This window comes from Apteryx mantelli, chromosome 25, assembly GCF_036417845.1.
Source record: "Apteryx mantelli isolate bAptMan1 chromosome 25, bAptMan1.hap1, whole genome shotgun sequence".
NCBI classification, from domain to species: domain Eukaryota; kingdom Metazoa; phylum Chordata; class Aves; order Apterygiformes; family Apterygidae; genus Apteryx; species Apteryx mantelli.
The window spans coordinates 8,252,110-8,387,437 of NC_090002.1; the positions used below are offsets into that span (position 1 = coordinate 8,252,110).

Here is a 135,328-nt window from a genome sequence, read left to right on the forward strand (position 1 = left end):
TGGGGCCTGTGCAGCGCCTGTTTGGACTTTTTGTTAAAGGTGAAGGTGACTCAAAATACTGGAAGGTGCTTTGAGTAAATATCTGTCCCCTTTGTCTGCCTGTGGCTTTGGGGTTCCAGGAAAAAGACTGCGCTTCAGATTGTCCCTTTCGCATGCCAAAATTGATTGCCCTGCCCCAGCCCAGGCCTTTTGCAGGATGAGGCTCTGCGTCTGTGAAACAGCCCCCTGAGGAGGGAGGCAGAGTGGTCCTGTCTCTCCTGAGGGGAGACTCTCTCTCTGTCCTTCTTTGATAGGATGTTATGGATTTGCACAGTAATTTTATATATGCTTGAAACTAAACCTAGGAGCCAGCCAGCTGGAGACACTGGCAAGTGTTTCTTGGTGCTCTTCTCTGCTGTTGAAAGGTGTTATTGCACTTTTGCTCGCATATCTCAGGTTTTGTGTGTACCCTCTGCTGCGGTGGGATTAGTGCTAGGGCAGGACATGGGCCTACATGGGCACCACACAAGGGAATGGACACCCTGAGTAGCCCGTGGCTACATGCTGAGCTTGGACTAGCTTCAGTATTTGCTGTATTTTCAGATCTGTAACCTTCAAAGTGTCTGTAAAATAAGTAAACGATGAGATGAGATTTGTAGCTGTCTGTGTTGTACAAGGGGAAAATCACCTTTCCCTCCACAGTGCCCTGCCACCACCTCTGATCCCATAGAGCTTCCTTCTCCCCAAACTTCACCACCTCGGGCTTAGTGCATATTATCTGAGAACTTATTTCAAGGACTGGTATGTTTTATGCCTTGTGTGCCTAAAAATAATGGTATCAGAGCAACAACAGTGGAAGGTCAAGGAATCAAATGGCTGAGAAGTTGTCCCCTTAGGGCAGCATCTGAATATGGACAACTTGTGTGGACGATAGAGGCAGGAGCTCACAGAGAGCAGCCTTAAATCAGGGTGTAATGGTGCTTCCTAAGTTCCCTGTTTGTCGTTCCTGTTCCAGTCCGGAGTGGGGATGGAATAGTTCGGGACTGTTTTCCCTCCAAGTTCTCCATTTTTCACTCTGGATAGTAAAACTGGTTTCCTCTTGCCAAAGACTAGGTTGGTGTCCGTCAAAAGCAGGTATGATGCCTGGGGAGAGGAGTTTGCTGGGCAGCCATTTCACCCTTCTTCCCCTGTAGTCCTTGTAGAAGGGCTCTCATCAGACAAAATGCCAAAAACTGGCTTCAGCAGGTTTTGTTAGTGGCAGTACCCTCCGTTGGCAGCCCACACACAAGGTGCCCAGCATGGCTGCCCCCCCATCGCGCGTTTTCACATTCATACCCACCAGGGGCATCATTACTATTGTTTGTAACATCTCTTGGAAAAATGAGTCATGGGCATTTTGCCTGCCCTCAGCAGGGAAACTCTGCCACATTAGCAGCAGCAACGCCCGCCCCCCTGCTCCGCTGCCTCGCATTCCAGCAGGCCCTTTCGTGCAAGGAGCTCGCCTTGCTTCACTGACGTTGCTTGATACTGCTTCTTTTCTTGCCGGTGGTAACCTGGGCCTCAGAGAGGGTGGTGTTCCCTCATTTCACGTGCACAAAAGCTCAGGAAGAGTTCAGCCCAAGGTATTACAGCAAATCTCCCTCACCCGCTAGGAGACCTGGTTCTTGTAGGTTGTCTTCCCTCCTGTACCTGGAGCTAAAATATTTAAGTTTGAGCTTCCTGCGCTTGGCTTTGAAACACGCTCTTTACCTAGCATAGTGTCGCGGTAGATAATGTTACATCCGGGCTCTTCCGGCAATGGTGCCGGTTTGTCTGTAGTAGATGGAGATCTTTATTCACAGTAGCAAACCTTCTGCTCAGTGTGGTAGGCTGTCGTCTACCCGCACAAGTTGGAGTATAGAAATAGTAAGAGAAAGCCAACTGATAGCCTGAGTTTGGGACAGTTTGTTTTACTCACATGCAAGTGTTTATTAGCAACCTTAAGACCCCAGGACATGTGGGTGCTATTCCAGATTTTGCCCAGCTTGCCAGAAAAGTCAAATGAGATCAGATTTTCAGAAGCACTTGCCTTGTTATAAGGGCCAGAGTTTGACTGAGCTTTTCCACATATCTGGCACTGATTCTGGCTGCTGCTTTTTGGAATTTTCCCTTATCTGCTATTCTTCAGAGTCTCTTGTCTGCAAAATAGGAACAATATCTAATAGTCCCCTGGGGGGGTAATAGCTGATGGAGTGGTGTGATGTCCTCAGCTGAGTGGAACAACGCTGAGCACCGACCTGCTGTCTCTCTGGCTCTCCTGCTGCCAGGCAATCTGGTTTGTAAATAAATCTGAGTTTTCCAGGGACGCTTTTCTCCTTCCCTGTGCTCTCTGTTGGACGGGGATACAAATATGATTGCTCACAGCAGAATTATGGTGACCGTTCAGGTGGTCGTATTTTGCCTTGTAACTGAGCCAGGAGTATGCCAGCTCCAGCTGGTGGGGAATCTTGCAGGACTGCCAGACCTCAATTGCATTTTGTAGATTAGGATGTTATAAAATAAAGGGAAAGTTTGACCGGCCACCGTACCCTGGACATGCGCTCTCACCTGAACAGGAGCCGTGCAAGCACACGGGGCTGTACAGAAGTGCCAGAACCCCCTGCGCTCCTTAGGTGTGTCTGTGAACCTGAGTCGGTGGCTTTGAGCCAGATGCCAGGGTCCCTAACGGCACGGGGACGTGTATCTCGCCTGAACGTTATTTCTGACTCAGTGGCATCTGCAGAGCTGCTCCCTGCCGCTCGGGAGCTTGTCTCCCTGCAGAGCATGGGCAGCCCAGAGCTGCTGTCTGGGCCCCCTCCGGCTCGCCACGTGCAGGTGTTGGGGGGACAGCAGGGCAGCACCAGCGGGAACCGTGCTTCGGTGGAGATGGGCTTTCAAGTTAACGCTGTGGCAGGTACCGGCATCCGCTCTTTAAAAGGCTTTGTTCTCCGCTGGGGCGCGGCAGACCATATTGCACCATGCCTCCTCCCCTAAGTACAGTGTTTTGGAGCCCGTCCCTTTATCGTAAATCAACAACGGAGCTAATATTCATATCGAGGAAGTGAGATAATATCAGACCCCAAGGTGGGCTCCGAAATGGGTGCGTGAGATGTGCACGAGTTTGGGGGGTGTGAGAAAGGGGGGCTGCGGTAGGAACTCTTTATCTGAGAGGAAATTGCACTATTCAAGGGGGAGAGAGAGCGTGCGTGTGTGTGTGTGTGTGTGTGTGCATGCGTATTTGTGCAAGCAACATTTGCCAGGAGCACGAAAGAGCTGCTAGTGCAGGACGGACTTGCTAGAGGCTCTAGGCAGCACCTGGGGCCAGGTTAGCGCGTTGCAAACCCCAGCTGATCTTTGTGGCACGTGGGCTGGGGTCGGTCGGGCCGTGGCGCGGAGCCGTCCACTCCCCAGATCCCAGGGGGGCAGATCGAGGGGGCGAGAGCCAGGCCCCGGAGGGCCCCAGGGTTCGGGGCAGAAGCAACCAAACTGAGCGCAGAGTTCCCGAGGGGCCCGGGGGCTGCGGCTCCCGTGGGAATGTTACCCTGGGGACCCAGCAAGCTCGACCTCTGCACGCTGCGTTCACCGAAGGAGGAAGCGTCTCCCTGCCCTGCAGCAGGGAGGCCCGGGGGAGTGGAGGGATTTGCCTAGAGACAGGCAGTGAGTCGGTGCCAAGATCAGACGTCCAGTGTCTTCTATCAGGTCTTACCTGTTTTTCCCAAATCGCTTCTATTGCTCCCCAAACAAATCCCTCAGCGCTTTTTTCTGAAATCAACTTTGGAGGTATTTGAGAGGCCAGTTCCACCCTCATTTTATTAGCCACAGTGGGAATTCCCAGGATTAAAAAATAAACAAACAAAAGTAGGTTGAATTTATACCTTTATTAGCTGTAATTGTTTCCTTTCCGTTATAAAACTTTTTTTTGTGTGTTATTTGTGCTTGTGCAGCACTTGTTCACCAGCGCTTGTTCTGTGGGGGTATTACTGTACTCGAAAGCTCACGGTGATGCACAGCAGTTTGTGGCTGAGCTGTGAAGTGTCACCTGCCTCCCTCTGGCCAGCCGCGCTGATGTGACCGCAGAGGAGCCACGAGGCAGCCGAGGTGCCCGCGAAGGTCTCCCAGCCTTTCCCCTGGCTGCGCGAGCGGGGCGTGCAGCATCGCAGGGAGCGCGAGTTCCCCGGCCGGATTTGCACCCGGACTCTCCCTGGGTGCACGGCGCTGAGCTCTGCAAACGCAGCCCCCGTGCTGGCCTGGGGGGCAACCCCCTCTTTTTAGGATTTGGAGGGTTCACTTACCGCCCCGCAGAGTGCAGAGGCCCACGCCGAGCTGCCAGGTCGTGCTCTTCCCCCTTTGAGGGCGCGATGCCGGCCGGGGCCCCGCAGGCAGTGACAAGGACAGGACAGGTGGGTCAGCTGGCGCCAGCCAGCACCCAGGGTGCATTTGGGTGGTGGGGAAAGATGCTCGGCGGCAGCTGATCCCGACATAGATCTGCCACATCCTTTCAGCCCTGCGGCGCGAGGGCTGCGGGCCAGCGCGCGGGGAGCTGGCGGGGAGGGGGGGGGGGGGCGATGCGCGTTTGGGCCCGGCTGTGCTAGCCGGCTCGGCGGGGCCGTGTCCGGGAGGGCGGTCAGGCCCCCAGGAAAGGGGCTCTGCTGGCTCCGAGCCCGGCTGCGCGGGCGGTGGCGGGGACACGCAGTGCGGAGCGGAGCCGTCCCAGGCTGATTGGGTTTCACCAGGGCGGGCGTCCGCTTCCCCCAGCGGCGCTGGCGTGCGCCTGCTTTGCCCCCTCCCTGCCTGCCCCCCGCGGGGCTCCCTGCCGGGGTTTCTCCCTGGCCAGCCGTTGCGGGCAGCCTCGTGCTGAAGGGGCCTCTGGGGAGAACCTCTCTCCTTCCCGCTCCGTCGATCTCCCAGCCCACCTCCAGCATGCCCTGATGTGCCGGGGCGGAGGCGGGCTCCACGCAGGGATCAGCTGGGGGCCGGAGGCAGAAGATGGCTCCGTGTTCGTTCCCCATCCCCCAACTTTTGCATAGTGCCCAGATTTATTTTTTTTTTTAGTAGGAAAAAAATATGCAAATAGGTCTTGGGCCAGAGGTGCTGCACAAACAGCAAAGAAGGGATCCAGGTTGTGTCTGTCTTTCCCAAGTCCCTGGTACTGATGGACGTCAGGCACTGCCACGTGGAAAATGGCAAATGGCCCTTGCTGCGGATGCTGGAGGATCTTGGTCTGTAGGGGATGCTGGGGTTAGGAGACGGCGAGAACGTAGGGATGTTGCGAGATGGTGCAGCACCTCCGGAGCTGGTGCTGTTTGACGGGAGAGTGAGGCGGATATTCCCAGAGCCACGGGGAAGGATCCTTGGTGCCCCAGCCCCAGCTCCTTGGTGCGTGTGGCTTCTCTGCAGCTCCCGGGGAGAAGGGGGGGGGGGGTTGCTGAGAAGGTGAAGCGCTGCTCCCTGCTTGGCTGGGTGGTCCTGGTGCCTGTGCTGGCCGTGCCCTGGCCTGTGTGGGCACACGCATGCTGCAATTCGTCGTGCCTTTTTAGGAAGGGTGGTGAGGAGGGGTGGGGGAGGAAACATGCCTGCCTCGCTGTTTAGTGTCCCACACACGGAGCCCGCCTGGCCCTCGGGAAACCTCCATCCACGGCGCGGCTGGGATCTGCCGCGAAAGCAAACAATGGGATCCCCAGAGACAACAATGCCCCATTGTCCTTTGAAGCCATAACAATGAAACAATAGACCACAGTCTGCTTCATTTATTCCCAGGCATGCCCCCTGCAGCCTTGTCCCGCATCCCCGATGCTGTCTGGATTCAGGGGCTCACACGGTCCCCAAGGACGTTCTGCTGCTTGCTGCCCCCCTCCATGCAATCCCGCATGCACGGCCCCCGTCCCTCGTTTTTGGGGTAAGTCCCACGCAGCCCTCAGCCTCCCCCGTCCTCGCGGGCTGTGCCGGGAGAAGAAGGAAGTGGCTTGTAGCGGACTTTGATCCGCGGGGTTTCATCAGCATTAGAGATGGAAAAGTCCTATTAGGTCATGCGGTCCGAGCCCCGGAGAACAATGGGGCATTGTTGTCTCTGGGGATGGCCACTCGCTAGCTCTTGCCGTCACTGCAGTCTCTGAAGGTTTCCTGGTACGTCCTCCTCCTCCGGGGCAGAGAAGCGCTCAACCGCAAAGCCTGCACCCACCCCGATCGCCCGAACCCCGCCGCAGACGCCCCAAACGCGCTGGAGGAGGGTGGGCCGGGGAAGGGGGCAGGAGGGGTGGGAGGCAGGAGGAGAGGATGGCGCCTAGGAGACCCCCCCCCCCCGTCCTACAGGAGCCGGGAGCCTCAGGGCCTTTTGAGCTGCCTCCCCGACGCCTCTCCCTCTCTTCCCTCTGCCTTCCCTAGAGGAGCCAGGCCCAAGCCTCAAGCTGCTCTTTGCTTCCCTGTGGTCCCCAACGCCAGAGCTGCCGGGGGCTGTTCTGGAGCGGAGGGGCGAATCCCCTCCCTGCTGGTGCCACGTGGGCTGCAGCCGCCCCGGGCACTCGCAGTTGGCAGCATGGGGGGGCGAGCGCTCGCCCGGCTCCGTCTGCAGCCCGGGAGGGCACCCGGTCAGCGCGCAGCGAGGGGGGACGTGCTGGGGATGATGGGGAACGCGGCTGCAAGGCAGTTGTGGTTGGGCCTTGATGTTTCCTGCCATTGAAACTCTTCTCTTCCCTTTACTGGGTCCCTAAAAGGCAGTGGTGGGAAAGAGCCGCGGCTGATTTTAACCAGCGACTGCAAATGCCAGGTCCAGGGCTGCCTGGCCTCGCTGGGATCCCGCGCAGGAAAAAGCTCAAATGGGAACACAGTGCAGGGCTTGGGACACCGCTTTCCCGAAAGCCGTAGCCAGGCAGCAGCTTCCTCCTGCGCTCCGGCGTGTTCAGACGTGTGGGAGCTCGGTGGAGGCCCCCTCTCTTCCCGGTTACCTATCAGCAGACAAACCCACCTGAATAGGTAATGAATGGAGGAGAGAAAAGAGCCCCGAGTACATTGTGTTTCCAATGGGCCGGGAACAATTGCTAAATACAAATCACACAGAGAAAAGGGAGAGAGAGAGAGACAAAAGAAAGAACCCCAGCACAAAGGAGAGGAATGAAATGGTAAGTAAAGTCAAACAAAAAGGAGCCGGGCTGAGACAAAAGAAGGGAACAATATCCCCGAGGCAATAGGCTCCTGAACAATGGGGACAGTGACAGCGGCACAAAGGCACACTGTTTGCAAGTAGACGTTATCTCACACAGCCACTGGCAGGCCTGGCCGTGGCGCTTCTATTTTCAGGGATGCTTTTGTGCTGCGCTGAACAATATTCCTTGCATGGTTGCAGATAGAGAGATGAGGGGGGTTTGGTTCTTTTTTGCCTTCCTGGTGCCAGCTCTGTAATAAAAACAGGTTCAACCCTTCTGAGAACAGGCCAGAGCGAGGAGGGGGGGAGGCAGACCCGGCTGAGCCTGACCTGCTGCTTCGTCCCCGCTCCCGTGCCGCAAGGGACAGTGCTGCTGGAGGCGGAGGGCTGGAAGAGCATCTGCGGATGCTCCCTCCTGGAAGGGCCAGGCTGGGGCCCGGCTGGGTGACGGCGACCACCCGTTGCACGGCTGTGGCAGGGCCAGCGCCCCTTGTGCCAGCGTCTGCTTCGTGCCGTTGGTCGTGCCTCGCAGAAGGAGCCGGTCGCTCTGGCTTGGATTGCTTTATGACTCACGTCCAGGGCTTATCAGGCCCGAGCTTCACATTCGGCCAACTGCGCTCGTAGGCCTGAAACCAGAACCGGGCAGACCAGAAAGATGGCTTTTCCCCAGGCTGCCTTTGTTTCGAGTGCTTAAGTTTTAACATTTGATGGTTGTTGGCACTGACACAGGTGCCCGCTGAAGTGAGAAGTCTCCCAGGTCCTGGCGGAGCCGCCTTGCTGCTGCCAGCCCCGGCTCCCTGCTGCGCTCCCTCGATGTGTGTCCCCCTGCGTCCTCGGCCGCCACCTCTGCTTGCGCCAGTGAGTGCTGCTGATTTGAGGTGTTCAGGTGAGGCCAGCAGCCCTGGGAAAACCGCAGCCGCTTCCCTGCTGCTGGCGCCTCTCCTTCAGCCCCTCTGGGGCTGTTTCCCTACCCTGCGCTGCTATGGCATTAGAGACCGGGACAGGGATCAAGGCCAGCTCTGCCTCGGAGTCTGGCCATGGCCTTGGCTGAGTCACCCAGTCGCAGTTATAAGATGAGGCGACGGCACTGTTTGGGGGGGTTCACCTGCATGTTACAGCTCTGCAGCTTGGACACTGCAGTCTTGGTGGAGGAAAGTGTCTCCAGGCTGCAAGTGCTTCAGGGCTGAGGCTTTTCTCTTTGGCTGTACAGCTCCTGGCACAGTCCTGGTGTCCCAGTCCCTCTGGATGCTGCCGTGCTCCTTGGAAACACCAGTGCAAAGCAGGGCTCGAATTCTTCCCCCAAAGGGGCTGGGGAGGGCCAGAGCTGAGCGATGGTGGCTCTCAGTGTAGCCTTTCACCCTGTCCTTTTATCTCTAGACCCTGGGTGAGGGTGTCCCGGTTAGATCCAGCCCCCCTGGAGAAGTGTGGAGAAAGGGCTGGAAGCACCTGAGAAAAACCAGGCTGAGGATTTTTGGTAACTTGGAGCCGTGTGAAGGGGTGGGTGAGCGCGCAATGCCCACGCAGACCCCGGCAGGAGGCTTCTAGCTATGCAGGCCCGCTGCTCGCTCTCCCATTTTCTCTCGTAATACTTGGGTTGGCAGGAGGCTAGAGAGGCGCTGCCAAAGCTAACACGGCCCGTCGAGCAACCGCAGCTGGGGCAGGACAGGGCTTTGCACTGGGCCCTCTTTGTGCTGCCTCCTGCTCGTGCATCAAGTTGTCAGAGTCCGTTCCCGTCCTCAGCAGCCCGCTGGTGCACGGCAGCGGCCCGCTGGCCCGGGACTGAGCTCGTGTGCCCTGGGAGCTGCTTCTCGGGGGCTCAAGGTCAGGCAGGTTTTCCCAGCCCTCTCTGGGGAGCTTGCTGTGTGTGTTCTGGTTTTGGGTGTTTCGGTGGAGCTGGTGCAGGGCTTTTTCCAGCTGAGGAGCCATGCTCTTGTCTGGAAAATCCTTCTCTCAGGGCTTTCCGAGGTGGCTCCTAATGTCTGGTCCTGCCCGTGGCCCTGCTGATGCTGCCCACTAATGGCCTGGCTGTGCTGCTCCACCAGGATCGCAATAGTGTGGTTACACTCCAACGCATTTATCAATAGCATTGGGCTGTTACTAGAACTAATCAAACAACGTTATCAAAGCAACCGGCCTGCAGCACCCAGGCACTTTCTGATCCAGCTGGACCCATTCATTTGGGCAAGAAGTAACGCTCCCACAAGCCACCGTTCCCCCTCAGCGAGGTCCCTGCGTGGAGATCTCGACATGCTTGCGTTACTCAGTTCCAGGGGTCCCACACTCGGAAAACCATAACTCCTACGTCTCTTAAAAACGAGCTGCCACAAACTGTGGGGACGTCACCAAGTTACTGTAAGTGACTTGCGAGAGGAGAATTCAGGGTGTTGTGAAGACAGAGTCAAAGAAACCCTGTATCGGAACCGATCTCCTAAAACACCCAGTTTTCGCAGATGGCTTTAGCTCTCACTTGAAAAGCTGCATTTCAGATATTGATCATGTTATCTGAGGGTGCATCCTGTTGCTAAGTTTGGCTGCTGCTTCAGTTTAACAGCTGTTGCTGCAATGAGCTATAGCTGCTTTAAAAGTGTGCGTTGGGGATGGTGTGTGTCGGGGGGGCTGTTGTTTGGCGCTAGTAAAACTGAATCCCTGATTGCATTTGACCGTGGGGAACAGGAGAAATGAGACTTCTCGGCGATGCTGCAGTGAGCGCAGTTGCACCCTGCCATTTCCTGCCCAGCCTGTAAATCACAGCGTGACCAGACTCACTAAGGACATGGTGCTGTCGTCAGGCTGGGGGAAAATATTTGGGGCACTAAATCAAAGCAAAGTGACAGTGTCTTACACTGAAGCTGTTCTCATGCAAACGGTTCCCTAATCCTGACTGCCCCGTATCTGATTTTGCGGTTGTGTTTGTGCACGTGCTTTGAGTTGTGTCTTGTGTCGCTAAGCTTGGTGTAGAGGAACAGTCTTTTTCCAAGAGTTAAAAGCCTGGTACCCCTCTGTGGCTTGCAAGAGACGCAGGGCCGTGGATTGCGTCCTTTCCTGCCAGCGGCTGGAGCTCAGACATGCTGGAGCCCTTTTGCTCAAGCGCGGAGAGAGACCAGACCCTTTCCGAGCCCCGCTTTGCAAAGGGCGCATCAGCCCCGCCGTGCAAAGGGCATCGGCGAAGACCGCCAGCCCCCCGCGCTTCTGCCCACGCGTCCATCCTCGTCGCAGCAGCTCTGCCTTTGCCCTCTCGCCCCTGGCGCTGCCGCTGGGTCGCTGGTTCCCCACGGCGCCTGCCAAAGAGGCAAGTTGTGACTCTGCATTTAAAATCCCTAAAGGCGGGCTGATGCTCTGTGCTCGGCTTTCATCTTCCTGGGCGAGACGGGCTTCGCAGCCCGCTGCTCCGCATGCCGGCAGCCCCGGCCAGCGTCGCCCCAGCCCCGGGGACTGGCCTCGGACTCGGTGCGTTTGCTCAGCCCCTGCTTGCGTGCCTACATTTGCGGTTTCTCTCTTCTCCTAAGCCTGGTGGGGGAAAACAAGTCTGCTCTTTCTGATATAGTTTTACTAAGTTGGAGCTCTCTGCTGCAATTAGCTGGTATTTAAATCCTCCCTAACCCTTAACATCCTAATAACAATAATAATGATTAGTAATAATGCTCCACACGTCCTGCAGTGCCATGCATCTAAAGATTACACTCACTAATTAATTAAGCCCTGATCCCCCCCTACTTTCCTCAGTGAGGAGAAAAAATCGCTAAGAGTCTCTTAAGAAAGGACATAAAGGCAGGGAAATCCAGGCACCAAAACAAGACAAATGGGGATTTAAAGACAATCCGTGCTGGGCCCATGTGACCCGAGGAGTGGACGAGGCAGGAGAAAGGATAAAAATGCCAAGCACAGAGTGGAGAGAGAAAACAACCGCCAGCTTAAAAACCCGGGGAAAGAAAAGCACCAAGATGAAGGGAGTGACAAAGCATCAAAGGGAAGAGAAACCAAAGGCGTTGGAACAAAGGACAAGCCGGAACAAAGGACCAAAGAGAGGAGAACAAAAGCACTAAATAGAAAACAAAGGCAGGGGACAAGAAAAGCCCCTCTGTCAGGGCTGAGCTGGAGGGTCCCCAGGCCCGGTGGGAGGTGGGTGGCACTGGTGGCACTGCGGCTCCCCGGCGGAGCCGCGCTGGCGGAGGGCGCCGGAGCCTGGGAGCCGGCGCCCCGGGAGCCCAGCTTCGCCTTTGAATGCGAGATGATGGGCTCGGCCCCAAGCGCTTGGCTGGCTCGGGTGGTGAGCGGAGGTCTGCAGCGGCCCCAGGCCTCGGCTTCGCCGCCTCGCTGCCCTCCGGACGCCGGGGGGGCGAGCGCTGCGTGCCCTGGCCCCCTCCCTTCCCGCTGTGTGGTCCGGACGCCCCCTCCCTCCCTCCCCTCCCTCCTCGCCTCGCCGCAGCCTGCTCGGCATCACCCCTCTCTGCTCCTCTCTCCCCGGCGCTTCGCAGCCCGCGGGCGCCCCGAGCCCCCGGGCACGGCCCCCTGCCCCGTCTGCCGCCCCCACCCCGGGGCGCCAGGCTGGCCGGCGGCAGGGCCTGGGCCAGCTCCGCGGAGGAGCGGAGGCTGCCGGCATGCCTGCGTGCTCCCCACCCTGCCGCTTTCCCTTTGGAGGGGAGCTCTGGGCCGGCCCGGCCCGCGTGCGCGGCGCGCTTGTGTCCGTGGGGCCGGCCTGCTGGGCTGCGCTCCGGGAGGACAGTTCGCATCTCTTGGATGAAAAACAACAGCGGCATTCAGGTTGGAAATAGAGAGCTGCAGAGCCAGGCTGTCGCTTTGCTTGCTTTCCCATCAAATCCCGATTTGGAGCCGAAACTTCCTGGCAGAGCTGTCATCACTTGTGGGTCAGGGCGTGTTGCATGTGCAGCATCGCGGGGGATGCAATGGTGAGCTCCAGTGTCGGGCAACTGGTGGCCGTCGCCGCGGCCAGATCCGGCGGTGGGGAGGCGCTTGCACAGGCAGGGGATGGTGGCAGGGGGTGGCAGCCCCTCCAGAGCCAGGCGCTCGCAGCCACAGCGGCAGCAGACGCTCGGCTCTGCCTGGGACATCTTGGCTGCGTGTAGCCACAACAGTTTGGAAGCGGCGTGCGATTTCTGTGTCTTTTGGAGGTGCCAAGCTAGAAGGCTTCAAAGCCGCCGGATAACCAGGGAGCAAGAGCCAGGGGCTTTCTGGAAATCGAGTCGTGGACCTGTGTCTCCGACTCCAGACCCCAAAACGGAGTCAGCCCAGCTCCGGCGTCTGCTCTCCAGCAGCTGCCCTGGCTGCACACCTACCCCGTGAGCCGGGGGCGGCTGCTTCTCCTTGTGCGTCCTTGCATGTAACGCGGCCAAATCCATCTTCTCCCAGCAGGAGAGCAGGGAGACTGGCCTCCGTTCCGGCTCTGCTGTGGAGGCTGGCGCCTGGCAGAGGAGGTCGGGGCAGAGTGAGATGCCGGGTTTTAACCAGCAGAGTGAACCATTTGGACACTTGTGGATGCAACACCGTGCGTTGTGCCTGCCAGAAGGGAGCGTTTCAATCGTTTCCAAATGTTCTGCCCAGGTATTTTTGCTCAGATCCACTCTCATGCGCCAGCTGGAGTTCACCTGCGGCTTCAGTCCATCGCCCCCTCCGTTTTCCTGCGGAATCATTATTTGGTTGATTTTACTTTATTTTTCCATTGAACTCTCTCTGAGCTAAAGACTCAGGACTTGGCTGAGGACTGAGCGGCTCCGAGCGCTCTCCCCGTAGAGCAGTCCTGGAGCATCCTGGTTTTATTACGCCCGGATTAGACCCCGTTAGGCTGCGGGCGGACGCGCCGGCCCTGCGCGGGCTCCCTGCAGTAGCGGGGCACTGCCAGCGCCGCGGAGGAAGGCAGCACAGAGCTGCGAGCCGCTGCAAGCGCCTCTGAAGCGGAGAACACAAAATGTGGTGTTTGGGTGGAAATAGCAGGGAGGTTAATTCCCGGAGCTCACCCGCCATCCTGCTAGGAGCCAGCGCCAGGCAGGGAGCGGGGAGAGAGGCTGCCGGCCCTGGTGGGTGTCGGGCTGGTGCCGCTTTCGCAGCAGTCTCCCTCCGGCCCCGGGAAGCGTCTGCTGCTGCCCTGCGGGAGCGCACAGGGGCAGGGGAATCACCCCAGCGCGTGGCCGGGCCACGGGCACAGCTGTGCTCCCGTACTGGGGGGCTCCAGGCAGGGACTGGGGACAAGAGCTGTGCCGGGGAGGCAGATCTGGGGAAAACCAGCACCCGGGTACCCTGGAGGCACAAAGGTGGTGCGAGGCCATCGTGGCAGGCTGCCCGTGGCAGAAGAGGACTTTTCCTTCAAACGGAGAAGCGCCATCATGCCCCAGTACGGGCGTCACTGTCAGCACTGGGAGAAGAGTGGAGAAATCCCTCGGAGGACGGTGCCGGGGGGGGGAGGCCAGCTCTGCCACCGCTCCTCCCCGCTCCGGGTGCAGAGGGCCGGGGCGAGACGCGGCGGTGGGGGAGCCCCGCTGCTCACCCTCGGCTCGCAGCCGGGGCGCGCTCGGCCCCCCTGCCGTGTCCCTCGCACCGCGTGGACCGCAAGACTTGGATACAATGGGGTGAACTGAGGACAGAGCCGCCGCCACCGCCGCACTTCCAGAGAGTCTGTGCTTCTCCGTTAGCACTGTCGTATCAGCTCGGGCTTAATGTGCTGCAGATGTGCATCTGTCCGCAATGCAAGACCACAGCGTGTGTGCGTCCGCATGTGTCTCGGGGAGCCTCTCCTCGCAGTGTGGCTGCCCGGCCGGGGGTGCAGCGCCGGCCTCACGCGGCCCCCCCGCTGCACGCTGCCGTGCTTCCAGCCTTGGAGCCTTTTGGCTGGCCGGCGGGGGTCTGCAAGGGATGTTCCCGGGGCGGTGTCCGTCTGGCTCTGGTCAGACGGCTCGGCTGGCCGGTGGCTGACTCTGCTTGCAGGGGAGCGGCTCCGGGAACTCTGCCCGTCCGGCCCAGCCTCATGGTGCGGCTCCTCCTTTCCGAGAGCAGCGTTTCGCAGGCGTTGGCCGTGCGGCGCGGCCTCGGCGTCGCCTGCCAGCGGGGACGTTGCGGGGGGCCACCCTCCTCCTGCGGGCGCGGGGCATCGCAGGGTGCGCGAGGCAGGTCCAGAGGAGCGAGGTGGGGATGTCTGGGCCCTCGGCTCCCCTGTCTGCAAATAGCCAAGGCGCCCGAGCCGCGCTGGGCTATTGCATTCCCTCCCTGGGCTATTGTGTTCCCTCCCTGCGCTCCAGAGCTCCGGGGTGGCCTTTCCGGGGCGCTGAACACCCCCAGGGCCAATGCAGCCCAGCAGGACCGTGCTAGCCCAGCACCACTGGGAACCAGTGCATTCCCATTTTGCCACACCAGGGCACCCTGCTCCCTAGGGACGCTGCCCCCACGCCAGCCCCAGGCAGCGGAGCCGCTGGCTGGGTTAACAGCCCCGCTGGGTGCCCCGGGGCAACGGCAGCGCTTCCAGCTGCGCCTTTCCAAGACTTTTACAGGAGGAGTGAGGGGTTTGGGAGCCACGAGAGCAATCAGCAACGTCCACGCGGCTTGCTCCTGGTCGGCAGTGGCTCTGCAGCTTTCCCAGGCTGGCGAGGAGCGGAGCACATGCCCGTTTCCAGACAATGGACCCGCTTCCGTGCAGGAAGCGAGGTCGGATTTGTTCTCCCTGCTTTGCCCCCTCCGGCCAGTTATAAAGGGGCCAAGCCATTGTCTGAACCATTTCCATGAGTCAGGCACCGGTATCCTGCGACGCGGAGGCCGGGACACGCAGCCAGCCCGAAGCGGGCGGCGTTACCGCTGCGGCCAGCGAGCCCCCGCAGGCTCCGCACAGGGCGGGGGGCTTGGGAAAAGGAAGGCGAGTGCCGGCTGGGCCTTCCCGCTCCGTGCCCCCCGCTCCGGCGGCGGCGGGATCTTTGCCCCCGCCAGCTTTCCCGGCCCCTCCGCCCATTGTGCCGGCTTCCTCCTGCCGAGGGAAGCAGAAAGCGCCGAGGGCAACGGCGGGGTGTGGGGAGCAGGGGACGGGGCCCCGGCGTGCGGGGCTGGTGGCACCGCGGGTACCACCGGCGTCACCGCCGCCTCCGGCACCCGGCCCGCGCCCGGGCGGCCCCGGCATGGCGGGGGACGATGCCGGCGCAGGGGGCGATGCCGGGCGGGCGGCGGGATGCTGCCGGGCACCGGGTGGCAGGGAAGGCCCCCGCGGCCCCCCGGGAAGGGGGGGGGGGGAGGAAGGAAAGGAAAGGAAAGTGAAAGTGGTGGCCTGGCTGTTGCTATGGCGACCCGAACAAAGCCGCTCGCCTCTTTTTTGGCTCCTGGGTCCTCGGCCCCTTTGTTCACTGTCACCCGTCCGGTTTGGGGGGGACGCGCCTCCCTCCTCCTCATCCTCCTCCTCCCCTTCCTCCTCCCCCGGCCGCTCGAGGGGGCTTGGCGGGGCGGCCGCAGGCTCTGCCCGAGGACGGGGGCACGGGAACGCGTGGCTGCCGGCTCCACCGCCGGAGCCCTTGGGGGCTTCTCCCTTCCCCAGCCGGGCTGGGGCGGCGGGTTCGGGGGGGCCGCGGGGCCGGTTTGCTGCTTGCTGCACGGCCCCGGGAACGCGCTTTCCCCTCCAGGTCTCGGTTTCCCCATCTCTGAAATGGGCATATTCACCACGGGGCTCCTCAGTGCTGGGGGGGGGGGGTCTGCAGGTGCCGACCGCTCGCTGGCTTTTGCCTCCAAATGCTGTCGCGTTTGGTGTTTAACCTTCCGGAGAAGATTCCGGATGGGAAACTCTCCCAGATAGCTTCTGCCTTGCCCATCGCGCTGTGCCTGCCCTCGGTGCTCTCGGCCTGCCCGGGGACTTCACACGACGGCTGCCCTCATTTTTGTGCCATAGTGTCGCTGCCAACGTTTCTCAGGGTGCGGGGATGCTGGCGCTCCTGGTGCCGGGGTGGCTGCGGGATGCTGGCGCCTCCGTGCCTCTGGAAAGCCGGTTTTCCAGGTTAGCACGTGGCCGCTTGGTAGCCAGGGTTGTCCCAGCTGAGTGGAACCACACTGAAGGCCCAAGAGCTCCAACTGTTGTTTTCTAGTCCTGGGACTGGATGCAAACAGTGCTTAAAAAAAAAAAATTCCCATGGAACAACGTGATGGAGTGGAGGGAGGAAACTGCTTCAAGTCGATGGGAATTTTCCCCTTTGGTGAACCGTAAACAGTTCCCCTTCGATGTTGACATAATATTTTAAAGATTTTATAAGAGACGATAAAATGTTTGTCAACACAGTTGTTTTCAAACAACCAACCGGAGCATCGTTTTGCTCCCAGTGAAGCGTGTTTTCCTTCGGGAAGGCTGGTGACCTTTTTTCGTCCGGGACCAGGCTCCCAGGCAGGGTTGTCCGGATGGACACACGGCCCGCGTGTGGGAGCGCTCTGCGCCGGTCTGGAAGGCAGCGCTGGGGCTGCCTGCGCCGGGCTGCGCTCCGTGGGTACGTTGTCTCCCGTGGGGATCCACGGCACTGGGCAGGGGCGAAGGAGCAAAAAGCAGGGGCAGCGGGAGGAGGAGAGGCCGCGAGCTGGGCTTGGGGGTCTGTCGTTGGGCACGGTGCGCCGCGAGGAAGCTCAGCCAGGCTTTGGGGACTCCCCTCCTGCCTTGCGGGCCGTGCACTCCGCGAGCCGGCTCTCTTGCCAGTCCGTCCCTAGGAGGTAAATCCCCAAGATCCCAAAGGACCACTTTGGTGTGACACATGGCAACACGGCGAAACGGGCCCAGGAGAGCATCCTGCTTGGATGCGGCTTGCTGGGAGCCGGTGAGGGCCCCGTCCCGGAGCACTGCCCGCCCCCTCTCTGGACATGCAGGGAAAAGTCAGAGCCTTTGGAGGCAGCGTGGGAGGAGGCCGGAGCCAGAGCCTCCGAAACGCAGCGTGGGGTCCGGGCGCCGCGGAAGGAAGCCCCCAGGGCTGCTGCCCGGCCAGGACTGATGCCGGCGAGGACAGGGAAGCCGGGGGGCTCGTAGCGGGTGTCCCCCAGGGCGGGGGCTCGCTCCGGGCCGTGCCTCTGCCTTCGGGGGGGTCTCGCCCCCCGCCACAGGACAGGCTGGAGCTGCCGGCGGTGTCACGCGTGGGTCGCCCGGCGGGGCAGGGGGTGCGGGAGGGAGGGGACGGAGCGCAGGGGCCGCCCCGGAGCCGGCTGCTGGCTGGCTGGACGGGCGGCCCTCCTCCTCCTCCTCCTCCTCCTCCTCCTTCTCCTCCTCCTCCTCCTCCTCCTCCTCCTCCTCCTTCTCCTCCTCCTCCTCCTCCTCCTCCTCCTCCTTCTCCTCGCTCCCTCTCTCCGCCCGGCGCCGGGGCAGCTCCCAGCGGAGGCGCCGGGGACATGGAGCGGACCTGAGCCGCGCACGGCGGCGGCGAAGCCGGTAGCGGCACCGGCACCGGCACCGGCACCGACAGCAGCAGCGGCAGCGGCAGCGGCAGCAGCGGGGCCCCGGGCGCAGCGCAGCAGCGCGACGGAGCCGTGAGTGCGGCCGGGGACACGGGCACGGCGCCGGGGAGGGGACACGGACACGGCCCCGGGGGGACCCGGCCGCGGAGGGGGAGCATCGTCCCGGGTCGCGGTCCCCGATCGCGGCTGGACTGGGCCGGGGTGGGGGGTACCCGGCAGGGACCCCCCCGTGCCCAAAGCCCCTCTGCTTAGTTAGAAAAAGCCCAAGGGGGTAGAAGAAGCGCAGGGCCCTTCCTCGCACAGCCCCATCCCCGCTGCAAAGTTGAGGGGCTGCAAACTCCTCCGGGAGCCCCCGGCGCCGGCAGCCGAGCTCGGGGCGAGGGAGAGCCGCGGCATGCAAGGGGTTAACCCTGGGCACACACATCCCCCCCCGCGGCCCCGGGCCGGCAGGCAAGGGGTTAACCCTTGGGCCACCCCCGACCCCTGGGCCAGCAGCAAGGGGTTACCCCCTGGGTGTCCCCCGGGACCCCCGGCCACCCCCCCCCCACGGGCAAGGTTTCTCGCCCCTTCCCTCTCCCCCCTGGTTAAGGTGGCTCCTGTCCCCACGTCCCCCCCGGGTTACTTGTGAGCGGGACACTGTCTCGCCGGGCAGCCTGGGACGGGGCTGCAGGGATGCGGGGACAACGGGGTGTAGGCTGGAGGGTCCCCGTCCACCGCGGTGCGCAGACAGACACTGTGCCCGGACGGACGGACAGACACCGCGCGCCGTGCAGGGGCAGGGTGCCCGGCAGCCGCTGCCCGGTCACCCCAGCACACGTTCGTCCCTGCAGGGCTTGCACACGCGTGGGGATTGGGAGCGCTCCGGAGGGGCGCAGGGCCGGGTCCCCAGCCCTCGCTCCCGCCCCTTCGCACGCTGCTCTCGCCGGCGTTTTGGGCAGCGCTCGGAGGGGAGAGGCGATTTCTCCCCCCCCCCCCTCCCCCCCCGGGACAGCATCCCCGCCGTGCTCCCCCGGGAAGCGGCGTTCCCACACTCCCGTAGGGAAAGACGCTGTGGGGTCCGGGCAGGAAAACTTGGCGGCAGCGCTGTGCGCAGACGTCTGTGCGTCTGACAGGGGTTCGGGGTGGCTTTAATAAATCGCGGCAACACCGTCGCGATTCTGCGCTGCCGGCGAGCGACTTCGGTAGCGGAGTCAGCGCTGAGCTATGCCGCTCGCAGGAACTGAATAACGGATGAACCTTGTCACCGAAATTACGCCTCCCTCGGCCGCGGTGGCGGGTCCGACCCGCTCGTCGCAGCAGCGTTTCTGACCCCGCTGCGGTAGCTGGGGGCCAAAGCCGAGCACCCGCCGGGACCTTCGGCAGCCGGGAGCCTTCCCGGCAGTGGGACTTCTCCCGTCGACTTTGGTGGGATGCGGCGGGTCGTCTCGCACCCTGGCGGTGCTGGGGGGGGGGGGGCAGCGATGGGGGGGACCCTGGGGGGGTTTCACCCGCTCCGGCGACCACTGGTGTTCGGGGAGCACCGGAGCCCCCACGGGGACGAGCCGCCGGGGCTGGGGCTGGGGCTGGGGGCTCCTCCGCGGGCACCTCGCGGGATGCTCCGGAGTTAAACTGCGACAGAGTTAAAGGAGCAGCGGTGGCCGAGGGAAACCAAAAGATGTACTGCCGAGGGAGCGGTAAAGGAGAGGTTTTTCAAGTGAATTGTGCAAATAAACAGAAAGCTTGCTTGTTTCCACCTCGGGCTAGCGATTTCCAGGATTTTAGGCAGGGGTTTCTTTGCCAGTGAGGGATGCTACCCAGGAAAAATTGTGGACTGTAGCCACATGTTGTTCAAGTCACAGTTAACATCTTTTGAGGTACCTTCAGTATGGAAAACACTTGACTTCCAAAGCAAATTTGGAGTAATAGATTTTAGGAGTGAAAAAGGACCATTATCCCAGCTAACGTGATTTTCTCCGTAGCACAGACCAGATAATATCACTCGGTTACTCTTCTATTGAGCCAATAACTCGTGTTTGTAATTCATGCAATTTCCTTTTAGTTCAATTTAATTTCATACAGAATCCATTCGGTTGACACTGAGACAGTATTTTTTTGAAAGCTGCTGATTTCAGAGGCTTTGTGTTAAAAATAGCTGGTGTCCTTTGACAAAACGTGGGCAGGCTGAAGACGTTTTTTTCTAAGTCCTTTGCTACCGTCACGTTTTTACCAGCATCTCCCTTTGTGCTGTTTATTTGTTTCACTTTCTCATGAATGGCAAAGCTGCCGCTGGAGCGGCGAGTCGCTGCGGGCGCCGCTCTCTCCTCGCGCCGTGCTTCTCCCTCCCTGGGGATCTGGCTTGGCGTCTTGCACAGGAGGTGAATTCCCTTCCTAGCAGCCTAATAGGTAGGAACAGAGATCACCAACTTTTAAAAATACATTATCATCTCCTGCTAAACTCATTTGCGGAGGAAGGCGCTCCGGGCGATCGCGCTGAATGTGCTGGGCACGCTCTCCCGGGCTCAAGCAGGCACTTAGCGCCGTCTGTTCGGGTTGCCTACGCCGGCATGCCCCTCCTGCTGTTACTTTTTTTACCCTTGCCAAATCTGCGCACCCAAACCACCCCCTCCGGCAAGTCCTCCTGGCAAGCAAACTTTGTTCCAGCCAGCTCAGGGGAGGGCGAGGTGGCCTGGGGTGGAGGGGAGAGTTTGACTTTTTATTCCTCTGCCGAAATGTCCCTTTTAAATGGCTTTGCCGGGAGAGCTGTGCCCTGGCACGGGGGTAAGTAGCAAGGATGGAGCAGGATCGTAAACTCGTTATTTGCTGGAGGGGCTTTGATTTCGTTCGCGGGATGCAGAGGAAGGGTTTTTCTGTCCGTGCAGGGAACGCAGTGGCAGAAGCACAGTAAATCTGGCCTTTCAGTGGGTTTATTTTTACATTGGCCGCTGGCTGATGGGCTCCCGGAGCGCTCGCAGCCCTCGCTGTCTGCAGCCTTCCTGGAGCGGAGACTTGCTGGGGCCGAGCAGCAGGGACTGGTGCTGCAGGAGCTGCGGGGAAGGCGGGCGATGGCTGGCTCGGGGAATCGGTAGCGCGCTGCGGAGCTCGTTTTCCGCTCCCAAGGTGAGTGTCTTGGTCTCGCAGCGGGGAAGCTTAAGACAAAACCGAAGAAACTTTGAAGGATCTTGGTGTGGTTCGAGCGGGTCGGTGTGGCAGGGGGGCTTGCGGCTTTGATGCTCCCAGAGACCCGGCAGACTTGTGCGTTCGGGGCCCTCGGGGCCAGTGGAGCAGCAGGAAAACCGTCCCACGCGAGCCAGTGCCGGGCGCAGCGAGCTCCGCTTGTCTGGCCACCGCGAACCGATGTTCCTGGCTGCTCCAGCTTTATCCCACAGCAAACACTTAGTGTGGTTCCGTGTTCGCCTTGCTTTGTGTGTGCCCGTGTGATTGCAGAAATCAGAAAGCTTTTATTACCTAAGAGACGACCTTTAGCAGGCGTTTGTGACTGATGGTACAGACCCGCTGTCGGTGCATCTCTGCTCTGGCTTTACATCCCGGAAGTTCCCAGCCGTGCTAATAAAATGCACGCTGTTTATTTTCCTAAAAAAATGCGTTTATTGGAAAAAAAAAAAAAAAACACTCGGGCAGGGCAGTTGCTACCTACTGCCGGAGACACTGCTCTGGGAAATGGGGTGGAGAAAGGCTGCTGGACTCTTTTGTTCTCCTTTCGTGTGGCCGTGTTGCTGCACGTAGCATCACTACCAGCCGATGAAAAATTTGTGTTTGCTTTCTTCTCCCTCAGCTAGAAAACCCTGGTTTGTCCGAGCGGCGGCCTTTTGCATGCCTGATCCCAGCGTGGCCTGGCAGAGGGGCTGACGGGCTCAGGAGGGAGAGCCCAGAAACGCTGTGGCCCCGGCTGGGGCATCCCCCCGGCGGGCGCCCGGGCAGCCTAGCAGTGACCCCCGACAAACCGTGCAGGGCTATTCTAGGCTCTGTTTGTTTATTTTTCACAAACTTTGAGAGCTTTTGGTTTCATTATGCTGCAGGGAGGAAGATCTGGGAAGCTCAAAAGTTTTGCACGATGCATCACCAGTTTCCACCCACTTTGAGCCCAGTACAGAACATACAAAAGGGAAATAAATTAGGGCAGCTTATGACAGTTCTGCCAGAAAATACATCGGTGCTTTTTGCCCTGTCCCGCTCCGTTTGGAGAATATCTCCAGGAGTCAAATCTGCTCCTTTTTGTATAGGCTGCCGCTGACTTCAGCGAGGGCCGTGCACCAGTATCTCCATCCAGGCCGTGTCCCACGCTCAGATGAGCTTCTGGTTGCTGGAGCCTGCTTGTGCGTGGCTGAGGAGCGCGTGGGGTTGGAGCCCCGCTGCCGTTTCCAGCGGGGGGGGGGGGGGGGGGAAGCTGGCAGAGTGAAAGGCGTCAACTTTTGGAAAATTTGCTGTTGTTTGGAAGCCCACCCTCCCCCTCCGCTGCGCTGCATCCACCTGCTGCAGGACCATATGTCCGAAGCTGGAGCCGCTCCAGGCACGAACAATGGCCCTTGGTCTGCCCGGGTCCCCCGGCTCGGGAGCAGCGGGCGGCCGAGGGGCCGGGGCTGCCCGCGCCGAGCCCTGCCGCGCGTCGGGAGCGTCCCAGACGTTGGCGTGGGGCACTAAAAAAATGAGCGAGGGACGCGGCGTGAGCCTGCCTTAACGAAGCGTTTATATACGTCTTGCTGATGCAGCGGCTTAAGCGCACATATAAAGCGGAGCGTGACATTAAGGGCGCTACTGAAACAGCCTTGTCCCCTTCTCCTCCGAGCACTGAGACCAACCCCCTGGACCGAGGATGGTTTAGCAGCTGCTCTTAGTTGAAGCGCGTTGTTTTCCAAGGGGAAAGCTGCTTCTGCGAGCACCGCAATAGCGGCAGGCTCCTGCCCCTGCCCGCCTTGTCCCGCTCCGCTCGCAGCCATTTAGCTGAAGAATGCAAATGGGGAGATGGATCTGAAATACTTGAAATTCTGCCTCTCCATAATTTAATGCTCCATTACCGTCCAGGCCTGCTTCAGGCATGTGACCGTTGTTATAAAAGATGCAGTCTAGCGGCTTCGGAGGCCGGGTGCCCTCCCCCATCACGTCCCCCCGGGTGTCTCATCAGGGAGGAACAAGATAATGTGGCTCAGCGTTAAAGCAGCCTGCAGGAGCCCCCTGAGCACTCGCTAGCCCCGGCCAAAATCTGCTGGCCTGGGTCGTTATTTTGTAATTCTGACTGGTGAAGGCAGCTAAGACACTTTGTTGTCTGTTGGGAGGAAAGATGGTAAGATTATAAATTAGATATAGCAAAGAGATGTGGGGTAGCAGTGAGAGCAGCGGGGCTGTTTGTTTGATCCTCCTTGCCATCACAAAATGGGATTATTTTGAGCTGGGCTGAGCCAGAGTCCAGCTTGTGCGAAAGAAGAACGGAAATACAAAAACGGGCTGATGGAGGTGCTTACGGGCACTGCCAGCACCCCGCGGTGGCCTCGGCCGCCTCCGCTGTGCTCGGGCTGCCGCCTTTCCCCGCCGTTTGAGCCCAAGCCGTGCGCCAGCGTGCTGCCGCGCGCGAGCCAGGAGCCAAAACTCTTCGGACATAAAAGTCAGCCTGTTCGATTTAGCAGGGCTGCAGAGCTGCGCGCGGCCGGGCAGCGCGGGAGCCCGGCGCCGGCATCCACCCGTGCAGCGGCGTTTCCTGGCGTTAAGCTCGGCCGAGCCACGGCTGCTCGGCCACCGCGTTCGACAGCCCAGGACTTAGTTTTGTGAGTCGTGGGGACACACGGGTGCCTGAGGCTCGCGCGGCTCGGGCCAAACCCCGCAGGGCAGCGCGAGGGCGGTTGCGGGGATGAGCAGTGCGTGTGCATGTGCGCGCGTGCACGTGCGCTGCACCGGAGGGTGAAACACATCGTGCACCCCTCTACCGCGCCTGCCCGTTTTGGAGAAGGGCAGCCTGCGCGCGGCGCGGAGGGTGTGCGGGTTTATGGCCCGCCGTGCCGTGCCGGGGGAATGCCGCGGCCCTGCTTATCTGTCCCTAGAACAATGGAGGGCTCGGCCCTATTGTTCTGCCTTGCTCCCGGCAGGAAAGGGAGTCCCCTGGGGCAGAGGTCTGCACAGGAGCCCGCGCTGGGGCTCGGCTGCGCAGGAGCGGAGTTGCTGGCGGGATAGACGGACGGACGGACAGGCGGACGTGGATATCCTTGCGGTGTGGGCGCTGCCGTCCCGGACGCGTCTGTCTCGCGGGGGAATTCCCGTGTGGATGAGGCGGCTGGTCTGGAGTCGGCCCTGCTGGTTCCTTGCCGTGATGCAGGCGCCTCCAGGAGCCAAAGGGTTGATCTGAGGGCGCTCCGGAGGATACGGCTATGGAGGATCCATCCATGCCTGTGCTGGCTGCTGCATGCACAGAGGCAATGCAATATTTGCTTTTCTTGGAGGCTCCCAGCCTGTGATTTGGGTGTTTGGGTGCAATATTGGATTTGGGGGATATAATATAATAATTTAATACTGGCCTTTGTGCCCAGACCTTCTTGCTGCCTTGCGTTGCTTTTGTGGGTCTGTTCCGGGAACTGGATTGGGGAATGCCGATGCCGGCAGCGTCCTCATCCAGGCCGGCCTGTGCCTGCAAAGCTCCTGACCGCCTGCACCGCAGCTGCACGGCCCCGCAGCTCCGGCGGCGTTAAAACGCCTTCGGTCGCTCCCATCCTCCCGGCGCTGCCCTCGCCCCCTGCCCGCCCCAACGCGGACACCTGGCGTGCGATGCAGCGGGGCGCGCGGCAACTGCGCCTGCCCCCCGCGCCGCCGAGCCGGCACCGGGCACGTGGACGGAGGAGCTGCCAAGGCCCTTGGGAGCAGGCCGCGGGATAGGAGGGTAAATAAGGATACACGGGGGAGCGGGGCGGAGGGGGCAAGCAGGTGCCGCGGGAGCCGCGCGGGCACAAAGAGCCCCTTGTGCGCCGGCGCCTGCTGCAGGGCACCCGCGGCGCTTCCCGGGCTGGCTGGGGGCCACCGAGTCCCCCCCTGCAAACGGGGGGCACCGTCTGCTTCCTCGCCGGGGCGTCGCTGCCCTCGTCTTTGCCTCGTTAGCGTTGTGCAATGGAAATAATCCAGCCGGGCCGAAAGCTGGTCCCCAAAATCTCCTTGCAGCCCGGGCGTGGAGAGGGCAGCGCCTGCGGGTCTGGCTGACGGTTGGGGAGCAGCAGGGACAGGGCTCAGTGCAGGATCCATCCCGGCCGGCCGTAAGCCAGCCCCTGCAAGACCCGGATTTCCCTGGCCTGTAGCGACGGCAGAGGTGCAGACTCGGCCTCTCCGTCACGCTGCGGGATGGTCGCGGTTTGGGGTCCCCACAGCCTTGGGCCCCGGTGCCCACTGCGTGCCGGTGCCGGCCGCACCCCCCCCCCCCCCCCCCCCCGGCAGCCCCCTCTCTCCTTCTGGTGCTTGCTACGAAGCTCTGCCGAGTCCTGCTGGCTGCCACGCTCACAAGCAATGAGCTGGGCTCAGGCTTTGCCTTTGGCGACGGTAAAACCAATGCAAGGAATGCTTTTAAAAATGCGTCTGGTCCGGGCTGGGGAGGGAGAGCAGGGAGGGGACGGTGGAAGCACGAGGCTGGTACCGGCATCGGCTGGATCCTGGCGCTTCGCAGCGAGGCAGGTTGTATTGCGGTTTAGCAAGCCCGGAGGGACGGTGGCACGGTTTTCCTTCCTGCGAGGTGCTCGGCCTGTGACATCCGCTGCCTGGGGCTGCGGCCATGGAGCTGAGACGCAGCCCCCCCCCCCCCCCCCCCCCCCCCGCCCCCGGGGTGCCCCAGCCCGGCCCGGTCCCACGCAGGGGCTCGCACCGGCCCGGGGAGGGCGCTGATGCCCCGGTGCAGAATTGCTGCGATGGGTCTGTGCCAAGGAAATACCCTTCCTCTCCCCCCTGCTCCTGGTCCGTGCCGCTCACGGGGGGGGGGGGGGGAACCCGCTATCTCGCAGGAGGAACCGATAGGCAGGTCACTTTGGCTCCGCTGAGCCTGCAGCAAGCCCTGTTTGGGGGGGAAAAAACAATGTTTTTCCTTTGAACAAAAGCTGGAAGCTGGATTGGGAGCCGAGCTGAGCGGCTCCCCGAACCGAAGTCACGGTAGCGATAAAAATGGCACGAGCCGGAGCCCCGGCTCCCTGCTGCCGCTGCGCCATCTGCAAACCAGCCCCTCGGCAGGTGGCCGGGGCCGCTCCGGGGGAGCTGCCTTCCCGGAGGAGATGCCGGGCGGAGGAAGCCCCCTTCCGCGGGGACCGCGGCGGCGAGTCCCGGCCCCGGCGCTGGAGGACGCCCTGGCTGGTCCTGCAGCGTGCGGCGCGATGGGCTGGACGGGACCGAGCTGCCCCATGAACGCAAGGGCCCGATTCCACCCCGTAAATCGGGGTAATATGTGACGTGCGCTAGCGAGGGGGCAAAGTCAGGCCAAAAGCGTTTTCCTTGGGGATCCTCATCCATGCTTAGCCAGCCATGACTCTTCTCGGCGCATGAAATACAGCCCGAGTGGAGCTTGGGGTTGCCGTTAGTTAAGGGTATGATGATTTGGGGCAGATGATGGGCTGCTACAGGCGCTTAGCACGGATGCTCGAGGCTTCCTCTTCGTTTGGAGGAAAGTTGACGCTTGCACCACCCAACTGCGGAGCAGCTCCGGTCACGCCAGCGAAAATCTGCCGTGAAAAACGTCAACTGGCCCCAGCAGCTGGGACATGGACTTAAGCCCGGCTCCAAGCCCGGGCAGAGCGAGCCGGCAGCTGGGGAGGGCGAAGCGGCTCCGCACAGCCCCGCTGTCGCCTTTCGCAAGCGAGCGACCGGCGGGGGGGCTCTGCTCGCCTCTGCAGACTTTCTCGCTGCAGCTGAGCAAACGGTGCAAAGGGAACGTTTCTAAAGCTTCCGGGGCTCGCTGCGAGCCTTTGGGGAGAGCGGCGCTGCGGCAAGGCGCCGCCGGCGGAAATGCACAGAGCCGCGCGGCGCTCGGAAGCCGCCCGGGCTTTGGGGGCTGAGGTCGGGTTTGCCGGGGTGCCCGTGTCCCCTTCGGGGCTCACGCGTGCACCCAGCTCCTCCGGAAAAAGAAGAATGGAAAAAAAAAAAAACACAAAAGAGGGTTGGAAAGAGCAAACAGGCCCACGGAGTGGGGAGGTCACCCGAAGCCTGGAGGTGGCTGCTGGAAAAAAAATGGCATTAGGGGGAGGTATAAAATGCTACGAGAAGGTCAATGGCGATGCTGGGGCGGGGGGCTGTGCTGGCGGCGGGCAGCATCTCCGGGGAGGCATTGCGCCCTGCCCGATCCCTGGGATTGGGGCTGCGGAGGCCCAAGCTTGGCTGTGGTCACGGAGGCAAGGGGGGCAGCAGGGACCACCGCGGCTGGGCTGTCGTTCCCTGCGGATGTTCCGAGGAGGCGGGAGCCGCGCCGGGGCGGATGCTCGTGGCGGCAGCGGCAGCAGAGCCAGTGCCGGCGCGGTGGGAACCGCTGGGCTCGCCGCAGGCTCTGCAGCCGGGCTCGGCCACCGGAGCTGCTGGAGCCGCCGCGTTTGTCGGGTGCCTGCCTGCCGCCCGCCTCACCTGCCGCGCTGTCCCACGCATCCGGCGCGCCGCAAACGCGCTCCGAAATCGCCACCCCTCCCTGTACCCTTTAGGCCGAAAGGTGCGCGGGCGCAGATAGCGATCGCATCAGATTAGTCGCACGTCTTTTTTTTTTTTTTTTTTTCTTTTCTAAACACGGAGCAGGAGGAGAGGAAAAGGGTCAAATGTCTTGGTCCCGCCGTCATGCGATAGGAAAGTATTGTTTACGAGCGAGCCGAGTCAAACGTGCCCTCCGTACTGCCTGGAAATGCTGAGTGCGTGAAATCGCACAAAAACTACATTGAGATCAGCCGCCCCGATAAGCCGGAGGGCTGCTTTTGGGTGAGGGGAGGGCAGAAACGGCGAAGGAACGGAGGGAGACGCACGGCGCCGGCCTCTCCGCGCTGGCCCGCGGCGCTGGGTAAGTAAGTCGCCCGCTGCTCCCTCTCGCCCGGCCGCCCTCGCCTCCCTCTGCCGGAGCCAGGTTGGTTTATTTATTTGCTCCGAGGCTTCTTTTATAATTACTTCCCTATAATTGGTCATTCGCTGCAAACCGATGAAATTTGCAGAGCTGGAGAGCGGAGTGGGGCCGAGCCGGCCGATGCCCTTATGGAGAGGGTGGCAGGGAGGAAGGGTGGGACGAGGGGGCTTTGCAAGGCCCCCGGGTGCAGGAGCGGCTCCGAGGACCTCGGCGGCTTCCCAGACACCCGGCATTGCCGGCCGGTGTCGGTGGGGCTGGGGGGGGGGGGCCTGATCCAGCCGGAATCCCCCATGTACCGGGGAGGAGGCTCAGCAGCTGTCGGAGCCGCGCAGGTTTTGCTGCTGTTTCGCCACTGCCAGCAACCAGCCAGGCAAAGTCTTCTGAGAGGGGAGAAATTTATGTGGAACTTGATTAAAAAAAAAAAATTCTGATGCAGAAAAAAAGGGAAGAGGAAATACATATTCTGGAGCGTTCCTCTCGCTTCATTTTTCCCCTACATCTTCCCTTTTAATATGTTTCAACATTTTTATGTTGCGTTGGCTTAGAATAAAGGGGAAGGCAGGGAAGAAGGAGGCGAGGGGACACGTCTGCGCGGGGCAACGCTGGGGTTTGCTCTGCTCGTCTCAGAAGTCGCTGGAGATCTTGCTACGCGCCGGGTTAGAGCGGCTCCCTCCGGGCCGGTGCCGAGCGCACGGACTGGGGCCTTGCTTGTGGTTCGGGAGCTCGTAAAGGCTCTATAAGAAGTCATTAAGCGCGCTGCGGTCGGGTCCCTGCCCTCAGTGCCGTCACCGTCCTCCTCGTGCCCTCCCGGGTGCCTGCCCGGGCACCGGCAGCTCCTTGGAGCCAGGCTGCTCCGGCTGCGCAAGCAGTTTTGGGTTGTTTTTTTTCTTTTTCCTTATTGATACGTCTTGTTGGCCAAAAGAAAAAAAGCCAGACCGCAACGGGGATGACGAGCGCAGTCCCAGGGTCGCGTGGGCTTGTTCCCGCCGCTTTGCTCCTCGGGGCTTTGCATGGTTTTAAATAATTCCAGTGCGGCGGCGCTTCCTCCGCTTCCCCGCTGAGCTCATCCCGAGGCTAATAAATCTCGCCCTCGGGAAGTTCCACCTGATGTTCAGTTTAATTTTTCCCCTACTTAAAACCCTCCTATCACTCATCCCAGTAAAGGAAAAACGTGTTTGGGTCATAGCTGTGAAGCCGGTGGATCTGTGCCAGTTCACGCCCGCAGAAGGATCCAGCCGCCTCTTTGTATTTGATATTTAATTATTTAGACAGTTTTAAAACTACTGGTCGGGCGTGAGACCAGAAGTGGCTCCTTTCGTCGTCCTCCTCCTCCTCCTCCCGGAGGCGCGGGCCTGGGTGGCGGAGGCACGGCCGGGCACCGCGTGGGGGGGCGAGCGGGAGCCAGCGACGCGCCCCCGCTGCGAGCGAGCGGCTGAGTAATCCCTTGCGCCGAGAGCGGAAAGCGTTTCGCACTGATGCATCCCCTGTGCCAGCTCATCAGAAACCGGAGCAAGCTGAAACCTCAGAAACCCCGTGAAACCCGGATTAGCAGTAAATTGGAAATTGTTAGTAAGAGAAGGGGCCGTTGGGAGGCTGGGGAAGTGGCCCAGTTAAACGTGTGCCGAGCGGGATCAAACGGAGACAGTCTACGAGAATATGAGTTTTTTGTCGCTGTGTTTGGCGCGTCTCCGTCTCGCGTCATTCTCGTGGAGACATTTTCGCCATCGCGTTCCCGCCCGGAGCGTCCCGCGTGGCCAGCCCGGTGCCCCCGTTAAGCATCCCAGATCCTTTTCTTCCCCGCTGCCACAGCCTTGGAATTCATTTTTTTCTCCCTGTCTGGCAAGTGTAAATTCTTAAGTGAATTTAGTGATTAACACATCTTTTCCTGCCTCCCCAAGTTTCGAATAGCCGGGCTGACTAGATTTTCCCGTGGACCTCTGAAGGGTTCCTCTGCTGGCATGCATCAGAGAGATGCATTTCATTAGCAACACGAGACACGGCCCAGAGGCCTTTGAAGAAGGCAGGTTGGGTTTTTGGAGAGAATTAGTGAACCCTTTTCGAGCTGGTCGTAATTGCTTTAGGGTTAAATTTTGCTGCTGACCAATCTTCCAAGCACCGCGCAGTAATAGCAACCCTCCAGCTCTAGTGTTCGCCTTAGTAGATGGAGAATTGATGCTATTTTTTCGCCCCCCCCCTTGAAGAGTCATAACGTGGCAATGCTGAAGCTGTGGAAATAACTAGCAACTCCTCCTCCTTGCAAAGAGGCAAAGGGATCCCCAAAATCTGTCCCCCTGCGGGGGCACGGGCACAGTCCTGGGCCGGCCGGAGAGAGGGGACAGAGGGACCGGGCTGGAAGTCGGGGTGCTCGGGGGCGGCACGCAGAGCGGCGCTGAGGGGGGGCCCCCTGCGCCGCCACCCATTCCCGGGAGTTTCCGTGATGCTCATGCTCTCCCGACAGCGTCACTGCCTTGCTCCGACCCCGTGGGACCTTTCCGGAGGTGTGCCCGCCGGCGGGGCCAGTGGCAGTGTTTCAGCCCCAAATCCGTGGGCTCTCCAGAGCCGCAGGGCCAGGTGCTGGCAGGGTGGGCGCTACCTTCAAATTGCATTCCCGGGAACTGATGGCTGGAGGCCAGACAAAGACCAGGCTGTTTTGCTTGGACAGTGGGAAATCATGGCTCTCCCTGAAGCGAGAGCTTTTTGCTGTGATCCCAGGTCTTGTTGGATGCGGAGGGGCAGTCAGGGTCCGGGGATCACTCTGGGGCAGAGCCGCAGCCATCAGCGACGTGCCTGGCAGCTCACTCGGCATTTGGGGCGCCTGACGGATTCCCATTTGCCCTGGGAAAAGCCCAAGGCTCTAACACATGTCGTTCCAAAGAGCTTTCATGAGACTTAATCGTGGCATGACACAAGCATCCTCTAAAGCGCAGAGCCATGCTTACAAATTCCTACGCCTGTAGCAAGAGGCCCTCGGTTCCTATAGCTAGATCTGCAAAGCGGAGCCTGATGGAAAATGCAAATATTCTTCATACAAAGGTGTTAATTTCTCTTTTAATCCCACTGAAAAGGTCTATGTCCTCCCAGGCAGCCATTCCGCCCCGCGGCACTGCACCGCTTGGTCTTTGCCGGTGTCCTCAAAGGTCGCTGCTGCCTCCCGCGGGCGGCAGCGCCGTAGCAGGGTGCGGATGCGCCTCGGGGCAAAGGGCGGACTGAAATCCCAGCTCTGCATGGCGAGCCCGGAGTCCAGAAACCCTGAGCTTTGAGGTCGTCATCTGTTATTTTATGTGCAGCTAAGCTCTATTTCAGGTACGGCACGCAGGCCGCTGGCTCGCAGCGGCTGCTTTCGGCGAGCCGGGCTCGGCGCGTCGCCTTCGGGTGCAAGCGGGGCTGCGCCGCCGCTCGGCAGCCTGAGAAAAACCACCGCCGCCGCCGCGCACCCGCGCCGGGCGGGATGGCAACCTCGTGAACTTCCCCAGCGCCGGGGGCCCTTCAGCACGGCTGTCTCTGGACATCCCTCCGCGGGCACGGAGCGGAGGAAGCCATCTATTCTTTTATGTGCGAAGGCACGCTGGGCGGAAACAGTTGGAAAGAGCCCCGAAAGGACATTCCAAGTCTAGCAGGAAAGCGGCCTGCTCGTCTGGCAGGAGACGGGCTATTGTCTCTCCTGGTGGCCAGCAGGGATTCCTCGGGCCCTTTTTGGAAGAAGAAAACGTGTGTGTGTCTTATTTTTTCCTCCGCCCTCTCTCGAGGGGGTACTGGGGGCCACGAACGCTGCAGCATTGAAGTGCAGCTTGTGCAAATGCAAGGATGCTTAAATGCCGCCCTCTCCGCCTGTCCTGTGGGGCAGGATTAGCACGCTCCAGCACCGGGGAAGGGGTGCATTGCACCCGGACGGTGCAGGAACAAGCCCCCGTACCCGCACTTCTGCCCTTTCTTTCTCTGAGATGACCAAAGCTGGAATTGCTGCTGTAAAACATAGCTGCGACTGCCCTAATTCTTTACAGCTCTTCCTTGCACTCTGGCTGCTCAGGAGAGTTCACATGCCTGCGGCTTTCCGCCCCCCACCTTGCACGCTGTGATATTTTTGCGAGAGCTTGGGTTTCAGGTAACCTCAGCGCGTGCGCTGCATCCCTGCCTCAGCCACGGGCAGAAACTCTGCCACGGCTTTGGGGAATCCAGGCGGCAGCAGCTCACTTGGGGGCTTCCCCTTGAGCTGCCCTGCTAGCAGAAACCTTCTTCCTTACATCCGGGTTTTCCATGAATATATATGGTGTCTGTAAAGGGGAAAGACTGGTCCGGCCTGTGCCACACCTCTGCCGCAGGCTTTTCTTTGCCCTCGCTCCATACTTTGTGCAGGTGGGGTGTTGCCTACAGCGACCTTTTCTGCAAAGCCACGTGCTCGTGCGGAAAGTGAGGTTGTGGCCGGCCTCGTGCTGCTGCGGAAGTGAGCATCCTCCGGCGCCGGGCTCGTGGAGGCCCCGTTCTCCTCTGCGGCTGCAACGACTTGCGGCGCTGGAGCGTGAAACGCCGGTGTCCTCGCAGGGCCGGGGTCTGGGATGAAGGCGTCACACGTTGCTTGACCTCCTCCCCGTGCTGCAGGCTTGTCCCTTCTCCCCGTCCCGCCGAGCCCCGCATGGGGATCACCCAACACCACGCAGCCGCCGCACTCTGGCCCCTTCCCGGTGACCTGCACCGGCGACTGGGAGTAGGAGCCTCTTTGCATCGTCTGGGGAGAGCGTCCCCCCGTCGCCAGGCACGGAGAGGCTCTGGGAGCCCCGGGGGCTTTGGGAGGTCACAGGCATCTCGCTCACGCGGTGCCAGGGTGTGTGTGGGGGGGTGTTAGCGGCTCTGCCCCGGCATTTCGAGCCGCTCTGCTGTGGCACAAACAGGGCAGATAGGATCAGCTGGTAGCCAGGAAGGGTGGCACAGCGCGCGGGGAGAATTGCAGGACGTGCCTTTCGGGGCTGCCAGTTCAGAAAGCAAAGCTGCCCTGCTCCTGGCTGCCGCCACCCCCAAATCTCAGCCCTTGGACTCGCTGGGGCAGCGTCTGAGCCGGCGGAAACGGGCTGGTCCCCGCTGGAAGGGGAGGGCGAGGTGAGCGAGTTGCTGCCCTGCCGAGGGGTCCCCTTCCCCCAGGGCCAGCCCCAGTGTGGGTCAGCTGCTGCCTTGAGCGTGCCGGTGCTTCAGCCCCCGGGGCCGGCTCTTCTCGCCCGCGCGCCATTCGCTCCGTTCCCCTGCATTAAATAGGAAACATTAAAGGCGAAGATCTGTTACATGAAGACGTGTTCGTTGTGCCAAGGCAATTGTTCCCGTCCCCATTGTCTGCTCAACAGAGGAGCCCTTGAGCGAGCGGGTACCTGAGCCGCCGTGCCGGCCTCGCGCCCGCCAGCCCTGTAACAAGATAACTGCGCCGCTTTCTTGTCCCCCTTTTTCTTTTCTCTTTTTTTTTTTTTTTTTGTTCGGCAAACCGTATAATAAACCCACAATGAGGCCCCTTTCAAACAGACCCCTATTAAAGTACCAGCCCCATTTTAAGAGTAAACTTCCAGTGGCACCGGGAGGTTCGGTACAATAGAAACGTGACCCGCCGGAGGAGCGGGACTTTGCTTTCGTGCGCGCGGTGGAGCGCAGGCATGGCGTGCCGCTGCGCCGCGATCGTTCCCGCTTCGCCCACTGTGCAGGCGCCGAGGCAGCCCGCTTCCCGCGGCAGGAGCTGGGGCACGAATGCACCGAGCAGGGGGGGGGTACCAGGGGCACGGCGCCACGATCGCGTTTCGTGCCTCAGTTTCCCCTCCTGGGAAGTGGGCCGGGGGCGGGGGGGGCAGCCTTGCAGGCCGTGCCGGTCCCCGGGGGACGCCGAGCGGGCAGCGCAGGTAGCGAGCCCTCCCGGCTGCGCGAGACGCGGCTTCCCGCTGGCTCCGGGCCACGTCCCTTCTGCTGCCAAACGTGTCCGTTTCCTCCGCGGCCGAGGCGTGCCGAGGGCGCCTGGCGCGTTTTCACGAGCGCGCTGCGGGCCCCGACGCCCTCCCCACCGGGCCCGGCCGCGGCGGCGGCGGCTCCGTGGCGCAGCGGCACCGGCGGGCAGGGGCGCAGCGGCCCGGGGCCGGCAGGTACCGCACGAGCCCGGAGCCGAAAGGAAGCCCCATAGCCTGGAGAGCGCAACAATTTGTTCGGCGAAGGGCAGGGAGCTGAGATTAAAAAAAGCCCCGCTAAGATCAGAAACCCTGGCGCGCACAGTGCCCCATTGTTGAGCTGTCACACTTCCCTTTACTTTATTGCTTTTGTCCAACACCCTATTGTTCCACTTCCTTTTGTCCCCTATTCAGAGCCCTGGCTTTTCATTACCCAGCCGGCCTTGTTGTTTTCGTTTCTTTTGTTTGAAGTTCCTGAGAGGAAGGTTTTATTTTCAGCGGTTTGATTAATTCGCAGCTTGAGCCGGGCTTTGTTTGTTATGTAATTGCTGCCCCGAGCCGGGCAGCCGGGTTCGGCCCCGGCGCTGCTCCCGCCGGCCCGGCCCGGCGCCCGCACCCCTCGCTCCCCTTTCTGGGGGGCCCCTAGGAGCGTGGGGGGGGGGGGTCCGAGGCCCCTCGCGGGAGCGGAGCTGCCTGGCGCGGTGGTCCCCGCCGCCCCTTGCCCGCCTCGGCAGCCCCTGTGGTCCGGCTATTCCCGCAGCCTGGCTCCTGCCTCCTGGCAGCGGCCAGCGTAAATCTGCTCCTTAATGGCCTTTTCTGCCCATTATTCCGCCCTGAAAGGCGAGCGTGGGGACGGCAATGTTTGTTCCCCTCCTTGCTGTGCGGCATGAGGGTTGGTGGCCCGTAGAGGGAAAAATCCCTGCTAGTACAGCTGCAGAGCAGCTCGTCCCCCTCGGACATGCCTAATCCCTTTGGCGTGAACGCACGTTGGCTTATCGCCCCGCTCCCGGGCCAGCGGCGGTGGGGTCCCGGCTTGCTGGGCGGCCACGGGGCAATGCGGCTTCTGCACCTCGGCACCGCAGGAGGCTTTGCAAGGGACGCGGCTGCGCCACGCTGTTTGGGACAGTTCCCCTTGAAAGTGCCCTCGCCGTGCTCGGCTCCCCCTCGGCCCGCTGTGGTTGCCTACAGCTCATCGTCTGCGATAGTTCATGGTTGCTGCCGGGTGCTGCCACCCCCAGCGGAGCACCTGGCTCCTCCGCAGGGCCGGCAGGCTTGGACGGCAGCGGGAATGACCCCGGCCCCAGCCGTTAGGATTCCCCGGTGCCGGCTGTCCCCCCGCCTTGCTCCAGCCCCTCGCTGGCCCTGGCGTGGCTGGTCCCAGCTCCGCGACGCGCCGGGGACTCCCACAGGAGCAATTCTGGTTGAAATCCCAGGCATTGTTTAGCGGGGCCAGGATTTCCATTTCCCTTTGGAACAGGAAACCTGCCTGCCGTCCTGCAGGCTTTCGAGGCACGGTCGGCTCGCGAGCCGAGAGCCGGGGCCGCCCAGGGGCTCAGGCTCAGCACGGGTCTCCGACGCCGTGCGTCAACCATGGCCAAGTCATGGCATGTCTTGGGTTCCTCTCCCGCAGGCTTAGACCAAGTGCAGAGGCACACACTTGCACTGGCCCTAAAGCTCATGCTTTTAGGCGGGTTTACTTTGAGGCTTTGTTTATCACTCCGTTCCCTTGGCAGCCTGGAGAAAGGAGATGTGTTGGGTTGATTTTCCGAGGCCAAGACCTACGAGAAGCCGAGCTCGGGAAGCTGGGAATGATGAGGGCACCGCAGTGAAGGGTGACACCGGTGTCCTGCAAACTGGGGGCAAGGGCTGGGAAAGGGGGTGCTTGTAGCCTGGGGTTGAGCAGGGGCACCCCGTGGCTCTGCTAACGGCCCTGCCGGCCCCGCAGGATGTCCATGAGGAGCCCCGTTTCTCCCCACCTGGACCTCGATGGAGCTGGCAGCATGGTGAACTGCACCATCAAGACGGAGGAGAAGAAGGAGGGCTGCTACGAGTCCCCGCCGGGGGCTGCCCCGAGCGCCGAGCCCCGTGCCAACGACTTGCCGGGGCTGCCGCCGAGAGAGGGCACCGACCCCCAGGCCCTGCCGCAGGTGGGTCCGGGCTCCGCGCGCTCCCTTTCTCACTCCTGGAGAGCCAAGGGGGTCAGGTCTGCCGGAGATGCCCAGTGTGGGGATCGCACCGCTCCGGAAGTGTTCAACTTGCCGCGGCCATCCAGGATGAACTCAAACGCTGTGGCCTTTCTGTATTGCTGCCCTTGATGCCATTTTTGCTTTCGTCCATGGTAGTGTCAGGTCACCGGCTCCCGGTCCTGTATGTCTCGGTGTCGGCGCTGCCAGCGCAGCCGAACCCCGGCGTGTCCCGCTGGGCTGGCAGAGCTCTGCAGCCTGGGACGCGCTGGCCTCCGTCCCCAGGCAGACAGGGGTTGTTTTTCCCCCGAACGCTTATACCTCATCCGGAGGAAATGAAGCTGAAACCTGAGGCTCCCCCAGGCTTTCTGGCCGTCGTCGATGCTCTCGAGTCGGCCCTGGGATTTGAGCGCTCTTGCCTTGCGCCTGGAGCCCTCCGCGGCTGCCTGCAGACATGCTCCGCTGTCCCTTGGCGGAGGCCTGGAGCCACCCTTTCATTTTCCCTTTTTAATTGCTTTTGGGTTTTCTCTCCCCCTGACCAGTAGCCTCAGACCTTCCACTCCCACCCCTGCCCCTAAGGGGAGGCCGGGGGCTCAGAGAAGCAGGGCAGGCTAAATAAATAATAGCAAGCTCCCGCAAACAAGTCTTTGCAGCATGAGAAACAGAGGTGCTGGCAAACTCCCTGGCAGCTCCCCAGCCCAGGACTGGCCAGGGAATGTGCTGTAGGAGAGCGTGGTCCGGCGGTCAGCCAGGCTGGGCCGTCTCGGAGCATCTGAACGGCCGAGTTTCTCCACCTGGAGACCTGTGAATCTCCCCATCCGTGGGGGTCCCCAGTAAGTAGCGCTTTGCGTGTCGCAGGAGTCCTGCTCGCCGGCCAGCGATGCGCAAGAGTCCAGGCGGTCTGCCTTCGAGCCTGCCGTCAGCAGCCAGGAGAAGCTGGACTTCAACAGAAACCTAAAAGAGGGTAAGGAAGGTTTCCGAGTGCCTCTGAGACCGCCGGGACAGACCTCCCCGCTCCCTGGGGCTTGCTTTGGGCCTCGCGGCGTTTTTGCGAAGCTCTGCTCTGCGGGATGGGCACATCCATCCCGCTTCGTGGTGCGGAGCTGCAAGCTGTTCTCACCGAGCTTTCCTCTCCCCCGCTCTGCCGGGCTGCCTCCCGGTGCGTGCCGACGGCAACAGTTATGCCAACCATTGAGAAATTACTGTCCAGTGACTGGAAAGAGCGGCTGCTGGGCCGAAACACCATGGAGTCCAAAGAAGTGAAAGGTGAGCCTCGGCGCTTTGCCGCCCACCTCCACCGTCCTCCCTTTTGCTCTTTGTGCCTGAACACGCTGGGCTGGAAACATCGTGTTTCCTGGGCTAGTAGGAGGGGAAATGCGGCTGTAATTTTGCATATTTAATCAAAATGTGTAGCTTTTTAACAAAACATTCATATAATTTGGGGGGGGGGGCAGGCCATCACTGTTAAAAGTTTGCAAGGACTTGCCTGTGACTGCACAGAGGCAACGCTGAAGCAGGAAGGTTCATCAGCCCTTCCCTGAGCTCGTCAGGGCCTTCACATCCCGCTTTCACGTTAGCGCTCGCTTGGCAATGCATCACCCACAAGCAGCCAACTGCGGTCGGGACGGTGTTCACCCACCCACGAGCCCCTGACCGGTAGCTGCTTGGCTTCTTCCCTGGCCCAGGAACCCAGGAGAGCTTGGTGGAGAAAGAGCTCCAGCTACTCGTTATGATCAACCAGCTGTCCACGCTCCGGGACCAGCTCCTGACGGCCCACTCGGAGCAGAAGAACATGGCAGCGATGCTCTTCGAGAAGCAGCAGCAGCAGATGGAGCTGGCACGGCAGCAGCAAGAGCAGGTGGGTGCCCGCTGCCTTCCCCACCACCGTAATCCGTCCCCGTAGGCATCCGGGGTGAGCAGCCTGTTCGGGGGGAGCTGGTTGTCGGGACCATCCATCCCTTGGTGGGTCCCTTTGGCAGGTGGTGCTGCTGGCTGCTGGTGCAGGACCAGGAGGACGGGGCCCCCTGGAAATGGTGGGAGGGTGGCATCAGGCGCACCCAGACTTCATCATCCACTCCGGAAACCTTTCCCTTTTCTGTGCTCTCCCTTGCCCATCCCAAAGACTTCCCGTTTTGCTCTGTGGTACCAGGAGACTCCAAGTCTTGGCTGTCCAGGCCCTTTCTGCATGTGCAGGTGGATGAGTGTTCAAGGAGATGGGAATTGCTCTCTTTAAAATAATTAAACCACACTGGGTCTTTTCCTGACCCTTCTCTCTCCTTTGCTCTTGAACATCCTTTTCTTTCTCTCCAGCAGCCCCTATGGCACTGTGTGCAAGGATGATGTCCCCAGGCAGGTGTCGGGGTGTGGGGTGAAGCATCATCCCTCCAGCCCTTGTTTATCTCTCCCCCTGCCCCTGGAGGTGGCTCAGACGTGCCCCTGGGGCGCTCGCTGGAGTTGCCAAGCAGAGCTTTGCCCGTAGCCCTTGGGAGTCTCCGCAGAGCGGCTGTCTCTGCTGTGCCAGTGCCAGGCAGTTTGTGCCCCAGCGGGGTCCCTGGGGAGCCACTTGTGAGCCCCCCGGCAGAGCGGGTGCCCCGCTTCGCGGTGCTGTTAATGCTTCTTAGCCCCCTTGTCTCCCCTTCCGCCAGATCGCCAAGCAGCAGCAGCAGCTCATCCAGCAGCAGCACAAAATCAACCTGCTGCAGCAGCAGATCCAGGTACAGGCAGGGGCCACCTCCCTGGGACACCCCCAGCACCGGGCAGCTGCAGCCTGTGTGCCTGGCTCGCGGCCCCTGGCTGGGCCGGGCAAGGGGGCCGCACGCCCTGCCGTGTCCCTCAACGGTTATCCGGTCTCTCTGCTTCTCTCCTGTCTTCCCTCCAGCAGGTCAACATGCCCTATGTTATGATTCCTGCCTTCACCCCCAGCCACCAGCCTCTTCCCGTGACTCCGGACTCCCAGTTAGCTCTGCCCATCCAGCCCATCCCTTGCAAGCCAGGTGAGATGGGTTCCCAGGGCCCGAGGCTGAGGGATGGGACTGCCGGAGCCGTGCGGTGTGGCCGTCGCCCGCAACGCCTCTCCCCTTCTCCTCCCTGCAGTGGATTACCCCGTGCAGCTGCTGCACAGCCCCCCTCCTCCTACGCTGAAGAGGGCCAGCGGCTCAGGCCACCTCCAGATGCAGGTACGGCCCCCAAACTGCCCCCTGCGCCAGAAGCCAGGGTCCTGCGCGCTCGCGCTTCACCCTCCCTTCCCTCCTCTGCAGGAAACCTCGCAGCCGCTGAACCTGACGGCCAAACCCAAAGGCTCCGACCTCCCCAGTGCCTCCAGTTCACCCAGCTTGAAGATGAACAGCTGCCAATCCCTCACTCCTAGTCACGGGGTCGCGAGGGACCTACAGACGAGCCCTTCCAACCTGCCTTTGGGTGAGTACCCAAACACACCTCACTGATGGATGCTCCTCTGGCCCCCAGCTCTGGGGACGGTTCCTCTTCTGGCTGGTTCCACCTCCCTTAGACAGGAGACATCTCTGCTCTCTGGGGTGTTCTTAGTGGACAGAAGCCACCTTGCTGCTCTGTGTCACCCCATAGGGCCAAGCAGCTCCTGTTGCAATTGCTGGGGTGGGACTGGGTGTTGTGGGGGGGGGGGGGGGGTTGGAGGTGCTGGTGCTGACGGATGCACTGTGCTCGTTTGTCACCAGGGTTCCTGGGCGAAGGCGACGCTATCACCAAAGCAATCCAGGATGCACGGCAGCTGCTGCACGGCCACAGCGGGGCCATAGAAGGGTCACTGAGCAACCCCTACCGAAAGGTGAGCAAAACCCACTGTACAGTTGTGATTTATCTCACCTTACCCCACCAATAGTGGCCACGCTCAGGGTCTCCATCCATGGGAAGGTTCCCATCTTAGCATCTGCTCAGGCGCCCCAGCTCTGACCTGCCCCTGGCTGGCAGTAGATGCCCCTCTGCTCTCTTGCAGGACCACATTGGGATCGATTCTTCCCCAGGAAAAGAGCGGATGGAGGAGACCCCTGCCCATAGGCTGGATGAGGCCTTGTTAACCTGTGAGATGGATGGTAAGGACGGCACTGTGCCTGAGCCCAAGAGAAGCTAAGAGCACCACAGTGTAATCCACAACCTGCATTTCCTAATGTCTACTCAAAACTGTCCCTTAGTCTGTGAATATCTAACACAAGGCCACAAAAGCTGTTTTCAGGAGCTGAGACCGCCTGACTCCCTAGCTGAAGCCAGTTTCTTTTCCTAAAGGATCTAAGAACCCAAAACTCATGAAAATCAACAGGTTTTCAGTCCTTCTCATTGCTGGCCCTAAGATAGCCCTTTTGGGATGCTCACATGCATGCTCCCAAAGTTAGCAAACACTTGGGTGTTCCCCTCTGAGCTTTGCCCACGCAGGACTTAAAGGTCTGTGGGAAGAACCTAGCACAGCTGTAGTTTTAAAGTTTTTGCTTCGCGTCACAGGCTGCTGTTTGCTCCTTCCTCTTGGTGTCTGCATTTCGTCCTTGGTCTCAGCCTCTCTCACTCTTCCCTTTGCAGGCTCACGGCACTTCCCCGAGTCCAGAAACAACAACCACATAAAGCGGCCCATGAATGCTTTCATGGTGTGGGCGAAGGACGAGAGGCGGAAGATTTTGCAGGCCTTCCCAGACATGCACAACTCCAGCATCAGCAAGATCTTAGGTAAGTGTTCCCATACCGGTGCATGGTCTACTCCACTCGGCCAGCCCCAGCCTTCCTCACTGCTCCCGTTCTTGTTCGAGATGACCCTGTGCCTCCCAGGCGCGAGGCCAGAGCTCAGTTTGGCTCCCGGCTTGGGTCAGATGGAGGACAGGGAACCAACCAGAAGGTGTCATCTCCAGCCTAAAAAGCGTAAGGCACTGTCCTGCCCTGGGGCATCAGCAGGATCCGGAGCACGTGGCCTCTTGCACAAACAGGGCTTGGGTGACCATCTCCAGCTCACCCAGCAAAGCCTCAGCAGAAGGCCTTTGGAGCAGATTCCTCCTTTGGCCAGTAACCTCCCAGCCAGGGTCCAGAGCCCAGCACTGCTTTAACAGGAGAGCAGACTTTTCCCCTCAGAGACAGGATTTGAACCAGAAGCTGGGCTCACCATCCTCCAAAGCATGCTCTCTCCTACGAGGATGCTCTTTCTTGCTCTCTTGCAAGCTCAGGCCTTGAGTTTTCTTGTCATCATCTCACATAAACCTACCAAAGCCTTGCATCTATAGGACCCCTGCTCTTGCCTGCCCTGAGCCTCACATCCCCTCTGTGCTTGGCTGTTCTCCAGACGCTCTGTGACCCATCGGCCTGGTGTGACCCAAGTTTTCAGCTCTTGCAAGTGTCTGTAACAACACAGGCCCCATCCGGCCGTGTCTTGCACCCTTCTGATGATGGTGGTTCTGCAACGGCTCTGTCACACCAGCCCTTCCCCTTGGCTGTGGTCATGCATAGCGGGGCCGTTTCACCCTGGCCTCGCACAACCCCTCTAGCTATTAAAAGAGAGCAGCGTGGTCTCCAAAAAGCCTGTCCGAAGGGCTGGGAACAAGCGTACAGTGGCGCGACGCACGGGTTTTGTGGGTTACCTTCAGCAGATGCACCTCGCTCGGCCCCGGACTCATTTCAGCAGCTTCGCTATTTAAAGAAGAAACAAAACAAACCCCAGGCTTTTCCCTTTGAATCGTGCTGGCAGGATCTGCGCTGTTTACGTCTTGCAACCGCCAGGGCTGGGGGATTCAGGAGCAGGTGCTCTGTGGTGTGCTGGTTGCTCTCATCGTAGGTGTCCGCAGCTTTAAATAGCTAGCGCAGTTCTTGCCTGGGGAGCCCGAGTTGATCTCTGCTCGAGGAGTGCAAATTTAGCAGGTGAATACCTGTGCACAAGCGGTCCAGAGCCGATACTAGCCCAGGCCGGGGGGTTTCGGTTTCTGCGTGCTCTGCCTGCACAGTTGCTCCCAAAAATCTGGGTCTGAGCCAGCACGAGGGCAAGTGGCCAAGTGCATGGGGGAAGGAGGCAGCCCAGGTGCTGCAGACACCTGGGCACGGCGGGTGACTGTTCACATGCCTCCGTGCCTCAGTTTCCCCGGGATGCCAGGAGCGACGCCTGGCTCGTGGTGCAGGCGTCGGAGACGGAGCTCCCTGGGGGAGCTGGGCCTCGCTCGGAGGATGCAGAGCGCCTGCCGGGCCGGCTGTGAGCCCCGCCGCCGCGGGCTGGCACGCTTTGCGCTGCGCCCTGCGTCGGGTGCTGGCAGGGATGACAATAAAGGTCACTGCCGGGGGAATGCGAGTCACATGGCGGCATGGTCTATTTTAGCTGCAGCACCTGCTCGCCATACCTTGGGGTGGGCAGCGGAGCGACAGTCCTGGCCGGAGAGGTGACCGGGAAGGTCGGGGAGGGACCTGTTCCCGGCCCCGCGGGCGGGTGCTAGCTGCAGTGCGGGGTCCCGCGTGGGCACCCTGTGTCGCTGGGACCGCAGTGCTCAGAGCACCTGTGGGTCGAGGCCGCGGTGCATCCTGGCTGCACGCAAATTCGGGCGCCGTTTGCATAGATACTCGTATGTGCATTAATCCCCCTCTTGCTTTGGATGCTCGTGGCCCGGAGCCAGCGCTGGTCTGCGCACGCTGGTTGCGTTACAGCAGGTGGGGCAGAGGCAAAGCGAGGCCGGCGGTAAGCGTGCCCCGCGGGCGCTCTCTGCGCAGGCTCCCGGTGGAAATCCATGACGAACCAGGAGAAGCAGCCCTACTACGAGGAGCAGGCCCGGCTGAGCCGGCAGCACCTGGAGAAATACCCCGACTATAAGTACAAGCCCCGGCCCAAGCGCACCTGCATCGTGGAGGGGAAGCGGCTCCGCGTGGGCGAGTACAAGGCGCTGATGAGGAACCGGCGGCAGGACGCCAGGCAGGGCTACTTGATAGGGTAACGCGCCCCTTCCTTGGGTCCGCTCCGGCCGGGCGTCCCGGGGGGAGGCGGCCGAGGGACGCGCCGGCCGGTGACTGCGTTCCCCTGTCCCGCAGGCCCCAGGGCGGCCAGCTGCCCGCCGCCGCCTCGGACGTGCTGTACCCGCGGCCGGTGGGCGTGCAGCTCCCGCCGCCCCTCGTGGAGCACTACCTGCCCCGCGCCATGGACCCCAACATGCCCGTCATCGTCAATGCCCGCAGCCTCAAGGAGGGCGACGGCGGCGACGACGGGCACTCGGTGGCGGACGGCGAGGCGTATCGCTACAGCGAGGAGGAGGACTCGGAGGGCGAGGACAAGAGCGACGGCGAGCTGGTGGTGCTGACGGACTGAGGGCGCCGGGGCCAGCCGCCTCCCGGGGCCGCGGCAGGAGGGACGAGCTGGGAGCAGGAGGAGCGTCGCAGCCCCGGCACGGCTCGGCATGGCTCGGCCGGCAGCCCGCGCGCATGTGGGGGCTCCTTGCTCGCTGCCGCAGAGCTCGGTGCAGCCCAGGGCGCCGTGTGGGAGCTGGGCAGAGCCCCTGGCTCGTGCACGTGTTTTGCATCGGGGAGAAGCAAGGAGTGGCGACGTGCGCTGGTGCTGGCATCAGTCCCGTTCCCTGCGGGGAGCCGGCCGCGGCAGGGATGCGCCGAGCCGGCCGTGTCCACTAGCGAAGGCAGGTTGTGCCGCAAGGGCTCAGCCCGGAGAGCCCAGGCGCCCGTGGGTCCTTGCGGAGAGCCGGGGCACGGGATGGGGCACCGGTCCAGCCCCACACCCCACAGCTTTCCCCACTCGTTCTGTAGAGCCTGCCGGTAAATCCCCGTGGAGCCAATTTTAGCTCTCGACTAGCCCGAGCACGAGCCAAGGGCTCCTCGGAGGCCTTTAGGCTTCTGACAGCTCTGGCCCACTTTGTAAATAAAGCGGGTGCCTGGTTCCTAGCTGTGCCGCTCCCCCTGCCCCGTCCCCTGCCCACGCACAAGCCCCCGGTGAGACGGGCGCGCGGCCCCATCCAGCCCCGGGCATCGCTCCCGCTCGCGCCCCGGCTCCACAAGCCGCAGGCTCCACCCGCGACCTGCATTGCAAAAACCACAGAGGAAGAGAGAAATAGCAGCAATTAAAAAAAGAAAAAAGAAAAAAAAAAAAAAAGGAAATTATGAAAAAGCAAACCATACCTTGCTCCCGTCAGAGCCCGGCCCAGCAGGCGCGGGAGCGTGGCGGCGCAGCGGGCGGCCGTGCAGCCGTGCAGCCGGCGGCGCAGCCGTGTCCGGCCGGCGCGGAGCCCGTGCACCGCCTTGTGGCACCGGGCAGAAACAGGCACGGCCGCCCCGCTTCAGCCTCGCTGCAAACAGCGTTTTCGGAGGAATCGAGCCTCGGCGCCGCTGGGTTTTTTGCCGGCGATGTAAAAGGCATTGCAGCAACCCTGCTAGGAGCATGCCGCGGCCAGGCAGGGCTGCATCGAGGAGGCAAGCCTCACGCTTGGGGCATTGCAGCTGACCCGCGCGCTCGGCCGCTGCAAATAGGGGGGGGTAAAAAAAGAGAAAAAAAACATTAGGCCCCAGGTTGGAAGGGAAAAGGACAAATCCAGGCTGTGCCCCGCAGGCCGAGGGAGCGCACTGTCTCCTCGCCCCCCCAGTGAAGGTCTCGTCTCTCTTCCCCTCCTTCCGTGCTTTATTTATTCCCTCTCCCGTGCTGCTCTCGCGGGGCCGGGCCGGCGGCTCCCGGGAGCGGGATGAGCTGTGCTGCTGAGGGGCCGGACTCGGCCGCCCTCCGCCGCCAGCCCCGGCTAACACGCAACTCTTTCTTTCTTTTTCTTTTTTTTTTTTTAAAAAGACTGTAAATATAGATAGAGCTTTATTTTGTTAATAAGACCACGAGTAACTTAACCTGTATATTTCACATACTTGTTTACAATTGTCTCCCCTCCCGCCCCCTTGGCACAATAAAATGACTTTTTGGAGCAGAGACCCGGGCTCGGGCTTTGCCGGCCGCAGGCTCCTTCAGCGGCGGACGCCCGGGCTGGGTGCTGGCAAGGCAGGTGTGCAGGACACGGACAGGGGCTGCTCTTCCCCCTTCCCTGCCCTTCCTCCAGCGCGTCCCCTCCTAAGGGCTCTGCCTCCCTCGGATGTTTTCTCTTGCACTGTTTTTTTAGCTCTTCCTCCTGGGCTGCCCTGCCCCAGCCCATCCGTGGCGTGTCCTAAGTGGTCCCCTCTCCTTTTCCCCTTCTCACCTGTTTTTGTTTTGACGTCTCGTCCCTCCTTCCGCCCCGGCAGCATTTGGGGTGCTCGCCCTGCGCCGTGTCCGGAGAGGCCGGGACGGAGACGTGGGATTGGCCTCTGGCTCTGCAGAGCGTTTGAAAGCAACGGGCAAGGACGGCACAGCAGGAGCTCACAGCAGCAACGCAGGGGGCCGTATCCTGCCGGCTTGGCTAAACTCCCCCTTTTCCAGGCTGGTCCCTGTTGCCTGCTCTGCTGGCAGTGGGGAAGAGGCAGGCGAGCGCTGCATGCAGCCCCCCTCCCACGCTGCAACCGCTCCCCAGGCCCCGCATCGCCTGCGGGGACAGCAAGGGCACGGAGGGATGCGAGGGGACACGGGCAGCCGGCGGTGCAAGGAGCAGGGTCTTGGGGAGATGCATCTGCCAGCCCCTCTGCTCCTGCTCCGGCCTCCCCCAGCAGCCGCTCTAGGCGGGGGAGAGGGGCTGGGTGCCCCCCCCGGCCGTCCCTGCGCCTGCAAACTCCTGCATCGCTCGCCACAGACTCGCCATCCCCTAATTCCCAGCTACCAGCAGCTTTCATTTTGCACCAAAACAAACAGCAGATGCAACAAAAGTCCCGGCTCCTGCTGGGGTAGGTTTGTGCACCCTTGGAGGGGGGCAGCCACCTGCTCCCCAACCCACTTGCCCTGTTTCTACAGGCCGAGCAGCCGGGAGAGGCGGCAGAGCCGGGCTCTGCCCCCCCCAAGCCTTCAGCTGGTCTCACCCACCAACCTGATGTGCAACAGCTGTCATGAGCTGGGCAGTGCTCAGCGGCACCAGGTTCACCCTCACTGAGCCTGTGGGGGGGGGGGGAAGAGCTGCTGCCTGCCAACCAGGGACGAAGCTGTGCCCGTTTCGCAGGGCAGGCTGGCTTCGTCCCGTTTAACCCCCTGCTCCCCCTGCGCCAGACGGTGCGGGATGCTGCAAGCAAAGCCAAGACCGGAGAGAGGGGTAGCGGCAAAAAGAGACTACGGCCTCGGGAAAAAACAGACATCGCCATGGGATGAGTGTATTGCAGCGGGAGCAGGCGCCCAGCACCTGCCAGCAGACCCCGCCGGCCCCGGTCCCCGGACCCCGCGGGCGGCACGGCTATCGCTGCCTCGCAGGGACACAGCCCAGCCATGAGCCGGGCTGCAGCGGCACCAGCCCCGCTTTCGGAAGGGTCCCACGCTCTCCTGGGGCCAGAGAGCGCACGAGGGCCTGAAGCGAGACGGACCCCGGGAAAGTTGGTGTTTTAGGCTGGGAAGGGGTGAGATCCCAGCAGGGGCCCCGGGGCCAAGTGCCACCGAGGGGTGACAGGGGACGGAGGGGGCTGCGAAGGCGAGACGGGCGCAGCGTGTGCGTCAGGCAGCTAAAGCGACCGGGCAGCGCTGGCTGCGGCGGTCGGGGCTGCCGAGCGGCGGGGGGCATCCGCGTCCCCCCCCTCGGGGATGGCATCGAGGGAGCAAAGTGGGTGCCAGGCGAGCAGCGGTAGTGCCAGCGCCGCGTGGACCCGCCAGGCACCCGGGCTCGGCGTTAAGGCGGTGGTAAGGCTTCCTGGCGTAGGCAGGGGCCTCGCTGAGGCCGTGGTCCTCCTTAGCGTCTCATGGTCCAGTCTCAGGTATGTCCAGGGTCTCCTTTAATCGGTGGCTGGGTCAGAGATCCTCTTCCCCCTTCCCACCATCGGGATCTGCCCTCAGCCCCGGCTGGGGCGGGGAAGGGCAAGGGGGAGGCGAGGGCTGTGGACGCAGCAAGGACAAAATAGCTCAGGGTCTCACGGGCCGGAGATGCTATTTGGAAATCTGCAGGGCTGTGACTACCGGCTTCATCTTGAAGTACTGTTTAAATCTTAGCTTTGCATATCTGCCGAGAGAAAGGGACGGACGTGAGACACTTGCTCCTGCCCTGGCCTCTAGTCTCCTGAGCGCAGAGCATCCCTCCAGCAAGGAGGGACCATTGGGATCCATTTGCTCCAGCCATTTCACACTAGACCACGCTGGGAGAAAATGCCATGGGACCCGAGTGGAGCTGGCTGTCACTTTTCCAGGAGCTTCTAGTCAACAGCAACAGGAGATGGCAATGGAGCAATTGCTGCCATTTGCCATTGCCCTGCTGGGTACCATGGTCATGAAAATGCTGCTTCCTCGGGGCAGGACACCCCTGCTTTGGCCAAGGACGGGGCCCAGCCTGCAGCGCTGCCTCTTCCCCTCCAGCCCTGGCTCTCGCAGCACAGAGCTCACTCACCTTAAGAAGTTAAAGTCTATGGTAGAGTATTTGTCCTGGATCAGGCCCCAGCATGCCCAGAGGAAATGGGACGCCTGCAAGAGACAAAATACGGATCAGAAACCGGCATGAGGCGCCCCTGCCCGCGGGAAAGTCACTCGCCTCTCTCCCGGCCGGGTCCCAGACCTCCCGCGGCCGTGCTGAAAGGACACCGAGTCCCAGCCAGCCGGGGGTCCGGCCCGAACATGCATTTTTATACGCTCCAGAGGCTGGTCCCAGCCAGGACGAGGGATCCCAGCAGGTGGGGTGCTGTACAGCGGCACAACGTGCTCGCGGCGCCAGCCCCGGCCTTTGCAGCCGGGCTGGGATGCAGCACTGTCCTGCGCGTCCCTCCTAACCCGCACGCCCTGGCCGGAGGGGATCGAGCGCTGCTGGGACAGATCCCGCCGCAGCTGCATGGAAACCTCAGCAAATAGCTCTTCTGGGAAAGGCGGAGGGCAGAGCACAGGCACCCATTGGCTCCTTCTACCCCTGGCTTTCACCAAAGAGGATTTTCCTCATGTTTGGCTGCACACAGTCTATTTGGTTGTCTGGAAGGGATGCCCAAGGTTACAGCGATCAGGGACACTCTGTCCATTGGCAAACATTGGTGGGATGGCTGGAGGCCAGGGCTATCTTTGACCTTGCCCAGAGGTTCGGCACCCCCGACTTGGAGCAGCCTCCTGCCCTTGTCCCGAAGTGCTCGACCCCCAGTGCCGGTGCCTGTGCCCAGGGCTTCACCATCTCCTCCTCCTCGCCAGCTCAAGTGCAGCAAGGAGCCCCCTGCTCAGCAGAGGAAACCCATCCCGAGGCCAGTTCTTGTTAGAGGCAGCCCAACTCTACGGCCCCACTTCATTGCTGGACACAACCCCTGAGCTGACGCATGTGGTGGAGAATTGCAGCATCTCCAAACCACCAAACAAGCCCTTGCCCCCTCTTCCCTCCAAGGAGGGCCGTCTCCTCCACGCAAGCGTCGCCCTCCAGCTGCCTCCTCCCCACCTCCAGCACTCACTAAAGAAAACTTGTTCACTTGCACGTAGAGAGTCTCCAGCTCCTTCTCGGACACGACTGCTCCTCTGCCTCCTTGGTCCTCCTGGGTCAGCTGCTTGTAGGCCTGCAGGTAGGATCGCAGCCACTGCAGCTGGATCTCTTTGCTGGGGTAGAGGCGGTAGTCCACCTCCTTCACACCTGCGAGGAGAGCCCATCATTAGCAATGGCCAGGAGGAAGAGGAGAAGGGGAAGGGGAGGGTTTCTCCAGGGCAGAGCAACGTGACCAAGGGGCTCTCCCCACGCGTGACTAGTGGAGTGAAATCACTGCAGGTCCAGGCCTGGAAATGCAGAGGATCAACCCTCTGATTTGAGCCAACCCACCCAACCCTTGTATCATGAATAAAGAGAGTTGGCCTCTTCCAGACACCACGTCCTAGCAGCACTCAGGCTGCTCACTGCTGACAACACAGGGCCCAAAGAAAGAAAAGACCATCCCTGGTGCATCGCTCTAACCAAGCGAAGCCCTGGGAGGAGCTGCCTCCGTTTCCTGCGGCAGGATTGAGGATTTAACTGCATCCTCCCTTCCCTGAGGACAGGGAGACCATGGGAGAGCAGTTGCGAGCTGGGGGGTTGCCTTTGGTGCCATGGAGAAGAGCCCAACTCACCTGCAAACTCATTGAAGTGATTCCCGATGTCGAAAGCCTGGTAGTTGTAGCCGGTGTACTCGTAGTCTATGAACCGCACGTGCTCTGCGGGAGCCAAAGCAAGAGCTGTTACAGGAGCTGGGGACCGAGTCTGTGGTCCTCAGCGAGACTGGCGGGTTCATGTGCCAGGACGCTGTTGCGGGGGCAGACCCCTTCCTACGGGGGCACAAAGCCACCACCACCAACCTTCAGTGCTGTTGTAGATGATGTTCTTGCAGAGCAGGTCGTTGTGGCAAAGCACCACGGGGGATCCCAGCTGGGAGAGGGTTTCCTTCATCCAGGCCAGCTCGTGCTCAAGCACTTCCAGGCTGGGCACGTCTGGATGGAGGCTGGGGAAGAAGAAAGGGGGTGGAATCACTGCTGCTTGCAAGAAACCTCTTTTGGGGGCAGAGGGGAAGAGTTCCCCCCTGCTCCCCTCCACGCATTTTATAAATGAATTGACCAGTAACACAAAGCAGCTCCAATGAGGCCATTCAGGGTGGGGAAACCAGGCTCAGCGTGGGGTACCCAGTGCCTCCTTGGATGCGCTGCGCGGCAGCCGGCACGGCGCATCCCCAGCCCTGCCTTTCCGCTCATTTATCCCCACATCCATCCCCCGAGCTTCACCAAATCAGCACGAGGAGCCTCCCAGCGCTCACCAGCGAAGCATCCAAGTGACCCAAGGGCAACGGGAGTTTTTTGGACTCCTCATGGGTACATGTACTCTTAATAACCTCCAAAGTTTCAATTCCAAGAAAAGCACTCGTTAATGATTACCTAATTGTCTGGATGTAAGGGGTAGACTTGGGTAAAGTCTGCCTGCAGTATGGCGAGTACTAAGAAAAGCCCTGGATCCTGCCACAACTGTTCAGGGAAGAGGGTTAATTATTTGCTTGCCCTCAAGTCCATTCACCTCCATCACCTATTGGGGCTGCCCGCATCCTTCCAACATGTCCTGGCTCAGGCCGACACAGTCACTCACCTGATGCGAACCAGAGCTCCCAGCGAGGCCTCAGCCGCCCAAAAAGGGGATGAACTGGCCTGAAAGAGGGACTGCCTGCTCCGATCCATAGCGGATTTCTAGCATCCCCTCCATCGTTAGCTGAACTTTGCTGCTCAAATCCCCACCGTGAGAAGGGCTGAGCTTCACCTTATTCTAGCTATGGCTGAAAATGCAGGTCTCCGTCCCGCGGGCCTCCCCGTGGCCCTCCACCTGAGCCAGGTGATTGCTTGCTGATGGAGCCAGATCCAAAAGCGGCCGTGTGGCTGGTCCCAGCATGGACACCCTCCCAAAATCTCCTGCTAGCAAACCCCAGACTCCAGCAAAGGCTTTACCTGGGAACTGGGACTGTCTCCCCCGAGCCCATATGAGCAAGACTTAGAGATGGGTGGGCAGCGGATGCCCAAGGCAGAGCCTGGCTCTTTGGGATCCCTCTGCCTTTACCTGGGGTTGGATACCTTTGGGCTGAGATCCATTTTCACGAGGGCGAGGTATTTGTGCAGCTTCTGCCAGAGGATGGGCTTGGCGATGCTGCCGTTGGCGTGGATGGCGTGCACCCGGGCCATCTCCTGGGCCACCAGCCTGCAACAAGCCGCAGAAGCGCAGGTAAGAGGTGGCCAGGTGCCAAGACCCCCCAAAGCAGCATCCCTTAAGAACAGGTTTGAGGCATCTCAAAGAGGCTCCCCAAGGGCAGCGTTTAAAAATTCAGGGTCAAGACAGCTAAAACTCCTCTCTGCAGCATTTTTAGCTGCGTGTCTGAAAAATTTCAAGACACTGCCTGGGTCAACAGCAGCATTCACCTTTCCAGGGTAAATTTAGATAAAAGCTGAGATTCTTGTGCAGTCTCTTCATTCACCAAACCACAGCAAAAAACCTGCTGCAGCCTTGGCATCACCAGGGAATTTGGCCTTTTTATCCCTCAGCACCATCCAGATTTGTGTATGCAAACGATACCGGAGAAACCGAGATAAAAGCGCCCGGAAAGTGGTTGGAGCAACCGCAGGGAGGCTGAGAGCTGCCCGGAAACACGGACAAACCCCTCGTCCTGCCGCCGAGACGCGCCGGCTCCCCTCCCGCGTCTCCGACCCGCGGCAACGCTCCCTCCCCGGCCCCCCCACCTGAATATGCAGGGGTCCCGCACGTGGTCCGGTCCCAGGGCGATGCCCGGCACGAACTCGTAGCACAGGCCGTTCTGGAAGGCGCAGTAGAGGTCGGGGGCGCAGCCGTGGGCTTGCAGCACCTGGAAGTTTTTCAGCTCCGTCTCCCGGTCCACAAAAAGCTCCGTCTTCCTGCCGTAGACGCGCACCAGCACCGCGTCCGCCATGTCCTCGTCCGTGTAGCAGGCCACCAGCTTGTTGGTGATGCCATCGGTGAAAAGCTGGAGGGCGAGAGGAGCGCGGGGGGGTTTGGGACGGCAGCGCGCTCCCCAAGGAAAGAAAGGCAGCAGCCGCACGGGGCAAAGGCTGCCCCAAGTCCCCCGCGTTCGGGGACGGGGTTTCCCCGCTTCGTAGCGGTACGAACGGCTGCCCGGGGCGATAACAGGCAGCGGGTGAATAACCCAAACCCCTCAGCCCCGTTTTTTCCCAGGCAGAGCCTCCTGCGGGACAGGCTCGAGGCGCAGCTACGGGAGAGGCTTGAGCGAGCACGAAGCTGCAGCACCCGCAGCAGCTGGGAGAAGGCGCCTGTGGCAGGCGGTATGAGTTTGGGAGGCCTCGAGGTTCACCTGCAAACCTGGGGCTCTGCACCGGGCCACGCGTGTGAAGCCTGAGCTTGGCAAAGCCCGGAGTGGTTTGGGTGGAAATCCACCACTGTTTTCCACCTGGGAGCTCAGGAATAGCTAGAGGTACTGCGTGCACACTTGGCATCCGAGCCGCCCCGGGAATCGGTCCCAAAAAATCAGTGCAAATCACTTGGCGCAAAACAAACCCCAGCAAACAAGGCAGAGCAAACACCACCACCCCATCTCCTCCTCCCGACCCTCCCCGCGGGGCCGGGCCGCGCGGGAGTCACTGATAGGCAGAGACGTCGCTGCTGGGGACGTCTCTTGTCATTGCTCTGATGGCTCCTCACAGATGGAAAGCGAGTTTTGTTCTCGCGCCGCCCTGGCTTGGCCGGCTGCCCGCGCACATGGAGTCCCTGCGGCCGGTGTCGCCTCCCGCGCTGGGGGATCCCGGGCCGCGGTCCTCTCCCTGCCCCACGCACGGCACGGGGCGACTCCGATCGCCTCCAGCGTGTTGCAAGATTTGGGCCCCTGTCACCCAGCCGGGCACACGGGAGCCCCCTGCCCGGCCGCCAGCGGGATGCTCGGCAGCGCTGCGCCCAACGCAGCTCCCGCGTGAGACGGGGCCGGACGAGGGCTGCGGCCGGGCATTACCATTCCCAATGGAGTCCTCTCCGCTCGCGTTATTTCTTTCCCCCCTTTTGGTCCTGCAAGACGGAGCAAACGTGATGCTGGTGGAACGGGAGGGGAGCGCCGGCTCGTGCCGCGGGAGCAGTGGTGCTCGGGGTGGGACGCACGCCGTCTAATTTTAGACAACTCACTCAGCAACTCGCACTCCTATATAGGGTGCCTATATATAGGGCTCCCTATGCAGCCCCCAGAGGGAATCTCAAAGCACTGGAATTAGACACCTAAAGTTAGACGGCACAAATGCCCCTCGTCACACAGCTGCGCGGTGCCGGCTCTCGGGGCGGGCAGCGGCCGGGGCTGCAGCCCAGCCGCGGTCGCTGGCCGAGGCGCCGTCCCCTCGGGCTCGCACGAGGCTGCTGCTGTCTCACCTGGAGCTGGGACAAGCTGAAGCTTTTGAGCACCCCAGTGGCTCTTCCCATGCCGGATAATTCATGTTTCTGCCATGGTGCCATGCTTTGCTCTCTCCTCTCCTTGTCCTCCCAGACCCAAGAGACCAGAAATGCGGCAGGCAAAAGCTGCCACGGCCCATCAGGGCGAAAGCAGCGGCACCCTTGAGTCGACACCCTCTGCAAGCTGCACGCGGCGGCGCACGTCGGCTGCAGGTGAGCGGGGACGGCTCCACACCGAGACGCTCAGCTCTGCCTCGGATGCCGAGTCCTTGCTCTGCTTTGTTTTGCTTTGCTGCTCGACAGCCCAGTGAGCCCTTTCCAGAGGGTTTAATGGGATTACGGAGCCTTATCTCCCCTGAACGCCACATCATTAATTTTGGAGACTCGCGCGTCGTTTGTCAGTGCATGCACGCAGGGGCTCTCTTGGTTTGGAGACAGCACCTCCTCCAGCTCCCAGCAACAAGCGCGGATGCTCAGGAGATGCCCGGAGATGTTTCTTGTGGATCTCATGTGCCAAAGGTGCAGTCAGTGACTGCTGGCCCAGTCCTTCCCCAGCCATCCAAGTCCTCCCCCGGCCATCCGAGTCCTCCCCGGTGTTGTTGCACCACAGCAGCGGGGAGGAAGCAAGTGCAGCTCTGCACAACGCACGAGGAATCAAGGAGCCTTGCAGCAATTAAACGCGAGGCGAGACCCGAGCGCCGTGCAAAGGTGTTGAAGAGAAGCAGCTCTGCCCCGTGGCGCAACACCGCGGCCGGGGGAGCAGGGCCGGGGCGAGCCCCCGCTCGGACCCGCAGCGTCGCAGCTCCCCTCCTCCTCCGGCTCCCGCAGAGCTGTCCCCGGCGCAGCCCCGCGGGCTCCCACGGAGCGCTGCCGCGCTCGCTGCCTCCCCTGCACGCAGACACGCACCCGGCCCATGCAGGCACTCCCACCTCCGCTCCGCAGCGCGGGAGGCTCCGGCACATCTCCCCGGCTGGCAGCCAGGGGACTATCCCCGCAGGGCACCTGGTTGCCAAAGTTGGACTATAAAAGTCCTGGAAGAGGGAGCAGAGCCCTCCGCCACGCTGCAGTCCTCGCAGCGGCTTGGCTCCACATCGCTCCTGCTCTTCTTATCGCAGGATGAGCAACGGAGGAGTGCGCACTTCTCCGATAGCGTGGCTGTCTGACTCACTGGCAAACGCCTGTGCCTATTCCGTGCGGAGATGCTTCTGCCCAGGGACAGAGCCTAAGGGATGAGGAGCCAGAGCCCTGGAAAGGGGCATAACCTGGAGCAAAAACATCTTCTCCCACTGGGGGCTGAACATCACCGTGGCTGGAGGGCAGGCGGGGGGGGAGCACACAGACCCTTTTTCCCCCCATCTTCTGCCCCCTGCCCCAATCCCTGGGAGATTTTTACATGCCACAAGCGCAGCCTGGTACAGTCACACCAAGCAGCTGTGCGCTGACACCATGCAGCTAGGTGGTGTGAACTGGGCGCCGCTCCAGGGAGTGGAGGAAAGCTAACAGGAACGCTAATGGGAACCAGCTGAGAACCAGCGCACAGCTCCAATCCCTTCCTGAGGAGCTCTTGCAATAGCAGTTAAGGGAACTGCAACTGGAGTTTTTTCCCCTAACTCCCAAGTTTTTTTTTTTTTTTTTTTTTTTTAATTAAAAACATACACACACCCACAAGCTGCTGCTGAACACTGACCCCCCTCCAATGCCTGGAGAGAACCTGGATACCAGAAAGCTGGGGTCTTTTATGAATACAAGTCTCTACGCTACCAGCGCAAGCGAGGCATGCCGTGCCCTCTGCTGTGCTAGGTGCTGTACAAACAGGGAGCCCAAGACACTTCCTGCCCTTAAAACTTTGCAGTCTGAGGAACTCTTAACTCTGAGCTTCCTGCCTATTACCGTCTGCCCTTTCATATGTGTTTTCCTGCAGCTTCTTGTATTTAATTACACTTGGCTATTAATACATTTTTAATGATACTCCAGGCACACGGGAAGCATGTGCCTTTAGAGGACACACATACACACACACATGCATTTAAGCGCATCCAGCTCCAGGACTTCCCCACTCCCATGCCCGCTGCCAGGAGTCCACCGACGACGCAGACCCTGCCAGCCTCGCGCTTCCAGCCCAGACATGGTACCCGGGGGCAGAGGCGAGGAGGGCGAAATAGTCAGGACACCAGTGTCACGCACCAGCAAACCCCGTGTGGACCCACTCTCTGTGCCAGCCCGTTTCTCCCAGCTGCTGCAGCAACCCCCTGCCAACTTGTGACAACTGAGCCCTTGCCCTGTTCAGGAGCCCAGCGCTGAATCCCAGCTCCCATCCCAACTCGGACATCCAGGGAACGGTCCCAGCAAAGGTGCGAGCCCATAAGTAACCTCAGCGAGGACCAGATCCAGGGAGCAGTTACTCGCTGCAGCAGCGGGACCCGGCAGCCCCACTGTGCAGCACCAGGCGCAGGGGTGCAGCACCCTCAGGGGCGACTCCGGGGGAGCAGGGTGCACTGGCTGCCACCCCCTTGCCTTTGCTGACCTCGGCAGCCCCGAGGGACCCTGGGGAGATGCTTGCACCCCCAGTCACCATTCAGCAACCCCCCAAGGGGTCCCCAAAGCCTGCTGGGTGCTAGAGACCTTTGCACACCTGATCAGCCCCAGCTATGCTCCCAGAGTGTGTGTGTGGGGGGGATGCTATACCCTCCTTGGCAGGCCCTGTAGCCCCCCTAGGATGGGTCCTATAGCAGCCCTCAGGTGGGCTGTACAGCCTTGCCAGGTGGACTCTATAGCCAGCCCAGGGTGGGCCCTATAGAGCCCCCAGCGTGGACCCTACAGCCACCCCCAAGGATGGACCTGTAGCCCCAAGGGTGGACTCTATAGCCCCCCTCACGTGGGACCTCTAGGACCCCCCCAGGGTGCGCCCTATAGCCCCCCCCCCCCCCAGGCGCCCCACACCCGGCGCGAGGGCTCGCCGGCGGGATGCGGCGGCCGGTGCCCGGGGGCTCCGGGCAGGCTCCCCCCCGCCGCCGCCGCCGCCGCGGGCCGTACCTTGGTCTTCACCCGCGCCGTCTCCCAGGCGGGTCTCAGCTCCCGCATGAGCCGCAGCGCCCCGGGCAGCACGTCGCCCTCGTCCACCGCAATGCCGAGGTGGGGCACGGCGGGGGCCCCCCCACCGCCGCCGCCCCCGCCCCGCGGCGGCCCCGGCGCCGAGCAGTCCGGGCAGCGGCCGGGCGGCACGGCCATGCCCAGCTCGGCGCGCCCCGCGCCGCGGCCCATGTGCCGGGGGCTGCCGCGGGGCCGGCGGGCGCGGGGAGGAGCCGGCCGCCGCTGGGAAGCCATGAGTCACGGGCCCTCCTCCCCGCCGCCCGCCTCCCGCGGCAGCGCGCCCGCCCGCCCGTCCGCCCGCTCGCCCGCATTGTGAGCTCAGCGGGGCCGCGGCCCCCGCGCCGGCCCCCGCCACCGCCACCGCCACCGCACCGGCCCCGGCGCCGCGGGCAACGCGGCGGCGCCCCCCGGCACCGCACCGCACCGCACCGCACCGCGGAGCGCACGGCATCCGCCGTCCATCCTCCCTCCTTCGCTCGCTCCCCGCGCTGGGGCGCAGCGGCTCCTCACCCCCCCACCCTCCACCCCGCGCACCTGCCGCCGGGCCGGGCTGCAGCGGGAGCCCCGCGGCCCTCTCGGCCGGCTCCCCCCCCCCCCCGGGGCTGGGCTGGCGACTGGAAGAGGAGGCCACGAGATGCCTGGGACAACGGGGCAAGGCTGGCGTGGGAGCGGGATGTCGCGCCTGGCAGGAGCCTGGCTCCAGGAGGGACGCGTCCTCCCTGGAGGAGGTGGCCCTGCCCCGAGGCCCAGCACCTTGTCACGCATTAAGCGCTGGCCACCGTATCGAGGAGGGTTTGCAGGCGGGATGGAGAGAGGTTTGATAATTAAAGATAGAGCATTATTGCCCCAGGCCCCCCTGCAGCACGCTGACACCGCTCCCGCCTGGCTTCATTATCAGAGGAAATAACAACTGCACAGGGCTTGGAGCAAAGAATGCCCCCTCCAAAGCTTACAGCTGGCTGCAGCTGAAGCCAGCTAAATGGACCATGGAGACTTGGGGGAAATCGTTTAAGGAAGGGGAAAAAATAAAGCAGTCCGTTCCCTGTGTTTCTATATATAGAACAAGCTCTGTCAGTTTTAGTTTTAATAGGATGGTCATAATTGCTCCGGCCGCTTTGCTGGGCTGAGTGTGGCCTAATTGCTCGGCCATAACAATCAGAAGTGTTAATACAGGGCAGTTGCAGGTTAGCAGTGCCTTGGAGCCAGAACTGCACAGCAGGAAGCGGGAAATTGCCCTGGCAAAGGCTATTAGAGGTGTTAATAGGCTGGCTTAAGGGGCCCAAGGACAGCACCGCAGCAGCCCAGGCATTTTTTGTTCCTGCTGCTCCGAACAACTGTGCTGAATGGGAACAGAACTGGATCCAAGAAACATCCTACTCTGACCGTTTTCCAGCTAAGAGCCATAGGCAGAAGCCATCATGTTTAAGTCACCTGTGTGCTTTTCCAAGCTCAGATCCACTTGTGTCTTCTCCAGACTAGAGCCTTTGCAGTGTGGAATAGGGCAGAGAAGGCCCAGTTATTTTCAGGCAGAGAGTTTCCCTGCTGTAGGAAGGAAACGGAGAAGCTTGCCAGCATCTCTGTGCAGCGAAAAGGTTACGCAGAGGCTGCAGCTCAGAAGATGCCCCGTGCGTGTCCCCCCCTCGCTGGAGCTCCCCCTGCGGCTCTGCCTCCCTCCCGTGCGCTGCCTTCAGGGGCTGACAGTTCCCAGCCCCGGGGATTTCCTGTGCTCGCGAGCAGATGTACGGAGGGTACACAAGCGCGCGCAGGAAGCGCTGGGTGAAAGTGAGAGATGCGCTGACCTCTGGGGCCCCTTCCCTCCACCGCCAGGCCCCAAGCGGTGCTTGCAACAGCATGTGCGTGCCGCTACCTGTTCTCCTTGCTGCTGCCGCGGGAGCAATGGATCAGTGTCTGCAGGCAGTGATTGAAACAACACCATCGGGTGGCTTGAGTTTGCCAGCCCTGGAAGCCTGGGGTTGTGGGTGCTGAAGTTAGGAGGTTTAAATGCTCGAGCTAGGCTGTACAGCCACAGAGGCTGCTACCCTCCCACCGGGGACAAACATCCGCCTGGCCACATCCTCTCCATGCAAGCTGATGTTGCTGCTCTGCATGGCAGGGAAGGGGACGAGGTGCCTCGCGGGGAGGGAGGGCTGGCGAGCGGGCGCCGAGGCCGCTGCCTACCTGGCAGGAAAGGTCACACAGCAGCAGCCATTTCTGTGCTTAAAGGAGCATCACGCTCCCAAAAAAATCATTGCAGCCTGTGCTCCGGGCAGCACTGGGAATTCATCAGCAGTAGTTGCCGGTGGCAGAAATGAGAGCGAGAAGCTTCTGCAAAGCAATTGCACTCAGATGGTGGCTTGCTCCAGGCTCTGCTCCAGAAGCCCAAACGTGCTTTGCTTTGCAGGCACGTTTCCCAGGGCTCTGCTGCGGCTGTGAACCACGGCAGTCGCGCCACACGAGCTGGTCAAACTGGAGGCGAGAGCACGTTGCAAACCACTCGGCATCGTGGAGCTCTGGGATTAGCAGCAGACGCGCTGTAACTCGAGCCACCGCAGCGTTCCCGCATAGCTCGAAACGTCAGCGGCCGGAGCAGAGCGCCAGCCTGCCCCTCCTGCTGGGCCAGCCTGCACGGGCGCTCCCGGCTCCAGCACGCGCCTGCTGCGTATCGCCGCACGCGGCCAGCGCAGAGACAAGCCCCTGGTTGTTAGCTTGAGCCGACAGGGCAAGGAAAACAAATCCAGGCACTGGGGCAGCAAGAGCTGCCTTCGTGGTGGGGCAAAGGCAGCTACCCTTAATCAGACACGCAGGCGCCTTCCCCTCCCCAAAGAGCCGTAAAGCAGATGTACAGCCCCCCAGGCAGGGGTATCCCACGCAGGAACAACTCTCCCGTTTGCCTCCTGGGGGAAAGCAGTTTGAGGCACAGATACTGCTTGCAGCCGTTCACCTCCTGCAAAAAGGCTTGTCTGCTGTTTGGACTGGGGCACGACCTGGGGCACATAGAAGCTCCTCGGTGTTGGTGCTGCCCAGAGCCTCTACCCGAGAGAGCTGAAATGTAGATACCCCCTTTCCCAGGTCCAGGTGGTGCTAGGATCCTGCTTCCAACCAGGGCAAGAGAGAACCTGGGCAAGCAGGCAAAGCCCAGCCTTGCTGCCCTGGCCACCCCTGCACGCTCACCCGGGGTCTGCGCCAGGGCCAGGGCAGCAGGGCTGGCTGCTCCTGGAGCACCCGGCAAGCAGCCGCACTGGGGTTGCACAGCAGCTTCCAGCAAATGCAGGATGTGGATTAACCCAAGGCACCCGGAGCAGCGAGGGAGCATCCTCAGCGGCTTCAGTTTTCTCCTCCTGGCTCGCGCTGCAGGCTCTGGGGCAAGGTGCGAAGCACCAGTGGAGCAGGATGTCTTTTCCTTTACCTTGAGGTGGGCTAGGAGCACGTGTGATGTTACTATGACTCAGCCCTGGGTGGGAGCTTCTCTAGCTTCATTTGCCATCAAGCTGTTAGGGCTGATCACATCTTCTAAAGAGGGCTGCAGCATGGACACACAAGAAAGGAGGTTTATCATATCATCAAAACAACCCCAATTTGCTTACATGTAGATGCACTGGCACTAGCTGGGAGAGTGTCTCACTCTTGTACAGGGAATGATATAAAAGCAGCGTCTGCTACAGTGAATCCCAATAAAGGAACGCTTGTTTCCCAATTCTCTTAAAAGTCTGTCCCATTTCTCTCTCCTCCGCAAGAACAAGCATCAATTCAGCAGCCTGTTACTTTGAGGTTTTGTTTAATGCTAAGTCATGGAGAGGGATAGGGTTAACACCAGCTCAAACTGTCATTAAATACAGCCAGATTATTTTTCTCCCACTCAAAGAGTAACGCGGACTGTGACAAATCGTCACTGCTCAGTACATCTGCAACCTGCAAGCACCGCTGGCTTTGCCGCACACTAGTTGTACTATTGCACATCACCCTGAAATCTCTGGAGCTGCCACTCCAGACACGTGATCCCGCTTTGATCTCCACGCTGAACATGCTTGGTAGAAAAAGCATTTCAGGCTCTGCTCCCCCCAGAAGCAGAGACTCTCGCAAAGCAGAGCGGGGGTTTGGGAGTGGGAGAAGGAGAGGCTTTGCCATTGCTTCAATACAGAGAGGAGGTGGCTGCGTTTTAAGGCAACGCTGTTCTCATTCGCGCTTCAAGACGCTTCTTCTCGGCGGTACGCTTGCCTCCGAGCCGGCTGCCTCCCTCCGCCCCGTCCCCCCTCGCCGTCAGAGGGCCGTGGCAAAGCCGACGCGGTTGTTGCGCCGGTCGAACTTGGTGTAGTAGTGCCCGATGAAGCTGGCTCCCAGGATCCAGAGGGGGCCGGCCGGGGGTGGGATGTCCAGACCCGAGAAAGCCACGACGCAGACGTCCTCCCCGTACTGGGATTGCTGCGAAGAGGAGGAGATCATGCGGTAGGGAGATTCCCGCTCCTGCCGAGCAGCTGATGAAGGGTCACTTGGAGAAACACCTTCTGCTTGACCCCGACCTCCCTCTCTCCGGGAAGCCGGAGCCCTACCTCTCTCAGTGCTTTGCTGCTCATCCCAACCCTCCCTGCAACCACCCGATAAAGCTGGGGCTTATCCGGACACCGCTGCAGAGCGGGAGGGCTTTGGGAAGGAGAAGCACCGTGCTGGGGCACGTTGCAGCCGCGCAGGGAGGTCCGCGGCACGCGGCGGGACGCCTGCTTACCCGGAGGACGTAGGCTGAGCCGCTGAGCCCGTAGGCCTTCCCCCCCAGGTGGAAGGAGATGTTGGGCAGCTGCGGCACTTTGTCACAGTCGACAACGAACTGCGGGAGGAAGGAGACAGAGCTGAACCGCGTCCGCTGGGCGCAGGAGCAGCCGGGGCGAGGGCAGCCGGGAAGGAGGAGTGCAGCAGGGACGCGGGTTTGCTCACCTCTCCCTCGGCCATCTCGGCCGCCCCGATGGCTTTCATCAGCACGGACACGGGGCCAGCCGGGCCGGTGATGTAGGACGCTCCCGTGTCGATAGCCACCGAGCAGCCTTCTTTGCAGAATAAGGTTTCAGCCCCTATGGACACTCTGGAGCGGGAGGGAAGCGGGGTGGCACGGCAGCACGGCAGGGCTCCCGGAGGGCCGGTGCCGTGCCGGGAGCACGCGTGCCCGCCGGCAAGCACGCCGCAGCTTTGGTGGCTCAGCCCGGCCAGCTAGGGGAACGCCGGCCAAGCCGAGCACGTGCCGATCCCGGTGTCTCCGGGGCACCGGGAACGCTCCCTGAAAAGCTTCTCGGATGTGAAAGCTAAGCTTAATCATGTGCCTTAAAAAACACAAAGCAGAGCTGTTTCAGTGCCTCACGCTACTTCTGTGGGACTAAAGGGGGTTAAACTCTTCCCCTGCTGCTTCCCAATGAAATCGGCCCACGGTGCCACCCCCTCCGCGCTCCCCGGCGGGTACCGCGGCTCCTCGGGAGCAGCCACGTGCCATAGGAACCTTCCAAGCGAATGCCAGCCTCCGCAGACCGCGTTGCCCCCCTTCCCGCGCAGCCGGCGGGCTTTTCCCAGCCGGCCCCAGCATGCCCGGGGATGCGGGCAGCGCCGAGCCCGCACGGTGCCCAGGCGGCCGGTTCCCCGTCTCACCCCTTCATGCTGATCTGCCAGTATCCGCTCTTGCTGACGCTCACGTAGTGGAAGTCCCCGGTGTAGTAGGCTGGGTCGCTTCCCCCAAGGATGATTTCCCCGCCAGGTTTCAGAGGGGAGTTCCTGGGAGGCAAAGCACGGCGTGGTTTCCCCCACAGCCCCCATCCGTCCCCGAGCCTTGCTGACCCGGTTAGCGGCGGCAGAGCGCGAGGCGCAGCGGGAGAGACGCGGGGTTAGTGCACGGAGGTGGGAAGGCGCCGGGAGAAAGGGCTGCGCCGCGGTCCCCGAGCCGCTCCGTGCAGGTTCCCCGTGCCCAGGCAGGTGGCGGGCAGAGGGTCCCGGGAGCTCGTAGGAAGCAGCACCCGGCCGGGGCCCGGGCGCGCAGGGGACTGTTAGTGGGGCACCGTCCTGAGAGCACTCGCGCTTTCCATCTTCTTACTTGGAAGCTCTGCAAAGAGAGAGATGCGCCATGAGCCTGTGAGCGGAGGGCGGCTGCGGACCCACGCGGCGCCCGGACAAGGCTGTGGCTTCGTCCCATTGATGATTTTTCATTTATTTACATATTTTGCCCTTAGCTGGAGCACTGAATTCGCTCCCAGCTGCGATGATCCAGCACTGCTAGCAAAGCTAGAGACTTTGCACGATTCGACAGCAACAAACTAGCTGGAAGCAGCCGTTCCCGGTGTTGGGAACTCTGCCGGGAAGCTTCGGGTGAACATCCGCTCTGCTCCATCTCTTGCTCTGCCTTGTGCCACCCCAGCTCCTCCAGGCACCCTCCATGAGTGGTGCCCATGCCCTCACCCACCTCCGCTCCCACTGGCCCCTGCAGCGCCGGCTGAGCTGCAAATTCAGCACCAGTGCTTGCAACACCCACGCCTGGCAGGACAAACACCCTCCCCAGCCCGGGCGCCTGCTCCCCGCGGGACCCACCGGTTGTAGTAGACGGAAAACACATCCTCCTTGAGGATCTGCTGGGAGAGGATCCGGTCGAAGACGGGGGTGATGCCGTCGATGGCCTGGCTGGGGTAGCCCATGCCCAGCACCCCGTCAAACCTGGCGAAGATGAAGGGGAAGGCAGGCAGCGCCGTGGCCTCGGCAAAGACCTGGACGATGGGGATATCTGATACCTGCGGAGGGGAAGAGCATGAGCATCCTCGCAGGGAGCTCGGGGGGCAAATGCCCAGCAGAGCCCCCCGCTCTGGGGTAACTCCTGTGCTTGTAGGTGGGAGCAGAGCCGTGTGCGTGGACGTCTCTCCTTACCTCGGTGGCTCTGGCTCTGCAAGCCGGGGCAGGCACTCACCATGACGATGTCCTGGCTGAGGAAGCCTTTGACGGTCCCCGTCCCATAGCGGATCGCGAACCCCGTGCCATTCGCTATGTACGTGCGCGATTTGGAGGAGTCGTAGCGGCTGTGGGAAACTGGGGAGGGGGGGACGTGCATCAAAGAGGAGGCGAGGAAGGCGGCCGCAGCAGGGCCGGCTGGTGGCCCCTGCTCCCCCAACCCCAACGCCGCGGGACGAGTGTCCCAGCATCAGGGGGCTCCACAGGAGCAGTGGGACACCCAGCTGCGGGAAGCTTAACAGCGTCAGCCCGCTCTGAGCAGCCCTGCGGAGACGAAGGGACCCGCAGGGCTGAGGCTGGACGGCGTTTCTCCCCCCAGGCCCGTTCCCGGGCCCCGAGGGTGCTCACGGCGCAGCCCGGCGCTCACCGCAGGCGCTGTACAGGGGCGAGCACTTGTGGGACGGCACCCACAGGTTGGCCGAGCCCGTGTCGAAGACCACCTTGAAGGTCTGCGCTGGGGTGCCGATGCTGATCTCGCCGAAGTACTGGGTCTGGAGGAGGCACAGCGCGGGGAGCGTCACCGAGGGGCCCAGCTCACGCGGCAGACGGCTCATCTCCCCCCATTGAGGTGGTATTTGGGATTTCGGGGCTGGGGAACGTCCCTCCCTTCCCAGCCACGGCAGCGCTGGAGTCAGCCCGGGCAGGTTGCACAGACCAAGGGGCTGCAGGACGTAAGCGCCGCTCCACTGCCAGGCTCATCCATGGGGACAGGCAGCACTGGGCACTGGAGCATCCCTGCTGCCCAGGGGTCGCTCCTGGGCACGGGGGAGCGAGACACCTAAACCTGCGCCTGCAAGGGGCTGGGGAGGAGGGATGGAGGCCGGCATAGACACATCGCCCTGCCCCGCAGCAGGGTCGCAAGGGGGACCGGGGCCGTGCTGGGGATGAGCCCCGCGCGCGGGAGACACTCACGTCCAGGTAGTTAGTGAGGACGGTGGGAGCTGTCCCATTCCGAGGGCCGGCCGCGCCACGGCGTTTGCTCTGCCTCAGCTCGGGGAAGACGTCCGACACCTTCACGCCCATCTCCTGCAGCGTCTGGCGGATGGAGGGCATCCTCCGCAGCGCGATCCTGCCGGGCGGGCGGAGGAGAGGGCCGTGGGGCCTCCGCGCAGGAGACCCCCCTCGCTCCCCGCGCAGTCCTGCCGCGGGAAATCCAGCCGGGTGGCTCTAGATGGCAGCAGCTCCCCGCCGCAGCCCGCCGGGCACCCGAGCCCCGGGGGCCGCCAAGCCAGGCCCTGCTCCCGCGGCCGTGGCTAGCCCTACGCCTGCCTCGCTAGCCGCACCGGCCTCCGGAGCCGCCATCCTGCTGGGGCCAGGGCTGGTGGCGGTGACCTGGGGACACAGGCTGGGGTAGTGCTGCCCGGTGGGTACCGATAGCACCCGGGTCCAGATGTGGCCGGATGCAGCCTGCAGCAGCTCCGGGCTCAAGGATGGAGAAGACTGTGCCGGCTCCAGGAGCCTGCAGGCAGATGCGGCAGCCTCTTCCCCCGAACACAGCCAGGGAAGGGGCCCCAAGGGAGCAGGGAGAGGTAGCTCCTGCCACAGCAGATACCCCCCGGGGGGTTATTACTGCTCCAGCAGCACAGAGCCACCATAATTGGGTTTAGCTGAGCAGAGCCCAGCCTGGGGCTCAGCTCTTCTGGATTGCAAGGGAAGCGCTTCATCTTGGCCTCGTTGCTTTTTCTTTTTGAAACAGAGATGCTGCTAAGCCATGAGTGCTCAAAGGGAGAGGGGAAGAGGAGCAAGGGAGACCACAGATGCTAGTGAGCAGAAGAAAAGGAAAAGGAAAGGTGTTTTCTAGCTGCTCTGAAGGCAAGCAGCTGCCCCAGGTGCTGCAGGAGGAGAGTCCTCAGTTCTCAGCACCAGCCAAAGCACCAAGAAATGACGGGAGACAGCAAGACCTGGTGCATTGCAGCCCACGAGCAACGTGCACAACTGCTACCTTTGCAGACCCTGGGTTGGCGAGTGGAAGATGCTGGTGCCGCAGGTCACAGCCACGAAGACCAAAAACCGCTGCACCCTGCTGCTTTGTCCTGCCGGCATCGCGAGCTCTCCCCGGGCCACCTCCTCCTTCGACAGCAGATTGCTTCGTGTCTCCAAGGGGAGGGTGCTTTTATAGCCTGAGTTTCTGCATCCGCGTGGGTTTCTCCTCCCCATGGGCTGGGGGAGGGCTGGAGAACGCTGCCCGCTGGCACCCCGTGCCCACAGCCAGGGCGGCCCGGGCCGGCGAGCCCTGTGCAGGACACACGGCCCAGGCCGGCAGGTAGGCACCGCTGAGGATCACGGCTGGCACGGGAAGCCATGAATAGCTCAGAGCCACTAACCCACGCTCTTTGCAATTAATAGCATTTCTGCGTGTCAGCACCAGGCCGTCGTTAACACGGCATGTACAGGGCACAGGCCAAATGCCTGCCGGTGTCAATCAGAAGAGCAGCACTGAAGACAGCGGTGATGGCTCAGGTCTAAGCAGGGCTTGCTCCGTCGGGGACCTGAAGCATGCTCTGGCCCTGAACAGCTTTACTAGCCCCACGCTGCAGTGGGGGAAAGAAGGTGCAGAGGAACCGGTTTTTCCCAAAGACCCCAGAGCCAAGAAAAGCAGGCTCTGGCACTCAGCTGCAGTCCCCTCGGCCTCACAAATATCAACCGCAAAACCACTAGACCACACTGCCCTTTCAGGTGCTGCACAGAGCACACGGCAAGCAGGGAAAGCACCACCCAGCCCAGTTACACCAGCTGGTGAGCGCAGTCTCCTTGAGTGCAGAGTCCAGTTGCAGAGAACAGCGAAACTCATTGCAGTTGTTGCATATGACGTTATATCAAGGTAGAGATGCCCATGGCCTGGCCATTCACGCTGTGGTCAGGAAGAGCAGTCTGCTCTCTGTCCTGTACAAGCAAGGTGCAAAGGTGCCCAGTAGCCCAGCGTGGCTCTCGGTGCCTGACCTGCTGCACCTGGTCCTGCTCTGCATTTTGGAAGGGGAAAGAAAATTCCCCTTTGCCCATGGCACTGCTTCCCAGCTCTGATCCACCAGCCTCCTCCTGGAAAAAAAAGAGCTTCTCCGGAAATGCCTCCAAGAGGGCAGCAGAGGGGGGTGGGCTGCTTCCCTGGGTTTTCCTACGGGATGCCTTGGCCAGGAGCAGGGAGTTCCCCAGCCCAGCAGCCTGAAGGGCCTTCCCCAGGCTGCGGCCAGCCCAGGGGCTCGGGGATCCCACCCAGCACCCTCCACGACTCGAAACACAGGCAAAGGTGGATGGAGCCTGTTAACAAGGCTCAAGTCTGCCTCTTACTTAGCGTAAGACCAGGGCATGCACTGAAGGGAACCTGCAGGCCACACGTTACCGGGAGGGCACCCGATCTGCTTGCAAAATGCCAGCTTGGGCTCCGAGGACTCGTTACTACAGGTGCATTGCTGGTCCCCCCCCCCGGGGGGTTTGGACTGGCCGAGGACCGGCTCTGCTGCTTGGCTCCCACCCTGGTGCACGGAGGGTTCCTGCGCTCACCAGGGCTGCGGGTCCTGGCACAGCACCCGGTCGGTGCTGGATCGGGTCCCGTGGCTCCGAGCCAAACGCTCGATCCCGGGGAACCTCGATGGGAAATTACCGTGATGGCAATAAAAATGTTCTCGGAAGAAGCCAGCTTACATAACAGCCCCTGCCTCGAAACGCCCGGCTACCCGAGCACACTGACGTGCTCCTGTTGCAGACGGCGTTTATTCAGGGCACCGCCGTCACCCTTGTCCAGCAGGTACCGGTGCCAAGGGGCTGCCGGAGGCTGGGGGCTCCCCCGGAGCTAGATGGGTCCCCTCCAACCCAGGGCTCGAGAGCCTTCCTCCCACGCGGGGTTTCTGCAGCGTTTGGAGCTGGGGGGGGGGGGCTGAGCCCAAGCGGGTGCCCGGGGGGCACCGAGGCTCAGCCCTGGTCGGCAGGGCTGCTCCGTGCCAGAGCATCCCGGCCCCCTCCTGCGCCAGCCGGGTCCAGCCCCCGTCCCGCCGGGGTTTGCTCCGCGGGGTCAGGGCCCGGCTCCCCTGACGTCTTTTCCCACGCAGGGTCCCGCTGCCGCCGGCCCCGGACTGCGTCACTCGGGGGAGCCTGGTGCCCCGGGCGCAGGTTGCACCGGGGCGCAGGGGTCAGGAGGCAGGAGCCCGGCCCGGGCCGCGCTTCGGGGCTGCGCCTGGGAGCGGCAGCAACATGAGAAAGCGCCTGGCGAGCGGCCACCAGACATAAATCCCCTCCCAGGGCATCCCGCGGGCTCTGTTTACTTTGCAGAGCCGAGCTTCCTAAAGGAGAGGCCGGGAGCTGCAGCGTGACTTCAGGGAAGAGGGGCCATGTCAGCCGGGGAAGGTGCTCCCGGGCCGCGGGACTGTGGGGCTCCGGCGTTTCCAGCTCCCCTTTAACCTGGGGAAGGGGGAGGCACATCTGTGAGAGCCCAGGGCACGTCCGATGGAAATGGCAGCGCCTGCGGAGCAGCTCCCCCTCGGAGGGGCAGGTGGACAGACACTCATCTGTTGCAGGGCCAGTGGTGGAGCAGGAATCGGCTGGGAAAAACCTCAGGGCTCACAGCCCCCGAGGACAACAGCCCTTCCCTGCAAAGAGACAGCACCGCAGCCCCTTGGATTGAGGTGTAACAGGGAAAAACGACTTACCGGAGCAGTGCGCTCTCTCAGCACCGTCTCCTCTGCCCTCCTCGCCCATTCCTGCAGCTGCAGGAGCAGCTGCTCGAAGGCTTCTCGAGACCCTGCCATGCATTTTTTAATCACCTCCACCAGCAGCAAACAGAGATTAGCAGCTGGTGCATGGGAACAGAATTGAAGAGACCTGACACAGGGCTTTAAATAACTAGCCAAAGGTGCGCTTGTGCCCGGGGTGCGGGAACCGGGGGCACGGAGGAAGGAAAGAGCACGGATGGCACCTCTCTGCAGCGAGCCAGGCTGGGGCTGGTGGGGCAGGAGGCTCGCGAGCACAGCCGAGATACCCCCCGGTCCCAGAGACCCTCAGCAGCTACAAATAAATAACCAGTAGTCCCACAGACCATCTCCGGCATATTTTATCAGCAGGGAGGATGCTTTAATTTGTCCCATCCAGCCTTGAAGCGTCCATGCCTTCTGCTAACAGAAGTGACGCTCGCCCCGAGCACTGGCAGTGAGCTAAGGTACCAGGCCATCAAGCAAGGCTGCAATTTCCCCGGGCTGATTTGTGCGCTGTTGTTGGAAACCTGCTGCGGTTCACTGCGAAGGGCTGGTGTTTCACATGGTTATGTACCTATAAAGATCTCATCTGGAAATAACATGGCAACACGCTCTTAACTTATTTCCTATCGGCTTTCAAGGAATCAAATGATCAGGCTAAGAATGATTTCAAGGAAAAAAAGCACTTTCCAAGGAGAAAAAAGTGCTTTCCTGCAAGATAGGCTTGCTCCTGTAATGCTGGGCTGATCTGAACAAGTGTAACTCTTAAATTTGGAATGCAAAGTACTTGGAACAGTCCCTCCCTAGCAAGGTCATTAGGAAGTTTTACCGAATAGCCTTTTTCCTGAGGGACCTTTGAAAAATGGTACAAAACGTAGATATATTTCAATCTTTCCCACTCAGCAACACACGCACTTCACATACTTTTCTATACTGCAAGTTTGTTGCCGAAAAAAATCACGTGGGGCTGGTGAGGATCCTTGTTCCAAGTGACGGAAAAGCTTGAGCGTAGAAGCAGTTTTTGGGAAGGACTCGCAGGAGAATCTGGATCGCACTGACACCAGGGGGAATTTGACCATTGACGTCAGCAGAGCCAGGGCTTCAACCAAAGTGTTTTCTTAAAACCCAAACTGCTCCAGCAGGGCACATTGAAATAGCAATTTACGGAACCAGAAGGAAAAACCTTCCCCTACAACAAGCTTCAGGAACACGGGCCGGCGCCTGGCCCAGCTCCCTTCTGCCTGCTCCGGCCCAGAGGCAGCCGCAGCAGCTCCCCTGTTTGCTGCTGAGCGGCAGCGATGCTGGGAGCCTCCGCAGAAATAAAGCCCTGCTGCTCCCCAAGCTCGATGCTCCACTTGGACTTGCTTGATGTTTTTTTTCAGCAGGGTGAGGTAACAGTGTCTTAAAGCAGTTGGGGTGCACAACCCCAGCTCACCCACACTAGATGCCACAGAGGGGAGTAGGGGGATCAGGTTATCGTGCATGTGACATCTTTAGGACCATTCCTCTTTCTTTTGGTGGCTGCCTGAAGATGAAGCTTGAAGAAAACCAAGTTTTCAGCTGAGATGAAGCAAAGACAGGGATTCCAGCTAAGCTGTAGGGAGGCCACAGCCCTCACTTACCTGCACAACAAGCCTGCTCTTCCTCACCCATCCTTCCTCTGCAAACAGCTGCCTGGCTCTCCCTCTGCTCTGAGCACCTCTGCTTTACTGCCGAAACCAGCCACGATGCCCATGGGCCTGGACCCACCTCTACCCTCCTCCCACCCCACCAAGCTTGCACCAGAAAATTCCCAGCTGCATTTCCTCTTGAGAGCCTCCTCTGCAACCTGCAGCCCCTTGGAACCAGCCACAAGGGAGCAGCCCTCATTTATGCCTCCTGGAGAGCTCGTTCTGTGAAAGATCTGCTTCCACCTGAAGCAAACTAACAGCAAACCTCAGCGGAGGCACTGGTGCAATGTCTTCCTAGTGCCAACAGGCACAGCAATCAGCTTATTTAGGCTGTGCTTCAATCAGGAGGGAGCAGGTTTAACTCAAACGCAATAATTAATTCTTGCAATTTAAGAAGGGTATCCGCACAGGGACCAACTTTGATGTAACTGCCCTGCTTTAATTAAACTTATGCTTGCACCCAGCTTCCCATGCACGTGTAGAAACCTGGCTCACATCCATTTAGCTTGTGCAAATTTGAACGCGAGTTGATGGGGCTGGCTCCTGCTCTGGGACAGAGCTGCAGCTCTCCGCGGACCTCCCCGGAGCGATGCAGACACGCAGGACCTGAGGAGCTGGAGGTGTTGCTTCACCAGCACGGCCCTGCTGCTCCTTCCCTCCTCGGGCTTTGCCCCAGTGCCACCTACCTTGCAAAGAGCTTCTGGGTCGCAGGCGGGCAGCTGGCCTGGCTCCCCCTGCCCACCTTCGCGGAGGAGTCGGGCTTCAGGAGAGGCAGTGGACGCGCAAGATGCTCCTGCTGGTGGAGCCCCGGGGGAGCTGCCTGGCGCCTACAGCCGGTGTCACTCACCCGAGCTCGGGCACACGTTACCTGCTACGCATCCAGCCTGCAAACCCAAACTCCTCTTCCTCCACCTCCCATCCTTGAGCAGGGAATGGGGCTATAGGAAAAGCAAGTCCTGGCCAATAATGTTCGGAGATAGGGAGCACTGGATCTCTATCTTCGTGTTCTTCTCTCCAAGTATTTTGTCGTCCCCCCCCAGCATCTCTTGATTAATTAATAACCCCAGATGTCATTTGCTTTTTCATGGTCACTGAATCTGAAAAGGGTAATTTACTCTCCTTCGATCAGGTCATGAAATGTTAATGGGCTTTAATGGGTGTTTTCCTAACCTCCCCTGCCCTCTTCCGCTGTTTTATGGGCGGCTCTGCTATCCGCGGCCCGTATCCATGCCGGACTGCTTGGGAACACAGCTCCACGACCCACAGGGCTGCTGGGGCCAGCCAGGCCACCACAGTGAGGGGACACTGGGAACAGCCGCCCTCGTCACAGGCCTCCTCGCCTGTGCGGTACGTGGCGATGCGGGGCTCTCCCAGCACGGCTGCCTCTGCCTCGTGTAAAAGCCCTACGAGGGAGGATTCGCCCTCCCGGGCGCCCTGCCACTCTCCTCGAGCGAGCAAAGTCCCTTCAAAAAGTCAGCACCTGGTGAGCAGGAATGCTGCAGGCACAGGTGGCCACAACCCCCTGCTATGCCACCTCCGGCCATGGCCATAGGATGGTCCCCATGCCACCTCCATCCAAAGCCATGGGAAGGTCCCTGTGCCACCTCCAGCCATGACCATGGTGCCTTTTGGTGGCACTAAGAGGAGCTGGAGCAGGCCCTGACCCACAGGAAGGAAGCATGGCCCAGATTTGGTTTCAGACATGTATTTTAATTAAATCCAACTCTCATTAGGGGAAGACAAAAAAGGAAAACATTACACAGTCCCAGATGGCACAACTTTTGGGCTCGGGAGCCTCGCGCACGACCCGCTCGCTCCTGGCAGGCTGTGGGTCGCCGCTGAGAGCCCAGCGGGGTAGCGAGGCACCGTCCCCAGGGACAGACTGCTCCAACCAGCGCGAGGGGTCCCAGGGTGCAGGTTAGGCAGGTGCAGGAGAGCCGGGCCCAGAGCTCGCTCGCTGTGTCCCACCTCTAGCAGCACGGCTCATCTTCGAGGTCACACCATGGAGCTGGTGTCGCCGAGTTTCTGCAACAGCTGCAAGAGTGACAATTCCTGATTAGCAGTCAAATACTTCGGTGCATCCTCCAGGAGCTGCGGAGAGACCGCGGTGAACTTCCCCTGCACATTCATGACCACGCATGCCTAATTCAGCAGAGATACTGATTTATATCACCCACGGACTGCAAACCACGAGCTTCACATCCATACGTGAAAACCGTGCCCAGCGCCTGCTCACCTTGCTCAGCAGCGGGATGTTTCCCAATGTGCCCAAAAATCCAAAAGCCACTGGGAAAAAACTCCTGCATCAAAACACAAGTCTCTGTTACATCCCGTGCTGGGGCAGCTCGCGCCAGGGAGCAGGGGTCTGCCTGGGGCCGGTGGCAGGAGCCATGGCATGGTCCCTGGCTCCCCACGCTGGTCCAAAACAGGACCTCTCTGGTGGGGTTTTCCAGGTTGGAAACCCCAGCTGCTCATCTGGTTTAATTCGGGAGAAGCTCACAAGGAACAGGCACTCGGTGGAGAACAAACCTGAAGAGGGTGATGAAGCCGTAGGCCTCCAGCAGCATTCCCAGGAGGGGCCACCTCATGAGGACGATGAGGACCCCTCCCAGGAAGAAGCTGGTGCCCTTCAGTTTTGGCCTCTGGAAGAAGAAGGTGAACGTCCTTCTGAAGCCGATGATGAAGACCAGGCCGGAGAGGAAGAGGATCTAGCAGGAGGAATGGGAAAAGCTCTGCTTGGATGGCTTCTTTGCTCCTGCTTTGGCACTAGCATCTGCTCCTCCGTCCAGCCTGGCCAGGAGAGCCCCTCGGTTGCAACCTCCAAGCACCAGCCGCCAGCAGGACCAGGAAGCCCCAGCCCTGTGGTACTCACGTTTCCGAAGGCCAGGAGCACCGAGTCAAAGTACAAGAGCATCCCAAAAAGGATGAAGAAGAGGCCAAAGCCAACCAGTCCCACGCCGATCCCTGTGGAGGATGGGGACCACAATGATGGCTCTGGCATGCGGCACAAGCCCAGGAGCCAGCGGCTCAGTGCCCCGCGTGGGTCTGCTGGTCCTTATCCCGCATCCCGACCGGGCTCCCGCTGCGAGCCCAGGACTGGGGGCCACGACCAGGCTTGCCGTCGTCCCTCTAACCAATCCGATCAACGCAGCCTCTGGCCCCAGCTCCGAGCTATGGAGCATCCCCAGTGCCCACGGGGCCCCGGCATCGCCGCCGGGGCAGTGCCGACCCCGCGCCGCCCACCCCGCTTACGCTGAAAGTCCGTCAGCGACACCATCTTGCCGGTCCCGGGACTGGGGTGAGGCCGGGCGAGGGCGGCCGCGCTTGCACATGCTTCGCCGGCAGTGACCCTTGGAAAGGCCTTTAGTCCCCACGTCATCCTGCAAATCATTAACCCGCCTGCCCGCGCCCGGCACCTCCTGGGGCGAGCCATCGCCCCCAGCGGAGCCGGCAGCACGGCCGCGTCCTGCTGCCGGGTGCTGCCCTCCCTGCTCCATCCTCTGCCTCTTGCTCCCTGGGAAGGACCTGACCGCGCTCGGAGCAATCCCTGAAACCGGGAGAGGCCGGAGGGCTTGGGAGTCCCTGGGGATCTCTCGGTTGCATCCAGCAGCCCTCGGCGTCAGGACCCGCTCCACATGCCCTCTCTTTACAAACCAGCCGTTTTATTCATTGGCTTTATACAAACTTGCAAGGTACAAACGCATTTCTTTTTTTTCCCCCCGTGAGAGCTGACTGTTGAGTAGCTACATCTAAAATAAACGCTACTGGGAAAACTAACCCCCAAAATAGGGAGGGAGGGAGGGAAAGTGCCATCGGCCACAGACTGAGTTGTGGGCTAGGCAAAAGCCTCTCTGAACAGTTGAAATGCTACAGCCGTTTGTGCGCTGTCTCCTTGCCCTAATATTAAAATTATTATCTGAGGTCACCTTTATACAAAAGACACTGACATTGCATTGTTTCTTAGATACTTTTATTTCTCTAACACTAGCAAAAAAACCCAGAAAACAAATGTCCCCCTTCCCCCCCCCACCCCCCCAGTGCATAAATAGATTTCCTCCCGATGCAAATCCTTTCTCGGTTACAAGTCACTGGAATATGAAGTGTTATGAAAAATAATAACCAAAATAAAATTAAGAATTAAAATAACAGTTAAAAAAACCCGGGTCCACAATACTGCAGTCATGGGATCCTAGTGCATTGGGCAAACGCCTGGGGCCTGGCCCCCGTCCCGGGCCGTGGGACGGGGCAGCGCCCACGGGGGTCCCGCTGGGCCGGATCCCCCCCGCAGCCGGCGTAAAGGGGGGTTCGCTCCGCAGGGAGCCGGAGCGCCCCGATTTATGCGGGCTGAGGAGTCAGCGCCAGCCGGCGCCACTGCCTTCCGCCACAGGGAAATAAACGCGTCGCTGCTGAAAACTTACAGTTCTCGTTATATTTTATTTTAAATAAATTTGCTTTTAATAAAAGCAGAAAAAATATATATTTTTTAAATAGTTTCTTTTTTTTTTTCTTTTCCTCTGATAAATTGGCAAAGAATCTGCTTTCGTAACTCATTGGCAGGGCTGGTGCCAACAACCCTGCAGAGCGAGAGAAAATTAGCACAAAACAGTACCTCCCAGAAAAGAAGAGAAAAAACAAATATATATATATATATATTATAAACGTATAATTTCCATAAAACATATATTAAGGCATGTAATAGCAAAATAAAGGGCCAGCTTTACGAGCTAAGAGGGCTGCGGGGTTCCTGGGACACTACGTGTATTGCTAAGATCGAGGAGCCCAGCGGGCCGGGCGAGGGGCACACGGAGCAGGGACTCGGCGGGAAGCTCACGGACACGAGGGGATAGCGGGTCCCAGCGCGGGGCCGGTTTGGGGATCGCGAGGCTCCCGCGCTCCGGGAGAGGGGATGTGTCTGAGGCCACCGCTGCCGACGTTACGGGGCTGCGGGTCCAGGCGATGCTCAGCCCAGGGCAGCCTGATGCTGAGCTCATCCCTTTGCTCCCCGACTTCGGGGCTTTGCGGTTTCTCCTGGCAAAAAGCTTAAATGGGATTTTGTACTTCCAGGCAGAGCCAGCCTTTCTCTCCCTCCAGAAAGCTAAAGAAAAGGGGTACTTGCTACAGGGAAAACCAAGCAAAAGGGTCTGGAGTGAAACGGCGAGGCCTGGGGTGAGGCTGGGTGCCAGATTTTTCAAAGGTGCCCGGTCCCATCCCAGCACGTGAGCCCCCGGGAAAGCCCGCGCGTCCTGCTGCCGGCACCCCGCAGCCGGGGAGAACCCAGCCTGGCTTCACCTCCACGGCGCTCCTAAACCCGGCCACGAGCCGCTATTTCCAGGCTGCGAGAGGCCAGAGGGGTTTTGGGCGCCCAGTCCCGCAAAGAGGTCGCCTTGCTCCGGGCGAGCCTGGGGCCGCCGTGCAGGCAGGAGGGACGGACACGCCGCCAGCCGCACGGAGGAGCCCCAGGAGCGCCGGGACAGTGCCAGCCCCTGCAGCGAGCTCGCCAGCGTTTTGCCCGACGTAGCAGTCGGTGCCCCTGCTGCAGCCCGCGCCGTGCATGTGAGCGTGCGCGTGAGTCCGTGCGCGTGAGTCCGTGTTCGAGTAGCGTTTGTCTTTCACCCTCTCCCATCCCCACCAAAGGGGCACTGCCCTTGGGAGCATGCCAAGGACGGGCCCCCGCTGCCACCACCTAGAAGTGCTCATCGCCCCCAGCCTGTTCCCGTCCCTCCGTCATCCCTACACCCAGAAGGGGATCCCTGCTGACCCCAGAAAGCATCGTGGCTTTGCCACCCCACCTCACGTCCCTGCACCAGCTCGCTGCACCGCTCCGCTATTCCCTTGCGACATGCCCACATCCCTGCACAGACCTGCTGCTCCGTGCCGGCGTACCGGACACCCTTGCACCGCCCCGGTGCAGACCGCCCCGCGTCCCTGGCTCCTGCCCAGGTGCCTCCGTGGTCCCCTCAGTTCTCTTTCCATCCGCCCCATCCCCAGCTCCTTCCTTCCTTCTGCTGGACCACAGCGTGAGGAGAGATGGGCAGACCACGCTCTGCAGCTGACTAGCTCCTGGGATGCTAAAAGCAGGTTCAGGCAAGGACACAGGGAGGGGAAGAGTTGCCCAAGGAGCAGAGATGGAGCATCCAGGTCCAGCAGAAGGTGAAAGCACCATCCATGGGGGGGGGACTGGCTGGTCTCCACCCAGAAGAGCCCCTTTGCAGACCCTTGTGAGACCAATACATCAGCGCAGAGAGCCAAGGGAGTCCTACGCTCCACCGGTGCAATGCTGTCCTGGCAGGGAGACGTTCTAGCTGTGCTGGTCACTGCCAGTGTCATTGCAAATCCCCCTGCCCAGATGTCCATGCTTAACCCAAGTCCCTGGACGCAACAGATCCTGCATGCAACAGCCCATCCTTGCGCTGGCTGGCAACCAGGGGTGGTCTCCTGGTCCTCTCGGTACCGCGCTCCCGCGGACAAACTCCTGGCGCCTGCACATCTCCTCCCAGCACCTGCACATCTCCTCTGGGCCAGAGCAGAGCCCGGGACGAGGAAGGGCGAGGGAGCTGGTGCAAGACCAGGCCTCCACTGGCTGTCCATGGTGCATGGCCCCACTCCTCCATCCAGGGTGGTCTTGCCGTTAGTGAGAGGGAGGGGGTCCGGGAGAACCGAAAATGATGGCCGAGGAGAGGTTCGGTGTCGTGCCAGAGTGCTAAAACGTGGCCCCATGGAACTTGCCAGCGTTGGCAGCAGCCAGGGCTTGCGCTGGAGGGAGAGGAGAGCGCAGCTGAGCAACGCGCGGGGTTGTTGGCACCGGGGCAGCACCCAGCCCCAGACCTCCCCAGAAACCCCACCGCACCCGCTCGGAGTAAAACCTAACACAGATTTGACCCCATTCCTGGCACTTCCGCAGCTCCCTGGGGAAACATGCTCTGCACAACATCACAAGTCACTGCATGCAAGTGGCAAGGTTGGCTGGAGACAGCTCCCACCGCCTGCATCCTAATCCCGAGCTGATCCCTTTGCTTCCCGCACTTGGGGCTTTGCAATTTCTCCTGGCAAAAAAAAAAAAGAAAGAAGTGGGATTTCATATTTCCAGGCAGACACCCAACCACGTGGGACCATCTTGCTGGGCGCCATGCCGATGCACAGTGCTCGCACTCGGCCCGGGCTGACCCAGCCTAGGGGCTGGAGCCCTGCTCCATGGGGGCTTCACCATCGAGGACACTTGCGCTTGGTCCATGAGAGGAGACCGGGCTGACGTGGCTCAGGAGACTGTTAGCTGGAGCAAGCAGCGATGAACGAATGCAGGGCAGAACAGAGCCCGGGAGGAGAAACGCCCCCCGCCCGTGTCCCCCTGGCCAGCAGGCTGCCATGGAGAGAGCATGGGATGAAGTACAAGAGAAAAGGTGCTTACTTCATGGCTCAAACACGCATAAAATGGCTGCTGTCGGCGACCCGGGATGTTTCAGACGAGAGGGGGTTGGTCGGTGGAGTCGGGGAAGCTGGGGAGGTGGGAGGGCTTGGGGTAGCGCATTGAGCTGGAAACAAGAAATGGAAGAAGGGCGTGAAGAACACCAGCTGCCGGCAGCGGGGACGGAGGAGAAGAGGCCACGCGGCAGGCAGAGGTTAGCGGAGGGGGAGAAAATGAAGAGGAAGGGAGGGAGGGAGGAAGCAAGCGTGGTCAGAACAAACGGACACGGCAGCGTCTCGCCGCGGCATGCACACGTGAGCACCACGCAAGGATCCTCATGGACAAGGCAAGGCATGGTGCTGTCTGCAGGGCGGTGGCAGGCACAGCTCTCCCGCAGACACATGCTCCGCGGAGGGGCTCGCGGCAGGGCTTTCCTGCCCCGCGTCTTGCGGCAGAGAACAGGACCTGAGCATGCTCTGACCCGATTTTCTTGGATGTGGGACTGCCCAGCAGCAAAGCTCTGCAACTCCAAAGCGGAGCCGGGCCCCGGGGACACACAGGATGTCCAGAGCGGCCACCAGCCTCCACCACGTTGCCAGCTGGGCTTGATGCTGCGCCGGTGCTGAGCCTGGCTCGCCTGATGTTGGGTAGAGGCATCCCCCTGCCGTGCCCCAATGCACCCTGCTCTCCTGCCCCAAAAAGCCCCTTTGCTCCTGTTGCCTCTCCTGCCCATCAGCTGGTCCCGTGCAGGCTGTTCATCCAACCTCTCTGGCTTGCCCAGCCATCGCCACTCCTGCCCGCTCGGCAGGTGACCCCCTGCAGCCGTGGGCGCCCCGGGCCCTGCGCGCCCCCTCCGTGCCTTACCCGAGAGCATGCGGCCCCGGCGGGAGGCCTCCGCAGCCAGGGTGCAGGAGATCTCGATCCTCTTCTCCTGCTCCTGCAGCTGGGTCTCCGGGTCCTGGGGGGCGTCCACCTCACCCTCGCTCAGCGGGATCACATTCTGCAGGCTGCGGGAGAGCGTCGGCATCACCGCCCGGCACGGGTCCGGGAGGACGCCTGGATCACGCGAGCGTGGCGGTGGAGCGGAGCAGAGCCGAGCAGAGGGAGGGACAGAGCGGAGGACGGAGGGGGAACGGGCGGCGCGGTGGTCGCAGGGATGCCCCGGTGACAGCCAGGACGGGCACGGGCCCAGCGGCCTCACCTGGATTTGGCAATGAGGGTTTTTATCCTTTCCACCTTCTTCTGCTTTTCCTTCATCTCTTCGGGACTGAGGGGGGTGTCGGGCTCCAGTTCGATGTACCGCTCGGGGATGAGGACTTTGTCCGGCGTTGAGAGCTGGGTGCAGAGCAAGGGCTGAGCCGAGCGCCCGCCGCCGGGGGACCCATCCATCCCCACTCCCAAACCCGCCTGGGCACGGGCAACCCTCATCCCTGCGCTGTGCTCGCCCGGCGCCCACATCCCGCAGGACACGTCCTGCCAGCTCCAGGACCCCCCGACGGCCGCGGGAGGAGGGCGGACAGACCCCCCCCCCCGCAGGGCACCGCGAGCCCCGCAGACCGGCCTCACCTCCTTATGGATGTCGACGTCGTAATGCTGCGGCTCCAGCTCCATCTTGCGCAGCCGGGCGATCTCCTCCCGGGGCGTCTCGTAGACTTTGCCCGAGTCCTCGGAGCGCAGCGCGGCCTCCAGGTCGGAGATGTCCACCTCGTGGATGCTGCGGTGCCGGCGCACCTGCGGTGGACCACAGCCCGCTGAGCCCTCACCCTCCTCTTCCTCCCTCTGCTCCCTGGTCCTGCCACCTGCAGGGACCTGCCCTGCTCTGCCCAGGCTGGATGCAGCAGCCCCTTTACCCCAGGCCCCCAGCCCGTGCGGGGACTCACCACCTTGTAGGAGGCCGGTGCCCTGGTGCCGGGGGTCTCGGGCTGCTGGCTGCCCGGGAGCTGCAGGCTCCGCCGCTTCTCCTTCATGGAGCCGCTCTGGTGCCGTTTCATGCGGTCGATCTGCTCCTCCACGCTCATTTTCGCCTTCGTCTCGGTGGCGAACACGGCGCTCTTTGGCCTCTCCTGGGGAGAGCCCAGCCAGCCCCGCGGTCACGCACCTCTGCGCGGAGCAGGGGCCAGCCCCGTGCCAAAATACATCCCTCACGCAGCCCTACCCGGGAGCCGAGCCCGTTGGCCATGCCGCCGGCGTTCCTCCGCACCACGCCTGCCGCTGGCGCCACCTCCTCCTCCGCCGGAGACTTGGTTCTGGGGGGGACGATGCCCACTGCAGAGGAAACCGAAATGCTGGGCTGAAACCCCCCCCAGGGACCAACTGGCCCAGGGACAGCGGGAGCCCATGGAGGAGGAGTCGTTGCCCCATCGCCGGCAGGGTCCCTGCAAGACGCCGGGTGCACTAGCCCATGGTCAGGGCCCGGCTGTGCTGCATGCTGCAAAGGGAAAAGCCGGAGGCCAGGCAACAAACACTTCCCGCGGCTCCGAGGCACAGGGACAGCAGGTCCCGTCTGCAGCGGGCAGCCCCCGGGAGCGGGTGCACTGGTGTCCCCCAGGCTGCGTACCTTTGTTGAGAGCCGCTTGCTTCTCCGCCTCCTGCTCCTGCCGGCTCTGCAGCAGCGGCCCCTCGGCGGGGGAGCCGGGGGCGGCCGGCCGGGGCCCGTCCTTCTTGCTCTGCTCCAAGCTCACCTTGGGCTGCGGAGGGAAAGCAGGTTCCCGGGTGAGCCACCGACCCGCACGGGAGCCGCGCTCTGCCTAGGGACGGACCCAACGCTCTCCACGGCCACGGGGCCGCGTACGGACCACAAACATGCTCCCGGCAAGCAGACGGACACACGGATGCCAGCCGGGCGGTGCCAGCCAGGAGAAGCCAAACCCGCATGCCCCAGACGTGCTCCACCAGAGACCAGGCTGGGAGGGCTCTGCAGCTCTCGCACCAGCTGCAGCCCCCTGGTTCATCGGGGCCAGGCACAGCAGATTGCTGTTTTGGCAGGGGAGATTGCCACGTGGGAAAAGCTTCCTGCACAGGCAACGGGGGTCCTTCCCCTCCTGCTGCCCCCGGGCACGGTGTGCCCAGGGCACCAGCACTGGCACAGAGGTGCCAGGGGATGGCGGGGTACAGCAGGAGCCCCGCGGGTCTCTGCAGAACTGCCCCGCGCTTTGCACGGAGCTGGCACGTCCCGATACCCCTTACACCGCCTGCATCAGCACGCGGCCGCCAGTGCGCTGCCCTGCAGGTGCACGGCTGCTGCTGGCCATCGCCTGCGCCCACAGCGGGGGTCCGTAACCATTGCACGCCGCTGCTTTGCGGTGCCGGCACCTGCTTGCACGCATCCTGAGCCCCCTCAGGACCGTCCTCTGTGCACCCTTTCCCCAGGTGGGAGCATTGCTGAGGCTTCATCAGGAAGTCCCAAATCTGGGTTTGCCAGGCGGATCGCTCCCAATCCAGCCGAGCTCCCCGGCACAGGGGTTTCCAGCCCCCGGCACAGTGTGGAGCGGCGCCACGCATGCTGCGGGAGGACAGCGAGAGAGGAGAGGGCAGAGGAAAGCAGAGAGGCTCGAGGCAGGTTGGTGCAGCCCCTGTGAGCATCCTCTGGCCGGCCACGAGGAGCAAGTCCGACATTGCCCATCCGGCACCAGGACAGCAAAGGCAGAGGACCGGAGAGCCCCGGCGAGGCTGCCGCGGGGATGCTCCCATCGGAGGGGCCGGGTGCCTGCCACCTGCCTACCCAAGAGCCGTCCTCGGCCCTGGGCCACGCTGTCCCTCCCTGCCTGTCGTCCCTGCGGCTGGGAGAGGACGGGCAGCCCCATCGCCCTGGCCCCTGTCTTGGGATGGAAGGGGAAGGGGCTCCGCTCCAAGGCCGCTCCGGAGAGGTTTCGGTACCTGTCCCCTCTTCGCCTCGCCGCCCTGCTGCCAAGAAGGGGAGGTGGGGTACGGCCAGAGGCGGCCCTCGCTAGGGAGCGGAGGAACAGTCGGAGGAGACTCCAGGGGTACATACGACTTAGGAAGGGGAGGTCGAGGCGGGCCTGGTTCCTGGGGTGGAGAGGAGCAAGAGGCGTGAGAGCAGAGAAGCTGAGGCGGGAAGGAAAAGAGAGTTAGAAAGAGAGACAGAGACAAAAAAACAGCAGAAGCGTCAGACTGGGAAAAGGAGGAGGAAGGAGAGCAGCCGGTCCCTGCTCCCCGGGGTGCTTGGGGGGGCTCAGCCTTTCCCAGGGGCCCCATGGTCTCAGTCCCCGCTGCAGCTGTGTCCCCCGGGGAGACGCCAGCACCTGCTTTCACTGCAGCCTGCTCTGCGCCAGGGCTCACGGAAGCCTCTCCCTAGCTCAGACATTGGCATCGCCTTCGCACAGGTGATGTGCAAAATCCGCGCCCAGATTCAACCCCAAACTTCACATGGATGAAACCAGGAGCTGAGGGACGCCGGCACTCCTGAACCCCCAGCACGGGCAGCGAGAGGGGCCGTGGCATCAGCAAGAGCTGGTGCTGAGCGAGGCTCAGCCTTCGGGCTGCTCGACACGGGAGCCCCACCGTTGCAAAGCCCAGGAACAGGCCCTGCAAGCAGGGCGGACCAGAGCTCGCGGGGGAAGCCCCCAGCCCACGCGCACGGCCAGAGCGGTCCCCCCAGGCAGAGCCGCGTGCGAACCCGGCCCCGCTCTGCACCCCGTTGCCCGCCCGGCCCCCGGAGAGCGAGGGGTCGGGCCAGCCCGCGAGCCCGGCCGTGGGATGGAGGGAGCCCACGGTGGGGAAAGGCTCCTTGGGGACCCGGGCGGCCACCCCGGCTCACTCACCTCGCTGGGTCCTTGCTTGGTGGGGGAGCCCTGGGAGCCGGAGACGAGGGAGAAGGGGCTCAGGGGGCTGGTGAGGCTGGCTGAGCTCAGCGGGCTGGCGGGGCTGTTGGAGCTGTACGTTCCCGAGGGACCCATGGCCACTGCGGAGGAAAGTGGAAAAATCAGTGCGTGCACTGGGGGCTGGGGCTGCTGCGGCGGGGAGGTGGGGAAAGCCGTGCCGGTGCACGGAGGGGCTGTGTCGAGAGGGGCCCTGGCTCCGTGCGTCCCCGCTGGGGTTTACGGGCCGGGCGAGGGCAGGGACAGAGCGCACTCACCTCGGTGCTTGGCAGTGTCTGTGCCGCGGGACGGGTTGTTCTTCCTCAGCCCCTCCATCACGTCCTGGATGCGCCAGATCTCCTTCTGGATCTGCCGGTTGAGCATTTCGTTCTGCAGGGGCGAAAGGCCGCGGTCAGAGCGGGCTCCCACGACGCTGGCCACGCAGCCGGGCTCAGCCGCCCCCGCCGCCAGCCCTGCCACGTCCCCAGCTCCAGCACACTGGCACTCAAATCCCAGAGGATTTGAACCAATGCATTGGCAACTCGATTCCTGCCAAGAGCCGTCTCTTAGCTCCCCCGGGCAGATGCTCCAGGCTGGGGCAGGGAGCTCCGACTACAGAGCCCCACGAGCGCAGGGAATTGCCCGGGATGCCGCTGTGCTACAGCCCGTTCGGCACCCAGAGGAAAGCGCCAGGGTGCCTGTGCTTCCTGCACCCCTTGGGCCTCAATGCCACAGGTGCCATTTGTCCATGGGCAAAGCAGGATGCCGAGGTCTGAGCAAGGAGCAGCCGCTTGCAAACCAGCTCCTCGGGGGGAGCGGAGGGCTGGAGAAGCCAGGAGCCTTTCACCTCCGAGGTGCTGGCCGGGGCAATCCCGCTCCGGCAGGGCCGGCAGCGCCGGCGCTCACCTGGATGTCCAGGTTCAGCTGCTCCCAGAGGTCGTCGTGCAGGGCGGACACCTCGCTCTCCAGGCTCTCGTACTCGGCAGTGCTGCTGGCCAAGGCCTGCGGAGGGCAGGGGATTAGGAAGGGTTTTGCCTGGGGCTGGGGGCTAGCAGGTCCTCCCGGCGAGCAGCGGCCCCCGGCCAGCACGGCGTGGGAGCACCCAGGAAAGCACAGGGAATCTGCTCCCAAAGCAAAACCCCGAGCTCCAGCAGAGCCTGCAAGGCAGTGGCAGCAGCAGGACACAAGCCCTGGCCACCTCTCAGACAGGCCGTGCCTTTGGGAGCTCCCTGTCCCGATGGCACGCTGGGAATGGCTGAGTCGGAGCGGGAGCCAGGGAGATGGTGCACCGGCCAGCACTGGGCGAGCCAGCCGGAAGCTGGAGCCGCGACGGCTCCTGGCACATGATCCAGCTTGGCACCCCAAGAGTTAATGTGCTTTGTCCCCAGCGAGGGAGTTTGGCTCGTCTGGGCCGCCAGTGAAGGGATTTTCCTCCTCTTTCCCCCGTGAAGGGAGAAAAGAGTGGAGCAAAGCCTGTGATCCCCGTGGGTGGGGGAGAGACATTCCTGCTGCTGGTGCCAGGTTGCCCCGGCTGCTCCGGGCTGGCACGCGGCTCTGCCGGGGCCGCAGCGCCAAGCGGGTCCCCGCCGCCTCCTGTGCCAGCGGGTGCCCCCGGTCCCGCGGTGGCAGGAGGAGGAGGAGGGCTGCGTGGGACGAGGAAGGCTGCGTGGGCAGGGGAGCCCGTTACCGTGCTGGCCTGGGACAGCTCCACGCGGATGTTGATGAGCTGGTTCTGGAGCGATTCCTTCTTGTGCAGCAGCTTCTCCGGGTAGGCCGGCTGGCTCCCGAACATCTCCAGCTCCTGGTGCGTCCCCATGAGGGCACTCTCCAGGCTCTCCTGGTGGGGACAGGAGGGCGACACAGCCGTGAGAGCCCTCACCATGGCCCTCGTGCCACCCCGGGCTCAAACCAGCTCTGCCATTGCCTCGGGGACCTGGGGCAGGTCAGCCCACCTCTGCTGATGTGTGCCCAGGGGCACGAGGTGGAGAGGCAGCATCCTCCGTGCACCACGTACCTTCTCCGCTCGGAGCTGCTGCACCAGCCGCTCCTGCTCCCGCAGCACTTTGTTCTGCTCGCAGAGCTTCCCCAGGAGCTTCTGTCCCCGGGCAGGGAAAAGAGAGGGAGGAAAAGCGATCAGAGCGCGGTGTGCACCAGGCGCTTGTGCAAACAGGTTTGTGCGTGGTGTTTGCTCAGCTGGAGCCAAGGCCCTCGGGAGGAGATGGGATGCCCCAGGCCTGCGTGGCCAGCCAGGACGCGACCCACTGATGGGGCAACGCGCTGTCCTGGGGAGGGTTTCCAGCCTGCCGGGCTCATTGCAGGACCTCACCCCCAGGCAGGGTGAGACGTGGCCCAAATCCGAACACGGGGCGAGACCGAGCAACGAAGCTCAGAGCACCAGCACGGGGCAGAGGGGGGACAGGCAGGACAGACGTTGGCTCTTACATCCGTGTCTTGCTCGCTTATCTTGTAGGCATGCAGCGTCTCCCTGTAGGCTTCCGGGAAGGGCGTCACCTGCAAGGACAGCGACGGGTGAGCGCTGCCCCGGCTGCGCTTGGACCAGGCCATCTCCAGCGGAGCGGGAGCCACAGCCACTGCCGGCACCGCGGGGTGCTACCATCATGCCTGAGCCCTGCCTCGTGCTTAGAGCAAAGGCTGGAGAGCCGGAGCCTCTTCCCCGCTCCCAGCTCCAGCAGCGATCGGCTGGGGGAGCAGGAGGAATTAACCGGAGGCAAACTCCCTGCGAGACGCCAAAAGCTCAGCTAAAGAGGCGCCCTGCAAATCGTTAACCACCTGGCGTACTACAACCACCATTTTACAGGCGGGGAAACAAAGGCAGCAAGATTAAGCCATAATCCCACCGAGCAGAGCTGAAACACCTATAAATCAGCAGCCACATCAGGGCCTGTTTGCCATCCAGCGTCTCACTGAGTCATTTTCCTTTCCTGGAAATCTAAATTACTAATGGGACTTCACCAATTAAATGCCTCCAAGAGCTTGAGATGAAAGGCCTAAGATAGAAAGGAGGGCATCATTATTGCTAGAAAGCAAGACGCTACTTTAGAGCAATTTAAAACCATCGGACGATGCAAATAGACCTGAACCTGGCAAGTGCCCAGCTCGGCCCAAGGCAGAGTCTGGCACACGGGGATCCTGCTGTCTCCAGGCAGGGAGCCCAGCCAACGAAAGCAGCTCAGCGCCTCCGCTTTCATCCTCCAGCGGCTCCCTGCTCCACTTGCACAGCGGATGGGAACGAGCACCTTTCCCCCCGTCAGAAAGCCACCCAACACATCGCCCAGCCACCACGCGGCCACACAACCAAGTGACGTCCAGCCCAAGTCTCGCTCTGCCCCGAGAGCCTTGGGAGCCTGCCCGATTCGTGGTTGCATCCAGCAGGAGCCCTGCAGTCCAACCAGGCTCCAGGCAGGCAGTGCTCAGGGCCAGGCGGGCCCTCCGCGCCACGCGACGGTGGTGTGCAATGAGGTGTGCGCATGAGTGACGTGATCTGCACGTGTATGGAGCCACAGTCCCGATGCTTCTGCAGCTCCTTCCGTGCTCCAAGCAGGAGAACCGTGCTTTGGACTAGATTCTTCCCATTTTACATTAGCCCCCACCTTCTCCATCCCTCATCAACATGTAAAGGCAGGTGGAGGGTGAGCAAAGAGCCTGAACCCAACTAGACCAAGGCAAAGAGTTCAGGACTTTTACATCCCCAACTTGCACTTTCAGGACAAGGATTTAGGGGGTTTTAAATGGCTCATGGATGGATTAGCAAAGCCTGCAATGGACTAGTGTGTTCCTGAGAGCGGAATGTGCTGGAGCCGTATGGATGCCAGAGCTTCAATGAGCGGAAATGCCAGGAGGTGAGCTTGCGGATGGATGGCGTGGAGGCTGCCATGGTCTGCCATGCAGAAGCAGCCGGGGCGGCCCTGCGACGGCAGGGCGGCTGGGAGGCTTACTTGCATGTAGAGCTGAGCCCTAGGGGAAGAGTTCTCCACCATCCTGTTCACCATACTGATCAGAGTTTCGCTCTCGCTCATCTGCGACAGACAGGGAAGGAAATTTCAGAGGTCAGCACAGACACCGCATCCACCTTGCCCCAGGCTCGCGGTGCGGCGTACTCAGGTGAGGGAGGCTCTGTCCAGGACACCTCGGGCCACCAGACCGCAAAGTGCCACCTCCAAGAGACGTCCCAGGGGCTCAAGCCATGTGGGGACAGCTGCCCCGGGCCACTGCTGCTCCACTTTGTGCACTCAAGAATGTCCTTGGCTGGTTGCCTGCCCTGAAAACTTGGGGGGGGGAAGAAACAGAGATAAAACCCAGCCAGCTCCAGGCTGGACACCACAGTGCACACACAGACACAAGCTCGGCACAGAGATGCCCACGGCTGCAACACGCACTTGTGGTCCCAGCAGACAGACAAGCAGCCGACGGGCAGCCGGCAGCTCCGGCACGGGAACCGGGGGCTCCCGCGGAGACGGCACAAAGGCGTTTCGCGTGCCCGCTGCTTTCCAAGCACAGCCCGGTGGCCGAGTCCTCCGGGACTTCACCCCACTTTGGACGGGGCGGCCGGGCAGACCCCGAGCAGGGAGGGCCAGTTTACACTTCTGCCACTGCCCATTTTTTGCTGCTGTCCGGCAGTGCATTGCTGCCAGGGCGCACGCCGGGGTGACGACCGCAGGGTGCTTTGCTACTGCTTGGTGGAGCTCTTCAAACAAGCAGCACCAGGGTTTGGCTACCTTCTTGGGGCGAGGAAGCCCCTGCGGAAGCGCTGCAGGGTCCCGCAGACAGGAGGCAAAGCCCCTCGCGCTCCACGACGCTGCCACGTCCCTCAAGGTCCAAGGGGCGACAGCATTTTAAGCACAGGCTCACACAAACCAAAGGCCAAAGCCCTGTTTGGGGCCAGTCAGCAAGGTGGGATGTAGCCCAGGGAGCCACCCCAGCACCAACAGCCGGGAAGGGGCCCGGGCTCTCCTGGCGCAGCCGTCCGGACAAATGAGGAGAGCAAGAATAAAGCAGCAAACTGCTTTAAAAATAAAGAAGCAAACTGTTTTAAAAAGAGATACTTGACAGTGACAGTTTGAATTAGTCTCTCCAGAGGTCGGGAGGAGAGGAGGAGGAGAAGGAAAGCCTTTTTAGGGAGCATTTTAAAGAGGCTCAGAGAGGGAGCATCGCTGCCGATGGCTGTGAAATAATCCAGGGAGCTTTTATTGCACCGAGCGCTCCCGCTCGTCTTTGGCTCTGCTCCAAGGCAGACACAGATCTTGGTGATTACCGCACTGATGGGGATTTGCAGACTAACGAGATTGTCTCTGGAGCAGCTCCCTTAGAGCAAGCCCGGCTTTTGCAGGCGAGCGCCAGGCTGCAGCGCGCACCGTCTCCCCCACCCTCCTCCTCGGTTTCAGACGGTGCCCAGTTTTCACCCCAACGCGCCTGCAGATGTTTCCCAGAGCTTTTCCCTCTCCCGGGTTGGTGTCAGCTTGTGGCCTTCCTCCAAACGCAGCCTGGCACGCGGCGACGGGGCAGCGCGCGGCGAGGCCTGGGAGCTGCCGCTTTGCTGTCGGTGCCAGAGGACGCTTCAGCCCAGCCCCGCGTCAAGTCTCTCAGCCTTCGAGGCGGCACGGCGTTAGCACGTCACCGAAACCGTCTCACGCCCCTACGGCTCCCTACGGCTCCCTTGCAGGCACGCACGCACCCCAGCTCGCCCTCCTGCCTTACCGCGACAAATCTCAGCGCTCTTCCTCTTCCCGCTGCCAGGGAGGTATTGCTCGTCACCCGGACCGCCGGAAAAGGGACGCCGGGAGAGCCAACGCCAACCCGCATCTCCCCTTCCCAGCCTGCCAGGGACCCTTCCCGGCCCATCCGGCCGCCCGTGGCAGCTCGCTAGCCCCTGCCCCGGGTGCTGCATGCAGCCGGAGGCACCGCTGCCGCCACGCCAGGGCTGCGCTCCGCTCAGCGCCTTGCACCGCTCCGAGCCGCGATCCAGCACAGACCGACCTGGGGAAGGGTTTCGGAGCGCGGCTTCCCGCCTCATGCCCCTGCCTAACGCCTGGCGCCCGGGAACGGCTCCCGGAAACCCAGGGTGCACGGGAACGGGGGCGGCGCTGGCCCGCCGTCCTGCCTAGCTGCGGCCCCCGGCTCCCCCCGACACACAGCACGCACCGACCCGCGGCTCCAGCACACCACACGAGGCACTGTTAGGGGGGTTCTGCCAAGCAATGAGCAACCCTACAGACGGGAAGGATGGAAGAAGCAAACCAAAGACAACTCGTGCTGCTTTGATGCCGAGAAGGGTGAGGGATGGATGTTAGGGGAAGAAATGCTGCGCTGGAAGGGAAGGGGACGCTGCGTGGGGACGGGGCACACGGGGACATAAGCAGCATGAAGTTTGCAGCCAGCTCTGCCTACCTGCTGGTCCAAATACTCTAGGTTTCTTTGCAACTGAAGGTCTAAAAGTTCATCCTACCAGGAGCCAGCAGACATGCGGCAAGAAACGAACACACAAAACAAATAAAAGAAGAAGCAAAGCAGTTAGGTGAAGGCTGTAGAAATGCAAAGCCTTCTTGGCCGGAGAAGCGAGGTGCCACCTCCTCCGCGCCACGCGGGGAGGGCTGCCGTGGACGTGCCTTGCGAGGGACCCGCTTCCCTCCCCGGACTCGCAGCCGGTGCATCTCCCTCCCGGATAGCGCTCGCTAGCGGCTAACGGGTGCCCCCAAAGCAGCACAGCCTGCGAGGGCGCCGCTCTCCTGCCCTGCGTCTTTTGCTAGCAAGGACAGGCAGCAGCAGAGGGAACTTATGGATGGAGATACCTGCTTCTCCCTCCTCCAGCGGCCGCTCCTGCACTGCGACTTCGGACCTGTGCGCTCCACGGGGCCGATGCCGGAGGCTGGTGCAGCGATCCACACCGTCCCTTCGCCTCCCACCCGGAGCCTCATGGCCAGGGACCGCGGTCTCTCCACCCCACCGCGCAGGGAGGCTCCTGGCAAACCCTCCCATTTCCATGGGCCTCCACCAAGAGCAGCAAAACCCTACGCACGGCGCAGGGCAAGGAGAGGAGCAGCGAGGAGATGGGGCTGCGGCCAGCGTCATCTGCAGAGCACTCGGCCCTCCAGCCAGGTCCCACAGCTCTCCCTGGCCGGGGACCCCGGCTGGGACCTCCTGGTGTCACCCTGCCGGCTCCAACCCCCTCAGTGCTCCAAGGGGAAAACACAAGTCAGGAAAAAGCCAGAGTGAGGAAGCAAGGAGGGAGGAGAGGCGGCAGGCAGCAGACCAGCCTCACCCCATCCTCGCCGGGAACGGCCCCGTGGGCTGTGCTGGGTGCCGAGCCTGGGGCCGGCATCGCCGGGTGCGCGGGGCACCGAGCCGCCCCAGACCAGCCTCTCTCCAACCCATAAAGCTGCTATTGGACCACAGCAGCTTCTTCCTCGGCCGCCTAAGCGAGGACCCCCTGAACCTCTGTCCTGGCCCCCCTCCCGGATGGGCTGGGGACGACAGGGCGGCGCAGGCAGATCATCCCCGATGCCAGCGCACGCTCCAGACATGCCACACTGCCCGGGCTGTGTGCCACAAGCTTGTCCCAGCTGCCTTGTGCCCTGCACCAGGCAGCATCCGCCTGGGGACGGCACTACGGCGGCCCCAGGAGCATACATACCATCTTGTCGTGGACCGTGGGCGACGCCGGGTAGTGGAACGGGTACATTCCCGCAGGGACAGGCCGTCTGTCGCCCAGATAGTCGTACTGAGAAGAGAGGAGACCCCCCGCCAAACCCCAGAGACATGAGAGGGGTGCAAGCGGCCAGAAAGCGCATGCAAGGGCCTCGTCCGGCGGGAAAGCAGAGACGGGAGCATGCGCTCGGAGCATCGCACCGCTGCCACGGCAGGGCAATGGCTCCGGCATGATTGCTCTCGGGCTCGCAGACCCCCAGCCCCACAGCAGGGTCAGGCCCCAGCTTTGGGGTGCAGCAGCTAAGTCAGGGAACCAGTGCTCCCTGCCCGGGAGGGGGCTGGCGTGGGGGCAGAGCTCATCCCTCCCTCCCTGGCTCTCCGCCACATGCCTGCATGGGAGCTCATCTGCGCAGGAGCAGCTGTGAGGGCAGAACCATGACCTGGGCACCAGACCGCAAGGGAGGACTGGGGTCAGGATCTGATGCCACCAAAGGTCTTGGTGGCATTTTGAGACTGGGCACAGCACATGCCGTGGAGGTGGCTGGCTCCGCTGCAGCATCCCTGCTCCTTAACTCCCCCGGGATGGTTCCCTCCAACCCCCCAGGTCCCGAGCAGCAAAAGGCATTTACCTTAGGAGAACTGACTGATCGCCTCATCATGAAGGTAGCCGGGTCGGCATAAATCTCCTCTCCCCGGGGCGGCATCCTCTCAAAGCGGGCGCTGGGCGAGCGGACCGGGGAGTAGACGCGGGAGCGGCCGTAGGAGCCCTGGCTGGGCGAGCGGGGCACGGAGCGGGAGCGGGGCTGCAGCGACATCCGTCTCAGGGAGCCCGAGGCGGCGTCCACCTCGTCGTAGTAGGCTGGTTGCCGGCCGGGGCCGGGCAGCCAGACGGGGACGTCCTGCCGGCCGAAGCCCGGGTGCTCCTTCCACTCGCGGAGCTGGTAGGGGCCCCCGTTGCGGAAGGAGTGGCGCTTGTCGTCCAGCGCCCAGGGCGGGCTCACGCGCTCGTAGGCGGGCATGGAGCAGATGCTGTCGGGGCGCACCCCCGGCGGGTAGTACTGGTAGTCCTCGGGGTACTGGGGCGAGTAGGGGGAATAGTAGTCGGGCACCCGGCGAGACACGGGGAAGAACCTGGTGGGGCTGGGAGGGAAGAGAGCTGTGAGAGCCGGGTGGGCGGCGAGGCGGTGCCCGGCCCCCAGGAGATGCCCCCGGCTGGGTTTCCCAGATGGAAAGCATGGCATCTCCAGGCCCTTGCAGCCGGCAACTCCGCGACCGACATCAGCGTCCGGAAAGCTGGCTCACGTGGCTGCAAAGCTGGCTAGCACTGCTGCAAAGCAGTGGGCTTCATCCCTCCTCCTGAGTCTCCCCTCCAAAATCCCCCCCCGCTTAGCCTTTCCGGGGGTGTCCCATGCCCAGCTCACAGCCAGCACGCGGGGACAGCCTGGAAAGGAGGTTTTCTGACCCTGGGAAGGGATAACACAGGAGGGAGGGGATGTTCCCGGAGCATCGCCTGAAGGGCAGTGCTGGAGAAGAGCCGGAGGTGCTCCGTTGCCCCCCCCGTCGCTCACCTCCGCAGCTCCTCGGGCGGCACGTTCCCCCGGCGCAGGTTCACCCACTGCTGCAGCTGCGTCATCGAGCTCTTCCGCTGGGCGATCTTCTCGGGGTTGGTGCGCGGCGCGAAGCCCCGGCGGTGCGCCACGCTCTCCCCGTCCGGCTGGGGGTACGCGGTGCTGCCGGGGCGGCTGGGTGACGAGTAGGGCCAGCCGTTGGGCTGCGTCGGCCGCTCCACGCCGCCCGGCACCCGGGGCGCCTCGGGGTACGGGCTGCCGGGCTCTGAGGGCATCTCCTGCCCCGCGATGCCGTTGGCTTTGGCCAAGGGCTCCTTCTTGCTCTCCATCCTCTCCGGTTTCCTCTCGATCTTTTCCGAGCCCCGGCCGTCGCCCTCCCCCCGGGTCTTGGCGTCGGGCTCGGCTTTGGGGTGCTCCCGGTGCACGGCGTTGCGGTGGTGGTGGTGGTGCTTGCTGGGGGGGATGTTTTCGGAGTCCGTCTTCTCATGTCTGGCAGGCACGGAGACACGAGAGGGCATTACCTCCCTTTGCACCACCCCGGGGACGGCCGGGTAACATCCCACCCCTCCCTCCATCCCGGCGGGGTAACGCTCCCCCGGCTCCCACGCTCTCCAGGGGCCCCCGCGTGCCCAAGGGGCTCCCCAGCCGCAACGCACGGCCCCTGCACCCCATCTGCGGGAGACCAGGGCCGAGGGGCTCCCCTGCGCCCCGTGCAATGGTGCGGGGCGACAGCCCGCGCTGACCTCTGGGCCGGTGGGATCTGCACCCGGGCAGCTTCGCCCATGGCTTGGATCCAGGACTCCTGCTCCTCGGTGTTCTCGGCGCTGAAGAAGTAGGTGCGGATGCCGGCGTGCTCGGCCTGGGGAGACAGGGACTGCTTGTTACGCGCCGGCGCCTCCTCCGCCCAGCACACAGTCACCTGCAGGGAGGCAGAGAAGCGGGGAGAGAGACAGACAGGCCAGTGAGAGGTCGGTTTCCACCCGGCTGCGTCGGCTCGGGGTCTCCTGGAGCCGCAGGAGAAGCTGGCCCAGGTCCTCTCCTCCCCGAGCAGTCCTTGCCCTGCACGTGCCCCTCGGCAGTGCGGCGCGGGAGGAAGGCTTTGCACTCCGAGCCCCTTTGCCTCTCCCCGGCTAGCCCCGGGGGTAGCTGAGGACGCAGCTGGAGACTTGTGCTTATCATCTTTAAAGAGCAACTTGTCACCAGCAGAACTGGTTGCACCTCCGGCCTCGCACCAGCGACAGGCGGTCGCCGAAAGGCGCTGGAGCATCGCTTTAAACCCGCTTTTGCGAGCTGGTCCTGACGAGAAACATCTCTGGCCCTTCTGGTTTCTGGGGCATCTCCCGATGCACCTGCTATTTCCAAAGCTGCCTCGGATGGTCGCAGAAGGGCCAGGTCTCGCTGCGGGGCACCGGCTTCGCCTCAGGTCCCTTAGCCACGGCCCCGGGGAGCCGGAGGCAGCTCTGCCCGCCCGGCACGCGCGCAGGGACACGGACGGGCCCCCCATGCACTCGCTACCAGAGATGCTCGGGACCAGCTTTCCCCCGCTCCACCAGAGCCCTGGTCTGGGGCCAGGACCCAGTTCCGGGGGTGCATTGAGAAGGACAAGCGCCCCAGTTAGTGGGGTCCCCTTGGGGTGCTCGGAGGCAGACGAAGGGGTTCACTGCTCCCTGGGAGAGCAGGAGCGCTGGCCGGAGCGTTATCGTTCATGCAGGGCTAGGGGGAAGGTGGCTTCTTGACCCAGACAACATTTGAGGGAAGAAGGTTCCCTTTTGGCCCAGGATGTCGGTGCCCACTCTCCACCCCGTGCTAGTGGTGGGAAAGCACAACTGGTTATTTGTGGTCTTTCTGAAGCTTCCACCTTCCCCCTCTTTGCGAAGGGAGGGGATGCAGCAAGGAGGAAGGAAAAGAAAAAAGATTTTTTTTCCTGAAACGTTTTCAGGGTTTAATTTCTTTAAATGAAAACAAAATCTGAGGTTCTGATTAAAACTCTGCTGGGTTTCCATTTCCCCTTCCCTGGAGATCTGGCAGCCGCGCTGGCGCCCCAGGGGACTCCTCCTGCCTGGCTCCTTCAAACCCCGGGCGCTGCAAGCTCCATGCAGCTCTGAGCACTCCGCAGCGCCAAAAAACAACCCACAGGGATTCGTCCCCTCGATTAGTGAGCGCGGGGTGGGCGAAGCATGCCGGGAAACCTGCGCCTCCCGCGCCCTTCGGCATGCACTCCAACGCGAGAGCATACTACCTATCTGGTGGCTGGGTGCTGGCGTGGCGGACGGGCACGCAGGGACACCTCCTGTCCGAGGGGGATCCTCGCCCGGGCAGAAAGGAGGAAAGACAGAGAACAGGTCAAACCACCCGGCAGGCCATGCCGGGGAGATGCGTGGAGCGTGGCAGGACCTCACCTCTCTCTTTTAGGACCCTCTCTACCCTTTTTCACATTACTGTGAAACCCTGAAGGTGGATCAGAATTGAAGAGCTGTAACGGTGCCTGTTTTGGGGCAATTTGGGTGCAGATGAAGCAGCACAGCTTAGTCAGAGGATGGGGTGCAACAGAGGTGTCATCTCTCCTGCCATCCCCAGGAGGGGCTGTCTGCCCGGCCATGCCGTGCGGGGCCAGCGCCGGCACTGCTTGTAGGATTTAAGCCTTGTTTGGAAGCAAGACAGATTCAGCTGGAGCCGAGGGATGGACAGAGCCTTTTCTGACAGCAGGTCTGAGATGATCTTCATTTCTGAACAAAACCATCCACCAACGCCCTCACGTGCATGTGAAAACATCCACAGCTCAGGCACTTAATGGAGCAAAATCAGTTTGCAAAAACCGGCTTGACAAGGCTCTTTTCCCACCAATATCACATCCTAAGAGAGACGTTTCAACACTTTCGGGTCGTTGCTTTGCTACCGCCCGCAGCAGCCGCAGGCAAACAGACACCTCGCCCCGGATGCAGTCCTGGGCGCGCAGCGTCGGCAGGAGGAATCGGGGCAGCACGTGGGCACCTCCTCGGCGCTGCTGACTGCGGCTTAAACACAGGTTTAAAGCCGACAGGTGCCCGCCCATGAGTCAGCACCGCGCGGGTGTGCACACCAGTGCAGGACCAGGCGGCTGAGGCAGGATTACTCCCTGTTACTATTTATTTGGTTTGGGTCCACGTGCACAAACATCCGCGGGCGCACGGAGAGGCGTGGGGCCGGGTTCGCGTAGCTGCCGCCGTGATCACGAGCAGCAGGACGCGTGCGGGGTTTCTGCATAAGCGCATTCGAGTGCGAGGCACACCGTGCATCGGCGCGTGGGCCAGCACGCGCCAACGCCTGCGGAGGCGAGACCGCGGCCAGCGTGTGCAATCCCATCCGCAAAGGTGCGCCGTGACGCCTACGAGCGCCGCAGGAACCTCAGCATCGCTGGATGGGGGGGAGAGAGAGGCCTGTTCCCGGGGGAGGTGTCGAGGGCCCCGCTGCAAACGGCCTCCTGCTGCCTCCGCGGCTCTGCTCTCCTACGCCCACGGCAGCCAAGGCCGACAAGCAGAAACCAGCCCCGCGCTGAGCCGCTGCAACCGCGCTTCCCTCGCCTTCGCCCGCCAGCCAAAGCGAGCTTAAAAAACCAAAGCAGGGAGCCGAGGGCCCTCTCGCGCCTGGCCGAGGAGCGCGCTGGCAGCCCTCGGCGCTGGCGGGGGAAGCGGGGCAGGGAGGGGGCCGGGAGCACCGCAGGCAGGGAGCGCGCTGCGGCTTCCCGTCCCGTCGCCCGGCTCTGATCACGTCCCCCTGCTGTGTGCCCCCGCCGGTGCCTCAGTTTCCCCAGGAGGAGAAGGCACCGGGCACAGCGCGTGGGGCGTCCCGGCGGGCATCAACGCGCTCGTCCCTCTCTGTCCACATCACCAGGGGAGCGAGGAGAGGGGACAGCGGGGACCCTGCTAGCGCTGCCGCTGCCCCGCGCCGCCCCCCCGGCACCCGGGCCGTGCCCGGCGCAGGCTCTGCCACGCACTGACCTTGAACGTGTGCTTCCTGCTGATGTTGTCCGAGGGCTGCACGGCCGCCACCCGGAAGCTGAGCAGGGGGATGCTGCCCAGGATGCTCTCCTCCTTCTCGTCTGGCGGGCCGAGCCGGGGGGAAAGGGGGCGGTTAGGCGCCAGGAGGGGCTGGCGGCCCCGGCCACCCCCCCCAACCCCGGCAGAGATGCGGTGCCATCGCCGCTTCCCGCGGGTGCCCCCGGCACGTGCGCTCCCGCCTGCTCAAGCACTCGTGCCCCCGCTCCGCACAGCCGAGCCGGCGCAGGGAGGAGCCCCGCGGGTCCCCAGCGCAGCAAACGCCTGCAAACAGGGGACACCTCGGTGCCGCACGGTCACTGCTGCCCCCGGAGGGTGTCACCTCCGCCCAGCGCTGGCAAAATCTGCTCGTCGCCTGCTAACGACCCGGGTTAGGGCGCAGGCGCCGTCCCCGGTCCCTGCCGGGCAGCGGGGTCCCGGGAGCCAGGCTGCACCCCAGGGCCACCCACCTTTGTAGTAGAAGAGGCAGCGATCCACCAGCACGAACCAGCGCTTGTTCCACTGCTTCACCCCCGAGCTGGCCTGCGAGAGAGGCGGCAGTGAGACGCTCCGCCGGGACCGGGGAGCCCCCCCGGGACAGCTGGGCAGGGGACAGGGGACACAGCGCCGCGTACCTGCTTGTAGAGCCAGCCGCTCTTGGCGACCGCCGCGTTGGGGTTCCTCTTCATCGAGTTGGAGCGCTTCCCGAAGGCGATGCCCTTGCGGGAGGGGCGCGAGGCCTGCGGAGGGGTAGAGGAGCCGCTCAGTCCCCGGGATCCCCCGCCACCCCGCCACCCCACCGCGCGGCTCCGGCCACCCACCCGGCCTCCGGGGCGCTCCGGCGGCGCCTCCGACACCATGGCGTGGTTGGACGACTCGCTGGGGACGGTCGCCGGCCGCTTCCCGCCTGCTTTGCTGGACATGTCCAAGGTAGGTCTGCGGCACAGGGGGCAGGAGGAAAAAGCAGCTGTCAGCGGAGCCGCCTTTCTCCATCTGCCCGGAAACCTGCCCCGGATCACCGGCTCCCCACTGCACCAGACCCGTTCCGGACCCCCCCAGCCCACCTCAATCCCCCGTTGTAACCCGCTCCCTGGTCCCAAAACCGAGGGAGCCTGAAGCCAACCTACTTTTGCAAGTCGAATCTTGAGTTTTCCTCCGGGATCTGTCCCGTCACTGGGTGCAGGAACGTGTTCCGCCTCTCATTGTGGCTGGAAGACATGGAGGGGGTTTGGCGGAGTTAGCGACGCAGCGGGGACGGCAGAGGGATTCATCGCCCTCGGCCCCTGCCCGGCACCCGCGGGGCGCTGGGGTCCGACAGCGCAGGGGAAGCGGGCGGCCGCGTCCCCGCAGCTCCGCGAGGCGCTGCCAGCCACGGCGCTCGCCTCCGCACCGCCTGCTGCCGACCTGGATAAAGCGTCTGCTTGCGTCTCCGTCACCTACCCAAACTCCCTTCGCCTTTGGCAAGGGCGCCGGCGGCACGCGCATGGGCTGGTTTCTCGGGGCTCAGCTGGTGAACTCGCAACTTTAACTCGGTGAAGTGCCGTGTTTCGGGTGCCTGAACCCCAAACCCAGCAGCTTGCCTCCAAAAGCTTTCCCTAAAACGTCACCCACTGAAGGTGCTCCTTGCACTTCATGCTCCAGCGCCAGGGCTTGGTTTTTGCAAATCTGCAGTTTGCACGAGCTTTGGGGACTGCCTGCCTGGTCCCAAGCCCACCAGAAGGCATCCAAGCACCACGGAGCAGAGCAGAGCTACTGCCTTGGCCGGGGGAAGCAGACAGACAGGGACCACGGCCACGGTGCAAAGCGGCTCCCGCCCAGAGCACCTCTCCAGAGTGGCCGCAGGCCATCGCAGGCCCACGGACGCGGCAGGGCAGTCCCAGCAATGCAAGCAGGATTTACCGGGCTCCCCGGGCAGCAGAGCGTGGAGGGGGGCTCCCAAAAGCACATCGGTGCCACCCGCAGATTTGCGGCGCTTACAGACGGCAACCTCACCTATCGCCTGCCGCTAATCCACACGCTGCATAATCTGCACAGAAAATTTCATCTGCATTTCCCCCAAAACACTTGCCCTGTGGAGAGCTGAAACGAGGTCTCCGATTGCCGAGACCTCGTTCCTTCTGCCAGACATGCCACGGGGCTCTGGTGCCACCCGACGAGACATCGCTGATTTTAGAGGAGTCAGTCGAGCAAAACTGGGCTCACAAGGCACGCTCAGCCAAGCTGAGCTGCGCTTCCCACCGCCCCCATGGACCAGCCCAGGAGACACGGACACCAGCTCCCGCTCTCCTGGCAGAGCCCTGGATCAGGCCCCACTCGGCCCCAGAGCTAGTGCTGTTTTAACCACGCCGAGGCGCCGGTACAAGGCAGCTGCTCGGGAAGGGCTGGCGCTGCAGGGCTTTCCGGTGCGGCGCTGGGACGAGTCAGGCTTTGCGAGCCCTGCCTTGCTTGTCCCTGCCCCATCCCGCGGAGCTGGTATTCCCAAGCCGGCCCTCCATGCGAGAGCCTCACTCGGCCCGGCGTCAGCCGGCTGGGGCAGGGAAACACATCCAGAAACCACTTCCAGCGGGGCTGGAGGAGAGAAGCCCTCAACGTTGAGGTTTTGCCCGCTGGAAAGGCCAAAGGGCAGCGGCATCGGCCCTGGGCGCAAGCAGCCCGTGCAGGACACGTGCCAGCGGCGGCATGCCGAGGAGCATGCAGGACTTCACGGCAGGATTTGAGCCTGGCCCACAGCCACCCGCTTGCGGAGCATCGGCAGGTTAGAGGCACCGCTCGCGTCAAAAACCTTGAGCTCTCCTTGCTCTGACGAAGCAGAAGCCCGAGGAAGGAGCAAGCCCGCGGCGAGGCCCACGGTCGGGGCTCCGGCACTCCTAGCTTGCATTGCCCCGACGGGAGCACGGACATCTCCGTGACCTCCTCCCCCAGCGCGCCCTCCTTCCCACGGCTGCCGGGCCGGGCTGGCACCGTGCACGGGACGCCGGTGCCCCTCGGCCACCCGCGAAGCCAACACGCAGACAGCCAGCATGCTGCAGAAGCGCCGAGCGTCAGCAAAACAGGGAAAGTTTGAGCAAGAAAACACAGCTGCCAAGACCATCCCGTACACACGCACTTCACCCCGAACCTGGGCTCCAGCCAGCCTCGGAAGATACCGAGTGCTTTCTGCCAAAAAAAGCCCTGCTGAGAGGCGCTCCCCCTCGCGGGTCCCGTCCTCGCCCGGCCACCGATCCGTCCCCCTCCGTGCCGCCCTCCCCTCACTGTAGGTCAGCTCGAAAACCTTTGCAACGTGCCCGCGCCCCCGGAGCGAGGGGCAGAGCCTGCTCCACGGCCCCGCCAGCGCCGGCCTGCCTGCACCCTAGCGAAGGAGTCCGGGGCGAGTTAGCTGCCCGGAGCCCGGCTCCTCGCCCCATGCACCCTGCTCGGGCTGCGGGGAGCGGGGGGGTCCACTGCTTCCAGACCATTTGCCCTGCAGCCGGTGACATTGGAGGGGCGACAGCGTGACGGTGACAGGGGCCGGTTACAGGCGACGCCAGGAGACAAGGACGGTGCAAACGCTGGCGGAGCAGTGCCGCAAGCCCTGGAAACCGGGGGCCGCACTGAGCTCCCGGCACTGCCGAACCACAGCCAGGGACATTCCCTGCAAGCCCTGTCCCTGCCCGGCAAGTTTCTCTTTATATCCCGGCCGGGGTCTCCTCCCGCCTGGCCGAGGCACCGCCAGGCTGGGTCCCCTCCTTTGTAGCACCCGCAGCTCCGCTGGCACCGACCCAGGCGCCTCCTGCTCCCCTGCCCACGCTGCCCTCGCCCACCGCCCCCGGGGCCGGCGAGAGCTCGGGAACTGCCCGGGAACCTCCTTAAATCGCCGCCTTGGAGCGGCTGCCTGGGCTGACCCCGCTCCGCAAACTCCCGAGTTAACATCTCCTGCCGAAGCACTGCAATGCAGCAGACACTGCCCGGGCTGAAGTGCCCCCGGCCGCTGCCGCCACCGCCTCCCCGCGGCCCCCCTCCCGGCTGCCCCCGCCGCCACCGCGGGGCGGCCCCGGCCCCTGCCCCCCACCAACCCCCCCCCCGCCCCGGGGGTCCTACCTCACCCGGCGGTCCGCCCGAAACTTCAGCATGGTGCCAGCGTCCCCCCGAGCCCAGCACCGGCTGCCACCGCCGCGGCGGACGAGGTGGGTCCCGCGCCTGCCGCCGCCTCGCTACGGCGCCCGGGAACGCGCCATGGGAGCAGCGATGCCGCGCGGGCAGCGGGAGGCCGGGGGCGGGCGGCGGGGCTCGCTGTCCTCTCCACGGCGTCCCCGACCCCCGGGCTCGGTGCCGGTGGCATCGGCTCGCCTGCTGCGACCCCCTCTCGCCTCCCCTTCCCGGCGGGAATGCTGCTCCGCTCGCTGCAGGCAGCGGCTCCCGCGCAGCCCGGTGCAGCGCTCGCAGCCCCGCGCCGCAGCCAGCCGGCTCGCCGAGCGGGGCGGCGATGACAAAACGCCTCGCCGGCTCCCTTCCCCAAGGAGAGGAGAGGTGACGGGCAGCGCCGCGCGCACGCCACCTCCGCCGGCCCCGGTGCGGCGGCGGGAGCCCGGGGGGCTGCCTGACCGGGAAGGGCCGCGGGAAGGGAGAGACGCAGGCAGCGGCTGGAGGGGGAGGCAGCCCCTTTGCTGCCACCGCGCAGGATTTGCCGGACTCATCCCGCCCCCCTGCATCTGCCCCCAAGCTGCCCCTGCTCCCCCAGGGACTTTGCATCCCTTTGCCGCTGGCGCGGGGGTGCAAGGAGGGAGCAGGACCGGCACCGCGTGAGCCAGGGCAGGCACGGACCATCCGCAGGGAGACGGGGCCCTGCGGGGCTGCTAGCAGCAGGGCTTTGCGCACCCCCAGCCGGGTCCTGCTAGCCAAAAAGCCCGTTGCACCCCGCCAGGCTCGGGGGGGGGGGGGAAGCCCTGGAAGCGGGATTCGGGGTGAGCCGCTGCGGGACGGGCCCTCCACTTCGAGGAGTGAGCTCACACCCATCGGGGCTGTTGTGATAATCCACAGGAGGGGAGGGGAGGCAGCGCTGACATTTCAAGGAAACCTCCAAAGAAGGAAGTGGAGCTCACGAAGCCGGCTGGCTTGTATCACGCCGCGTCCCTGCTCCGCGCACGCCCCGGGACAGCGGCCCGGCCCCGCGCCGGGACCACCTGGGGACATGTCTCCCATGCCAGTGCTGCTGCCTCACCCATCCGTCCCTCCCGAAGCCCAGCAGCCCCTGAAGTTACAGCCTTCTCCAAGGGCGCAGCCTGGAGCCAGCCGGGTCCCCGGCACCTGGCCGGGAGCGGGCCGGGATGCTCCCTTGCGGCGGCACAGGCTGTTCCTGCTAGGTGCCGGGGAGCAGCTGGAGACGGGCACCACGTCAGCCAGCAAGCAGAGGACGTGCCAGCTGGATTACAGCTCCAAAACGGGCTAAATCCACCCCTCCGGGGCACCCTTGGACGAACCTGCTCTCCGGAGCATGGCGGAGCCGAGAGGCACCGCTGGTGCCTCCTCGCTTCCAAGGGCTGGGATGCGCGCGGGCAAGGAGGGACCTGCCCGCCACGGCACCCTGAGGGCAGAGCCGGCCTCCTGCCATCCCCGCATCCCCCACCGCCCTCGATCACCGTCACCCTCTGCAACAGCGGCGGTCAAGGTCCCCCCAACCGCAGGCCAGCCCTCCACCACCCGCAAAAGCGAGCGCTCCCCATGCAGCCAGGCTCCCCGGCCACGGCAGCGGAGCCGCGCACCGAAGCTGCGGCTTTCCCACTCCCTTCTGCCAGCCGGCAGCCCTGCGGGACCATGCGGCGGGTCCAGGAACCGCGGCTCCGGGCATGCCGGCCGGAGCAGGTAGGAACCACAACATCCTCCTTGCCTCCACCCGCAGCAGCCTTGCACCGGGGCTTCCAGCCTGCCCCGATGCGGCAGGCAGCAGCTCCTGGGGCCACGGCGGGCAGCAAGAGGCCCCGAACCGGGATAGCAGGAAAAGACAGGCGGGAACAGCCTGTGTTTTGCTTCACCCTCGCTATTTCCAAGCGGAGCAATTAAACCAGTCTCTGGCAAGGTGTCCCCCCCCCCCCCCCCCCACAAAGCATGCCCCGTGTCACCCCATGCTTACCCACACCTCTCCAGCCTCCATTGGGGAGAGGCTGGGATCCAGCCAGTATGGCACAGGAGATGAGGTCTGTGTGGGGCAGGACAGCCGGGAATGCACTACGCCGGAGCCCAGCAAGCACCGGATCTCCCCCTGCGCAGGGGTTTCACCTCCTGCCCCATCGCCCCGCTCGGCTCGAAAGCCACCAGCCAGACCCAGGCTCAGGGGATGTTTTGTCCATCCGCCAGCTGGGCTGCTTCCCAGCCGTCACACGCTCGGGGTGGCCTGGACACAGCCTCCCCCGCGGCGGATCGAGCGGACACGCTGCGGGGCTAAACACCAGCCCCCAGGACGGGGGGGGGGTCTCCCGGACCTCCCAGGAGAACCACGGGTGGGAAGAGCCGGTGCTTCCCCTTGGGGTAAACATCCAAGAAAAACCCTCTAAACACCCCCTTGTTTTTTGTCAAGGTAGGGAGCAAACGCAACTCCAGAGCAAAACTTGCCCTTGCTGCTGCTTTCCTTCCCCAATCCCCCAAAATCGAAGCTTGTTGAGAGCAGGAAGGAAACCCCCTCTCCGCTGCGGAGCGCCACCTCCCCAAGGGCTCTGCGTGCACCTGGGATCACGGGAGCGTGACCAAGGAGCCCGGCACCGCGCAGACCCCACGCTGCCCTGCTGCGGGGTCGGCCGCGCGCCTCGGTCCCCCCTGCAGCGCTGCGATGCCCAGAGGAGCCCTGCCTGCTCCTGCTGCCCTGCTCCTGCCAGCCAAGGTCACGGCTAAATACGTTATAGCCGCTCTCAGCCGCAGCTGAGAGAGCGAAAGAGTTAACGCAGCCCCAGCTGGGAAGGAGCAGGTGAAACGGCGACAGGAGGAGGCGATTCCCCGCGGGCGGGTGTTGCGCGCCGGCCTCCGCCTCCCACGGCCGCGGGTTTTCCCCCGCGTTTGTTTGCAGCCCTTCCCTCTCCTCCGCGAGCGGGGCCCAGCCGCGGCCCGGCGCTCACCCACAGCCCCGCTCGCCCCCAGCACGGTGCTGGTGCTGCCCGCATCCGCCTTCCCGGGAGCCGGCACGGCCAAGCTGGGGCTGGATGCAGCTTAGAGCCTCCAGCACCTGCAAATGGGAACCATGCTACGGCCATCCCCGAGGCGTCTGGGCTCCTATCTGCCAGCCGGGAAGGGGGAGGTGGAGAGACGCAGCCGGGCTGGGCCCTCCCCTCCGCAGGCGCGGGGAGCCTGCCGAGCGCTAGATCCGGAGCGGGGGGACACAGGGAGGGGGAACCTGCCCACCCACCTCGCCAAGCCAACTGGGGCAAAATCCAGGCCGCCGCCGCCACCGCCCCAAGATGTGGCGCGGGGCTCCGGCGGCAGCTTCGCTCCGCAGGGAACGAGCCACCCTGTCCGCCCACGCCCCATCCCGCGTTTCGGCGCTGGCAGCGCTCCTCTCCGCCCCGCTCTCCCTCCGGAGCCATTCCTCCCCCGGTGGCGCGGTGGTGCTGCGGATGCCACCGTGGCCCTTGGCATCCCGCGGGACCTCGGCTGTCCTCGCGTGGCTGCCCGCAGCCCCTCTCCAAAGCGATAAATAAAAGCATCCGCCGGGAGATGTTGCATACGCTGCTAGGCCGGCTCGGGGGTGAGCATCCAGGCGGCTCTGGAGCGAGCGGCTCGGGCGCCAACCGGCCAAACCCGCCCAGCGTTTTGGCCTCCTTCCTCTGTTTTTCTAGCCCATTCTTCACCTCTCCCCCTCCTCATCCTCCGCCGCCCGTGGAGGCTGGGCTGGGGCGCCTGGAAGCCGGTCTCTCCCGGGAAGCAGCTAACCGCAGCAGGCTCAGCCCTGCGGGAAGGGCAGGCGTCGGAGCAAACCCGCCGTGCCTGGAGCTGGCATCGCCGCCTGGCACCTGCACGGGATGGTGGAGAAAATCCACCACCCAGCGAGAGGGTGCGAGCGGCCAAGGCGATGACCGTGCAGGTGCTGCTCTCGCCGTGCAGGGGGCGAAGGAGAAAGGAAGCATTTCTCCTCCGCGCCTCATCTGCGCTCCGGTGCCGCGGCCGGGAGCACAAAGGAGAGGCTTTGTCTGCGAGGGAAGCGGTGCGGAGCCGGGCGGCAGATGTGACGCTTCGGGAAGATTTATTTTCCCCCGAACAATAATAAACGGGACCCTTTGCACACATGCGCAGCTGCGGCGCTCCTGGCCACGCTGCAGGCAGTCGCCAGCCTGCGGCAGCGCCGGCGGCTCGTCCCCGTGCCCCTCGCCGGGGCGTCGCGCTGGGAGCGGGGCGAGCGGAGAGGACGGCCGCCGTGCGCGGGGAGCGAGGCCAGGCACCGCGAGCAGCACCGCACCGTCACGCAGCTCCGGCTCCTAATACGAGCTGCCGAGAGAGGAGCCGGCTTGCTTCGCCGCTGCGGCTATTTCCACCCCCCCTCGGCCAATCCAAGTTGGAAAAAAAAAGGACTTGTGCACTCTGCTCCCTTGGCAGGACCGAGCTGGGCTTCCCGTGCCAACCCCAGCCCGAGTTTCCCAGCCAAAAGCCCAGGTCACAACCCCGTGGGAGGAGAGGCAGCGCAAGCGGACAGGAATTCAGTTGAACAAAGGGAAGAGCGGGGATTTGCAGGCCAGGAGCAATGCTAACAGCAGAGAAGTTTGGGAATTGCTGCTCTCAGCGATTCTGAAATCCCCTCGCCTTAAAAGCGATGTGCCGGCCTGGCTCGCCCAGGGGCTCAGTGAGGAGAGGGAGAGCACGGGGAAAGGGGAAAGGACTGGGGGGAGAACAGGGACACAGGCGAGCATGGGAAGGAAAGCTCGGAGCAGCTCTCCCGGCCCCGTGCTGGCCCTCCAGGCTCGCGGCTCCCACTCACAGCCGAGCCAAGGCTGCGAGCGCGGCGGGGTTTGCCGTGCACCGCGACGGGCTCGTCAGAGCCGACCGGCAGGCCGGGAAAACCCCGGCGCCCGCCAGATTTGCGACGAGATCAGCCGCTGGGAGGAAAGTGCCTTGCGGGCACTCAAAAACCAGGCTTCGGTGCGAAGCCGCCCGCGGAGGTTTCCCTCCAGCCCAGGGCTGCCGCGCTGCCAGCTGGCCGGCTCCCGCCCCGGCACGCACGTCTCCGAGCGCAGCGGGGACCGGCAGCCGTTCCTCCTCCGTAACCTAATCCATATCCTAATCCGAACCCCGCCGTCCAGCTGAGCAAGCATTTCCGGCGCTGCATTCATCGGGCCGCTGCGGGAACGGGGGCCGGGAGGGAGAGCGGCGCTCCGCGCTGATGGAAACAAGCCCGGCTCCTCCCGCTCCGAGCTGGGCACCGGCACGGACGCGGCCAGCGCGCGCCGGTGACAAGGTGCACACGTCAGCTGCCGCCGCGGTGCCGCACAGGGAGCGCCCGGGTTAACCATCCACCGCTCGCACCTAGGCGGCGAGCGGCGCCCGGCTCTACCGAGAGCTGCCCGGGGCGATCGGCCTCCGTCGGCGGGAGCCGGCCCAGCTCCGGGGCGACGCGCGGCTTGGAAAGGTTTCGGGGAGAGGCGCCGCGCGCCGACACACGCAGAGACGTCCAGGCCGGGCTTTACCTGCGGCTCCTGCACGCTCCCGCTCCCATGAAAGCCTCCGAGCGCCTCCGGGAGCCCTGCGCGGAGGGAGGCCGCAAAGCCTGAGCCGGATCGCGCGGCCGGCTGCAAAGCCCCCGGGAGGAGGGCAGAGCCCCCGCGCACCCGCCGGGCCGCCCCGGCGCCGCTTCCCAGGGCGCCCGGGTTTGCAGGAGGAGCGACGGTGGCCAGGCGGCCGCTGGCGGGGTCGTTGCATCCCTCGGCCGGGCTCCCCCGCGGCCCTGCCGTGCCCAGGGCAGGGAGGCCGGAGCTGGGAGGACGGAGAAGCCCCCTCTGCCTGCCCGCACGAACCGGCCGGGAGCATCTGGGAAGCCAGGGGATTTCCAGAGAACAAAGTGGCTCCTGGCAGACGTACATCGCCCAGCGGCAGGGATGAGCCGGCCCCCTCCCGGCTCCCAGACGGATGGAAAAGGAGCCGAGCTGGGAAAAAAGCACTGGGTGTTGATGTTTTATCTCCCTGGCAACCCCAGCTCCATCGCAGCTCCAGCTCCGCATCCGGAGGGGCTCCAAAGGGGAGAGAGGCAAAGGGCATCCCTGGAGCGCAGGCCTGGCGCGGCTCCTTGCCGGCTGCTCTGCCGTCTGGCCGCAGGGCCGGGGCGCGAGGCACGGTGCACGCCGTGGCACGGGACAGTGCAGCCGGGGCTGCGTTCCTGCGGCGCCTCCGGCCGAGCATCCCTGCCAGCCGCCCCGGGAGCGGCCCCGGCCACCCAGGGGAGCGGCGGGGGAGAGATCAGTGGCGCGGACCGATGCAAACACGCGCTGGGCACCGGGGCCACCGCGGACACAGAGCCCCCAGCCCCGGCTCAGCCCCACGGCTGCTGGGACCCGGCGCCAGGCCGAAACGCAGCCGCCGTGTCCGTCCCCGAAGGGGCCGAAGCACCGTGCAGCCTCCGGCGCTGCCGGAGCAGCTGCGACACCTCTGCCAAAGGTGACCCGGTACCGGATGCTGAGCGCTGCAAGCCAGATCCAGACCTGGAGGATTTAAACCTCCCCCTAAGCTCTTTAACAAGCCATTCCCAGTGCGCAGAAATACCTGTCCTAAGCAACCGCCTGTGCAAGATGGCAACACGACCTGGACCAGAAGCCCCTCTGCAGCCAGGACAGGCTGGGAGCGGCGGATTAAGGGAGCCGCGCTGGGGAAATCCCCGCGAGACGAGGCCTCGGCACCTGCTTGAAACACCGCAGCCAATAAACCCGGCAGCATCCCGCCCGCCGGCGCCTTCCCTGCCCTGCCACTGCCACTGCCGGCCAGATTTACGGCAGCTCCCGCGTCCCCCCGCCGCGGCGGACGACGAGACCCCGCTCACCGGTGCCGCCACGGGTGCCCTGGCTCCGCGCCGCTCGCCGAGCCGCCGGCTTCCCCGCAGCCGCGCTGGACGATTTCCTCCGGAGCCCGTGGTGCTATCAATCATTAACCGCCACCGCGGCTGCCGGCAGGGCTTAACCCCCTCGGCTCCGGCGCGGGAAGGCATCCAAGGTGTCCACCCCGGCTCGCCAGCCCCTTTGATGGCTGCGGGAAGCGCTCAGCGCCGCTGGCTCCGGCATCGGGCTCGAACGCCACCGCTGCCACCTCCGCAGCCGAGCCCCGGCTCTGCTGCCGCGCGGATTGGCCCCGGCAGGCTCTAAGACCGGGTTTGCCAGAGCCCTGTGCACGGCCTGGATGGGGTTTTTGGGGGGCTCCCGGCTTGCACAGCCGCGTTGAGCAGCGCCCTGCCCCGGTCCCCTTCCCTCGGGAGCGGCGGAGCTGGCTTCGGGGGTGGCCGAGCGGCGTCTTGCACAACCCCAGCCGCCCCCTCGACGGCCCCGCGCGTCTCCCCGGGCCCTATCCTGCCTCTGCAGCGCAGCAGCTCCAGTGCGAAGGAGGCAGCGGACGTGCCGGGGAGCCGAGCCCTTGCCATGCGCTCTGGAGCGGGACACTCCTCCCGTGGGACCTCCGCGCCCCCGTCGCTCGCAGGAGCCAGGGCCGGATGAGACCTATTAGATCACCGGTCCCCTGAGTGCTCCGCCTGCGGCGGTTCCAAGGAATATTAACGGGTGTAACTCTATCCGAGCGCGTTTATGGCCCAAGCGCAGCACTCGGCTCCCGCTCGGCCTGTGCATGGGGGTCCCGGCTCCCGCGCCTGCACCGCTGCACCGGGAAGCGCTCCCTGCGCCGGCCTCCTGCACCCTGCCGCCGCCGCTGCTGGGGGCTTTGCACCCCGCTAACAAACGCCATCGTCTTGGCAATAAGGGCCCGGCGGGGTTTTAGCGGCAGGGCTAATCCCTCGGGCTTGCGGACGCCGACGGCCAGGGAATTTGGCCCTCCCCAGCAACGCCCCCGGCCACGCGGCCGCAGCCCCGGGCGCCCGGACAGCGAGCGCTCAGAAATAGCCTCGGACAAACATCTGCACGGCACCACCCCGCGCAAGGCGGCTGGAGAGCGCCGGGCTGCTGCGCGGATGGTTTTAATCAAGATATAAGACCATCAAACGGCTAAAAAAACACAGGCGGGAGCGAACTGTAAACACACGCAGACGCAGAGACGGTCTCGGCGCAGCGGGGCCGGGCTCCCTCCCTCCCGCCGCGCCGCCCGCGGCCCCTTCGCACAGGGACACGGCCCTCGGCTTCGCCGTTCCCGGGGCGGCAGACCCCAGGCGACGGGATTTCTCCCATCCCGTCGCTTCTGTCCCCAAACGTGCTGCAGCCTCGTCCTGCAGGAGGGACGCAGCGGGACGAGGCGCCAAGGAAAGGGCTTGCAAGGGGCCTGGGACCAGGCGTCTTCCCAAGCTCCGGCAGGGATAACAGCTCCAAGAGCGGCCTGGCCGACTTGGGAACGCAGCGATGGCACGAGCAGGCTCTCTGCTTGCAAAGCCCATAGCCCCCTTCCCACGGTGGGCAACGGGGTGAGACGAAGCCTGGCGCTGCTCGGACACGGCATGGAGGCGCCCGATTATTTTTTGCCTAAATTGCTAAGTCTCTGCCGCTCCCCATCAGATCTCCCACTAGCTGCTCTCTGCTAGGCGAAAAGCACTTAAGTGCATTAGCAAACGTGCGCGCTCGTATAGATGGAAAATACTTAAAGCCGACACCATAGCGCCCTGGGGTGCTGGGGGCAACACCGCAGCACCCTGCCTGCTAACCCCGCGCTGCCCGCCGTCCTCGCCCGGGCTTTGCCGCGTCCGCGTGGGTCTGGGCGAGGGACGGCTTTGGGTGCCGCAGCTCTGCCTCTCCTGCAGCTCGCGGGCTGCTGCCAGCCCTCCGCGTGAGTCACCAGCCTCTCGGCACCCAGACCTCCCGCAGTCAAGTCCCGACACATTCGGTGCATTCCTGGCGTTCCCGGCCCCTCCGCCGGGGCGCTGCGGGGCGCCCCACACCTGCCCGCCGCGGCGGCGCGGGGCGGAGGCCAGCGAGGCGCTCGGCTGCCTGCACAGAGCCCGGCGCCCCGGCCGCAGCGGCGCCCCCAGCTCGGGTCCTCGCTCCCCGCCGTGCTGCGGCGAAGCCGGCGCCGGTCATCGGTGCGTGCCGCCTGCCGCCCTTCCCAGCGGTGTGAGCTCCTCGCCCTGCTTGCCACCCTGATGCGCTTTCCTTTACGTTTGCATGGGCACGACGGCGGTATATAGGGAAACTCTCTGTTTTCAGATCCCATCCCGTGCCTCCACCAGGCTCGGAACAGCTTGTAACTGAGCCGTGATGCAAGAGTGCGGCAAGCGGGTTGTGCAAGCGTGCTGCACCGAGCCGCCCCAAGGACAGCGCGAGCACCCGGCGCCCCCGGCGCTGCCCCAGGCGCTCCGGTACCCCCAGCCCTCGGCCGAAAGCGCTGCCCGGCGCCGGGGAACAGCTGCCGGCAGCACGGGCAGCGCGCGGCACCCGCAGATCGGCGCCGGCCGCAGCTCGTCCTTGCGGCCGCCCCGAGCGCTTGCAGCCCAAGCACGGCCCGGGCTCACGCAAGTCCCACGGGCCTCCGTGTACAAACAGAGCAGGAACCAAAGGTCCCCCGAACACGGAGGCTCGTTTTTAAACAAACAGATTTCAACCCAAACCAAACAGGCACGAGCTCCCGCCGGATCCCAGGCGCAGGCCGGGCAGCGGCTGTGTTTGCCCAGCTTGTCTCTGCTGTCGCCCCGGCCTCCTCGACGCGACCCGCCGCAAGCGGCCTTGCCTCAGTTTCCCCGTCCCTTGGCGGAGGAAGCGGCACTTCCCTCTCTGCGGGGCTCGTGCTGGGCTCCAAGCGCCGCCGGCAAGAGCAGCCGTGGCCAGGCAGGTCGGGGCGGATGCAGGCTGCACTGAGCGCGGCTACGGGAGCAGCCTGAGAGAGTAACGCCGGGCTCGTTACCCGACTGAGCCATTAGCCTTCTCCACTGGCCATTAAATGCCTGGGGCTCAGACCAGCCATTAAGGCAGCGTCCAGCTCAGCAGGTTGCTCCCTGCCCCGGCACCACCGAGCCGCCCTCCAACGGGGAGGCCGGGTGGATCAGCCTGGATTTTATTGCCATCTCCAGCCCACCACACCCTGGTGTTGCAGGGCCGTGGCTGGGGCAGCCGGGCACGGCTTCCCGGTGAATCACTGGCACGTTCCCAGCCTCCCAACTGCATCCTCATCTGCACCCCCAGCTGACAGCAGCCGGCTCCCGAGGGCCAGCCAGAGCGGGAAAAGCAGGGACTTTGCCGGGGGGAAAGCAAGGGGGATGCGAGCGCTTTGCATCCCTCCCCACCAGACCCTCCCGGTTCCCAGGCAGGTGCAAAACCTGGGCGAGGACGGGACGGGCAGCGGAGGAACCGTGTTTCCATGCCGCCAAACAGCCCTTTCCTCGTCACCCCCTGCAGCCTGACCCCGCGACGGCGCAGAAACCTGAGGCTGAGTTTTGCAGCACAGCATCAGCTCTGCGGAACGAGATCTTCCCCTGAACGAAGTTTATTCATCGTGGGATGTTTCCAATTGGAAATCAGGACTGTTCCAAGCTGAAAACAAGCCAGGTTTCCAATTCTCAGAAATCCCAGTTGCAAGCAAGCCCGTTGCCAGTTTCCCCTTCTCCCCAACATCAAGTAAATAAATGCAGTTCCAGCCCTCCCTCCGCCGCAGCGGGAGATGCACCAATTCGGGCGCCGGTGGCAGGCCGGTGCAGCAGCCCTCTCCCCATGCACATGGCCCCCCCGGGACGCACAGCACCCTTGGGAGGCGACAGCCTGGTTGGGGACCGCGGCGCCCGGAGCTGTGCCCCGGGTGGGAAGCAGGCGGGACGGGATCGCCTCCTCGCCGCACTGGAGCCGGGCCCGGTCCCAGCCCTCGGCTGCTCCGTCGCCGGCTGCTGAGCCCAGATGAGCCCCGCGCCAGCCCCTACGGCACCCCTCGGAGGAAGCTCGCAGGCACTGGGGGCTTGGGAATTGCATCATTCCTCATCTTCATCCTGGTCCTGCACCACGCCGAGATGAGCAAGCATGGTTATTGCCCTCTATAAGGAGCTGACTCGCTCCGGGCTTCCCGGGAGACGGCGCTGGGAAGAACCAGAGGCTCATGCAGAGTCTCCAGAGGGCAGAGATGGGGCCGATGGGCGTGGGAAGAGTGGCCGAGCGCGGCAGCGAGGCGGGAGCTCCCTCCACCAGGCACCCAAAGCAGCCCGGGAGCTGCTGCGGCACGGCCCACGCCGCGCTCCCGGGCACGCGGCGCCGGCTGCTCCGGGACGGCGGGCGATGGCGCCTGCTTCCTTAGGGAGGCCAATCAGCAGTGGATTCTCCACTGTCTCGTAGACAAGTAAAAGCCAAAGCAAATCACCGGAGGGGCGTTCGACACTCCTGCTCCGTGCTGCTTTGCTGCTGCCTAACGACACGGCTCCTGCCTGACCATCCGTCCCTCAGAAAACTTGTAGGAATGTAATACGTGGAGACCACCGTCCCTCAGCCAAATTTGGCTGACGCTAGCCAAGAGGTCTGAAAGTCACTGGGAAGCACGGGTACGGAGGGAGGAGCAAGATCACAAACCTTAAATCCTTTTGAAACCAGTTAAGGGGGAAAAGAGCCAGCCGCGCACTTTTATAAAGGTGCAGCCTCCCTGCTTGCAAAGCGTCGCTTCCCCCAGCCCGCGCTGCCGCCGGAGCCAGCGGGTAGCCGCAGCCAGGAGGAGCATCCTCGGCACGTGCAAGGTGCTGGTGGCACCTTCCCTCCCAGCTCTGGTCTGCCGGAAAGCCGCGGCTCGGCTGGAGGGACTGGGGGAGGAAGGGGCTTTTCCAGGCTCCGGGACGGGAGGAGCGGAGCAGCCCCGCGAGACGGGGCCAGGCGCTGGGGTCACCCTGCGAGCGCGCAGATCTGCGCCCGCGCACCCAGCCTGGTGCACGAAGCAGGCAGCGGCCGGAGCATCTCCGTTACAGCGGGGGGAGGCGCAGCAGGGGGGTTGCTTTAAAAAAGCATTTCTTAAAACATCCCTGCAAACGGAACAAAGCAGGTGACGCCGCTGGACCTCCCTCCCGCGAGGAGAGGCGATTACAAGGAGCTTTTCAAGGAGCCCGCAGCCAGCGAGCAGGGAGAGCAGAACCGCTCCAGGCTTCAGCCCGTGGTGCAGGACGAGAGTACGACCCCTCGCCTGCCCGCAGCCCCCCCCACGCGGGACGGGAGCCCACCCGCCGGCAGCGGTGCTGCGCCGACACGCGCGGGTGCCTGCGCCCGCGGCTCTCGCAGACGCCTCTGCCGCCGCTTGCAGCGGTGCCAGCCTTATCGGCGCTGCCCCACCTTCCCCGCAGCTCCCCGCGAGGAGATTAACCCCTGGCAGAGCGCGGCCGAGCACCGCGCCGGCAGGACGGGCTGCCCACCCTGTGCACGGTGCACGGGCAGCGGAAGGGGCAGGCGGAGGCGCAGGGCGGAGGCTGGCAGGCGTCTCCGCGGCCGTGGCGGCCGGGGCTGAGTTTGCAAGTGCTCTGCTCGAGCAGCCTGGCCGCGGGGGCCCGTGTGCCGGGGCTGCGCCTGCCGGAGGCTGCTCCGAGCCCCCCCTTCAGCATCCCCAGCCCCAGCACGGCAGCCCGGGGCGCGTTTCGGGCAGGAAGCTCTTCCCTCCCTCCCGCCGGCCCCATGCCAGGCTGCGAGGACGGGGGGGCCGCCGGCCCCCGGCTCAGCCGGACCTACCTGCTCCGCAGGCGCCACGGTGGGACCCCTCGGAGCGGGTGGCAGGACAGGCTGCCGAGGCCGGGAGGCTCCGGGTGGGAGGGGAGCGGCGGGGAAGCAGCCGCCGCCGCCTCCGAGCCCGGCTGCGTCCAGACGCCGGGACGGCTGATAAGCGAGGGCTGAAATCTGAAACTGCAGGTTGGCTCCGGCGTATATAAGCAGGCGCTCACGCACACCCCCGCGCGCGCCGGCTCTCACGCCACTCCCGCCCGCGCCCGGCCCCGGCGCGCGCCCGCCGCGGCCGAGCCACCCCCAGGGCCCCGGCGGACGCCGGCTCGTGCCGTGCTTTTTTGAGCAAAGCGATGCATTTTTGCTCTGCGGCCAGCGCGGGCCCTGCAGGAGGCCCCGCGGGACAGCGGCAGGGACCCACGGCGCCAGGGCCGGCACCGCTTGCTGAAAACAGCAGTGCAGGAAAAGCAAACCGCACGGTTTTTTAAGTGCACAAAGGAGCATTGGGTCGGAGGGGGGGGTGGCACCGCGCTGCATCAGGCGACGGGGGGCCCACGCTCGCAGCCGCCCCCTGGACCCCCGCGCCCGGCGGTGAGGCCAGTGGCACGCGCCCGGGGGGCTGAGCCCTGGTCAGCCGGCTGCGCCGCGCGGGGCTTCCTCGTGCCGGCGGGGACGGGCAGCGCGGCGAAGCTGTCTCGGGGCGCTTCCCGGGAGCAGCGGGCAGGGCGCAGCTCGCTCCGCCTGCTCCCGCTTCGGAAACCGGCCTCGCTGCCAGCAAACCTCCCCTGTTTTTCCCAATTCCCCGGGCTCACCTGCAACCTCGAACCGGGGCGGCCGCATACCATCGCACACGGCTGTTTGCTCCGCACGGGAGGGAGGGGAAGGAGATGGGCCGTGCCACGACGCCCCCGCGCTGAGAACGGGCAGCTCGTGTCGGGGGCTGCAGGTGAAGGCGGCCCTGCAGCCGAGCCGCCCAGGCTTTCCCTGCGCTCCCAGTGCTGGATCAGGCCCAGGAGGCTCCGTGTCGGATGCAACAAGAGCCACGGTGCTTGGAGCCAGCTCCCCGCCCCGGTTGCACAAGGCAGCCCCGGGCTCCGAGCGCGGCGCGCAAACAACAACAGCCTGTTTACGGGCAGGTGGTGCGCGGCGCGGCACGGCGCGCTCCGGGGATCGCCCCGAACACCTGGCTGCTCGGCTCCTCCCGCCCCGGGAGGACGCACGCTGCTCCCCAAGGCGAGCTGCCCCCATCGCCCCGAGAGCCCCCGCGGAGGAGGGCGCGCGCGGTCCATGCACGGCGGGTTCACCCCCCTGCAGCATCCCCGGGATCTTGCAAAGACCCTTCGGAAGAGCAAATTTCCCGGGGTTGCGGCAGGCGTGGAGGGGACGAGGCGGCCTCGGATTTGCTCCCACACGACGCCCAGGGCAAGGGCGCAGACGGCCCCGCGGGGCTCCCCGGGGTGCAGGGGAGCATTTTCTTTTGCTTGAAGAGAAAGAAACGGTGGGCTGAGCCGCCCGTGCCGGGCCAGGCAGGAGCCGGCCCGTCCGCAGCCCGTCCGCGCCAGCACACGGAGCAGCGGTGCCCCGGGCGAACCCGCGGCCGCCCCAAGGCCCTCCTTATCTCCCGCGCGAGCCCGTCTGGCGATAAGCCCCGCGTACGAGGGCTGAGATAAGGCCGCGAGCAGCCTCCCCGCTCTCCGAAGCCCTTCCTCCGGAGCCGGCACCCAAGGCCGAGGGGTCCGTACAAGGTCCCGGGCTCCGGAGCCCAGCAGCCGCGGCTTGGCACCACCGAGGGCTCCGGCAACACTCGTGCAACCTCGCGCTTCGACGAGCTTTAAAAGATTCGTTACGTTCGCGCTCTAACAGTTGCTTGGTGTTTCCAAATAAGACAAGCTATTTGATTCAGGGAAGAGGAAAAAGAGAAAGAAAAAAACCCCCCACACATACACACGCGCAACACACCAAAGCAAACAGTTTGTCTCATACAACTGGCAGCAGATTCCCCGGACAGGGAAGGGAGGAGCCGGGAGGGGGCGGCGCGGGAGGCAGAGGCGTAGGAAACGCGGTTGCGTTAGGCTCGCAGTAAGCACCAGCGTCGCTAATCATCGCCGCTCGGCCGACCTGAAAGAGGAGATGCTGCCGAGGAAAAAAAGCCCGCGGGGGCACGCGGGCTCCGCCGCGCCAAGCCCGGAGCCGGCACGCCGGGTCCTGAGGGGACCCCGTGCCACCCCGGGACGCCTCCTCCTCCTCCTCCTCGCTGCCTCGTCCTGCAACCCTGGGACGCTTGGGCACGGGGACCGTGGCGGCGCTCGCGCCCCCGGCCCTGCAAAGCCCCCTCCGTCCGAGGTGCAAGCGGCACTGGCACGGGGCTGCGGCCGGCTCCGAGCCCGGCAGCGCGGAGCAGGAGGATGCAAACCCGTCCCGGGGCAGAGCGGCTGGCGGGGATGCCCCAAAAGCCGGGCTAGCTCCCCGGGCCGGGACCGAGCCCCGAGGAGCCGGGGTGCTCCATCGCCAGTCCCACTCCGGGCTCCCAGGACAAGGGACCGGCCTGTCCCCTCCGCTAACACGCGGCGCAAAGACCCCCGGTTCCCAAGCAGCTGCCCGGTCCTTGAACAACTCGCAGCCTCTTTTCCCTCCCGCTCCAACTCCAGCGACGCAGGGTGCCCCAGCATGTCAGCCGGCGACGGAAGGGAGCTGCGGCTGGCTGGGCGCCTTCCCGGGAGCTGCAAGAGCGCAGGCACCCTCCACCTCCAGCCGAGCGAGCCCAACCTCTAAAGTAGGAGGATTGGGGGAAAAAAAGGTCAAAACAACCCCCCCCTCCCCATGCATGTTTGCCTTCGAGTGTCTGTCCCTGGCTATAAATAACAGGAACTCTTCGTTCTGGACACTGGGCAGCTCTGTTCTCCCTCACTCTGAACGGCATCCGGTAAATCGGGTTAAAAAGGGAACGGATGAAAATGGCCCTGAAGGGCTGGAGATGGGCAGGAAGAGAGAGGACGCGGGGCCAGGCCAGAGCAGGTCAAACCGGGTCAGGACTCAGCAGCCCGCTGCCCCGTGCCCGGCCGGACTCATGGTACCGGCGCCCGGGCCGGGCTGTGTATCCCTGCCCCGGGGGAGCCGCCAGCACGCACGGCCACGGTCCCTGGGGAGAAGCCGCGGGACGGAGGCTGAGCCCAATTCCATGAGCATGGCCAGGGCGGGAAGAGCGCGAGGATGGGCTGCAACCAGCTGGCTGCCCAGGCCCTGGCTCATTCCCCGTCACCTGCACCCAAGCGGAAAGGAGTGGACATCCCCGCGCCCACCGTCTGCACCGAGGCAAAACCCGCCCAGGACACTGCCGTTCCCGGCACCTTTTGCAGGACAAGAAGGGACCGGGACACTGCCAGTGCCCCCATGCTCGGCCAGCACCAAGGGGGCTGGGAATGGCGCCGGCTTTTCATCCCGGAGCGATGCTCTGCCCGGAGCACTGGGAGCAGGGCAAGCCAGCCACGAGCCGGGCCAGCCGGACTCCTGTCAACAGGACGATTTTTGCCAGTAGGAACAAGTGAAGGCAAGTCGGAGGAAATTCCCAAGAGGCCCCGGAGGCAGAGGGAGCCGGTGCCAGACGGGAGAGAAAGGCGGCGTTGATCGTCTCCAGGGCGGCACGCCAGGCTATCGCGGGCGCTTCGGCGACGCGCCGATGCTGCTACCTTCCCCGGCGCTGCTAGCCCGCATCCCGGCCGGACCCCCGAGGAGGAAGCCCCTTTCCGAGGATGCCCTGCCCCGGATTTCTCCCTCCAGCTCCCGGGATGGGGGCAGGCATCCGTCAGCTGGGGCGGGGGCACGCGGGGCAGAGGGAAGCAGGAAGCCGGGGTGAGGAAAGCCCTTTAAGCGCAGCCCGGCCACAGGGTTGTTACCTCATTACAGAGCAATTACCGAGTCATTATGTTCGGGTAACACCCAAAGGGCGATCAGGAAACGGGGCGGCTGGGTGCCAGATACCGCACGCGCGCACACACGCACACCGCGAAACCTCAGCAGCTCTCTGGAGCCGAGACGAAACACGTACGAGCGAGGTGCACGGCCCAAGACGGGAATGCTGGCTCAAACCCCCGTTCTGCAGCGAGCCCCCGGCAGCCCCGGCCCTGTGCCTCAGTTTCCCCACCCGTGCCCTAGCCCGGCTCTTGCCCCGCGGCCTCACCACCCGTGCAGCTCACACGCTGCTGGAGGAGGGCGGCTCGGGCTCTGCCCTGGTGCAGAGCGCCCCTGCCTCCGTGCAAAGCGCCGGGCAGCAAGAGAAGGGCCAAAGCCGAGACACGCGTTTCTGCACATCCCCGCGCGCAGCCGAGAGCGCCCGCAGCCAGCCGGGGCCGGCAGCACGCCGCGACGGGGGCCGCCAGGCCTGGGGGGCTCTGCCCTGCTCTCCGCCGCCCCCGAAGCCTCATAGCGGCAGGCAAACTTTAACCGCATGGACAGCATTCCCGCCGGCTCCCCGCCGGCACGGCTCTTATCTGCGGAGGGACCTGCGCGCGGCCCGGAGGAGGCTGCCGGCTCATCGCGGTGCCCAAGGACACTGGGAATAGGGACGGACGGCGGGAAATGGACCTTGTCCGGCTGCACCGCGCTCCCGGGGCCGGGGGACCCCACACGCAGCCCCGCTTCACCCCCCTGCATCCGCCGGCAGCAGAGCAGCACCGCCAGGCGGAGGGGGAGACTCCCCCCTCGACTCGGGGTCCGGCTTCGGCAAAGGCTTTGCGGGCACTCGCGGGTCTTCCCGAGCGCAGGCGCTGGGGCCGAGCGCGGCCGCGCAAGCGAGAGCTGGGGGCAGGCAGCCGAGGAGGGGAGCAGCGACCGCAGCCCGAAAAGGAAGCCGGGGGGGGGGGGGGCGCTCCTTGGAGCATGGGACCAGCTGGAAAGGCGGACTCGGAAATCATCAGCCAGAAAACTGCCTTCTGTTTGTCTTCGCCGCGGTCGGGGAGTGGGATTTGCATTCCTTCTTTGCAAATCAAATGGGATTGCACCATGGAAAGCTGGCTCGTAAATCAGCCCCTTCCTTCGTGGAAACAGCCTGGCCAGCCTCCAGAGCCGGGCCGGGGAGCGCGGCGCCCTCCCGGCTCCCCGGAGCCCCTCCGCACCGCCAGCGGGTTCGGGGACGGCTCCGAGGGTGCCGCGGGGCCCCGGGGGCTCTCGCGGCCCAGGCCTGCATGGAGGGGCCGCCCGCGAGCACGCGAAGGCGGCGGGGACAAGGTCACGCCAAGAGCACGGCGCAGCTAGCGGGGAGGAGACGAGACACGGACAAGATGCAAAGCAGCGGTGCCGATGTCTGGTTAAGGGCCCGGCATCTCCGGTCAGTGGGAAGAGAGGGGAAAAGAGCTCTCGGCTCCCCTCCGGGAACTCGTCACTGGGATCGCAACTGAGCGCTGGAGCCCAGGAGTCCTGGAGTTTGCACGTAGCTCTCGAAATCCTCATCTCCCTGACAAGCGGGGAAGCAGCCGGCAGCCAGAGCTGGAGCTCCAAGCAGCCCCCGCGAAAGGTCACTGCATTTGCACATTCGCAAAATATGCATTTAAAAAAAAAAGGAAAAAAGAAAAGAAAAATCCCCTCACTCGCACACCGAACGCGGAGGACGCTCTGCACCAGGGGCCGAGCGCAGCACGCCGGCGCAGGTCCGAGGAGCCCGCGCGGGACGGGGGGTCACGCGGGGCCACCCCCGGGAAACCCGGCCCGCCGCGTGACTCCGGGGCATCGCTGCGTCTGGCGGGGCTCCGCTTGCTGCCATGGCACCACCAACCCCGGAGCACTCGGGACTCGGGGCTGACATCACGGGATCGGCTTAAAAATAATAAGACGCATACAAAACTCACAGATTTGTATCTCCTGCTTTGCCTGCTGTTTCTTGGCCCTAAGGGTGCAATCGCATTTTCAAATTCTCTGCGAGAATAAAGGCTGGAAAACTAGTTTCGGTGCATAAAGCAGATCGCGAGAGGCCCGGGGGGCCCCGCACGCTGTTGCGGGCGCTGTGCTTGGGGACCGGGCAGCTCCCAGGCTCCCAATTTGGTCCCACGGCTCCGCGACGGAGTTGCAAAGCAGGCTGGCCACGGGGAAGCGTCCTCGCACGAAGCGCCAGCGCGGCGAGCTCGCGCCCGCGGGACCCGAGCTGGGACGCGGCGAGCTGGGCGCGGGGAGGTGACGAGGGCACCTCGGGCGTCCCCTGGCAGTCCTCATCTGCGACTCCCCCAGCAGAGAGGCCGGTAACGCTTTAACGCTCCCCTCGAGACCGCTGCAGCCAGCTGAGCCCCGAGGAGCCCGGCGCTGCTGCACGGCGACAAGAAACTCCAGCAAACACGACAAAACGGATCAAAAGGGAGCAGAGGGGCCGGAGCGGGAGCCGAGCCGTCTCTGCACGCGCCCTGCCTGCGCTCACGGCGGGCCGGGGACACTAAAGCTGCTCGAGCTGAACTGTCGCCCTTAAGCACAGTGGGAATTGCACAGCGTTTGCTCACTGTCCCCGCACACCCCGACCCAAGGGACGCACAAGGCCACAGCCCTGCCCGTGCTCCCGCACCGCCCCTCGCGCAAGGATTTTAAACCACTTTACAGGCAACGGGTAGCGAATCCCTGCAATGCCAGGGCGAATTTCTCCCCCCTGAATGCAGAGAGGAAGGAGAGAGGTGCAGAGACCACAGCGCACGAGGCTGGGATGAGCCGCGGGCAGCTCTGGCCTCCATCCTGCAGCCGGAGCTGGGTTTGGAGGACGGGGCCACGCAAGCAGGAGCGAGCAGACCGCAGCGAGCCCGGCGTGCGGCGAGAAGCTGCAGGGCGAGCGCCGAGCCCGGGCTCACCCTGCCCGGCCCCACCTGCGCCGGCAGAGCAGGCAGAGCCCTTTGAACCCAGCCGGCCCTGGGCTGTAATTAGCCCCGGCTGGCAAGATCACAGGCACCGCGCCACCCAGCCGCCGTCTGGGGCTGCGGGAGCGTGCCGCCGCGGCCACGGAGGGGCCGGGGCCTCCTGCCCGCTGGGGCTCCCCCAAAACCCTGCTGGGAAGCGGGGCGGCTGGTGGGAGCAATGCCAACGGGGTGTTTTTAAGCTGTTTTTTCCCTTGCCATCCGGGATGCTGTGCCCTGGCGCCGGCTCCGCTGCAGGCACACGAGCGCCCCGACCTCGCGCTACACTCGGTGCCATCGTCCTTCTGCGGGGGCCCCCTCGCCCACTGCATCGCCCCCGTGCAGAGTGCAGGGCAGACGGCAGCAGGACGGACCCAGGCACCAGCCAGGCCCCGTGCCAGGGCGGCGCGATGCCCCGAGAGGCAGCTGAGCGCCGGGGCCTGCCGCGCCGGCTGGAGCAGAACCGGCGGAGCAGGGTTGGGAGGCGGCGGGTCCTCGCGCCCCGTCCCGGCGTTTGCTGCCGGACTGGTCTCGGCTGTTCTGCCGGGCGCCAGCTCCGAGCCCTGCCCGCGCACGCATTCCTCCCCGGGTCTCCGGGTCAGGAGCGCGGCTCTCCCGCCCCGCCACAGCTGCACCTGGAAAACGGCCTCGTGCTCAGCCCAGCCCAGCCCAGCCCGGGAGCCGCGCAGGCCAGTGCCGCCGCTCCCGCTTTCCCGGCTGAGCCCGTGGGTGCAAGCACCTTGCAGGGGCCCTGTGCCCGCAGCCGGCGGAGGCAATAAGCAGACACACGCCTGTTCGCCAAGGCGGTGCCGGCGACCCTTACCTCGATGCTCGGGGTCCGGCCGAGGCCAGCGCAGCGAGGGCTCCAGGCCGCGGCGGCACCGAGCTGCCGGTGCTTTCAGAGCAGCTGCGCCGCTGCTGTCGGCTGTTATATAATGAAGCCTAGGAGGGGAGTGCTGCCTCCAAATCCCTGGCGATTGCAGGCGGGAAGAGAGAAACAACAGCCTCTCGCTGCTCGGCAGGCACGCGCCGCCCTGGCAGCGGCGGCAAGCGGAAGAGGGAACAGGAGAGGCCCACGGGCACGCGGCCGGAGGAAGCGGATGCTCGGCCGCTGCGGGGGACAAAGAGCCCCAAGCTCCGAGCGAGCCGCGAGGACGAGCCCCCAGCCGGCTCCCGGCTCCTCCTGGCACCCTTGCGATGCCCACGAGGACGGTCACGTCCCAGCTCACAGGTGCCCCGCACCCTGCTTCCCGCTCACCATCCACGCTGGGACCGAGCCCCAGCCCCGGGCTTATTCCCACCCTGCTTCTGCAGGGGCAGCAGGGAGGGCTGGGGGGCTGCAAGGACGGCGACAGAGGGTCCCGCGCGCGGGGGGACGGTGGCGGCGGAGGGGCCGTCCAAGCCTCGGCGAACAAAGAGCCGCGCTGCAAAGGCTCCCGCCGGCCGCTCCGTTACGGGCGGGAGGCAGCGGCTCGGCGCAGCGCGGCCGCCGGGGTCAATCAGCAGCGGAGAGAGAAACTCCCCTGGTTCAAATTAGCCTTTAGCGAGAGGAGCGTTAAGGGGCCGCTCCGCAATCCGGCGCCGTGAGGGCGCGGGGTGGGCAGAAACCCCCGGGCTGGGCTGGAGCAGAGGGTCGGGGCTCAGCCGGGGACAGGACGGAGGCAGCACCCAGCACCCAGCGCCTCCGAGGCCGGCGGGACGCGAGCAGGGCGTTTGGCGACAGCCTGCCAGGAGCACACAAAAGCCGTCTCATTATCCCCTAATTAGTGCCTTGCCAGCTCCTGCAATTAACACCCATGCAAGCGGCTGTTGTTGAGGTAAACAGAGGTTAGAAGAGCCCTCGAGTCGCTGGAGCAGCCGGAGGCCCCGGCGGGGCGCAGACCACCCTGGGCCCGCGGTCCGGGGCTGAGCCCGGCGGGGTCCGAGTGCTCAGGGCCACGTTCCCCCTGCCCGAATCCAGAGCAGAGACACGACGCCAGGGGACTCCACCGCATCCGTACGGGAGAGGGCCTCTTAAGGGCAAAAGCACCATATGCCACCATGAGAGGCCACTGCAAGGGACACGTAAACCTGCCCCCGCTGCAGGGCAGGCACCGAGAGGAGCTCGAGTGCCCCCAAAACGCGGTTCTTCCCATCCCTTCCTCTCCTCCAGCGCTGCTAAGACTCGCTCCACGGCAAACCTCCGTGCAAACCGCGCGCCGGCCTCTCGCAGCACGAGGGCAGAGCCCGGCCGGAGCAGAGCGGACCTCACCCTTGCCGCAAGGCTGCCGCCGGGCTGCAGGCTGCTCCGCACCTTGCAGGGAGCAGGAGGAGGAGGCGGCACGCTCCCAGGAGCCGCGCAGGGGCTGGTGCCATTGCCCGGGTCCTCGCTGTGTCCCTCAGCAGGATCTGGACCTGCAGGATCTCGCCCCTGCTGCACAGCCGGCAGCACCCGGGCTTTGCAGGGAAAGCAGGAGACTTTCGCCGGAGCTCAGCGAGTGACTCGGGAGCTCCCGAGCCCTGGTCCTGCCTCGAAGGGGACTGAGCCACACACACGTTCCCTCCTACCTCTACGAGACACAGAGGAGGCACTAGCAAGGCCTTTATTTAAAAGGTGTCTCCTTTAGAAACATCAAAGGAAAGCAACCACCAAGGACTTAAATAGCCTTTCTCCAGCTGACCCAGAAACATGGATCAAGAGCTGTCTCATCCCTTAATTGAGAAGTTGGTGACTTTGAATCTTTATTAAAGAGCTTTGGTAGATTCACAGATTAAGGCCACAACTGGCCACGGCGATCATCCAACCTGATTTCCCTGCGCGCCACGGCCGGAGGGACCTCACCCAGCAATCGCTGCCGCGCGCGGCGAGCCCTCGCCGGGCTCTTTGCACAGCTGCCGCGTCAAACTAAAACAAAAACAGCACCGCACGGGAAAGCACGAGAGCCCCAGCCTGCCTACGCAAACCGAGCCTGAATCCAGCAAACCCCAGCTTCCTCTTCCAGCTCAAGCAAATTTTGGCTTCCCTGTTGCTCCCGACACGCGGATTTTGCTAAACACCCTGCAGGTCTCCAGAGCTGGGAAGGAGGAAGCACCACCAGCTCTAGGCTTTGCATGCTAGGAGCGAGCAGGGCTTCGGCGGGGGCTGGAGCATGCGCGTGCTCCTTCCACCCCCTCTCCCCGCAGGTCACTTCCACGTCCACGCTTCGCCCCCCGCCGCGGCTCTGCTCCAGCAGGGTCCAGAAACCGGGGCTATTCGCAGAGAGCGGGGCAGAAAGCAGCCGCCTCCGGGAGCTGGGGGGCTGCAAACGGCACCGGCAGGAGCAGGCTACGCTACGCGGCTGCCGCGGCAGCACGGCTTCCCCAGGCAGATGCAGAGCTGTCAGATCCTGGGGAGAAACCAGGCTAAAGAGGAGACGGCACATTCCTCGATGCACGATTTATTCCTACTGCAGATTATCGTGTTTCAAGCTAAGGAAAGCAGAAGGGGGGGAAGCTGCTACTACAAAGGCCTGAGACGGAGGAACAGCTACGGAGCAGTGATTGCGCCTCCAGAGAGCAAAAGAAAGGCAGGAGAAATCCCCAGCCCGGCCAAATCCCAGAGGAGCAGCCCAGACAGCTGCTCCCGGGGCGCAGATGGAGCAGAAAAAAACAAGAAGAAAGCCAACAAAAAAATGTCCCTGGTTGCTAAGGGTTAAGCCAACCTTGCCAGCCAGAAGGGAGATTAAACCCCCAACGCTGCCTGCCCGGAGGCGCGTTTGCACTGGGTGCAATTTGCCCCGACGCCAGCCAGGCCTGGCACCGGCCCCGCGCGGAGCAGGAGCAGCCCGGGGGGGCCACGGCGGCCGGCACCGGCACTCCCCCATCTCCCCGCTCCTCCACGTCCTTCCTCTCCCTCCCGCCGCTGTGCCGGGGCCAGCTGCTGCTCCCTCCGGTTACTATGGGAACTCAGCAGGAAAACACGGTTTCCCAGCAAGGTCAGAGACGGCCCCGGCCGCCCAAACCCACGCAACCAGCTTCCCGATCCAAGGCTTGGCCTCGCTGCCGCTGCCGCCGGCCCCCCTGCGGGCGCAGGTGCCCGCGAGACCTCGCCGGGGACGGGGTGCTGGGTCTGCTGCAGCCCTGCACAGCCCCTCTCCTCCGCGGGGCCGGCGAGCGACGCCGGGGATCCGGGCGGAGGCAAGGGGGTGCTCGGAGCTGGGCACGGCCGAGCCGGGGCCGCCTGCGGCGTGCAAAACGAGCAACACGCGGAGGCGCCGAGGCTGCCACCGAGCCGGCGGGAGCCCCAGCGAGGAGGGAGGCTTTGCATTCGCCATGTGATTTCTAGCAGACGCTCAAGAATTTTAATGCCTCGGCCACCCCCTCTCCGGCAGTCCTAACCCTGCCTCTAATTCTCCGTGGCCCCGAGGGGCCGGCTCCGGGCACACGTTCGAGGTTGGGAGTTGCCCCTCGGAGCGCAGGGAGACGGAGCAGCCCTGGCTCCCGCCGGGCCGAGGAGGGAGGGAAGCCACAGCAGGTCCCCAGGGGCCAAGCCGGGAAGCGCCAATCCTCTCCCGCTCCGCTGCTCCGGCCGAGCCAGGGGATGGGACGGCCGGTTCGCGCCGGCGTGGGCCAGGAAGGCTCCTTCTCGGCGAGGAAATGCCAGAAGAGGCTTAGAGGAAGGACCACGAGCGGCCATGCCGGCAGCTGCGGTGGTGACAAGCAGCGTGCACACACGCGTGTGCACATGCACAGCCACGCTCACGCGTGCACAACTGTGCACGACTGTGCACCACTGCCCTCTAACGGGGGGAGCCACGCTCCCAGCCGCGGCGTGTCCGGCTCCAGCCGGGAGCAGGGGGGACCGGGCTTTCCTGGCCCCGACACAGACCCCGGCCAGCCAGGACCGTCAGCTGCCAGGCGGATGCGGACGCCTCGGTGTCGTTACGGGTCTGAGTGGCCTCGGCGGGCTGCCTCCCGCCGGGATGGGGTGCTGGACATGCCGTGAAAAGCCACCCTCTCCTTCCCGGGGACTCACTGGGGCTCGGCTCCAGCCAAGCGCGAGAATCCAACGGGCTGTTGTTACCGCCGGGCCGCAGAGCGGCACACGACGACACCCTCGCCCGGAAGGAGAGACGTCCCCTCCAGCAAACGCCGCCGGGGCCAAGGCTCCCCCTCGGTGCAGCCTCCGTGCCCAGCCCTGGCAGGAGGCTGAGCCACCCCGCACGCTGCAGCTCCCTGTGCTCCCGCTCCACAGGGATTACGCTGCTGCTTTAGCAGCCATTTGGAGGGGCAGAGCTGGGCCCCGTGCGGCCGCGAGGGATAACAGGCTCGGTGCATCCCCAGGGAGCACAGCTAACCTCACAGGTGGGGTGACAGGCGGCCGGGCCCGGAGCAGTACGGCACGGCTGGAGCGGGGCGTTAGTACACGCACAGGGCTGCAGCCTGCAAGGGCCCTTTGCAGGAGCTCAGGCAACTCAGCACCACGCACTGACGCCTCTCTCCCTGCTCCGGGTGAAGCCTCCATCCACGTCGCGGATTTGCCTGCAGCTCTGCTGCCCTCCCCGCTTCGTACGCCCGCGACCCTCTGCAAGCAGGCGAAGGAGGAGTTTGGCCTCCCTGCTGCAGAGGGGCAAAACACCCCTCCACCGGAGACAGTTTTCCCAGCCTCGGCACAGGAGGAAGGTGACGCTGGCAGCTTGCCTATAGGATGCACAGCAGTGTGCCTACAGCGCAGCCCACCCTTCGGATGAAGGCCAGAGCGGCCGGTGCAGCCTCTTCCGCCAGCCTTCAGCACAGAGCCAAACACACCAGGGTTTAATAGACTCGTGGCTTATTTAAGATGCATCATGTGATGAATCAGATCGTGTTCCTTGAGATCTAACAGCAGCGCAACAAAGCAGCAATTGACTGCTCAGGATATCAGCTGGGATTCGCTTGCCTTCTCCGGCAGTGCCAGATACCTAAATGCATGGGGTAGCCGAGCAAATCGGGATCTTTGCTAACGCAGCCGCAGATACGGGCTAGCTGTTGCTCTCGGCAGAGGAGGGGGAGGTTCGCTCTGTCGCTAACAAGTGGGTAGCGAGACCGGGAGCTGAGAAGCCCAGGGAAAAGCTCAGGTTCCTGTTTGTGCCAGACGACATCTCAGACTCCATCGATCGCGGCCTGTCCTGGCTGCAACCTAAGCAAAGCGCCTCTCCGAGCCGCCAGACCAGACCCAACGCGCGCGGCTGCTGAGTGCCTGGCCCAGCACCAGCCCATCCGAGCTCGCAGCGACGAACGCAGCAGCTTCGGGGGCGCAGAGCCAGGGCTCTGAAAGCCCAGGGCTCTCCTTAAGCTGGAGGAGAGCATGTGGGGCCTCGGCTTTGCCAGCCAGCCTGGTCCAAGAGGCTCGGAGAGGGCCGTGCTCGTGCGCGCCCCAGCCACCCCGAGCCCCTCCGCCGTGCCGCGCAGCCCCCGGCTCCCTGCACACCGCGGGCAGCCAGGATACGCAGCGAACGTCACAGCACGCAAACAAGCCACGGTGCAACGCTAAGCAGGACCCCATTTCTCCCTGAAAGCGCAGCAGGGGAGATAAAGGCAGGTGGACCGGGAGGGCCGGGGGCTCCCCCAGCCTCTTTAGCAGCCAAGGGGGGGAGAGGTCCCCCAGGGACGAGCCAGGACGCCTGCCCCCAAAGCCCTCCTGCGGAGTGGCTCCCCGAGCCGGGGCCGGCCCTGCCAGCACCCGCAGCACCCCGGCAGCAGCGTGCTCCTCCGACGGACCCCGTGCAGCAGCGCCAGGACACCCCCGGGAGGGCAGAGCCCCCATCCCAGCCCCACAGGCACCCGAGCTGCAGCCCAGCCGCCCCCACACCCCACGAAAACACCCTCAGCGACCCGCGCCGCGTCCCCCCGCCTGCCCGCATCCCCGGAGGAGGGATGCTCTGACCACCCCGGAGGAGGAGGAGGAGGGGAGGAAGGGCACTCACCGTGCAGGGCGGGCAGCGGCGGCCGGCGGGGCCCCCCCCGCAGCCTAGCGCCGGGCGGGCGGCGCAGCGCCGGGGCGCAGCATCCCCCCGCGGAACCGGAGCCGGAGCCGCAGCGGCAGCCGGTGCCGGTGCCGGAGCCGGAGCCCCAGCCCGCGCCGCAGCCGCAGCCGGAGCCGCAGCCGGAGCCGGAGCTGGGCATGCTCGCCGGGCCGCCGGGAGCGGCACGTGACGGCGGGCTGCCGCGGGGGGGCCCGGCCCCGGCCCCGGCCCGAGCCGCCTCCCCTGCCCCGCCGCCCCCCTGCATCAGTTGAGGGGCAGTCCAGACCGCGCTGCCCCCCTGCATCACTTGGGGGGCAGTCCAGACCACACTGCCTCCCTGCATCAGTTGGGGGGCAGCCTGGACCGTGCTGCCCCCCTGCATCACTCTGAGGGTGGCCTGGACCACGCTCTGCCCCCCTGCATCCCTGCATCATTTGGGGGGCAGACCGGATCAAACTCCTCCTGCCACCCTGCATCTATCACTTGAGGGGGGCACAGACTAGTCCACACTGCCCCCCTCACTGCCCCCCTCACATCCCTGCATCACTTGGGGGGGGGGGCCTGGACCAACATCCCCCCACACATCCCTTGGTGTGGTGGGGCGCAGGACTGGACCACACTGCCCACCTGCATCCCGGCATCACTCGGGGAGGGGAGCCTGCCCGTCCCCACTCGAGCCGCTGGGACCTGCTGCAGCCCCGAGGGGCTGTGCCTGCCCCGGGCTCTGCACCCCAAGCAGAGCTGCCCGCAGCAAAGGCAGCGGTGGCACGGGGAGGAAGGGAGTGGAGCGGCTGCGCAACCACGGCTTATTCTCCGGAGCGCAAAGGCCACAGCTCTGGACCCCAGGTTGCGCCGGGGGCTAGCGATGGCTCAGAGGGGGCTGGAGGTAACCCTTCCCCTGGTCCTGCGCGGGCCTCGCAGCCCCCCGCCCAGCGGCGAGGGTGACTCCGGGCTGCAGCGCCTGGCTCTAGCAGCGGCTCTGGGGAGCTGCACGCTGCAGGCCCTACAGCAATGGCACCGTGCCCCGATCTATGGCACTGCCCTACTTCTGCCCGCCAGAGCCGCGAGCTCCCAGCTCTCCGGCGGCACCGAGGCCGGGCCAGCGCCTGGCAGGCATTGCCGGAGACACAGGCCCCGCAGCCCGCTCCAGCCCTTCATCCTTGTCATGGTCCAGCTAGCAAGAGGAGGGACAGGGGCGCTCCAGGAAGGAAAAAATAACCCACTGCTGCCCTTGATCCTCTGATCCCACCATTAGGCACAAAGCATTAGGGGCTGGGAGGGGACTGGCTTTCACTGAACGCTCTGCATCCCACCTCTGTACCCTCCTTCCCTTCCCTCCTGGCCAGCCGGCAGCAGAGGGACCAGAGCGTCCCCAGGCTGAGGAGCTACACAGCTTCGCCTGCGAGTCCTCCCCTCTCGGAGGTCGCTGCCCCCAGCCGTCCCCCTGCTCCGCAGGCAGCACGGGCTTGTCACCCTGCCTCGCCGCCCGTACGTGGGGGGCTGCTCTACAACCCCGCTGCCCTCCGAGAGCTCCCCAATAGCCCTGTAAGCACTTGAGCCACTGGTGAAGCAAGCTGCTCTGGGGGAACCCCCCCCAGCAAGCCCAGCCAGGAGCCCCCAAGCCCCAGACGGGACGGGGTGCAGCAGCGCACACCCCGAACCGGGCGGGCAGGCCCCTTGCTGCCTACCCATATGCAAAGGGGCGAGGGGAGCACGGCCCCGCGGCACGTCTCGGCCCTGTGGCACAGACAGTGGAGCCTTTTCTTTCGCTGGCACAGTTCGGGCGCAGAGCCGGAGGCAGGAGCGCGGCGGAAAAGGGCCCTTTGTAGCGGCGCTTCCACGCGGGGGCCAGGCGCTGCCCTCCCCGCACGCCAGCCTGGCGCAGGCGGCAGCGGGCCCGCCGCGGCGCCCACCCCTCGGGCGAAAGCGGCGGGGTGCAGAGCTGCTCCCCTAGCAAGGCCCTGCGCCGGGGCCGCGCACGTGCGCGCCAACGTGCGGGACATGCACCGCTGCGCCCAGCGCAGGCGTCAATGCCACCTTGTGGGTGCTCTTGCAAAGGCAGGTGCTGCGGCGGGACTGCGCACGTCTCCAGCGCTCCAGCACCGGCTGCGCCTGGGGAGAGCAGCTCTAGGTGGGAGCCCGCGCACCGAGCCCCCAGCCGAGACCCGCTCCCTGCCCTCCTGGGCTGTTTCCAGCGATCGCAGGGCACAGGAGACCCCCAAGCTGCAGCATCAGACATGCTGAGCGCGCAGGGATGCCCAACAGCAGAGAAAACCATCCCGTCCTTGCCGCAGAGGAGCATCACGCGTGTCGCACTGAAGGCACGTGGCTTAAACCCGACAGCATTTGCAGCTGCTCAACTCGAGCACGGGCTGATCCAAGGACACCTTTGCTCTGCTCGCCAGATTAGACGGGGTAATCAGGGCGCTTCGCTCCAGCCCTCAGCCCACCTCAGGATCTTTGCTCTCTGCAGGTTTACGGCAGGCTGAGCAGACGGAGAAGCCTCCGGATAGGGACGGGCTCGAGGAGCTTGTCTGAAACACCCTCCCCCAGCAAGACCCGCAGCCTGCGCAAGGCTTTGGGGGACGAGAGCATCGCGGCTCAGCAGCACGCAGCTCGGCTGTCTAGACACTGCCGCGGGGGTCCAGTTTCCCGGACTGGAGGCAGGGAGGGGGCAAAAGGTAGTTTGGATCACCAGCAACCTGCCAGGAGGAACTGGGGCTCTCAGAGCAATGCCTGGGTTGGACCCTCACGGGAGCTACACTCCTGTCGCGTTTGCCCACCACCGAGCCCAGCCGGCTCCTGGTCGCAGGCTGGGGCACTGCAGGCCCTGCAAAGCCGGCTGGCAGGGCAGCTGCTGAGCCGGCAGGCAGGGACCCTTTGCACCCTGAGCTCACTATTGCAAGGGTGCAATGGTGCAATATCCTAGAGAAAGTCCCCATTGGGGTCCAGAGGACCTTTCCCAAAGGGAAGGCGCTGCTCAGCACGGCAGCGCCAGGCACAGGGCAGCTCGGGCCGGTCGGCTCGCCCACGCTGTCGCTGCCGTGCAGCTCCCCAGCGCCCTCAGAAGAAACATTTGCATCTGAAATGGTGACTTGGCGCAGGGAGCGGGGACAAGGCGCGGAGCAGGTCCTGCTGCCTCTGCGGAGCACCCCCGGCTGGTCACGCAAGGACGGGGTAACGCCGGCTCCCAGCGTGCGGAGGAGCCGCTCACCGCAGCAGGCAGCATCCACGCAGTCCCCAGCGGCACCGCACACGTCTGCCAAACCCCCAACACGCTGCCCCATTTCTCACCGGCAAGAGCTCCGGTTTTGCTCAGCTGCCGGTACACGAGGGCCAGCAGGACGGTCCCAGAGCCATGTCAGCAGCAACACAAGCTGCTCCAGAACAGGGTAACGGCACCTCCTCAGCCCATCAGCATTTCGCCTCCGGCTACTCAAGCCTCAGCACACACTAGCAGCAGGGACCCCAGCACCACCCGCTAGCAAATGATATGCTCTGAAGCCTTCAAAACCACACTTTTACTACCCTGGTGCTCCTCAAGGCTGAATTAAACCAGCCCGTGCTGCACTCTCGGGCATTTTGCTATGGCCTAGATGAGGAGGAGATCAGGGCTAGATGTGCCCTGAAGGTTGCAGGGCAAACCGTGCACAGCACCCCCTGCAAGGTCTGCAGCAAGGGGGATCCGATTCAGCGCAGCTGCCTCCAGCCAGAGCCGGCCCCGGGTGATAACATCCCCAGCGGGTGCAAGCAGCCCTCGGAAGCCCCAGCCCCTCGTGTCACTTACTTGATGAAGTACAAGCCCCCCTGCGGCGTGGTGTCCACCTCCCAGCCTCGGGGCAGCCCTGCGAAGACACAGCGGAGGCGGCCGTCACCCTCCCTCGCTGCCGTTGCCGAGCCGCCGGCGCTGCTTCGGCTGCTGCGCCGGAGGAGCCTGCTCGCCCGAAGGATCGGCTGCCGGGCGATGAGCAGGCACCGCTTCGCCCAGAGGCGACTTCGGAGGGAACTGCCCCGCGCAGGAGGCAGCGTTAGAGGAGGGCAGGGCTGCGGGCGCGCGGGATGCTCGCGGGGGCTGCAGGGCCCGGCGGCGGCGGATGCCCCAGACTCCCGTCCCTCCCGCACGCAGCCCGCGCCAGGGTGGAAATCACAGCCCTCTGCTACAGCTCTGCTCGCCGAGGAGCAGCCAGGGCTGCAGGCAGCGTCCCGTGGCCATCGGCTCTCGTGTGCCCAAACTGCCTTTCTAAAGCTGCCAGCAGTTTGGGTCCCCACCCCATCGGAGAGGCTTTAAAGTGACAAGTTTCAGAGACCGCAGGGAGTTTCTCTGCAGAAGGGGACTTCAGAGCCATCAGGTGGTGGCCTGAAGGTGGCAAACAGCACACGCAGGGCCCCGGAGCCTGTCCCTTACCGGCGCAGGAGAAGTGCCCGCTCTGGATGGAGCAGCCGGTGCCGGGGTGCACCCAGCTGGTGGATTTTGTCTCATCGCTGAGGAAGACAAGAAGCGGGCTGTGAGCACCTGCAGGGGCGGCTCGACACACGGCCCGGGGCTGCAGGCTTGGGGGAGACCCTTCCCAGCAGCAAGGAAGGGATTTTCGCCACTTTTCCAGCCAAAGGAATAGAAGAGAGCAGATTTGGGGGAATAGCATCCACCAGGCAGCTCCTAGGACAGAAGCGAGCCCCAAGAAAGAGAGAAGCAGGTGGAGGAGGAAGAATTACCCTGTGCAACAGGAAAGAAGTCGGATGCAGAGGTTTGCAGCGAGAGACGCCCCTAGCTCCCTACCCAGACTCAGCCCATGGCCCCCGCAACCCACCCAACCCACCAGGTGCCAGCACCGTCCAGGCCAGAAACACAGACCCCATCCGGCTTCCCCATTCCCCAGATTAAAACCCGGCCCCAGCCCCTCTCCCCCTCCAGCCCGCGCGCGCACCGTGCCGCCAGGCAGGACCGTACTTGATGAAGAAGACTCGCCCGTCGCCGCAGACGCCGTAGGTCCACCGGCCCGGCAGGTCCAGCCAGTCGATGTCCTCTGCCATGGGCGGCCGCGGCGGGGCCGGGGCGGCAGGGACCCCTCGTCCTTGCCTGGGTGCTGCCGCCTGCGCAGCGCGAGCAGCGAGGAGCACCGGCGGCGGCCGGCGAGGGAGGTGCGAAACTCCTCCCGATCCTCCCCGCCAGCCCCCCCAGGAGCAAGCACTTGCTCAGCTCAGACCTTCCGCCCAGACTCTGTTCGCTCGCTGCAAATAACCTAGGAGGGAGGGGAAAAAAAAAAAAAAAAAGAAAAGAAACCAAACCCATCAACTTAACCCTCTCGCCGCCGCCTTGCCTGGGAGCGGGAGCGCAGAGGGCATCCTCACGGCGACTCCATGGACACGGCTCTCCCAGTGACTCTGCAGGGCTAGCCCATCGCAGCTTCCTCCGCTGCCTACTCAGCGTAATTACCGCCAATTAACTCGGGGTGAGTAATTGTGAAGTTGTTCCTTCCCTCTCCTGCCCATTTTAAACGATGTCAAATTCTTCTCCCCCTTCTGATCTCGCAGCCAAGCGGAGGCAGGATGTAGGGCACCCTGATCATTATCTGCAGCTTTCGGAGCTGCCCAGTGGGTATTTTCCCTCTGCTTGTCCTTAGCCATCAATTAAACGTCTTTCAAGGGGAAAGGTGGGGTCCGGGAGGCACCTGGCCTGGGTGACTGTGAACCAGGCAATTGCTGCAGTGTCTCAGCAGCAGCTTTTCACGGCTTCGCACAGCACACGGAGAAAGACGTTTTTCAGAAGAGGCCTGAAAGGTGAAAAGGAAGGAGCTGATCGCCGAAGGGGGCTGCTCCGCGCAGTCTAAGCACAGTTCCTGGCCGAGGTTTGGGGAAACCAGTTCACCCAAAGCCTTGGGAAGGATATTCCTGTTGTTCTTTGAAAGTAAGAAAAACACGTCTGGTTAGGCACAGCGAGCCGGTCGGGACATGGATCGGACCCTGGTGTAATAGGGAGCGATGCCTGGTCCCGGGGCGTCGTTTTGCGGGAGAAGCGCTCGGCTGCGAAGCGAAGGCCAAGCTCGAGTCCTGCTTGTGCCACTGTGTCCTTGTTTGCTCCAGCGCGGCTCCAGAAGCGCGCACGTGAGCACGCGCTTCGCACCGTGCACAAATGGTCCCAGCGGAGCTCAGAGCACTGCTCGCCGGCATAAGGTTACGGGCTGGCTTTTTGCAAGATTGGGCTTTTTGTCTGGGTTTGGGCTGAACCCCAGGGATAACATTACACCGTGCCTGCCTTGCCCAGTTAGGTTACGGTTGCGGTCACGCGAGTGAAACCAGTGCGTTGCCACCCCTTATCAAATTACCATCCGCAAGGGAGGCTGCGCTGCCTGCCTGCCTGCTCTTCCCTTGCCCCAGCCGCACGGTTAAACACCTTCGCGTCAATCATGCCCTGATTAGCGACCGCAGGAACTCCCGGGGCTTTGATCCGGCGATGCGCCCCGAGATTGGAGAGGTTACAGCATGACCCGAGGGCGTCAGCGCAGCTCCGGCTGCCTGGGCTCTTCCGCAGGCAGGAATGCCATCACCCTGCACGGCTGCGCAACATCTGCGCGCGGGATGCAGGCCCTCCTCTCCTGCGGGAGCCAAAATACAGCTAATAAATACCGGGTCTCCCAGCCAGGGGATTCTTGCTCCATCGGCCTAGACGTGAGAGGGCAGAAGCTGCTGGATGTCGCGGTGCTTCAGCTCGCTGCAGGGTCCCAGCTTCCCCCAGGGTGACTCTGCCACCACTTCTCCTTAGCCTGGGAGCCAGGACGTGCAGCTTCTGGCCAAGAACGGCCTGCTGGGGACAAAGTTGCTGTGTTAAATCACCCCCACAATCAGCTGCGGCCCGAGCGATGATTTGTGGCACGTGCTGGCTCAAGTCAAAAATAGTTTTATAAAGTCAAACGCAGCAAGAGATCAGTTCCTAATCTGCCCTAATCCTACTTCAGTATTTGGAGAGGCGCTGTGGGGATAGCAGCAGCATTCCTAAAAACAAAGATCCTTTCCAACCAGCCTGTCCCAGCAGCCGCTTGCAAAAGCACCTTTGTTTGCTAGGAGCAGCCCCTAATCCGAGTCACTCCTCAAACAAAATCATTCCTCAACATAAACGTTTTTGCAACCCATGTCTGCGAGCCGCTCCAGTCGGCCAGACCTCCCGAGACCCCCCTGGAGTCACCAAAAGTCTCCAGCGATCCCTCCGTGTGATATGGCTCTCAGGACCAAGAGTTTTAAAAATCAGTGCCAATTCATTTCTGCAGATAAGAACTAGAAACCTGAAGAGGACCAGGAGCAAACGAAGTCCACGCTGCAGTCGCAGGGTTAAGAGTTTGCTGTGCACCGCGCTTAACTTTTAGCCCAGGGCAAAATCTCTTTGATTACTGCGGAATTATTCTTGCACATACCTTAAAGGTACACAGGATCAGGGTCCACAGGAGATGAGCTCACCTGATCTTAAAAGAGCCCCTTCCTTCTCCAGTAACCCCCCGGGAGGGACAGGTCCCCCCCCCGACCGCGCGTACTCCCAGGGTCCTCGTCGCCCGGGCCCGAGGGGCAGCGTCTGGGCCGATTACAGGGAACCGTCTAATCAGACGCTAAAACATAAGAAACTAGAAGGAGCTGTTCCAGTCTGCGGTGAATAATGCGGAGATTGTTGGAGGGCTTTATTACACACCCGGCCAAGAATCCTGAGCCGCTCCGGGCTCCGCTCTGTCAGGTAAATAAATCAGCTTTTATTACTTTCCACCAGAGAATTTTTTCCCCCTATTTCTTTATATCTTAATCTAATGGAAATTCAAAGGGGAAATACCAGCAGGGCTTTTTGTTTTCATTTGGTTTAAAATCCTTTTAAAAACACTTTATTCACTACTGCGCAGGTTAGGAAGGAAGGGGACAACAAACAGCCCAACACCAATGTTTTCTTCAGAAAAACGCTCGTGGTTTTTGTTTCTACAGACAGTTGTAGGAAGGCTCCCCAAGCGTCGGGTACCACCGCCTCTGCCCCAAGCTCTGCCCCTTCCTTTCCAGGGACCCAGAGGGATGGGGGAACCCCTAGGCTCCCATAGGACCATCCTAAGAGCAGATTGAATCCACTCAAATTTTCCAGCTCCACAACCCTCCACACTAGCACAGAAACGGATTTGTGTAGCTCTGTGATGCGTAGGCATACGGAGGAGATGGAGAAGAAAGCCCAGCAAGTTTACTTCAAGAAAAACAAATCCCTGCATATCAGTCATCTTCTGAAGGCACACGGCCTCCAAAACATCCAAGAACAGCGTGGCGCCGGGGCGCGCTGGGCACGGGAACACACGGCCCGGCCGCTCTCCGGGCACAGGCCAAGCACGTGCTGCAACCTCGGCACTAGCTGAAGTGCTTGAGGAGGGTGCGGGAAGGTTGGGTTACAGCAACACCAGGGCAGGTGCCAGGGCGAGGTGCGCTCCGAGCACAAGAGACACGCTGTCCGAGACCTGCGGAGAGCAGAGCAGCCAGACCCAGACGACTTTTTCATAGAAAGGCTGCGAGTTCAGAAGTGACAGCCTTTGACTAACGAAGCCCTCGCGTGCGAGGCAGCGCGACCCGTCTGCCAGGCACTGATCCCTGCCGAGCGGGCCAGGAGCAGCGCAGCGCGAGCAGGGTCTGGAGACAGCTCGGCATCGCAGTCCACACGGAGCAGCCATGGGCAGACACCCCCAGCCACTGCGCCCAAACTGTGCCCAGCTTTTGCTTCAAGCCACAGTGACAGGAGCACAGGGAGAAAGGGGAAACAGTACCGGGAAAAGGGCTGCGCTAAGTGAGCAATGATGTTACATAGCTATTGCTATTAGGCTTAATCATGGTTAAAGAGGAGGTCTGGCACTAGCTGTTGTCTGATACCACAGCTCCAAGCCTCATCAAGGATGACTTAGACCTTGCAGGGGAAGATAAATCGAGGCCCAGGACGTCTACTGCACAAAGGTCACTCGCACGGAGTCTTTGCAAGTCAGATGTTAGGAATGTTACAAAGCTGGGCGTTTCTGCAAAGAAATGGCTGGCTTATTGCGCTTGCCCCAAATTCACCTTCCTGTCCTACTGCTTATTCTCAAGCAGGGAGGCAGAGCGCCTTCAGGCCATTACAGAGGGACACAGGGAAGCAAAACACTGGCCACCTGGCTACCGACCTGAACTGGCACAGCAAGGTGGGGACAGCCACCGAGGGACGCTGGCTGTGCCTGTGCTCCAGTAGCTCAGCGCTGCCTCCGGGGCACCTGGCGGCAGGAGGAGAGTCCTGGCCTTGCCGCTGGGTACTGTTGCATTGGGGTGGCATTACCTGGTTTAAGTCAGACTCTGCCCGGAGCTGGAATAAGCCACCCGCCGGGACGCTCCTGTACAGTTCTGGCACCACCTTCTGGACAAAAGCTTTTCCCTCTCCTGATAGAAACAAGACCAGAATCCCGAGATCAGAACCAGCGAGCAAGGCACTGCCAAGGGGCCCAACCGAATATGTCAGTATGGTGCATTCCATGCCCCTCTCCCTGACGTTTAATCCGCAACAGATTTGACTAAAGAAAAGTTGCAGTCTGCTCCCCCGGCTTCAAGCTATTATGTACCACCTCCTCACTACATACTGCTCTTTAGCCTTGCTCATCAAATTGAACGAACTCCCCCTCTCGGGGCCAGATGCCAAGCTAAGAACACAGCAACCATTGCACCTGAGCCATCACACTTCACGATACTGCCAGTCACTCGGCTCTCAGAAGAGCACGCTTCTCTCGGCTTCCCACTGCAACAGAGAGACTAGGAGTCACCTCAAGCGAGAAGGGCTAGCTGAGCAAAAAGGCTAATTATTTCATATTCTTTACATCTGATTGTAAACTGCTTGTAATTTAATATATGGTGCCAATGAACATTGCTGCTGGGAGCGCTAGCTGGTCGGTGGATCCTACCGAGCTGGTATGATGGAGCCCAGACACTGAGATTGCAAACAGATGTTTAACAGCTGCTCAGAGCAAATCTGAACAACACATTTGACATCAGGCACAGCAACCAAATGCTTCTATATCTACCCTAAGACTCATCGCTTACATAAGGCTTGTTACCATAGCTCCTAGCAGCCTATATCGTAGGAGATGCAGGAAGGTGCCAACATAAAACCATTCCCGCTGCCCCTACTCACTCTGAAAGTGAAATTGTTCTAATCTGCTTATGCTTCCCCCTTGCCAGAAGAGTCTGGCTTACCTCAGTTCTGGTCTAAGTTATTTTAGCCGAGAAGCAATCTGAATCAGTCAGCTTAACATAAGCCTGTGCCTCACTAGGAAAGGGAAAAACGAGTGTTGA

The 135,328-nt window shown here is 63.3% G+C and overlaps 5 protein-coding genes across 6 annotated transcripts; 1 reads left to right on the top strand and 4 right to left on the bottom strand.

Annotated features, from left to right (window-relative positions):
- Positions 1-35,369: 35,369 nt before the first annotated feature.
- SOX13 (SRY-box transcription factor 13) lies at positions 35,370-44,149 on the top strand. 2 transcript variants are annotated; one of them, XM_067310560.1, is made up of 13 exons: positions 35,370-35,637; positions 36,532-36,637; positions 36,853-36,939; positions 37,359-37,531; positions 38,319-38,387; positions 38,552-38,666; positions 38,767-38,849; positions 38,931-39,090; positions 39,366-39,475; positions 39,644-39,740; positions 40,219-40,362; positions 42,373-42,589; positions 42,688-44,149. In XM_067310560.1, the coding sequence occupies exons 1-13, from the start codon at positions 35,437-35,439 to the stop codon at positions 42,959-42,961; spliced, it is 1,836 nt and encodes a 611-aa protein (XP_067166661.1). In that variant the 5' UTR covers positions 35,370-35,436; the 3' UTR covers positions 42,962-44,149. The 2 variants fall into 2 exon arrangements, with proteins under 2 accessions (XP_067166661.1, XP_067166662.1); XM_067310561.1 differs by having other exon boundaries at positions 38,555-38,666.
- Positions 44,150-44,445: 296 nt separating this feature from the next.
- Positions 44,446-55,895, bottom strand: ETNK2 (ethanolamine kinase 2). Its single transcript, XM_067310562.1, has 8 exons — positions 55,605-55,895; positions 50,891-51,150; positions 50,217-50,354; positions 48,980-49,122; positions 48,755-48,838; positions 48,112-48,287; positions 47,082-47,155; positions 44,446-46,700 (listed from the first exon to the last, which is right to left on the bottom strand). The coding sequence occupies exons 1-8, from the start codon at positions 55,893-55,895 to the stop codon at positions 46,628-46,630; spliced, it is 1,239 nt and encodes a 412-aa protein (XP_067166663.1). The 3' UTR covers positions 44,446-46,627.
- A 4,023-nt stretch (positions 55,896-59,918) lies between these two features.
- Positions 59,919-64,670, bottom strand: REN (renin). Its single transcript, XM_067310440.1, has 10 exons — positions 64,570-64,670; positions 63,540-63,696; positions 62,995-63,118; positions 62,587-62,705; positions 62,217-62,413; positions 61,726-61,734; positions 61,287-61,409; positions 60,588-60,732; positions 60,382-60,480; positions 59,919-60,080 (listed from the first exon to the last, which is right to left on the bottom strand). The coding sequence occupies exons 1-10, from the start codon at positions 64,668-64,670 to the stop codon at positions 59,919-59,921; spliced, it is 1,236 nt and encodes a 411-aa protein (XP_067166541.1).
- Positions 64,671-70,674: 6,004 nt separating this feature from the next.
- GOLT1A (golgi transport 1A) lies at positions 70,675-72,661 on the bottom strand. The gene is made up of 5 exons (XM_013943154.2): positions 72,232-72,661; positions 71,852-71,943; positions 71,509-71,687; positions 71,216-71,279; positions 70,675-71,013 (listed from the first exon to the last, which is right to left on the bottom strand). Exons 1-5 carry the CDS (start codon positions 72,410-72,412, stop codon positions 70,975-70,977), a joined length of 555 nt encoding a protein of 184 aa, XP_013798608.2. The 5' UTR covers positions 72,413-72,661; the 3' UTR covers positions 70,675-70,974.
- A 2,862-nt stretch (positions 72,662-75,523) lies between these two features.
- PLEKHA6 (pleckstrin homology domain containing A6) lies at positions 75,524-111,279 on the bottom strand. Its single transcript, XM_067310621.1, has 25 exons — positions 111,205-111,279; positions 95,569-95,649; positions 95,263-95,377; positions 95,077-95,181; positions 94,912-94,984; positions 94,406-94,506; positions 91,172-91,347; positions 90,429-90,917; positions 89,490-90,000; positions 88,847-88,933; positions 85,155-85,235; positions 83,641-83,709; positions 83,213-83,293; positions 82,886-83,035; positions 82,105-82,200; positions 81,477-81,588; positions 81,163-81,302; positions 78,939-79,068; positions 78,537-78,646; positions 78,262-78,444; positions 77,948-78,112; positions 77,583-77,716; positions 77,246-77,388; positions 76,385-76,508; positions 75,524-75,732 (listed from the first exon to the last, which is right to left on the bottom strand). The coding sequence occupies exons 3-24, from the start codon at positions 95,362-95,364 to the stop codon at positions 76,393-76,395; spliced, it is 3,354 nt and encodes a 1,117-aa protein (XP_067166722.1). The 5' UTR covers positions 95,365-95,377; positions 95,569-95,649; positions 111,205-111,279; the 3' UTR covers positions 75,524-75,732; positions 76,385-76,392.
- Positions 111,280-135,328: the final 24,049 nt, after the last annotated feature.

Excerpts from the sequence above, each read along its gene's own strand:
- SOX13 (XM_067310560.1), top strand. The coding sequence starts at position 35,437 with ATGTCCATGAGGAGCCCCGTTTCTCCCCACCTGGACCTCGATGGAGCT. Across the intron at positions 35,638-36,531 it reads ACCCCCAGGCCCTGCCGCAG|GAGTCCTGCTCGCCGGCCAG; the intron begins GTGGGTCCGGGC and ends TGCGTGTCGCAG. Across the intron at positions 36,940-37,358 it reads GGAGTCCAAAGAAGTGAAAG|GAACCCAGGAGAGCTTGGTG; the intron begins GTGAGCCTCGGC and ends TCCCTGGCCCAG.
- ETNK2 (XM_067310562.1), bottom strand. The coding sequence starts at position 55,895 with ATGGCTTCCCAGCGGCGGCCGGCTCCTCCCCGCGCCCGCCGGCCCCGC. Across the intron at positions 50,355-50,890 it reads CGGGACCCCTGCATATTCAG|GCTGGTGGCCCAGGAGATGG; the intron begins GTGGGGGGGCCG and ends GGCTTGTTGCAG. Across the intron at positions 46,701-47,081 it reads ATAGACTTTAACTTCTTAAG|ATATGCAAAGCTAAGATTTA; the intron begins GTGAGTGAGCTC and ends TTCTCTCGGCAG.
- REN (XM_067310440.1), bottom strand. The coding sequence starts at position 64,670 with ATGCCGGCAGGACAAAGCAGCAGGGTGCAGCGGTTTTTGGTCTTCGTG. Across the intron at positions 63,697-64,569 it reads CCAACCCAGGGTCTGCAAAG|GATCGCGCTGCGGAGGATGC; the intron begins GTAGCAGTTGTG and ends CCCGCCCGGCAG. Across the intron at positions 62,414-62,586 it reads TCAGCCAGGACATCGTCATG|GTATCAGATATCCCCATCGT; the intron begins GTGAGTGCCTGC and ends TCCCCTCCGCAG.
- GOLT1A (XM_013943154.2), bottom strand. The coding sequence starts at position 72,412 with ATGGCTCGCCCCAGGAGGTGCCGGGCGCGGGCAGGCGGGTTAATGATT. Across the intron at positions 71,944-72,231 it reads GTCGCTGACGGACTTTCAGC|GGATCGGCGTGGGACTGGTT; the intron begins GTAAGCGGGGTG and ends CATCCTCCACAG. Across the intron at positions 71,280-71,508 it reads GGCTTCATCACCCTCTTCAG|GAGTTTTTTCCCAGTGGCTT; the intron begins GTTTGTTCTCCA and ends GTTTTGATGCAG.
- PLEKHA6 (XM_067310621.1), bottom strand. The coding sequence starts at position 95,364 with ATGTCCAGCAAAGCAGGCGGGAAGCGGCCGGCGACCGTCCCCAGCGAG. Across the intron at positions 88,934-89,489 it reads GATCAGTCAGTTCTCCTAAG|TACGACTATCTGGGCGACAG; the intron begins GTAAATGCCTTT and ends CTCTCTTCTCAG. Across the intron at positions 76,509-77,245 it reads CCGGGGCCGCATGCTCTCGG|CTCAATGCGCTACCCCAAGC; the intron begins GTAAGGCACGGA and ends TCTTGTTTCCAG.